General features: G+C 49.9%; 4 protein-coding genes across 7 annotated transcripts; 2 read left to right on the forward strand and 2 right to left on the reverse strand.

Moving 5' to 3' along the window:
* Positions 1-629: 629 nt before the first annotated feature.
* st8sia5 (ST8 alpha-N-acetyl-neuraminide alpha-2,8-sialyltransferase 5) lies at positions 630-7167 on the forward strand (the record flags this gene model as incomplete). Its single annotated transcript, NM_001292991.1, is given in 4 exon segments — positions 630-725; positions 1434-1512; positions 3294-3410; positions 6706-7167. Coding segments are annotated over 4 exon segments (754 nt in total), but the record flags the coding sequence as incomplete, so codon positions are not given.
* Positions 7168-17394: 10227 nt separating this feature from the next.
* On the forward strand, positions 17395-64926 carry loxhd1a (lipoxygenase homology PLAT domains 1a). The gene is made up of 41 exons (XM_042332000.1): positions 17395-17911; positions 22478-22613; positions 27510-27590; positions 28239-28423; positions 29746-29844; positions 30669-30817; positions 31129-31252; positions 32875-33125; positions 33452-33587; positions 35312-35472; positions 35875-35961; positions 37689-37824; positions 38595-38749; positions 39103-39263; positions 41017-41093; positions 42085-42281; positions 42664-42856; positions 43790-43950; positions 44390-44699; positions 45229-45380; positions 45656-45789; positions 46324-46463; positions 47062-47166; positions 48001-48129; positions 48945-49109; positions 49528-49709; positions 51187-51303; positions 51805-51967; positions 52876-53030; positions 53465-53674; positions 54077-54188; positions 55718-55926; positions 56609-56794; positions 57157-57284; positions 58331-58448; positions 59773-59950; positions 62018-62203; positions 62443-62613; positions 63042-63180; positions 63755-63916; positions 64431-64926. Exons 1-41 carry the CDS (start codon positions 17395-17397, stop codon positions 64909-64911), a joined length of 7038 nt encoding a protein of 2345 aa, XP_042187934.1. The 3' UTR covers positions 64912-64926.
* Positions 64927-83647: 18721 nt separating this feature from the next.
* On the reverse strand, positions 83648-84145 carry LOC121848108 (proline-rich protein 2-like). Its single transcript, XM_042332009.1, has one exon. The coding sequence runs from the start codon at positions 84143-84145 to the stop codon at positions 83648-83650; it is 498 nt and encodes a 165-aa protein (XP_042187943.1).
* A 98-nt stretch (positions 84146-84243) lies between these two features.
* cunh18orf25 (chromosome unknown C18orf25 homolog) lies at positions 84244-137317 on the reverse strand. Of its 4 annotated transcripts, none has more exons than XM_007908921.2 (5): positions 137026-137317; positions 126741-127592; positions 93774-93872; positions 85841-85967; positions 84244-84577 (listed from the first exon to the last, which is right to left on the reverse strand). In XM_007908921.2, the coding sequence occupies exons 2-5, from the start codon at positions 127492-127494 to the stop codon at positions 84370-84372; spliced, it is 1188 nt and encodes a 395-aa protein (XP_007907112.1). In that variant the 5' UTR covers positions 127495-127592; positions 137026-137317; the 3' UTR covers positions 84244-84369. The 4 variants fall into 4 exon arrangements, with proteins under 4 accessions (XP_007907112.1, XP_007907110.1, XP_007907109.1 ...); XM_007908919.2 differs by having other exon boundaries at positions 85841-85925; positions 93774-93956; XM_007908918.2 differs by having other exon boundaries at positions 93774-93956.
* Positions 137318-140985: the final 3668 nt, after the last annotated feature.

Below are 140985 nucleotides of genomic sequence, written 5' to 3' on the forward strand. Positions count from 1 at the left end.
AGAGCTTTGCACCTCTCTCCCTCAAAGTCGGAGTCCGTTGTCCTTTGGGATCAGGGAGAGTGTTTGTAGATGAAGAATCTAAAAGATGTGGGAGAATGGGATTAGAGTAGTGAGCCTCTCAACTGGGGGAGCGAGCACCAGCGCGGGTCCTGATGGGAAAAGAACAGGGCAATTGGGATTTGAATAACAATTTATGTTTGACCCAACGCCTTTCACACTGGGAGGCTTTCAGCCACTCTCTCCCTCAATCCCTCCGCCTCGCCCCCTTCCTCCTTCCAGATCACGCCCGAAGACCTTCCTCTTCCACCGTCCTTACAGTCAACTCCCTCCCTCCCTCCCTCCTCGCCGGCTCCAGCCAGTGTTAAGCGCTCTGAGACTCTACCCAGTATAAAGGACGCTGTGTGAACTGGGCAAGTCGTATTTCCGTTGGGAAATATTTTTCTGGGGATACGGTGTGTAGTTTGGGGCACGACATGTCAAGCCACCGCCAGGATAGTGGACGGCAAAGTGGATGGACCTTTGCGCCAGCAAATTCTTCTGTTGTTGTTGTTCTTGGTGTTGTTGTTGTTGTTGTTGACGTGGTGACTCTCTCACTCTCTGACTCTGGAATCTGCTCTCTTCGTTTGCTGGAGGTACTTTGAGCTGACCGAGGGGTCGTATGATTACAACTCGTCCACCTGCCGTGAACTCCGCAATGACATCACCGAGGTCAAAGTGCTCTCCATGTAAGTGAAAGACGCTGTACAAATGCCATTTTGTTGTTGTTGTTGTTGTTGTTGTTGTTGTTGTTGTTGTAAGGCCGGCCTGGCTGGCACAGGGCACAGGGCATTCTCTGCCCTTTCTAGCCCGTTTCTAGTGTTAATTAGCCCAACTCCACAAGTCAACACAAGCGTTCATAAATAATTGTAATAATAATTATCTTGGCTTTTGATACAGCGCCTCTTCACGTCGTTGAAACGTCGTAAAGAGCTTCACGGAACACACTGTGAAGCGTAGTGACTGTGTATATTTGTGGGCAGAGCGCGGCAGCCAATTGCGCACAGCAGCGTCCTACAAAACAGTCGTGGATTGAAGTCACCAAATATTTTTTAAGAAACATTTGGAGGAGGGATTATTACCCCAAATAAAATAGACGGATACTCTCTCATGTTTTCTCGTTCTCTCTCTCACATGTTGCCCCCTCTTTCTCACATTCTCACTCTCTGTTTCTCTCTCTGTCTGTCTGTCTGTCTGTCTGTCTCTCTCACTCAATCTCTATCTCTCATGTGCCCCTCTATCCCACTTTCTGACATTTCTCCCCCTCTCTCACGAACTCTCTCTCTTTCTCTCACACTCTCTCTCTCCCTCTTTCACACTCTCTCTTTCATCCTCTCCTTCCCTCTCTCTCACACACTCCCTCTTTCTCTCCCTCGTTCACTTTCCCTCTCTCTCAGGGTGAAGCAGTCGGAGCTGTTTGAACGATGGCGAACACTGCAGCTGTGCAAGTGGGAACTCAACAAAACCGAAGCCAATACCTTCAGGTCAGCAGAGAGAGAGAGAGAGAGAGAGAGCGCACAGGGGAGTGTATGTAAGAGTGTGTATGTGTGTGTGTGTGTGTCTGAGAGTATGTGTGTGTGTATGAGTGTGTGTGTGTGTGTGAGTGGCGGTGTATGAGAGTGTGTGTGAGAATATGAATGTATGTGTGTGAGAGTGTATTGAGTGTGTGAGAGAGTGTGTGTGTGAGGGGTGTGTGTGTGAGAGGGGTGAGAGGGTGTGTGTGTATGAGTGTGTGTGTGACAGGGTGTGTGTGAGAGTGTGAGTGTGTGTGTATGTGTGTGTGAGAGTGTGTGAGAGGGTGTATGTATGTGTATGTGTGTGAGAGTGTGTGTGGGTACGGGTGTGTGAGAGTATGTGTGGATATATGTGTGTGTGTGAAAGTGTGTGTGTGTAAAAGTGTATGAGTGTGTGTGAGAGTGTATGAGTGTGTGTGTGAGAGTGTATGAGTGTGTGTGTGAGAGTGTATGAGAGTGTGTGTGTGGGGGTTTATATAAGTAAACCTTTGAAGGTGGCCGGACAAGTAGATAAAGCTCTCCCTCTTACGCTGTCACTCACTCCCCCTCTCCCGATTTCTCTTTTTCGCAGCTGTAACCCTCTCTCTCTCTCTCTCTCTCACTCCCTCTCTCCAAGTCTCTTCTCTCGCAGCTGTAACACACACACTCACTCTCTCTCTCTCTCACTCACTCACACGTTCCCTCTCTCGCTGCTGTAACACACTCTCTCACTCACTCACTCACTCACTCACTCATTCTCTCTCTCTCTCACTCACTCACACATTCTCTCTCTCTCTCACGGACTCACTCACACGTTCCCTCTCTCGCTGCTGTAACACACTCTCTCACTCACTCACTCACTCACTCACTCATTCTCTCTCTCTCTCACTCACTCACACATTCTCTCTCTCACGGACTCACTCACACGTTCCCTCTCTCGCTGCTGTAACTCTCTCTCACTCACTCACATATTCTCTCTCTCTCTCCCGGACTCACTCACACGTTCCCTCTCTCGCTGCTGTAACACACACTCTCTCTCACTCACTCACACATTCTCTCTCTCGCGCACTCACTCACACGTTCCGTCTCTCGCTGCTGTAACAAACGCTCCCTCTCTCTCTCTCTCTTTCTGTCCCGCTCCCCCTCTCCAGGTCTCTCCTCACTCGCTGCTGTAATGCTCCCGCCTTCCTGTTCACCACACAGAAGAACACTCCTCAGGGGATGAAACTCAAATACGAGGTGGACAGCAGTGGTTTCCTGCCCATCGACACCGAGATCTTCAAACTCTTCCCCAAGGTCCGTGTGACGTGTTCACCCATCCGCGTGTGCACACGCGTGCAGACCCTCGCAGACACGTGATATAATGTGAGACCATGACACTGACATTGACTGTTGCAGAAATTGACTGCTGTTATCGCCTATAACCTACACAGTCACTACACGTGACAGCGACGCCCAAGTCCTGACATTTACAACGCCGCACCAGACACGTGTCAGCCTGGCTCAGTGGTGCCGCTCTCGCCTCCGAGTCAGAAGGTTGCGGGTTCAAGCCCCACATCGGGACTTGGAATCGCACCATCGAAGCTGACTGTCCAACCCCCCCCCCCCAAACCACACAGTCACTCCACTTTACAGTAACTCCTGTGAAGCGCCCGCAGACGTGATAAGGCACGGTTTCAAAAGCAAAGATTATTATTATTATTATTATTATATAAAGACGTTGCTTGTTGTAACGATGGTTTCTGTTGGCGTCTCTTCCCCCCCCCCCAGGAAATGCCCTATTCCCGCTCCCAGTTCAAGAAATGTGCCGTGGTCGGGAACGGAGGGATCCTGAAGAAAAGCGAGTGTGGGAAGGAGATCAACTCGGCCGATTTTGTCTTCAGGTGACCATTCAACAACAACGATTACACCCGTATAGCGCCTTTCACTCGGGAGCACGTCACAAGGACAAGGCGCTGGACCGTCAGGAATCCGCACCCAGATCGGTAGCTGCGGAGGGTGAGGGGTGGTGGGGGGATAGAGGGTGACTGAAGGTTCGGTCGAAGAGGAGGGGTCGTGACGGAGGCAAGGGAGGGGCTGAGGTGAAGAGACTGTGGGATGAAGGTCCAGAGATTGGGGGCAGAGAGGCTGAAGGTCTGATGGTGGGGCGGGAGGGGGATGTGGAGCAGGCTGGAGCCCGCTGAGCGGAGGGAGCGGACATGTGGGTAATTGGCTCCCTAACTAATGGGGCTTTGGCTTACAGGGTAACAGGATCTAAGTGGGAAGAGGACCCAGCCCCCAGATTGTCCCCGTTTATCTGATGGGGGGTGGAATCACTGTCTGGCAACTTACGAAACCACACATTTTTCACCCTTTAATTTTTCCCATCGCCATTGAGCTGAGTGAATGATGAGATCATCTAAACAGGAGCTACACCACTCAATCAATTGAGTTTAGATCCCAACACGTCAGGCTGTGCAGTGCTCTGGTCAGACCACACCTACAGTACTTATGTGGAGTCCTGTAGCGTATAGTAATAATAATAATAAAATACTTGCAGTTGATACAGCGCTTTATCACATCCTTGAGACGTCTCAAAGCGCTTCACAGAATATACTGCAAAGTCAACTGACTGTGTGTTTTGTGAGTGTAGGGGTAAGAGCCCTCGGCTCTCAAGCGAGAGGATATGGGTTCGATTCCTGGGCAGCGCAAAACCTTAGGCAAGTTTCCTTACTCTGCACACCTGTGTTTCCCCAGCAGCAAGTAGGAACCCGGTTGTTAGTCAATTGATAGATCGCTTTCCGGGGATAAAACATAATTTGGTGACTGAATCCAAGACTGCTGTCCGCGTTTCACCCACAAAGCATACAGTCAATTTGCTTTACAGGACTATATCAAATGCACAGATTATTATTACTGCAAACAGTTCTGGTCACCCCGACATGAAGGCCACAGAGACTGTGTAGAGGAGAGCAATGAGGCTGATCCCCAGTGTTGGAGGAATGAGCTGTGAGCAACGGTTAGACAAGCTCAGGCTCCAGTCTTGGGAGAAGGCGACTCAGAGGAGACCTTATAGAGATGTTAACATATTAAATGGGATTGGTAAATAAACCCAGATCAATACTGGCGGATGCACTGAGAGGATAGTACAAGAGGCCGCAGGTTTAGAGTTGATTTCAGGACAGACACCAGGAAGTGTTTCTTTACCCAGAGGGTCATTAACAACTGGATCAGGTGGCCAGGAAGGGTGGCTGAGGCCGGGACATTGGGACTCATTTAAAAACCAGCTTGATGGATGCTGTGATGGAGGGAGTGGGGGAGGGGGTTGTGGAGGGCTGACATTGGATGGTCCAAAGGGTCTTCTTCAACCAGAACAATCTGTGACTTCATGAAAGCAGTGCTCAGATCATAGATCCAGTGACTGACTGGTTGGTACAGACAGACCCCCCCCAGACCTCCCCCCAGTGAATTACTGGAATCTAATCCAGAGTTTGTGGGGAGTGGGGCCATACACAGAATAACACTACAGGCTGGAATCTAACCTTTGCTGGTGTCTCCTGCTTCAGGTGTAACTTGCCCCCCATCTCTACGAAATATACAGATGACGTCGGTGTGAAGACGGATATCGTGACGATTAACCCAAGTATCATAAGCGAGAGGTGAGTTGATGTCACTGTGTCTCTAACCCTGACCTGGGAGTGTGGACGGACGCACAGTGTAGAGAGAGCTTTACTGTGTTTCTAACCCTGACCTGGGAGTGTGGACGCACAGTGTAGAGAGAGCTTTACTGTGTCTCTAACCCTGACCTGGGAGTGTGGACGCACAGTGTAGAGAGAGCTTTACTGTGTCTCTAACCCTGACCTGGGAGTGTGGACGCACAGTGTAGAGGAGCGTTACTGTGTCTCTAACCCTGACCTGGGAGTGTGGACGCACAGTGTAGAGGAGCGTTACTGTGTCTCTAACCCTGACCTGGGAGTGTGGACGCACAGTGTAGAGGGAGCGTTACTGTGTCTCTAACCCTGACCTGGGAGTGTGGACGCACAGTGTAGAGGGAGCGTTACTGTGTCTCTAACCCTGACCTGGGAGTGTGGACGCACAGTGTAGAGGGAGCGTTACTGTGTCTCTAACCCTGACCTGGGAGTGTGGACGCACAGTGTAGAGAGAGCTTTACTGTGTCTCTAACCCTGACCTGGGAGTGTGGACGGACGCACAGTGTAAAGGAGCGTTACTGTGTCTCTAACCCTGACCTGGGAGTGTGGACACACAGTGTAGAGGGAGCGTTACTGTGTCTCTAACCCTGACCTGGGAGTGTGGACACACAGTGTAGAGGGAGCGTTACTGTGTCTCTAACCCTGACCTGGGAGTGTGGACGCACAGTGTAGAGGGAGCGTTACTGTGTCTCTAACCCTGACCTGGGAGTGTGGACACACAGTGTAGTGACTGTGCGTTACTGTGTCTCTAACCCTGACCTGGGAGTGTGGACACACAGTGTAGAGACGGTGCGTTACTGTGTCTCTAACCCTGACCTGGGAGTGTGGACGCACAGTGTAGAGGGAGCGTTACTGTGTCTCTAACCCTGACCTGGGAGTGTGGACCCACAGTGTAGAGGGAGCGTTACTGTGTCTCTAACCCTGACCTGGGAGTGTGGACGGACGCACAGTGTGGAGGGAGCTTTACTGTGTCTCTAATCCATTCTGACACCTGAAAAGAAAGCTCTAACTGCAGGAAGCTGCCACCAGGGGCGCTGGTTCACTGTAAACAGGAACCTGGCAGCACAGAGAGTGACAGAGAGAGAGTGACGGAGGGAGAGAGAGTGACGGAGGGAGTGACGGAGACGGAGGAAGTGACGGAGACAAAGAGGGAGATAGAGAAAGTGAGAAGGAGAGAGAAATACAGAGGGTGATAGAGAGAGAGAGGGAATTGATAGAGAGAGAGAGACTGAAAGAGTGATAGAGAGTGAGAGAGAGACGGAGTAATACAGAAGTAGAGCGAGACAGTGATAGAGAGAGAGAACAAAACAGAGAGAGTGATACAGAGAGAAAGTGAGAGATTTAAAGAGAGAGAGACAAAGAGGGAGAAACACAGGGTGACTGTTGGTTGGCAGGATCTGGGAGGTGGGGTTTTGGGGGTGAGCTCGGTCGATGATGTCCTCTCTCTTCCCCACCCCCTCGCTCTCTCTCTCTCTCTCGCCGGAAGGTTCCAGAAGCTTGACAAGTGGCGGCGGCCGTTCGTGGAGCTGCTGCAGGTGTACGAGAACACCTCGGTGGTGATGCCGGCTTTCTACAACACCCGCAACACCGACGTGTCGCTGAGGGTCCGGTACGCTCTGGACGACTTCTCCGCCCCTCAGGACCTCTTCTACTTCCACCCCCGGTACCTGGAGAACGTGGCCCGTTTCTGGGGCCGGCAGGGGGTGAGGGCCAAGCGCCCCAGCAGCGGGCTGATGCTGGTCACGGCCGCCATGGAGCTGTGCCAGGAGGTCCACCTGTACGGGTTCTGGGGCTTCCCCATGGACCCCTCGGGCATCCACATCACCCACCATTACTATGACAACGTCAAACCCAGGCCCGGCTTCCACTCCATGCCTAACGAGATCTTCACCTTCCTCCACATGCACAGCCGGGGGGTCCTGCAGGTCCACACCACCCCCTGTAGGTGACGGGGAGGAGGGGGAGAGGGGGTGGAGGGCAGCGGAGGGGGTAGGGGTCTTTCTTTATCGATCTCCTGCCGCCCTTCATTGGAGGTTTCTGCCCTCTGGCTTTTTTTTTTGTATCTTCACGGACTTGAGTTGACCGTGGTCTTCAGTGTGTGGATGGCTGAGGACAGTCGGCTGACATTTTTATCTCCCTGCCCACCCACCCCATTGCTGTACTCCTTCCCCCCCCCCCACTCTCTCCCTTCACCGCCCTCTCTCCCTCAACCCCCTCTCCCTCCCCCATCCCCTTCTCCCTCCCCCTCTCTCTTCCTCCCTCCCTCCCCCATCCCCCCTCTCCCTCCCCTCCTCCACTCTCCTCTCCCCCTCTCTTCCTCCCTCTCCCATCCTCTCTCCTTCCCATTCCCCCTCTTATTCTCTCCAACCCCTCCCTCTCTCGCGCTCTCCCTCCCCTTCTCTTTCCCCCTCCCCCCTATCACTCTCTCCCTCCCCCCTGCCCCGCTCGCCTCACGACTGGAGACCTGAACGATTCCATCGGCTCAGACATTTCACTCTCCTGAGGAAGCTCCAGACGAGGGGAATGTCTCAGACTTCCACCCCATCTCTCCTTAGCATCTCACCCCTCCTGCAGATAGCTGGGATTCTTCCCGCTCGGCGCCTGTTTCCTAAAGCCCTGGGTGTTGGGTGGTCCTCACTGGACAAGCAGCGGGGAACCTCCTAATTGATTCTGGCTCATCAGCAGGACTTGGAAGGACAGTCCAGTCTGGATAAGCAGTGGGAAGGCTTGCCAGACAATGTGCTCAATGGCAAGCTATGCAGTTTTTAGCTGGTTAGACTCGAGCAGTCACCCCAACGCACACTCTGGGGTCCCCAAGCCTTGGGTCTCGCCAACCTGCACCTAATAATCTCCGGAGTTAATAATAATAATTGGATGTGTCACTCCAGGGAGAGAATGCGCAATCCATTTCAGACACGTGGAGATTTCATACGTGGGTCTCTCAGTCTGAATTGGACACCGGGGGGTGTCAGAAATTGACTGACCTCAAAAAGAATCCCAACCTCTCAGTCTCTCCTCCCAGCTGTACCCATTCCTCTCCCGTACCCTCCCCACGAACATATATGCTGGTCATGTCGAGTGGAGTCCCGTAGTGTAGTGGTTAGAGCACTCGTCTATCAAATGCAAGGATTATTATTATTCCGCTTCCAATCCCCTCTCGCCTCAAATCCATCGCTTGCCATTTTTTTGGTATATTTTTCTACCTTTTCCACGAACCTTCTCTGCGCTATTTATCACCTCACCTCCTGCACCAGATCATTGACCTGCACTAAGCTCCTGATAACTTGACCCTGGCTTAATTTGTCACCGTGCTGTCAATATCCTGGCCCCGTTTATTCATGTATTTATACATCTGCCTAATTCACCGCTCCTGATAACTAGTCACTGAGCCCTTTAAACTCGGAGCGATGTGTTATCAGGAGTTGTAATTGTCTGTGTTGTACTCCACACAAGTCTCTCTTCCATTCCCCTCTCTTCCCTTCTCCCTCGTGTCCACGTTGAGTTTCCTCTTATGAGAGAACCAGAGAGATCCCGACAGTGTTCCCGAGCCGGGCCGGGAACCGGAGAAACATCCCTTTAATTCCCGCTCTCTCTATCGCGTGTCCTTCACCCATTCCTCTGTCCACTTTCATCGATTCCGTGCCTTAATTTTGTCCACGCGTCTCTTATCAAACGCCTTCCTCAAAACCCCAACCACCATCTAGCTGCAATGTCTGTGGTCATCGCGCTGCGAGAGGCTACCCCGTGTGAAGGACGCTGTCGTTGTTGTATCTCCCGCCCCCACCTTCCTCCCATCCCCCAGCCATACTCTAGGTTACTTACCTCTCCACTTGCCCTCCACGGTCTCGCTCCTCCCTACCGCTGTGACCTCCTAAAACCCTACCAACCTCGCCGCTCCCTCTTCTCCATGTGCTCTGGCCTGCTCCATGTCCCCAATCTCGCCCGCCCCACCATCGGCGGTCGGGCCTTCAGCTTCTCTGCCCCCACCCTCTGGAACTCCATCCCACAATCCCTCCGCCTCGCTCCCACACTTGCCTACTTCAACGTCCATCTCAAGACCATCCTCTTTGACCGCACCCTCGGTCACTCTCCTTTCCCTGTCTACAGTCCAGGCCTCTGGAACACTGCGGGTTCCACATCTACGTACTTCTGTAGAGTAAAAGAAGCCGTAGCGTAGTGGTTACCGTACTCGCCTCGTAAGCGAGAGGACACGGGTTTGATTCCCGGGCAGGGTGAAACTTTAGGCAAGTTTCCGCACTCCATACTCCTGGTAATAATCCCTCAAGAAAAGTAAAAAATAAATATATCAATTTTAAAAAATAATAATATGGTCACTCAATCCACGAGTGTTTATGGGACGCTGCTGTGTCCAATTGGCTGCCGCGTTTCACCCACAAATATACAGTCAATTCACTTTACAGTATGTTCTGTGATGCGCTTTGAGACGTCTCGAAGAAGTGATGAGACGCTATATCAAATGCAAGAATTATTATTATTAAAGGGCGGTGAGTTTTCCACGGACTCTTACAAACATGCAATGAAACAGCTTCAGAGTTAAGGCAACGTTTCAGAATTTGCCAAACTCAGAACGTCCTAAAATGCTGCGAAACCGGAGCGAGGGTAGACGAGGGCGGGAGGGGTGGGGCGGGTGGTGTTAGGAGCTTGGAAAAGCTCATGTTTCTCCTTTCTGAGGACACAAGTCATTTCGAGCTGTTTGTCGAATGTATCGAAGAAAAGGGAGTCATGTTAAGAGGGTCTAAGATTTCAGTCTGCGCCCCGCAAGGCTGACAGCTAGGGTCTGAGTCACTGTAATATCTCACAGGTTGTTTGTCAGCCGTCCTGGTGTTAAATTACTGCCTCGCTTTGTGTTGCACTGTGTGTGACCGTCCCCAGTAGCGCCTCACCCCAGGGTCTGACCCGCAGGGGTGCAATGCTTCGGTTAATACCGTTGAGTGAAAGTCACGTGGACGTTGAAGGCCTTGGTGAGGGTGCAAAGGAGATGTAATAATCCTTGCACTTGATATAGACGTCTCAAAAGCGCTTCACAGGAAACGCTGTAATGTGAATTGACTGTATTTTTTTGTGGGCGAAGCGCGAAACGCAGCCAATTGTGCACAGCTGTGTCCCACAAACAGTCGTGGATTGAGTGAACCCAATTTTTTTTNGAAAGGATTATTAACGCTGGAAAAGCGACCCAACAATCAATGTACCGATAGATAAACAATACAATGCAAAATTGCATTTACTCAGCGCCTTTCACGTCGGGAGGACGTCCCAAGGAGCTGGACAGTCAGGGATTTGGACCCGAGCTGGGGGAGGGCGGTTGGGATAAGGGAGGCTGGAGTGCAGGAAGGTGACCGTAGGCGCGGTCGAAGAGGAGAGTCTTGAGACTCGCCTTGAAGGAGGCAAGGGAGGGAGAGAGGTGAAGGGACTGTGGGATGGAGTTCCAGAGGGTGGGGGCAGAGAGGCTGAAGGCTCAATCGCTGATGGTGGGACATGGAGCAGACTGGTGACTGCTGAGCAGAGGAAGCTGACAGGTTGATAAGGGGGGTCAAACAGGTCAAACAGAGGTGTGTGGAGTAAGGAAACTGGCTTAAGGTTTCGCCCCGCTCGGGAATCTAATCGGGGTCCTCTCGCTAGTGAGGCGAGTGCTCCAACCACTATATTACTGGAGTCTTGACTCCATGAGGGACTTCAGTTATGTGGCGAGATGAGAGAAGCTGGGTTTTTCTCCTTAGAGCAAAGAAGGTTAAGGAGAGAGTTAATAGAGGTGTTCAAAATGATAAGGGGTTTTGATAGAGTTGACAGGGAGAAACTGGCGGGCGGGTCAGTAACCGGGGGACATAGATTCAAGATAATTAGCAAATGAATCAAAGGGGAGATGAAGAGAATGTTTTTCCGCAGCGAGTTGTTCCAATCTGGAACGCGCTGCCTGAAAGCAGATGAAAGCAGATTCGATAATAGCTTTCAAAAGGGAAGAGGTGGTGGAGTGGGTCTAGTTGGCAGCTCTTTCAAAGGTCAAATGGCCTCCTTCTGTGCGTTAAGATTCTATGAACACTATTAGGAAAACAGAAGGGACTTTCTCTCTCCTGGTATTCTGGCCAACAATCCCCTCACCTTGTAATTAAGTGTTTGTAAATTGCGCGGGTTGAGGTTAGAGGGAATGTGATGCTGAATTTGCCAACAAACACATTGTATTACTGTAAAGCACTTTAAGATGTTTTGATATTATGAGAGCCGCGTGAAATAAGAATGATTGTTATTATTAATATCTGGATCATGGTAAATGGACTGTGTGCCGGAGGCCACAATTATCATCTGAAGATCTTAAATCCAGTCTTGAATGTTTTTCCGCAGTTGATAAAAAACGTGACTTGTCAAACTGGCTCAGTGGTAGCGCTCTCTCTCCCGCCTCTGAATCAGAAGGTTTCAAGCCCCGCATCTGGATTTGGAATCACATAGTCTAAGCTGACGCTTCAATGCAATGCGGGGGTGGGGTGGAGGGGGTTATTGTGGGAGGTGCCGTCCTTTGGGGTAAGACTTTAAACCGAGGTCCCGTCTGTCTGTTTGGGTGGGTGTTGAAATCTCAGGCCGCTATTTGAAAAGAAAAGGGAATTTCTCTCTCTCTCCCAGTGTCTTGGCCAACAATCCCCCAGATAAAATCATTCACTCACTCCATGGCTATTTGTGAGACATCGCTGTGCATAAATTGCCTGCTGCGTTCGCCTACAATATACACAGTCGCTGCACTTTACAGTAAATCCTGTGAAACGTCCTCCAGATGTGAAAGGCGCTGGATCAAATGCACCGATTATTATTATTTGAACCAGTTTCTGAATTTTTCCACAGTTGCGTGGCAGCTTGTGTTTATGGACAATAAGAGGTTTGACTTCCACCCATACCCTGATCCGAGCAAAACCTTGGGCAACTTTCCTTACTCCTCACGCCCGTTTATCTAGCAGTACAATCACAACTTATAGGGGCGCCCTCCACACAGGATAGCGTCTCGGAGCGCTTGCAATAAGTAGGAACCTGATTGTTAGTTGATGGGAGGTTCACTTTCTGGGGGTAATAATCCCTCAAAAAAAGAAATGTGGTCACTCAATCCACAACTGTTTGTGAGACACTGCTGTGCGCAATTGGCTGCCGCGTTTGGCCCACAGTCAGTCCACTTTAGTATATGCGGTGAAGTGCTCTGAGACGCCTCATTGACACGATAAGTCGCTACATCAAATGCAAGGATTATTATTGCTATAATTATTGACAGGACAGGTGGGGAGCTAATGAGCAATATGATCATTAATCCCCTTCTGGGCCAAAAATCCTTTGTGGCTGTGTAATTCTGTATGTCAGTGTGCGTCTCTCTGCTTCTCTCTGTCTCTGTAAAAAAAAAACACTGTGTTTCTGAACCTGTATGTGTTTACGTGCGATGAATGGGGTGGGAGTGAGGGTAAGGGGAGGGGTAAGGGGATGGGGTGGGGGGGGGGGGAGAAAACTGAGCAAACTTAAAAAAATAAATGTTCACCGTGTTATAATCATTGTGTGTGGAGCCTGATTCTGTTAACCAGCTGGAAGTTCGCTGGGCGGCTGAACCATAGGAGATCACGGGCTTTGAGCTCACAGTCCAGGCTGGTGCTCCGGTGCAGTGTTGGGGGAACGTTCAACTGGGATCTTGTTTGCCTGTACTTTTGGGGGACTTCAAAGAACTGGTGACGGAGGCCGTTTCTCTCCCAGTCGGTGTCCTTGCCGGTAATCCCCCGGGTAACAATCCTTCCTTCACTTTATGTGGAATCCTGTAATGTAGTGGTTTGAGCACTCGCCTCGCAAAGATAGGACCCGGCTACGATCGATTCCCAGACGGGGCGACACCTTAGGCAAGTCTCCTTACTCCGCACACCCGTTTACCTAGTCCTAACAACAACAAATTACATTTGTATAGCGCCGTTCACGTCAGGAGGATGTCCCAAGGCACTGGAAGTAGGAACTTGGTTATTTGATGGACCACTTTCTAAGGGGAATAATCCCTCGACAAAAGTAGTTAGTCACTCAATCCATGATTGTTTGTGGGACACTGCTGTGTCCCCACCACAATTGACTGCCATGTTTTGACCAGAAAATACACAGACAATTCACTTTCAGGATATTCTGTGAAACACTTTGAGATTTCTCCAAGACGCAAAACGGTGCTGTATCGAATGAAAGGATTATTATTATTATTATTATTATGGTTATTTGTGAATGTTCAGGGTGGAGCTTGTGATTGTTCGGGCCGAGGCTTGTGATTGTCCGGGGCGGGGCTTGTGATTGTTCAGGGCGGGGCTTGTGATTGTTCGGGGTGGGGCTTGTGATTGTTTTTGGGCGGGGCTTGTGATTGTTCGGGGCGGGGCTTGTGATTGTTCGGGCGGGGCTTGTGATTGTTCAGGGCGGGGCTTGTGATTGTTCGGGGGGGCTTGTGATTGTTGGGGCGGAGCTTGTGATTGTTCGGGGCGGGGCTTGTGATTGTTCGGGGCGGGGTTGTGATTGTCGGGCGGGGCTTGTGATTGTTCGGGGGGGGCTTGTGATTGTTCGGGCGGGGCTTGTGATTGTTCGGGGCGGGGCTTGTGATTGTTTGGGGCGGGGCTTGTGATTGTTCGGGGCGGGGCTTGTGATTGTTCGGGGCGGGGCTTGTGATTGTTCAGGGCGGGGCTTGTGATTGTTCGGGGCGGGGTTTGTGACTGTTCCGGGCGGAGCTTGTGATTGTTCGTGGCGGGGCTTGTGATTGTTCGGGGCGGGGCTTGTGATTGTTCAGGGCGGGGCTTGTGATTGTTCGGGGCGGGGTTTGTGACTGTTCCGGGCGGAGCTTGTGACTGTTCGAGGCCGGGCTTGTTGTGATGTTTGGGGCAGGGCTTGTGATCGTTTCTTTCTTCAGTTGAACGTCAACAAGACCGAGGCTCTCCTGATTGGCACCGGTCAGCGCCTCCTCACCTCAGGCGCTGATACCATCTCCATCAGTGGTTGCACACTCCCCCTCGCTAAGCCGGTCCTGAACCCTGGGGTCTTGTTTGACCCTCAACTATCCTTCCTACCCCACATCTGTGCAATGACCCTCTCGACATCCCTCATCTCCGCAACATCGCCCGGCTCCGCCACTGTCTCACACCGCACGCCGCCCAAACCCTCATACACGCCCTTCATAACATCGAGGCTTGACTATGCCAACTCATTGCTTGTCGGCCTCCCCAACTCCTCCCTTCGTAGGCTGCAGATCATCCAGAACTCTGCAGCCCGTGTCCTCGCCTGCACCAGGCTCCGCGACCCTATCGCCCCCATCTCTGCCCAACTCCCGTCACACATCCCGTCACACAGAGGATACAGTTCAAGATCCTGGACCTCACCTTCAAAGCCCTCCATAGCCTTGCTTCCCCCTAGCACTGCGACCTCCTAACCCCCTGCCATCCTGCTCACTCACTCCGCTCAGCGGGCTCTGGGCTGCGTCACGTTCCCCACCTCACTCACCCCACTATTGGCGGTTGGGCCTTCTGCCACTCTGCCCCCACTCTCCGGAACTCCATCCCGGAGTCCCTCCGCCTCACCTCCCCTCCTTCGCCTCCTTCAAGACCCATCTGAAGACACTCTTCGATCTCCCTGCTGCCCCCCTGCCCTCCACCCTCCCCGACCCCCAGCTCGAGTCCGTAATTCTGACTGTCTAGTGCCTTGGGACATCCTCCCGATGTGAAAGTCACTTTACAAATGTAATTTTGTTGTTGTTGTTGTCATTTTTGCTTTGTGTTTCCTTACGGTTATTTCATCCCAGGCTTCCCTGATCACTTTCAGTCACAGGGAGACGAGGTGACTGCAGCTCCCTCGGGACCTCAGTGAGTATCCCTTATCCTTATCTCGTACAGAGAATCAGCTCATTAATCCGCAAACCAATTAAACCACAATGGCTTTTATATTCCCCGGAGACCCCAGAATTCCACCTGGTCTCAGCCCACAAATCAGAATTTTCCCTGGAGATTCCTACAGCTCAGCGGTTAGAGCATTCGCCTCACAAGGGAGAGCACCCGGGTTCGATTCCCGGACAGGGCGAAACCTTAGGCAGGTTTCCTTACTCCAAACACCTGCTAGGTTGTTAGTCGATTGGCGGATTGCTTTCTGGGGGTAAAAATCCCTCCAAAAATATATAATAATTTGATCACTCAATCCACGCCTGCTGTGTGCAATTGGCTGTCGCGTTCGCTCACAAAATATACAGTTAATTAACTTTTCCGGTATATCCTGTGAGGCGCTTTGAGACTTCTCAACGATGTCGCTATATCAGACGAAAGGATTCTTATTCTCTAATTGTGTCAGCCTGTGGCTCAGTCGGTAGCACTCTCGCCTGTGGGTCAGGAGGTTTAGGGTTCAAGCCCCACATTGGGCACTCTGAGTTCATAGCCTAAGATGACACTTCAATACAATGCTGGGGGGGAGCACCACAGGTTGGAGGTGTCATCCTTCTGCTGAGACGTCAAACTGAGTTCCCTTCTGTGCCTGTTCAGGTGGACGTTAAAGATCCCACTGAGCTACTTTGAGATGTCCACCTGATGCGAAAAGCGTTATAGCAAATGCAAGGATTATTATCGGCATTAATAAGACGGGACCCTTCATTCTTGAGAGAAGACATTTCAGTCGGGACTTTACACAGAAGTGTCGACAATTTTAAACGAGATTGAGAAGGTCAATAAAACAGGATTCACTGAGAGATGAGAAGAAAAGTACAAAGGGTTAGAGTTGTAAAGGGAAATTTCAGGACAGACACTAGTATTTCTTTGCCCAGAGGGTAATTAACGACTGGAATAGGGTTAGCACAAAGTCTGGTTGAAGCCAGGACACTGATGCTGTTATGGGAGATGGGTGTTCTGAAAGGATGAGATCAGATGGACCTTCTTCATCCAAAACAATCTTGTGATCCTGTGAAAGACAGACAACAAACACATCCGCAGTGATACAGGGAAGCCACCAGAGGCCACTGGCCCCAAAAGTAACTTAAAGAGTTTTGTGACCACCTGGGTGTCTGACACGCACAGAAACCCGTCACCAAGATCTCCAGACTACGAATTCCTTAGACATGTGCACGTCACCTACATGTGGAAACTTTCCTGCATCTGGAATGGAATGTGCATTCTTTCCCTGGAGAGCCGCACACCGCTTACGTAATTCCGGAGAGTTTTAGACGCAGGTTGGCAAGAGCCAAGGCTTGAAGACCTCAGAGTGTGCGTTGGGCTAACTGCTTGAGTCTAACCAGCTAAAAGCGCATAGCTTACCATTGAGAGCTGGCAAGCTTTTCCGCTGCTTGTCCAGCTAGGACCATAATAATTATAATCCTGTCATTTGATATAGCGCCTTAACATGTTGTTGATCACTTCACAGAATATACTGTAGAGTGAATTGACTGTGTAGTGTGTGGGTGAAATGTGGCAGCCAGTTGCACACAGCAACGTCCCACACACAGTCATGGGTTGAGTGACTAAATTGTTTTCGAAGGGATTATCACACCCGGAAAGTGGTCCGCCAATTGACTAAGCGCTAGGTTAACAGAGGTGTGTGGAGTAAGGAAACTTACCTGAGGTTTCGCCCGGCCTGGGAATCGAACGTGCGTCTTCTCGCTGTGCGAGGCGAGTGCTCTCACCACTACACTACGGGACGATGATGTCTGAGAAGGGTGGAGGGGATCAGTCAGCAGCTGCTGAGCCCTGCGTGTGCGTGTGTGCGTGTGTGTGTGTGGTCCGAGATGCTGGGCTAGGCTGAGACATTCCTCCACCCCCCTGTCTGTAAAGCGATCCTTCCATAATAAATTATAGAGCTGCCGGCATCAGTCGCTGGAGATTGTGGCACCCGGTTCCTTTTACACTCGTCTTTCTCTTCGACTTCACGTGACTCCTTCAGAGGAGTAATTTTTGATGAGGGTCTCGCTGTGCGAGAGGCAGCTCCAAGCTGGATATTCAACACGAGAGACAGTCGGTTGTTGCGTTGGAGCTCGCTGACACCCCCCACCCCCTCCTCTCTCTCCCTCTCTCTCTCTTTCTCTCTCTCCCCCACCCTCTCCTTACTCCTTCCCCCATTCTCTGTCTCTCCGCATTCGGAATCCTGGTGTCCTCTGACCATCAGACTCCAGGCGGGCGTCACACCAAGGACCGGCTGGAATCGAGGAGACCATGGCCCCCAAGAAGAAGAAGCCGCCCAGGAAGGAGGAGAGCGATGGAGTAGAGGGAGAAAAGGAAGAAGTGACCGAGAGACCGAAGGGCAAGAAGGAGAAGAGGAAGGTGTTGGAGGGAGAAGGGGAGGAGGGGGTGAAGAGCAAGAAAGAGAGGAACAACAACGAGACCAAGCTGAAGGAGAGGAAGAAGAAATCGCGGGACGTCGAGGAGGAGGAGGGGGAGGGAGCCGAGAAGAAAAGGAAAAAGAAGACGAAGGCCAAGGGCTCGGACGAGGAGGAAACTGAGGAGGAGGAAGAGAGAAAGGAGAAAAAGAAGGGGAAAAAGGCCAAGAGAGTTTCGGACGAGAGCGAAGAGGAGAAAAGAGAGAAGAAAAAGGACAAAGGGGATGGCAAGAAGTCAAAGGAGAAGAAAGGCAAGAAGCCCTACAATTACCAGGAGATTTATGAGCAGGAGCTCCTTCAGTACAAGACACAGTCTTCGGACGAAGATGAGGATCCATATAACAGGAAGAAAGGTGAGGACCGCACTCCTGTCTCCCAGCTCGTCTCCACGATCATGGCTTCCCGTGGCTTTTGTGTCCGTTCCCTTAATAATAATAATCATAATAATAATAATAATCCTTGCATTTGATACAGCGCCTCATCACATCTTTGAGACATCTCAAAGCGCTTCACAGAATAGACTGTAAAGCGAATTGACTGTACATTTTGTGGGCAAAACACAGCAGCCAATTGCACACAGTAACGTCCCACAAACAGCTGTGGATTAAGTGACCAAATTATTATTTTTTTTGAGGGATTATTACCCCCTGAAAGCGATCCGACAATCGACTAACAACCAGATTCCTACTTACTGTTAGGTAAACAGAGACGTGTGGAGTAAGGAAACTTTGCCTAAGGTTTCTCCCCGCCCGGGAATCAAACCCAGGTTTTCTCGCTTGCGAGGCGAGTGCTGTAACCACTACACTAGTATGGATTAATTAATGAATTAATGACCCTCACATTTGATACAGCGCCTTTCACACAGCACAAGGAGGACATCCCAAAGCACTTTGTGGGATTTCACTGTAAAGTGTAGTGATCGCATGACTTCTCGGCGAACTGTAAATCACACGGAGGAGGTTCGGGTGAAGAAGGCTGTTTGATCCATCCATTCCCCCCTCCGCCCCCCATTGCTCTTTCTTAAACAAACCCCAATTTGGGTTTCTGTTTCATAATCAGAAAATCTTCTTAAAAGCTGCATAATATGGAACAAATCTTCAACCGAGTGTTAACTTGGAATCTGATTTTTTTTATCCGCAGAGAAATCGGCTTCAGAAATTCTCCCCCATTTTAGATGCTATCAGCCTGGCTCGGTGGGTGGCAGTCCCTTCCTTGATCAAGCCCCCGGTCTAGGCTGACACTCCAGTGTAGTGCCGTCCTTCGGATGAGACGGTAAACGAGGTCCTGTCTGTCTGTTCAGGTGGTCGCTAAAAATCCCACAGCATCATTTGAAAAGAGACGGGAGTTTCTCTCTCTCTCCTGGTGTCCTGGCCAACAAACCCCCAGATAAAGCTGATCGTACACATCATGGCTCTCCGTAGGAGACTGCTGTGTGCAAATCGAGCGCCTATAAAATACAGCTGATAAACTTCACAGCATATCCTGTGAAGCGCTTTGAGACGTCACTGTATTAAATGTGAGAATTATACTTACTTTATTTCTAAAACAAACTTATTGGGTAAGGCTGGGTGGAATTTCCAAGCCCGAACTGATTGAATCATCATTATAATTAACTTTGTTTTTTTTTTAATTGGTTAAAAATCTACATTTGCCTTTTTAATCCCCTGATTTTCTCCAAATCGAGGAAAATTTATTCCCATCGTTTAAAAAAAACTCTGCATTGTAAAAATCGTGTCACGAATTTCAAAATTCCGCTTGAAGCCGAACAAAAAACAAAATAAAATAATCCTTGCATTTGATATAGGCCTTATTACGCTTTCGAGAGACGTCTCAAAGGGCTTCACGGAATACACTGTAAAACGTAGTGACTATATTTTGTGGGCCAAACGCGGCAGCCAATTGCGCACAGCAGCGTCCCACAAACAGTCGTGGGATTGAGTGACCAAATTATTTTTTTGAAGGAATTATTACCCTCGGAGCTAGCAACTGGGTTCCTACTTACCGCAAGGTAAACCGAGGCGTGCGGAGTAAGGAAACGTGCCCCTCGTCTTCCTCTTCGACCTTACAGCCACCTCCCCCTCCTCCCTGGCTCGGTGGCGTGCCGCACTAATGTCCAGCACTCTGGGACCCAACCCAGCCCGAGGGGCGCTGTGTAAATGCAAGTTGTTGTTGTTCCAAACTCTCTGGGATGAGGTGAGTCCCTCAGGGGGGGAGAGAGTCCATAGGAACATATGAACAGGAGGAGGCCATTCAGCCCCTTGAGCCTGTTCCGCCATTCTATAAGATTGTGGCTAATCTGTACCTCAGTTCCAATTACCCGCCTTTGTCCAATATCCCTTGATGCCCTGACATAACATAAATATTCCAAAAGGGATATTTGTGCGCATCCAAAGGGAAATTTCTTTGGGTCTCTTTCGTTTGGAGACTCTCTTGAGTCTGCCTGACCCAAGAATGATTCTTCCATTCTCTCCAGGATCACCCCAACGCCCCCCCCGCGTGCCACTTCCCAGCCTGGCTCAGTGGTAGTGCTCTCGCCTCGGAGCCAGAAAGTTGTGGGTTCAAACCCTACATCAGGAATTTGAGCTCACAGTCGAGGCTGTTGCTTTAATACAGTGCTGAGGGGAACACAGCATTGATGTCGGTCCCATCCTTTGGACAAGACCTTAAACCGAGGTCCCGTCTGTGCTTGTTTGAGTGGACGTTAACGATCTCCAAAGTTCCCTTGAAAAAGAGAAGGGAGTTTCTCTCTCTCTCTTTCTCTTTCTCTCTCTCTCCCTGTGTCCTGGCCAATAACACCCCCCTCCCCCAGATAAAATCAGTCGCTCACTCCATGGCTGTTTGTGAGACGCTGCTGTGTGCAAACTGGCACCAGCCCAAAAGAATACACAGCGGCTACACTTTACAGTAAATCCTGTGAAGCGTTTTGAGATGAGATGTCTCGACGCTGTGATAAGGTGCGATATCAAACGCGAGGATTGTTGTCACCACCCAGCAGAGTATCCCCTGTCCCCTCGCTGCATGGCGGCCTCAGGTCCTTGCCACAGGAAGCTGCCGTGAATGGGATTGGAGTGTAAAATATTTAGTGGCTGAGACGGGGTATTGATTGCACTGGAAGCACTCAGCATCACACATGATCTGGCGCTCAAACGACACGTGGTACAGAGGTCAGCACAGCCTTTGTTCTCTCTGGACTCGGTGTAAGGTGCTAAGCGAGGGGAGGGGGAGAGGGGAGATTATAGACCCCCCCGTCTCACTTGCTTTCCTAAATTACTCACGAAATACGGTCAATTCACTTTACAGTGTATCCTGTGAAGCGCTTTGAGACGTCTCGACGACGTGATTACGTGATTAGTCCAGCTTTTATTTTATAATGATAATAATCCTGGCATCTGGTACAGCGCCTTATCACGTCTTCGTGACGTCTCAGAGCGCTTCACAGGATACACTGTAACGTGAATTGACTGTATATTTGTGGGCAAAACGCAGCAGCCAATTGCCCACAGCAGCGTCCCAGCAACAGTCGTGGATTGAGTGACCAAGTCATTATGTTATTTTATTTTTTTTCTTGAGGGATTATTATCAGACGTGTGGAGTAAGGAAACTTGCCCGAGGCGGGAATCGAACCCAGGTCTCTGGCTTGTGAGGCGAGCGCTCTAACCACTGAGCTACAGGACTCCATGAAGATGTCAGCCTGGCTCAGTGAGAGCGCTCTCTCTCTTCTGAGTCAGAAGGTTGTGCGTCGGGATTGGAAACACATAGTCTAAGATGACACTCCAATGCAGTGATGGGGGGGGTGGGTGGGGTGTTGCATTGTCAGAGGTGCCGTCCTTTGGTTGAGACATTAAACTGAGGTCCTGTCTGCCTGTTCAGGTGGATGTTAAAGATCCCCACGATCTATTTGAAAAGAGAAGGGAGTTTCTCTCTCTCTCTTCTGGTGTCCTGGCCAACAATCCCACAAATAACTCTGATGGCTCACTCCACGGCTGTTTGTGGGACGCTGCTGTGCGTACATTGGCTGCCGTTTTCGCCCACAAAATACACAGTCAATCCACTCTACAATATATTTTATGAAGCGCTTTGAGTCGACTCGACGATGTGATAAGGTGCTGTATCAAATGCGTATCATGATTATTATTTTTATTATTATTATTACCTCTTCTGGTCACATCTTGTGGTTCCTTTTGACCATCCTCTAACCTCCAGCTACTCACTGTCTCCCCCATCAGCCCCTTGTGAGTGCTCCGAGGTTCTGCCTTGCGTGAAGGGCGCTATATAAATGCAAGTTGTTGTTGTCTACTCACTGTTTTCCTCCCTCCCCAACCCCCCCACCCCACACACACACACACACACATATCTACTCACCATCTACCTGCTTGCGAGCCAATGATATCAATGGCAAGCTATGTGGTTTTAGCTGGTTAGACTCCAGCAGTTACCCCCAACTCACACTCTGGGGTCCCCAAGCCTTGGCTCTCACCAACCTGCGCCTAATACTCTCTGGAATTAGATAAACAGGATGCCTCCCTCCAGGGAGAGAGAGAGTATTCCATTCCAATAATCTATCAGCTTGGTTTGGAGACTCTTGAGCACGTTGATGGGTTTCCCCATGTGTCGGACACCCGGCTGAGCAAACAGAAGAGTCAACATCTCCTCCCCTGCTCTCACCTCCTCAGTCCCCACTCAAGCCAGTCACTCCATGCTCTCACTGATCCCTCTTCGCTCTCCCCCCCACCCCCCCAACACGCTCCCCCGCTGCTCTCCCCCATTCCCCACCACCCACCACTCCCCGTTCCCCCCTCACCCCCCCACCATTCCCTCCCCCGCTCTCCCCCTTTCCTCTCCAACACCCTCGCTCTCCCCCCCCCACTCCTCTTCCCCCACTTTTTACCCCCTTCTCCCCCCTCCTTCGGTTTCCCCCCCTCACCCCTCTCCCCCCACAGTGTTCGAGGTGGTGACAGTCACGGGGGATGTGCGAGGGGCCGGCACTGATGCCAACATCTTCGTCACACTCTTCGGGGTGTTCGGGATCACCCCCAAAGTCCATCTGTCCAGCAAGTAAGTAACAGCCCCTCACACCCACTCCTCCCGGGGCAGGTGTGTGAGTGTGGGAGTGAGCGTCAATGTGTGTGTGAGTATGTGGGTCAGTGTGTGGATGAGTGTGTGCGAGTGAGTGAGTGTGACTGTGAGTGTGAGCATGAGTGTATGTGTATGAGTGTGCACGAGCGTGAATGTGAGCATCAGTGTATGTGAGGATGTGTGTGAATGTATCGTGAGTGTGAGTGACAACGAGTGCCAGTGAGTGGAACCATCGCTCGGTGGGAAGGGACATGGACCTGAGCTGTGGACAGGAAGATGGTGGCAATGCTCTCGCACATTTCATGCTGAGCTGCGTTACGCACCGGGAAGCTCACAGGGTGGTCCTGGTACCTGCCAGCCACCCAGTGAGGCTCAAACTTGTGCGTGTCGGTTGTCAAATGACCAACTAGTGACTGTCCTCCTTGAATGGGGAGATAAGTAGGGGCTCCTTGGAGCTGAGGTAAATCAATGGCTCAGGTCATTGGCAGTTGCTGTCCAACCTTATTTAATTTAATCTGCAACACGTACAGTGGAGTCCTGTAGCTCAGTGTTCAGAGCACTCGCCTCGCAACTGAAAGGACCTGGGTTCGATTCCTGGGCAGGCCAAAACCTTAGGCAAGTTTCCTTCCTCCACTATCCTTTCTACCCCACATCCGTGCCATTACCCGCTCTGCCTTGCCCCACCTCTGCAACATTGCCCGATTCCGCCACTGTCTCACACCGCAGGCCACCGAAACCCTCATACACGCATTCAATAACATCCAGGCTTAACTATGCAAACTCATTGCTTGTCGGCCTCCCCAACTCCTCCCTCCATAGGCTGCAGGTCATCCAGAGCTCTGCATCCTGTGTCCTCTCCCGCACCAGGCTCCGTTACCCTACCACCCCCATCCTCACCCTAGTTTACTGACTCCCATCACACCGAGGATACAGTTCAAGATCCTGGTTCTCACCTTCAAAGCCCTCCATGACCTTGCTCCCCTTTAGCTCTGTAACCTCCTAAACCCCCTACTGTCCTGCTCGCTCCCTCTGCTCAGCGGGCTCCGGCCTGCTTCCCGTCTCCCGCCTCACATGCCCCACCATTGGCAGGCGAGCCTTCTGCCACTCTGCCCCCACCCTCTGGAACTCCATCCCACAGTCCCTCTGCCTCATCCCCTCCCTTGCCACCTTCGAGACCTATCTCAAGATCCTCCTCTTTGACCGTGCTTTTGATCACCCTGCTTCCCCCCCGCCCTCCCCCCTCCCCAATCAATAGGTACATGGAAAGGAAACATTTGCAGGACTATGGTGTAACAGCGGGGGAGTGGGACTAGTGGGTAGTGGCACAGACACGATGGGCCTCCTTCTGTGCTGATGATTCCATGGTAAGGCGCTATATCAAACCCAAGGATTATTATTATTATTATTATTATTATTATTAAAGCTGTCTTCCGGAATGTGTGAAGTGAAGACTTCTGCTTAGCGCAGAGGAGCAAAAGCATTTTGTGGCGACCAGGAATCTTAACCGTAACTTTGTGTTCATCCCACCTACAGCACCGAGAAGAGGTACCGACTGCTTTTATAGGTTCAGCCCCACCTCAGACCAGGAGAACAATGACTGTGTTTGGCTTTAGTAGAGGTGCCTGTGTTGGTTTGCCAGAAAATGCATGATGTTCCAGACCTCTTTTGCTATATTTTGTCATCGGGCAGTCAGAGGTTAAAATAGGCGATGTCTCCGCTGTGATCTACTCCCTAAGCCCCCCCCCACCCCCCCCCCCAGCCCATCAGAGAACCCCCATACGTGGAGTGGTGCAGTGTAGTGGTCAGCGCATTTGCCTCACAAGCGAGAGGACCCAGGTTCGATTCCTGGGCAGAGTGAAACCTTAGGCAAGTGTCCTTACTCCACAGGCCTCTGTTGGTGGTTAGTCCATTGGCGAATTGTAATAATCCCTCCAAAAACAGACGTGTTAAGGCTCTCTATCAAATGCAAGGATTATTATTATTATGACCAGTCCTCGCCAGACTCCTCGCCCGTATACTCACTCACTCCAAACTCCGTTCCCGGATCACCCCAGTCCTCGTCAGGCTCCGCTGGCTCCATATCACAGAACGGATCGATTTCGAGATCCTCTCACTCATCTATAAATCGCTTCATGCTCTGGCACCTCCGTACCTCTCCGACCTCTTACTCCTGGAGCCACTGCCTGCTGGCTCTGGCCTTTTGTTTTGATTCGCCCTCGCCACCCCACCCCCCCCCCGCTCCACCAACCGTGGCCACTTCACCCTGAACCTGTGGAACACTCTTCCTAAATCCCTGGCCTTGTCCCCTCCTCCTCTTTTAGATCAAGTCTAAATACCTTCCTCTTCGACCCTGCCTGCCGTCACCTCCACCTTTTTCCCCAGCTCGGCATCAGGCTCCGCCACTGTTAGCCACTCCTCCATGCTATCCTGCATGGATGGCACTGTGTAAGTTCAAGTTGTTGTTGTTTACCTCTCCATGTGTACACACACCCTCCGGAAATCCCTCCGCCTTCCTCCCTCCCTCCCTCTCCGCTTTCAAAACCCGTCTAAAAGCCTTCCTCTTTGACCGCGCCTTTAGTCGACCCCCTTGTATTCCCCCCCACCGACCCCCCACCCCACCCCAATCTCAGCTCCCATTCCATCTTTGTCAAGAGCTTTGAGACGCTCTCCAACATGGGAAGCTTTGCGTTAGTGTGAGTGGCTCTATGTTATTCTCTCCAACCCAGTGTTCATTCTTCACCACCAGATGGGGATGTTTGCCTTTTTATTTGAGGCAAACGGATCAAAGGGGGATAGAAAAATCATAGGAACTGAGGCACATAGGAACAGGAGTAGGCCATTCAGCCCGTCAAGCCTGTTCCGCCATTCTATTAGATCATGGCTGATCTGTACTTCAACTCCAATTGAGTGCCTCTTCCCCACCCACCCTCTCCCAGTGCGGGGCGCTGTATAAATGCAAGTACTGTTGTTGGTGTTGATGTTGATGGTGAGAGTTTAGCTTCTCGTCGGCAAACCATAGGAAAAAAGATGGAACATCATGAATTTTCAGAGCCTGAGCAGGCTGTGCGGGAGGAGTGTTGGTGTAGAGAGATGTACTGGTCTCTCGACTCTTTTCAAAGCTTCACAAACTGCATGGGTTTCCAGACCTCAGTACCACAGCCTTTCAAAGGGACCCCATCCCATCCCATTCAGCCACAACCCCCACTCCTCTGAAGACTGCTGTGGCCCCTTTAAATCGGGAGCGGGACCTAGGAGTCGGGAGGTTGTGGGTTTGAGCGCCCCCCCCCTCCCCCCCCGCCCCACCCCCACCCCACGTCGGGGGCTTTGAACTCACAGTCCAGGCTGTGCGCTGTTCATGTGGATGTTGAAGATCCTTTGGGACTAGTGTCCTGACCGATAATTTCCCAGATACAATCATTTGCTCACTTCGTGGCTGTTTTTTGGGACCTTGCTGTACGCAAATCGGTTGCCCACAAAAATACTACAGTCACTACGCATGACAGTAAGCTCCTGTGAAGCGCTTTGAGGCATCTCGACGACGTGATAAGGTGGCGTGAGGTTGGTCATGGTGGTAAGAGGATGGAAAGCCATGCAAAATGGAGATGGAACAGATCAGATAACTTCCTGTTTCCCGGCCACTGGGGAGGGGTGGGGGGCGACATTGGAGAAGACGCAATGATGTTCCTGCTGTTTTATCAACAAACATTTGGACGGAGATGGAGGAAGTAGGGAGAGGAAGTTAGGGAAGAGGGAGGAGGCGTCTGGAGGCTAATAAAACACTGGAACATCACTCGTCTTCTGTCCTGAGTATCCGAACTTCCCACCGCTACCCCCCACCCCAGGCGTGTCTGTCTCTCCTGAGGTTTTTATCCTTTTCCCCCGGGAAGGTAAAATACATGATATTTCAGACCCATTAGTCCTGCCCATTCTCCTGGGATTCCTGGGAAACGGCCGGGACTTCCCCCGGGAATGGCGGATAAATGGGATGGAACGCCATGTATGGTCTTATTTTTAGTGTTTTGTTTTGTGGGAAAAGCTTGCGCCGTTCCTGATTTAACGTGGCTGCCTCCCGCTCCCTCTCTCCCTCCCTCCCTCCCTCCTGCCGCAGCCCCCTATTTCCCAGGTAAGTGGTTCTTTCCTCTTCAGCGGAAGCCATTTTGCTTCAATCAGAAGAGGTCGATTTTTGTAAATCTCGGCCCCCCCCCGGTAAGAACATTACAACTCTCGCTCTTCCCCATGCCAAACCTTCCGCCCACGAAAGCTCCCTATGTAGAGCCTAAAATTTCCAACATTAAAAGTCATCCGCCTCCGATTGAAAGGAAATGGCAGCCACCAGGAATTGCAGAGGAAGAGCCACCTGACTGCTGCCACCTGGTGGTGATGGTTCGTCGGTTGAGGAACGCCGCAAACTTTACTCCGTGAATCTTATGTGATAAGTTTGTGACTTTTGAGATCGATTAGGATTCTTGCGGGATGAGGTTTCCGGGAGGGGGGAGTGAGGCCGCAGAGGAGTTGTGGGCTGGGGGGGAGGGGAAGGGGAGTGGCGAGGGGGAATGAGTGGGAAGGGAAGTTATGGGGGTAAGGAGAATGGTGGGAGAAGTGGGGCTACTGAGGGGTGGGAGGTTGGGGAAAGGAAAAGATGAGAGTGACAAGTGGGGGTGTCGGGGGTTCGGAGGTTGAAGTAACTTGTAATGTTTTATAATTACCAGAGAGAATGTGGGCTATGAGTTGTCATCGAGTTGACGGGATTGAGGGGGGAAGAGGGGGAGTGGGGGGTAAGATGGGGAGGGGAGGGGAGAGTGTGCTGTGAAGGCTGTGTGAGGGCTCCAGGCCGCCTGACCCCCCACCTCCCTCTCTGTGTCTCCTCTATTCCAGGAGCAAGACGGCCTTTGAGAAGAACAAGACTGATGTCTTCCGGGTCAAGACGAACAATGTGGGGTTGCTCCAGAAACTCAGGTGTGTTGTTGCTTTGGTAACGCAATTGGGGAGGGGGCGGGCGGGGGGGGGGTGCAGAACAGTCGCTGGGGGCAAGGAATCATCCCACTCATCCCACTGTGCTTGGAAGGGCAGAGCAGTCACGAGAGTCTGGGAATCATCCCTCTTAGCTGTTAACAATGCAAACCAAAGCCCTACCTGGTAGGATGGTCCAAGCAGTGGGAAAGCTGGCCAGACTGCGCTCTGAGCTGGGTAGACTCCAGCAGTTACCCCAACACACGCTCTGAGGTCCTCAAGCCTTGGCTCTTGCCAACCCGCGCCTAATATTCTCCGGAATTAAGTAAGCGGGATGTGTCCCTCCAGGGAGAGAGAGAGAGGTATCCATTCCAACAATCTATCTCTGGGATTTCCGTGCGGAGATGGGATGCAGGGAATTCCCAGTTTGGTTTGGAGACTCTTAAGCAACGGTGATGGGTTTCTCCATGTGTCAGACACCCGGCTGACCGCCCCCCCACCACCCCCCCCAAAAAATAATCTGTATTTTTGGCATGGTATTGCTGTGCTGTTGCGATTGTATCGCTGTGTTGTTTCCATGGTAACACACGGTGCTGTTGCTTGTTAATGCGGTGTTATTGCCATAGTAACGGCTTCACTTCGCTGTGTTGCCAGGATCGAGCACGACAACACGGGAATGAACGCCAGCTGGTTCCTGGACCGCGTGGTGGTGACCGAAATGAACCGGCCACATCTGCGCTTCTACTTCCCCTGTAACCAATGGCTGAGCCGCGAGGAGGGCGATGGACTGCACGTCAGGGACCTCCTGGGCAGCCTCAACCCCATGGATGTGCCCAAACGTGAGTCTGAAACTCTCCATGTTACTCCCACCTTTCCCAACATAACCCATCCCAACATAACCCAGCCCAACCCCAGCCCAACTCAACCCCAGCCCAACCAAACCCAACCCAACCCCAGCCCAACTGAACCCAGCCCAACCCAACTCAACCCATCCCAACCCAACCCAAACTCAGCCCAGCCCAACTCAACCCAACCCAACCCAATATCAGCCCAACTAAACCCAGCCCAGCCCAACCTAATCTAACCCAGCCCAAACCCAGCCCAACCCAACCCCATCCCAACATAACTCATCCCAACATAACCCATCCCAACATAACCCAACCAAACATAACCCAACCCAACTCAACCCAACCACAGCCCAGTCCAGCCTAACTGAACCCAGCCCAACCCAACCTAATCTAACCCAGCCCAATCCAACCCATACCCAGCCCAATCCCTTCCCAACCCCAGCCCAATCCAAGCGACCCCAGTCCAACCAAACCCCAGATCAACCTAACCCCACCCCAGTCCAACCCAACCCCAGCCCAACCCCAGCCCAACCCAATCCTAGCCCAGTCCAATCCATCCCAACCCCAGCCCATCCCAACCCCAGCCCAACCCAACCCCAGCCCAACCCAATACAACTCCAACCCAGCTAACCCAACCCCAACCCAGCCCAACCTAAGCTAACTCAGCCCAGCCTCAGCCCAACCCAACCCTAGCCCAGCCCAACCAAACCCCAACCCAGCTAACCCAACTCCAACCCAACCCCAGGCCAACCCTAGCCCAGCCCAACCAAATCCCAAGACAGCTAACTCAAACCCAGCCCAACCCAACCTAAGCTAACCCAACCCAACCCCAGCCCAACCCCAAACTAACCCCAACCCAGCCCAACCTAACCCAGCCCAGCTCAACTCAACCCAGCCCCAGCTCAACTCACCCCAATTCAACCCAACCCCAGCCCAACCCAACCCAACCTAACCTAACCCAGCCCAACCGAACTCCAGCCCAGCCCAACCCCAACCCAACCCAGCCCAACCCTGTGTATACTGTGTATGTATGTTCTGTGGGCACATGTCTCTGCCTGTGGCATATGGGTCTCTAGCATGTCTTTGTGGGCTGTGCATGTCTGTGGTGTACACTCTGTATATATAGTGTGCGTGTATAGTATGTGTACTGTGCTTGCGTGTGTGCAGTGTGTGAGTGAGGTGTGTGTGTGGTGTGTGTGTGTATGCAGTGCGTTGTGTGCGCATGTGTGTGTGCGTGCCCTGTGTTCCCCTCCTGTTATCATTGTCGCTGCTGTGGTAAAGCTGTCTCTCTCTCTCTTGCTCTCTCTCCCCAGTAAACAAGTACATTGTCAGTGTGTTCACACCCGATATGAAGGGCAGTGGCACAGACGCGGACGTCTTCCTTAACATGTTCGGCGAGAATGGGGACACGGGTAAAACCGTAACCATAACCGTGTGCTCCACAGCACCGCCCGCATTTACACGCCTTCACAGCTGTGTGTGTGTGTGTGTGTATCTCTCTCTCTCTCTCTCTCTCTTGCTCATTCAAACCATTACGAACCCGTAGCATATTGGTTTAGAGCGCTCGCCTTACAAGCGAGAGGACCCGGGTTCGATTCCAAGCAGAGCGAAACTTTAGGCAAGTTTCCTTGCTTCACACGCCTCTGTTTACCTAGCGGTAAGTAGGAACCCGTTTGTTAATCAATGAGCGGATCATTTTCCGGGGGTAATAATCCCAATAAAACTTTCCCAAATTTGGTCACTCATTCCACAGCTGCTTGTGGCACCGTGTTTTGGGTGAGACGTTGACCCGTCTGTGCTCTGTTCAGGCGGACGTTGAAGAGAGGAAGGGGGTTTCTCTCTGCCCAACAATCCCCCGGATAAATCTATGGGCTGACAGCGAGACCGTGCTGTAAAGTATCCTTTCTCTCACTGTCTCTGTCTTTCTTTTTCATGCTTTAGCCAGTCTTCTCTCTCCTTTATTTCCCTCTCTCTTTCTTCCCCTCTCTCTCCTCTTTCTCCCTTTCTCTCTCTCTTCCTTTCTCCACGTCCCCCCCCAAGCACACGCACCAACACGCTCACACACATACCCACATACACGCACACAAATACACACCCACACATGCACACACACATACGCACACATGCGCACTCACTCACACACACACACACATGCCCACGCTCGCACGCCCACACACACACACACACACACACACACGGGTGTGCGCACACATACGTGATGCTGTGTGTCCCACAGGGGAGAGGCGGCTGGACAATGACAAGAATAACTTTGAGAAAGGCAGCGAGGACAAGTTCACCATCGACTCCCCCAACCTCGGCCGCCTGCAAAAAATCACCATCGGCCACAACAACAAGGGCTCGTCCGCAGGCTGGTTCCTGGACAAGGTTTGTCATAGAGAGAGAGAGAGAGTGGGAGGGGGAGAGAAACTGTGTGAGAGGCAGAGGGAGAGAGAGGCAGAGGGAGAGAAAGGCAGAGAGAGAGAGAGAGAGAGAGAGAGAGAGAGACAGAGGGAGAGGGTGATGGAGAGAGAGGGAGAGAGTGAGAGCGAGTTTACTGTTGTGTTACGGTGGGTGAGGACAGGCTGTGCCGTGGCCTGGTCTCCCCTGAACCCCAGTGTGTGTGTGTGTGTGTGTGTGTGTTTGTGTGTGTTTTCCCGCTCGGGCAGGTATAATCCCTGCGTGTGTTGTATCTCTAGGTGTGCATTGACGACATTGGCAATAAAACCCTGTACGAATTCCCTGTGAACCGCTGGTTTGCGATGGACGAAGACGATGGCAAAATCCAGCGGGATGTCCTGGTGGGAGGGATGCACGCCACAGGTGAGCGAGGGAATGGGGGCTCCAGATTCCCTCCCGCTCTTAGCCTGAGGACCATTCCATCTTTTTTTCCTCTTGGTCTGACACATGTGGAAACCCATCACTGTTGCTTAAGAGTCTCCAAACTAAGCTGAGAATTCCCGACACATGGAAATCCCAGAGATAGATTGTTGGAATGGAATGCGCTCTCTCACTCTCTCCCTGGAGGGAGTCATCCTTCTTACCTAATTCCGGAAAGTATTAGGCGCAGGTTGGCAAGAGCCAAGGCTTGGGGACCCCCAGGCGTTGGGGGAACTGCTGGAGTCTAACCAGCTAAAATCACATAGCCTGCCATTGATATCAGCTACGACCACCCTACAGGAGTCTTGTAGCTCAGTGTGGAGTAAGGAAACTTGCCCAAGGTTTCACCCTCTGCCTGGAATTGAACTCAGTCTCTCGCTTGCAAAGCGAGTGCTCTAACCACTGAGCTACAAGACACAACACAACCGATTGGCTGTTGTGTTTCATCTGTAAAATACAGTCCACTTTACAGTGTGTCCGTGAAGCGCTTTTGGACGTCTGAATGACCTGATAGGGCATCATATCAAATGCAAGGATTATTCATAGAATCATAGAATTGTACAGCACAAAAAGAGGCCATTCGGCCCATCGAGTCTGTGCGGCTCTTTGAACAGAGCAATTAATGTCAGTCCCACTCCTCAGCCCTTTCCCCATAACCTGCAATCCCATCCTCTTCAAATACCCGTCCACCGCGTTTTTAAAAGTAGTTATCGAATCGGCCTCGACCGCCCTTTCAGGCAATGGGTTCCAGATCCAAACAACTCGTTGCGTTAAAATTTCTTCTCACCTCCCCTCGGCTTCTTTTAGAGACTATTTTGAATCTGTGACCCCGAGTCACCGACACACCCACCAGTGGGAACAGTTTTTCCTTTCTAACCTATCAAATCCCCTCATGATTTTGAAGACCTCTATTAGGTCCTCGTAACCTTCTCTGCTCCAATGAGAATAATCCCGGTCTCTCTCGCCTTTCCTCATCACGGTCCCTCATTCCTGGTCCCATCCTCGTAAATCTCCTCTGTACCCTTTCCAATGCCTTAACGTCCTTCCTATAGTGTGGGGCCCAGAACTGGGGCAGTATTCTAACTGAGGCCTAACCAATGTTTATATGGGTTAATCATCACCTCCTGACTCTTGTACTCTATGCCCCTATTTATAAAGCCCAGTATCCCATATGCCCTTTTTACAGCCTTATCTCCCTGTCCTGCCACCTTCAAGGATTCATTTACCTGCCCCCCCCAGGTCTCTCTGTTCTTTTGCCCCCTTTAAGATTGTATTATCGCCTATATTGGCCCTCATTCTTTATACCAAAATGCATTACCTCACATTTCTCCACATTGAAACTCATCTGCCATGTGTCACCCATTTTACCGTTCTGTCTATGTCTTCCTGCAGTCGGCTCCTATCCTTCTCACTGTTTACCCCCCTACCCAATAATATATTATTATTCTATTCAGCCCCTCGAGCCAGTTCAGCCATTTTAATTGAATCGTGGGCTGATCTGTGCCTCAACCCCAATCATTAATAAATATTAAAATGTCGATCCGATGAACTATTGCTCTGTCCAGGGATTGTTTACAATGTCTCGGTGATAACGGGCGACGTGCGAGGGGCCGGCACTAACTCCAAGATCCACATCCTGCTCCACGGCACCAAGGGGATGAAGAACAGCGGGAAGATCTTTCTAGAAGGCGGGCAGTTTGAGCGGGCGCAGATCGACATCTTCAACGTGGAGATCGCGGCGCTGCTCAGCCCCCTCAGCCGTGTCACCATCGGCCACGATAACTGCGGCGTCAGCTCAGGATGGTTCTGTGAGAAGGTGAGAGGGGAAGGCGGGGTAAATACCCGGTTATTTGCCCTAACTTGTGCCTCAGCCGCTCCGTGCTCTCATCTCTAGGCAGGGGTTTGTGGGTTCAAGCCCCCACACATCATTCCCCCCATCATCCACCCGCCCATGTTGTCTCAGTGCAGGCTGCGGCTCCAGTGTAGCACTGGGGGGGAGGGGGGGTTGTGTGGTGCGGAGAGAGCACCTCATTGACATGGAACCTCTCCTCTCCAACTTTAATAATAATAGAAATCCCGTGTTGCTGGTGTGAGCGGTTACAGCGATGGTTACGGTGATGGTGACTGTGCTACCGGTTACAGGTGGTGGTTTACTGCCCGTTCACCGGTATTGAGCAGACGTTCCCGTGTGGGAAGTGGCTGGACGAGGACGAGGGAGACGGGCTGATCGAGCGGGAGTTGTACGAGATGGTTTCACTGCGGCAGAAACGTCAAAAGAGCAAGTATCACATCCAGCCCCACCCTGACTCCGCCCCAGCCCCACCCGAACCCCGCCCCTAGCTCCACCTCAATTCCGCCCCCAGCTCCACCCTGACTCTGCCCCCAGCTCCAATGCCAGGTCCACCCTGATTCCGCCCCCAGCTCCACCCTCGACTCCTCCTCAGCTCCGCTCTCGGCTCCGCTCTCTCTCCACCCTCGGCTCTCCACTCTGCCCGAGCTCAGCCTCACCCTCCAGCGCCCAGACGTGCTCCAAGATGCTACACTCATAAAGACGCTGTTGTTGTTGTTCTTGGCATCTCTCCCCCTCTTACCCCTGCTCCAAATTCTCAATGATAGCAATCTTGTCGCTGAGTCAGAAGGTTGTGGGATCAAGCCCCACATTGGAATCGTTTAATCTAAGCGTGGAGTCCTGTAGCTCAGTGGTTAGAGCACTCGCTTTGCAAGTGAGAGACCTGAGTTCAATTCCAGGCAGAGGGCGAAACCTTGGGCAAGTTTCCTTACTCCACACAGAGCCTAATAATGATCCCTCCAAAACCAAACAATAATAAATTGGCCATTTTCAATCCACGACTGTTTGTGGGACATTGCTGTGCGCAATTGGCTGCCGCGTTCGCCCACAAATATACAGTCAATTCACTTTACAGTGTGTTCTGTGAAGCGCTTTGGGACGTCCTCCCGACGTGAAAAGCGCTATATCAAATGCAAGGATTATTATTATTATTATTATTATTATAAGCTGACACTCCAATGAGGTGCTGGTGGGGGAAATGGCACTGTCAGAGACACCATACTTCAGATGGGACATTAAACCAAAGTCCCGTCTGCCTGATCAGGTGGACGTTAAAGATCCCATGACACTACTCGAAAAGAGAAGGGAGTTTCTGTCTCTCTCTCTCTCTCTCCCGGTGTTCTGGCCAACAATCCCCAAATAAAATTGGTCAATCAATCCATAGCTGTTTGTGGGACATTACTGTGCGCAAACTGCTGTGTTTCACCCACAAAATGCAGAATAACCTCTCTCCCGGTGACTCTCCCTCTTTCTCCCGGTGACTCTCCCTCTCTCTCCTGGTGACTCTCTCTCTTTCTCCGGGTGACTCTCTCTCTCTCTCCTGGTGACTCTCTCTCTCTCCCGGTGACTCTCTCCCGGCAACTCTCTCTCTCTCTCCCGGTGACTCTCTCTCCCGGCGACTCTCTCTCTCTCTCTCCCGGCGACTCTCTCTCTCTCTCTCCCGGCGACTCTCTCTCTCTCCCGGCGACTCTCTCTCTCTCTCTCTCTCCCGGCGACTCTCTCTCTCTCTCTCCCGACGACTCTCTCTCTCTCCTGGCGGCTCTCTCTCTCTCTCCTGGTGACTCTCTCCCTCTCCCGGGGACTCTCTCTCCCTCTCTCTCTCTCCCCCGGTGATTCCCTCTCTCTCCTGGTGACTCTCTCCCTCTCCTGGTGACTCTCTCTCTCTCTCTCTCTCTCTCTCCCGGCCACACTCTCCTGGCCACTCTCTCCCGGTGACACTCTCTTTCTCCTGGTGACGCTCTCTCTCTCTCTCCTGGTGACTCTCTCTCTCCCGGCGACTCTCTCTCTCTCCTGGCCACTCTCTCCCGGCCACTCTCTCCCGGTGACGCTCTCTCTCTCCCGGCGACTCTCTCTCTCTCCTGACGACTCTCTCTCTCCCGGCGACTCTCTCAGTGATTCTCCCCTGGTGACTGTCACGGTGATGTTGTTGGCAGAGCACCCCTGGTCGCTGTGGATCTGGACGAGTGACATTAAGAGCGCCGGCACGGACGCCAGCGTCTTCCTGCAGATTTACGGCGACAAAGGCAAGAGCAACGAGATGCGCCTGGACAACAACTCCGACAACTTCGAGAACGGCCAGATTGACAAGTTCATGGTGTGTGAGCACTGGGGAGTGTCCCCCCGCGAGCGTGTCACCCCGAGCGTGTCACCCCGAGCGTGTCACCCCGAGCGTGTCACCCCGAGCATGTCACCCCGAGCGTGTCCCCACGAGCGTGTCCCCGCGAGCGTGTCAGCCGTGAGCCTGTCAGGCACAGATGGGTCAACTAGAAACGTGTCCACCACAAGCAAGTGCGGAGCAAGTGTGTGCAGAGTCCGTGTGCAAGAACCGAGTGTGCGAGGGGAATGAGCAGGATGTGAGTGTGCGGAGTGAGCGTGCGAGGAGCGTGTGTGTGAGGGACGGGTGTGCGTTCGCCAGGAGGAGATCTGAAATCACATTTGACGTTACCTCTGACTGGGAAGGACTGTAAGTGTCTGGGACATGACTTGCTGTTGGCAGATTGAGCTGCCAGACCTGGGCATCCTGACCAAGCTGAGGATCTGGCATGAGAAGAGGCACCCGTTTGCCGGCTGGCATTTAAACCGGGTATGTCCCTGGCATGTTCCCCTCACCCCCCCCCCACCATCTACACCACATTACACCAAATCCCTTCTACCCGTTAGCATCGCCCCCCTCCCACACACACGGAGCCCCTCACACTCACCCCTCGTTCCTCATGAGCTTTGGCATCCATTGAACCTTGAAGCTTATCCTAAACTTCACCGCCCCCACCCCACCCTCACCAAAGAAGTCACCATTCTTTGAATGAGCGGTTAAACCATAGTCTCATCTGCCTGGTCAGGTGTCATTTGTGGAGTCCTGTAGCTCAGTGGTTAGAGCACTCGCTTTGCAAGCGAGAGACCTGAGTTCAATTCCAGGCAGAGGGCGAAACCTTGGGCAAGTTCCCTTACTCCACACAGAGCCTAATAATAATCCCTCCAAAACCAAAAACAATAATAAATTGGTCATTTTCAATCTACGACTGTTTGTGGGACATTGCTATGCGCAATTGGCTGCCGCGTTCGCCCACAAATATACAGTCAATTCACTTTACAGTGTGTTCTGTGAAACGCTTTGGGACGTCCTCCCGACGTGAAAAGCGCTATATCAAATGCGAGGATTATTATTATTATTTGTTATTTAGACTGTTAATTTAGTGTTATTTGGAGTTGAGGTAAAGAATAGTCATGATCGAATGGCAGAACAGACTTGAGAGGCTGAATGTCCTCCTCCTGTTCCTATTTCCCTATGTGCTTATGCTATTGAAGTGTAAGGGTTCATTTATTTTCATGGCCCTGCGTTAAAGTAAGGACTGACACAAATGTTGTACAATTAACCGAGGTTTATTAATTCAGATTAATAATGGTTATAATTAACTAAAATGCATTGAATTATGCTGACGTATCCTGTAGTTCACAACGATTTAAGTCAATCAATCCCATCGTGTGGGAGAGATAGAGGAGTAATGTCAATTTAATGTCCAATTTAACGTCCAATTTGAATCCAAATATATGTCCATCAAAAGGGATCCAAGTATTATTGTACGGTTCCCCGTTGGATATCACCCAAACATATCCAGGTATTATTGTACATTTAGAGTTGTTTAAATCACAATCTTGATCTTCCTTCTTTAGAAGCTGGAATATGATTCGCGACTCCAAGTTCCAATTTCTTTTTTCTCTTTCGAATCGATCTCAGTTTATGCCGTTGATGAGGTGACCTTTCACTTTTGCAAGATGGTTCCCTTGTAAAAACTAATGCAACACAGGCTCTCTCCAGCAGCAGAACATATTTCCATGAGAGAATGACTGATAAGGAATGAAAACAGTTTGTTGCTTATAAATAGGCTTTTGTTTCCACTCTACAAAGCTCATCACAACCGACTCCCCTCATATGAGATTGATCATATGTTTCAAATATATAAACATCGCAAATATCATTTAAGATATTATTTAACATATTAATTACTGAAGTCCCACTACTCGAAAAGAGAGGGGAATTTCTCACTCCTGCCCGACAATCCCCCAGATAAAATTGGTCACTCAATCCATGGCTGTTTGCGTGAAATTGCTGTGTGCAAATTGGTTGCCGCGTTTGCCTACAAAATACACAGTGACTGCGCGTGACAGTATATCCTGAGAAGGGCACAGACGGAAACGTCAGCCTGGACTGTGAACTCTGAGACCCCAGTGAGGTGTGGGGTCTGAGCCCCCAGTGTGGGTTGTGGGCCCCCTGGTTGGGGTTGTGAGTCCTGTCTCTCTCTGTCCCCGCAGGTCAGTTTGCTGAAGTCTCTGACCCAAGAGAAATACGACTTCAAGTGTAATCGCTGGCTGGACATGAACGAGGACGACCACGAGATCATCCGGGAGCTGACAGCCGAGGGGCCCCTCGTGCCGAACGTCCTTCCCGGTGAGTTACCGTTACCCGGATTTTCTACCAACCGTCCCCAGCCCAGGAAGCCTCCCCTCTCGCTGAGGCTGGTATCCGTGGCACTAACAAGCTGCGGTTTGCCCTCCAGCAAACACTGGAGATCAAGCGCTCTGGGACGCTGCCCTGCGTGTGGGGCGCTATATAAATGCTTGTTGTAGTTGATGTTGTAGTTGATGTTATTGTTGATATTGATGATCTTGTTGTTGATAATGTTGTTGATAATGTTGTTGATAATGTTGTTGTTAATATTGTTGATGGTGTTCATGTTGTTGATGTTGTTGCTAATGTTGTTGTTGATGATGATGTTGATGATGATGTTGATGATGATGTTGATGATGTTGTTGTTGATGATGATGTTGTTGTTGATGATGATGATGATGATGATGATGTTGATGATGATGATGTTGATGATGACGATGTTGATGATGATGTTGATGATGATGTTGATGATGACGATGTCGATGATGATGTTGATGATGATGTTGATGATGATGATGTTGATGATGATGATGATTATGTTGTTGATGATGTTGTTGTTGTTGATGATGATGTTGATGATGTTGTTGATGATGTTGTTGATGATGATGATGATTATGTTGTTGATGATGTTCTTGTTGATGATGTTGTTGATGATGTTGTTGTTGATGATGATGATGATTATGTTGATGATGTTGTTGTTGTTGATGATGATGTTGATGATGTTGTTGTTGATGATGTTCTTGATGTTGTCATCGTTGTTGGCCGCTCAGTGCTGAAGTACCGGGTGGTGATCTACACGGGCACAAAGAGTGGCAGTGGCACAGATGCCAACGTGTATATCTGCCTGGTGGGAGAGCTCGGCGACACCGGGGAGAGAGCACTGTACGACAGCAAGAACAATGTCAACAAGTTTGAGAAAGCCAACGTGAGTTTCCACCGCCTTACTCCTCTGCTCCTCACTGACCCTCATTAACTGTGTGTGTGTGTGTTTCTCTGTCTCTCTCTCTATCCTTCTCTGACTCTAACCTTCTCTGACGCTCTGTGTGTGTGTGTCTCTCTCTGTGTGTCTCTATCCCTCTCTGACTTTGTGCGTGTCTTTGACTCTCTCTTGCTCGGTCTCTCTCTTTTTGACCCTGTGTGTGTGTGTCTGACTCTCTCAATCCCTTTCCCTCCCTCTCTCTGACTGTGTGTGTGTGTGTTTCGCTCTCTCTCTCTCTCTCTCTCTGACATTCTCTCTCTCCCTCCTTCTCTCTCTGTGTCTCTCACCCCAATACCCAGGCCGACGAGTTCCTGATCGAGTCAGTGAAACTGGGGCGAGTGAAGCGTGTCAGGGTGGGCCATGATGGTCGGGGAGGGACCTGCGGCTGGTACCTGGATAAGGTGGTAGTGAAGGAAGAGACAGCCCCCGAGTCCCAGGCCGTGGAGTTCCCCTGTAACAGGTCTGTGTGTGTCTGTATCTGAGAACAGGGAATCGCACCTCAAACACAAGAGTGAATAACAGTAAATGTTAATATGATAATAATCGTGGCATTGGATACGGTGCCTAATGGCGTCTTTTTTTGGTCGGTTTGCTCCGATCCGCCAGTTGACTAACACCCGGGTTCCTACTTACTTTGGCTTTGGTTCCTATGCGATCGACTTCAGGATCCTCTCACTCTCGTGTTCAAATCCCTTCACTCCCTGGACCCTCCTTCCCTCCCTCCCTCCCTCCCTCCCTCCCTCCCTCCCTCCCCCCCTCCCTCCCTCCTTCTCCGACCTCCTCACTCGCCAATCCACCACCCGGCACCTCCGCTCGACTGGCACCGGCTCCTGCTCGTCCCTCGCACCCTCCATCGCCGGTCGCGGTTTCAGTCTCTACGCTCCAAAAGTTTGGAACACTCTCCCTCAATCCCTCCGCCTTGTCCCCTCTCCCTCCTTTTTCAAGTCCCACCTGAAAACTTTCCTCTTCGACAGTGCGTACAGCCACACCACCCCCCCCCCCCACCCCACCTCGGCTCGGAGTCAGACTCCGCCACTGTTAGGCGCTCTGAGGCGCTAACCTGCGTGTAGGGCACTATATAAGTGCCAGTTGTTGTTGTTGTTACGGTGTGATTCCCTATTCCTTGTTTAGGGAAACAGAGATGTAGAGTAAGGAAACTTGCCTAAGCTTTTGCCCTGCCCAGAAATCGAACCTAAGTCCTCTCACTTGCATGGCGAGCGCATTCACTGCTGCATAACAGCACTTCACATACATTATACACACACCTTACACACCTCGTAAATATACCTTATACACACGGTAAATAAACCTAATAGGCACAGTAAATACACCTCACACACAAAATAAATACATTTCGCACACACAGTAAATACACCTTATACACTCGGTAAATACACCTTATAAACTCGTTAAATACACCTTATAAACTCATTAAATACACCTTATACACACGGTAAATAAACCTCATACACACAGCAAATACACCTCATACACACAGTAAATACACATTGTACACACAGTAAATACACATTATACAACAGTGAATACAACATGTTTCTGGAAGGGAAACACAAAAATATTACTTACCTGGCCCGCGGATGTTTCTCAAATGGGGCCTCTGGCCCTCAGCAGCCAGAAGGTTGGACCTCCCCCCCGCCCCCCCCCCGGCTTAGACTATTTAGTTCCAAGTCCTGACTTGGGGCTTGAACCCACAACCTTCTCACTCAAAAGCGAGAGTGCTACCACTGCACCACAAAGATGGCAGCACTGTTGCTTTGCGGGTTCCAGCCCCAAATTGGGACTCTGAGCTCTCAGTCCGGTGCAGTGATGAGGGAGTCCTGCTTTGTCGTAGGTGCCGCGCTTCAGATGAGATGTTAAACCGAGGTCCCGTTTGCCTGTTCAGATTGATGCTAAAGATCTCTGGCACTATTGGAAACGAGAAGGGAGTCTCTCTCTCTCTCTCCCGGTGTCCTGGCCAACCATCCTCCAGATAAAATGGGTCACTCACCTTCACGGTTGTTTCTGGGACGTTGCTGTGTGCAAACTGGATGTTGCGTTCGCCCAAAGAATACACACAGTCACTACACTTCAAAGTGAACCCTATGAAGTGCTTTGACACATCTGCTAATGTGAAAGATGCTATGCTGAACGTAAGAATTATTAATGATATTATTGTTATCGTTGTGCTTATATCTGTTTGTCTTCGTGCCCAGGTGGCTGGACAGGAATGAGGATGATGGACAGATAGTCCGGGAGCTGGTCCCAGCCGGAGATGCTCAAATGCTTAAAAGTGAGTGAACATAATAATTATTATTACTATTATAAAAATAATAAGTTTTGGTATCATCGATTGGATGATCAAAGATCTGAAAAATATCATAGAAAAATGTGAAAATTGTTGACCATTCATGGCCTACATGACATAAAAGCTGATGTTCAACGTATGTATGTATGTATGTATATATTGTGGAGTCCCCTAATGGTTAGAGCACTCACCTCGTAAGCGAGAGGAACCAGGTTCGATTCTCGGTTGGGGCAAAACCTTAGGCAAGTTTCCTTACTCCACACGCTCCTGTTTATCTAGCAGTAAATAGGAACCCAGTGGTTAGTCGATTGGCGGACCAATTTCCAGGGGTAATAATTCCTCCAGAAAAAGAAAATTGGTTACTCAATCCGTAACTGTGTTGGACTCTGCTCTGTGTAATTGGCGACTGTGATCACCCACAAAAATATACAGTCAATCCACTTTAGAATATATTCTGTGGAGGGCTTTGAGACAACAACGTACATATATATAGCACCCCCTCACGCAGGGTAGGGTCCCAGGGTCCTCTCGAAGATGTGATAAGGCATTGTATCAAATGCAAGGATTATTATAATTAGGATATTGTAGGGTTATAATAAGATGTCGCTGCTGCTGTTTCATTTCAAATCCCGTTCCGCCCTCGCGCCTCCCTACCTATTCGATCTTCTTACTCCCCACTCCACCCACTGCCTCCGCTAGGCCGGCTCCAGCCTCCTACGCCTCGTGCTCCCCTCTCCATCATTGGCAGCCGTGCTGCCAGCCACCTCTGGAACTCCCACCCTCAATCCCTCCGCCTTGCCCTCTCCCTCCCCGTTTTCAAATCTCGCCTAAAGACCTTCATTTTTGACCGTGCTTACGGTCACCTCCGCGCGCCCCCCCCCTCCCTCACCCCCTGGCTCAGGATCAGGCTCTGCCCTGTGTGACAGGCACTATATAAATGCGCTGTATAAATTTTGTGGCTGCTGTTTCATTGCAGATATCAGCTACCACGTGCTGGTGAAGACGGGGAATGTGGCCGGAGCCAGCAGTGACTCCAAGGTGTTTATCAAGCTGTACGGGGAGAAGGGCGACACCAGCCGGCAGTTCCTGGTTGTGTCGGACAATGACCTCAGGAACTACTTTGAGAGGGGCCGTGTGGATATCTTCACTGTGGAAACCATGGACATTGGCAGAGTAGGTGCTCGGGGGAGGGTGGGGGCAGATAAAGGTGGAGGGAGATCAGAGTGTAACCAACTTTGGGGTTAATGTTTGTGATGGTTTTAAGCATTGCACATATCACTAGTGTCACCCCTCCTACTGAGGGTCTTCCTCCTTCAGACCACAAACAGTCACTTTACAGCATATCCTGTGATGGGCTTTGAGACGTCTAGAAGACTTGAAACGGTACTATATCAAACGCAAGGATTATTATTTTTATATTATAACCTTGATGTTATTTATGTTGACGGTGTCTTTTTTATTCATGTGCACAATAATCTTGTTGTTATTTACGTTTATGTTAACCTGGTTATTATTAATGTTGACGGTCGCCTGTGTTTGTTTGTCTACGGTGTAGATCCACCGCCTGTTAATTGGCCATGACAATGTTGGGCTGAGGGCCGGCTGGTTCCTGGACAGCGTGCAGATCAAGGTGCCGACTCACGGCAAGGAATACATGTTCCCCTCTCACCGGTGGCTGTGCCGAGACGAGGCGGACGGCAAGACCGAGATCGAAATCTACCCCAGCGAGGTCCTGGAGATAGAGAAACGTGAGGACCACTGAGGGTACCGGTTACAGTACAGGAGGAGGCTGTCCTGCTCATTCTGTCTGTGCTAGTCCTCGCTCTCTCCCCCACTGGAGCTCTCTACTCTAACCCCATTCCCTGCTCTCTCTCTCCCCATCGTGTCTGTGCTGGTGCTCGCTCCCCCACTGGAGCTCTCTACTCTAACCCCATTCGCTGCTCTCTCCCCATCGTGTCTGTGCTGGTGCTCGCTCCCCCACTGGAGCTCTCTACTCTAACCCCATTCGCTGCTCTCTGCCCATCGTGTCTGTGCTGGTGCGCGCTCCCCCACTGGAGCTCTCTACTCTAACCCCATTCGCTGCTCTCTCTCTCCCCATCGTGTCTGTGCTAGTGCTCGCTCCCCCACTGGAGCTCTCTACTCTAACCCCATTCGCTGCTCTCTCTCTCCCCATCGTGTCTGTGCTGGTGCTCGCTCCCCCACTGGAGCTCTCTACTCTAACCCCATTCGCTGCTCTCTCTCCCCATCGTGTCTGTGCTGGTGCTCGCTCCCCCACTGGAGCTCTCTACTCTAACCCCATTCGCTGCTCTCTGCCCATCGTGTCTGTGCTGGTGCTCTCTCCCCCACTGGAGCTCTCTACTCTAACCCCATTCGCTGCTCTCTCTCTCCCCATTGTGTCTGTGCTGGTGCTCGCTCTCCCACTGGAGCTCTCTACTCTAACCCCATTCGCTGCTCTCTCCCCATCGTGTCTGTGCTGGTGCTCGCTCCCCACTGGAGCTCTCTACTCTAACCCCATCCCCTGCTCTCTCCCCATCGTGTCTGCTGGGTCAGGCGACGTGTTGCTGTCCTCCAACACTGTGTGAGTATGTGAGGTAGAGGGGTGGGGGGTTGACTGTAACACTGAGTGTGTGAGGCGGGGGTGGGGGGTGGGGGGGTACTCACTCGCCCTCTCTTGTGACCAGTGATAAACTACGAGGTACAGGTGCAGACGGGTAACGTGAGGAGCGCGGGCACCAACGCCCAGATCTTCATCCAGATTTACGGGGAGAACGGGAAAACCGAGGTCATCGACCTCCGCAGCCGCTCAGACAACTTTGAGCGAGCGGCCATGGACATCTTCAAGGTGGGTCATCGAGAGAGAGGAAGAGGGAGGGGAGATTGTGGGGTGGCGTGGGGTGTTTTGGGGTGGGTGGGGTAGTTGCCTGGATCTGATAGAGGTGTGGATGAGGGTTTTGTGTGCGTGGGGAGGATGTGGAGATAGAGGAGAACAGATTAGGAAGGACAGTTGGGGCTGTATAGATTGTGGATGGAGTCAGGTGAATTGGGACCAGGTTGCAGTTGGGTTGGGTATAGCTGGAGTGGGGTGGGGGGGGCGTTGTCAGTTGGTCAGGGTGGGGTCAAGTGGGTTCAGGACCCTATCCCATATGAGGGACTCTATATATTTATATAGCAAATTATTCTTGTTGAAAAATAATGTGTGAGTCACCCCCTCATTCTGCCTCCCTTCCTCTCCCCCCAATCCCCACCCCCCCCCCATCCCCCCATCCCCCTGCCCTGAGCAGATCCAGGCAACGGACGTGGGCAAACTGATCAAAATCCGCATCGGACACGACGGCAGTGGAATGGGGGACGGCTGGTATCTGGAGACAGTCTCCATCAGCCGGCTGAGCTGGCGACCAGCGGCCGAAGAGAAGAAGAAGAAAAAGAAAAACAAGAAGAAGAAGGGGGCGGCGGAGGAGGAGGAGACTCCGAGTGGGGGGGAGGAGGTGGTGGAAACGTTCACCTTCCTGTGTCAGCGCTGGTTGGCTACGGACGAGGAGGACGGAGAGCTGGTGGTGGAGCTGCTGCCCGAGGGTGTTGAGGACCTGGAAGGTGTGGCTCGGGGAGGGGCAGGATGGTGGTGGGAGGGGGGTAGAGGGGTGGTGGGAGAGACAGGAGGGGGGTGGGAGGAGCTGCTAACAGTGGAAATCCTGCCCCAACTGCTCAAACCATTCCCTGGCCTCCAAAGGGTTTGGGCTTCCAACCTTGTGAGCGAGCGACCAGTTTTATTGGGGGGGATTGTTGGCCAGGACACTGGGGGAGAGAGGAACTTCCTTCTCTTTGCAAATAGTGCATGGGATCTTTACCTGAACACACAGACCAGACCTTAGTTTAACGTCTCAACCAAGGACGGCACCTCCAACAATGCAACACTCCCCCAGCGCTGCATTGGAGCCTTGTCTTAAAACGGTGAGGTTGTGGAGTTGGAGGGGATTAGGACAGGAGAGGGAATTGTTTTTTTCTCCTCCTGATATTTCTCTGAGGTCTCTTTTTACACTCGCCCCATCTTCCCCCCACCCGCCGCCTTCCCCTCCTCAACACCATTCTCCCCCACAACCGATGACCACCTTTGCTCCTGCAGAGAACTCTTACGAGGTTCATGTCTTCACGGGAAAAGTAACAGGCGCGGGAACAGACGCCAACGTCTTCATCAACATCTACGGTGAAGTGGGTGACACTGGGGAGCGGCAGTTGAGGAAATCCGGCAACCTCAACAAGTTTGAGAAGGGGCAGGTTCGCTGGTTCTACGTCCATTTCCATCTTGGTTCACTCCAAATTTCGCCCCCCTCCCCGGTCCCTCTTCATCCTGTCCTCTATGCCCTCGCCCAACCCCTTCTCCCTGTGCAGGCATGTCCCTGTGTTTCCATGTTCCCATGTCCCTGTGTTCCCATATCCCCGCTTTGGCATGTCCACGCATTTGCATGTCCCCGTATTCCTGTGTCACCGTTGGCGTGCTGCTTTGTCGCGTGTTATTGGCGTGATCCCACCAGCCTGTGCTTGCGGTGTAGGAGGATGTGTTCATGCTGAAAGCCGCTGACCTGGGAACACTGAAAAAACTCCGCATCCGTCACGACAACTCCAGTGGCAGCGCCGGCTGGTTCCTCAATGAGGTGGAGATCGTCGACCTGAAGGATGACACCTTGTGAGTATCTGGGGGGAGAGAGGATCTGAGGGGGCAGTAGATGGTATCTCCTTATAACAGAAGGTGACATGTTTGGCAACGGAATGTCGAAATCAAGCACAGCTCTCTGACGGTCTCTAATCCAGGAGGGTCCGCAGTATTCCAGGGCACTGGAGATGACAGCACAGCCCAGCCTGGCTCATCGCAGGATCTAAGGGACCAGTCGCTGAGGGCAGGGAATCCTCCCACTCAGTTAACCCTGCAAGCCATAGCCCTAACAGGTAGGGTGTTCCCAGCGGGTCAAGCAGCGGGAAAGCTTGCCAGGCAGCGATATCAATGACAAGCTGTGTGGTTTAACTGGTTAGACTCCCAACAGTTACCCCAACACACACTCTGGGGTCCCCAAAACTTGGCTCTTGCCAACCTGGGCCTAGTACTTTCTGGAATTAGGTTTGGAGACTCTTAAACACGGTGATGGGTCTGAGGGGGGAAAAAGAGTGAGGATCTAAGGGGGGAGAGAGCGCAAGGACCTAATACCTCCCCTGACACCCCCAGGTATTTCTTCCCCTGTGAGCGCTGGTTGGCTGTGGATGAAGATGATGGACAGATTGCGAGGGAGCTGGTGCCGGTGAATGAGGCTTTCCTGAAGAAAGGCTCAGATGATGAGCAAGCTACACTCGGGCTGGAGCAGAAAGGTCAGGAGCTCAGCCAACAGGACACACCTGGAAACAGCGTCCAGCTGGAATTCTGTGTCAACAGCAACAACACATTACATTTGCACAGCGACTTTCATGTCAGGAGGACGTCCCAAGGCACTGGACAGTCAGGAATTTGGACCCAAGCTGGGGGTTGGGATTAGGGAGGGTGGAGGGCAGGGAGGGTAGGGGTAGGAGGGTGGCCAAGAGTGCATTCGAAGAGGAGGGTCTCGAGATGGACATTAAAGGGGGCACAGGAGGGGGCGAGGTGAAGGGACTATGGGGTGGAGTTACAAAGGGTGGGCAGAAAGACTAAAGGCCTGACCGTGGATGGTGGGTTGGACCGGGTGGGTAACAGGGAGCAAGCCGGAGTCTGCTGAGTGGAGGGAGCGGACAGTTCGGTATGGGCTCAGCAGGTCGCAGAGGTAGGGAGGAGCTAGGCTCGAGAGGGCTTGTCCAGCTCTGGTCAGGCCGAGCCTGGAGTACCGATTCCAGCTGTGGTCAGGGATGGACTCAATGTTCTTTGGTGTAGCTATGGTCAGGTTTGGTGCTGGTGTGTATAACTGTGTGTATAACCAATGCTCTCTGTATCTGGCAGCTCAGTCCACCACCTACACCGTGAGGGTCAAAACTGGGGACAAGAAAAACGCAGGCACCGACTCCAACATCTTCATCAACCTTTACGGGGAGCACGACGACACCGGTACATGGAGCGAGGCGGGGTCAGCAGAGGGGTGGGGCGTGGCCAGGGCGGGGGTCAGCAGAGGGGTGGGGTGTGGCCAGGGCAGGGTCAGGAATCGGGAGAGGCGGGAGTGAGGGTGGAGTCAGGGTGGGGTCGGTGCAGAGTGAGGGCAGGCTCAGGGTGGGGTCAGGGTAGGGTTTGGACGGGGTCTGGGCAGGGATAGGATGAGGCTGAGGTAGCGGGTTTGGGTCAGGGTGGGGCCGACGTTTGGTGGTTGTATTTTTTCAGACCATTTCTCACCTCGCTCCCCGCGCCCCCCAGAGGCTGACATATCGGTGGGGAGGGGGGGGTGGGGGGTAGCCCATCATCATGCTTAACAGTCTCCAAACTTGTGAGAATTCCGCAACCCTGTCTCCCTCCCCTCCCCACCCCGTTCCGGCTGTCCCCTCCCTCTCCTGCTCACCCTATCCACCCCTCCCTCCATCCGGTAGTCATGTAGTGGTTAGAGCGCTCGCCTTGGAAGTGGGAGGACCCGGGTTTGATTCCCGGGCAGGGCGAAACCTTAGGCAAGTTTCCTTACTCCGCACACCTCTGTTTACCCTGCTCACCTAGTAAATAATAATAGTTTGGTCACTCAATCTACGACTGTTTGTGCGACGCTGCTGTGTCCGATTGGCTCTTCTTCCAAAAAACACACAGTCACTACACTTTGTAGTATATTCTGCGAAGCGCTTTGAGACGTCTCAAAGGTGTGATAAGGCCCCGTATCAAATGCAAGGATAATAATTATTATTATTATATCCTCACCCTGTCCTCATGTTTCCCTCTCTCCTTCACCCTATCCCCCTCCCCCAGGTGTCGTGAACCTCAAGTCCTCGAAGATGAACAAGAACAAGTTTGAGCGAGGACAGGTGGACGAGTTTATAGTGGAGGCCGTGGACCTGGGGCCACTCAGGAAGATCCGAGTCGGACACAACAACTGCAGTGAGTACCCCCCCCCCACCCCCCGCCGCGCCCCCACGGTCTCAGAACCATTTCATTTTCTGCTCAGCCGGGTGTCTGACACATGAGGAAACCCATCACCATTGCTTAAGAGTCTCCAAACCAAACGGAGAATTCCCTGCATCCCATCTCCGCACGGGAATCCCAGAGATAGATTGTTGGAATGGAATGCGCTCTCTCACTCTCTCCCTGAGGGACACATCCTGCTTACCTCGTTCCAGAGAGTATTAGGTGCAGGTTGGCAAGAGCCATAGCCCTAACAGGTAGGGTGATCCTAGCAGGACAAGCAGCGGGAAAGCTTGCCAAGTCTGCGTTGGGGTAACTGCTAGTGCTAAATTGTATAGTTTGCTGAGGCATCGACAACACCAAATTGCACTTATACAGCGCCTTTCATGAAATGAGGACGTCCAAAGATGCTGGACGATTAAGGGTTTGCACCCGAACTGTGGGTTGGGATCAGAGAGGGGTGGAGGGCAAGGGAGGGGGTGGGGGTGGAAGAAGAAAAGTCCCAAAAGGAAGGTCTTGAAACGGGCCCTGAAGGAGGCAAGGGAGGAGGCGAGGATGGAGTTCCAGAGGGTGGAGGCAGAAAGGCTGAAGGCCTGATAGTCGATGGTGGAGCATATCTGGGGGTGGGAGGGGTGGGTGGACATTGATTAGTCTAGTGCCTGAAGAGTGGAGGGAGCAAACAGGTTGTGTGTGTGTTTGGGGGGATGGGAGGGTGAGGAGACAACGGGCCGAGTGGGCTCCATCTGTGCAGTGAGTTGCCTGTGTTCTCAGTGTTCATTCCCCCCACCCAGATGGGTCTCCCGGCTGGTTCCTGGATTGGGTGGAGATTGACGCTCCCTCTCTCGGACGGCGGCTGAGGTTCCCGTGCGGGCGATGGCTGGACAAGAGGGAGGATGACGGAGCCATTGTGCGGGACCTTGTCCCCGCGAGCTTGCAAACCGTGGAATATGTGCCATGTAAGTGGGGATTCACAGCGGGAGTGAGCGGGTAGGAGTTGGGGCCGTTGCGAGTGTGGACGATGGGAGTGAGTGGGCGGCTGCCCGCGGTGTGAGACAGTGGCAGAGCCGGGCGATGTTGTGGAGGTGGGGGAAGGCAGTGTCGGTCTCTCTCACTGCACTGTGCGCGGTGGGGGGCGGGGGGTGTGTGCTGTGTGGGGATGGGGGCTGTGTTGGGGGTGCTGTGTGCGTGGCGGGGGTTGTGTGTGCGGGGTGGGGCTGTGTGTTTGTGGGGTGAGGGGCTGTGTGTGTGTGGGGTGGGATGCTGCGTGTATGGGGTGCTGTGTGTTGTGTGGGGGGGGTTGGGGAGAGCTGTGTGTGGGGCGCGGGGGGGTGGCTGTATGTGTGTGTGAGGCTGACCCTCGTCGTGCTGTGCTAGTTGTGCCCTACGAGATCACGGTATTCACCAGTGACCGTTACGGAGCGGGAACGGACGCTGACGTCTCTGTGGTGCTGTACGGCCTGGACGGGGTCTGTAGCCAGAAGAGGTCCCTGTGTGTCAACAAGCGGGAGCGACGCATGTACTTCAAGAGAGGAGCCACCAACAAGTTCATCGTGGAGGTGAGTCTGAGTGGGGCAGCGGGGTTGGGGGGGGGGGGTGGGTGTGGGTGGGGGATGAGTTGGGGGCGCAAGGATGGAGTGCAGAGCGCCAGCAATCCTTTATATAATGTGCAACGCAGCTGAGAAACTTTATACAGTGATCAACCACAACTTACACAGTGTCCTTCATGCAGGTTAGCGTCCCAGAGCGCTTAACAATGGCGGAGCCTGGCACCGAGCCAGGGTTGGGGGGTGGGTGGGAGGAGGTGACCGTAAGCACCGTCAAAGTGGAAGGTCTTCAGGCGTGATCTGAAGATGGGGAAGGAAGGGGCGAGGCGGAGGGATTGAGGGAGAGTGTTCCAGAGTTTCGGGGCCTATTGGATGAAAGCGCGGCCACCAGTGATGGAGCGGAAGGGACGAGGGGCAAACGGGAGGCCAGAGGCCAGAGCGGAGGCAGCTGGTAGTGGAGTGGGGAGTGGGAGTCGGAGAGATAGGGAGGTGCCAGGGCATGAAGTGATTTGTAGAGGATCTTGAAGTCGATCAGTTCTGTGATAGGGAACAGTGACGAGCACTGGGGTGATGGGCATGGAGTTTAGTGCAGGTGACTATGAGTGGTGGAGTTCTGTATTAACTGTAGTTTATGGGTAGTAGAGCTGGGGAGGCCACCAAAGAGGGCATTGGAGTAGTGCCAGTATTGACAGACAGGCAGGCTGGCACGGTGTGACTGGCAGGGAGGCAGGCTGGCACGGTGTGACTGGCAGGGAGGCAGGCTGGCACGGTGTGACTGGCTGGGAGGCAGGCTGGCACGGTGTGACTGGCAGGGGGGCAGGCTGGCACGGTGTGACTGGCAGGGGGGCAGGCTGGCACGGTGTGACTGGCAGGGGGCAGGCTGGCACGGTGTGACTGGCAGGGGGGCAGGCTGGCACGGTGTGACTGGCAGGGAGGCAGGCTGGCACGGTGTGACTGGCAGGGAGGCAGGCTGGCACGGTGTGACTGGCAGGGAGGCAGGCTGGCACGGTGTGACTGGCAGGGAGGCAGGCTGGCACGGTGTGACTGGCAGGGAGGCAGGCTGGCACGGTGTGACTGGCAGGGAGGCAGGCTGGCACGGTGTGACTGGCAGGGAGGCAGGCTGGCACGGTGTGACTGGCTGGGAGGCAGGCTGGCACGGTGTGACTGGCAGGGAGGCAGGCTGGCACGGTGTGACTGGCAGGGAGGCAGGCTGGCACACACACCGTGTAACATTAAAAACTCATCCCTCCCTCTTCTCTATCTCACTCTTTACCTCTCGCTGTCTCTGTCTTTGTCTCTTTCTGTTTTTCTCTCTCTTCCTCCCTCTCCCCCCCTCTTCCTCATCCCTTCTCGCCCCCCCCCTCTTCTCGCCTCCCCTTCTCGCCCCCTCTTCTCTCCCGCTCTCTGCTGTTATCATCCCCCCTCCACCCCCTCTCTGCCCCTTCTCTCTCCCCCCACCCCTTCCCCCCCCCTCCTCTTTGCCCCCCAGCTGGCAGACGTGGGGGAGAGTATAGAGAAGCTGCGGGTTGAACACAATGGACGGGGCCTGAACTCAGGTTGGCATCTGGACCGTGTGGAGATCCGCCGACTGCTTCCCAAGGGAAAGGTGAGGGAATACCGGGAAAGCCAGGAAGTGGGGCTCAGCAATGCATGGTGACAAGGTACACTTAAGGGTGTGGTGGTGATTTTTTTGGGTCAGCCTTTACTAAACCACATTATATTTTTGGGGAGGGTCAGCCAGGTGTCTAACACGTACGGAAACCCATCACCATTGCTTAAGAGTCTCCAAACCAATCCAAGCTGAGAATTCCCTGCATCCCACCTACACATGGAAGTCCCAGTGATAGGTTTTTGGAATGAATGCGCTCTCTCACTCTCCCTGGAGGGAGAAATCCTGCTTACCTAATTCCAGGGAGTATTAGGCGCAGGTTGGCAAGAGCCAAGGCTTGGGGACCCCAGAGTGTGCGTTGGGGGTAACCAGCTAAAACCACATAGCTTGCCATTGAGAGCGCTGATGGAGGGTGAGTGTGGGGGATGTTTAGGACAGGGAGAGAGGGTGTGTGAGTATATGTTGATGCCACTGACTGACAGTAATCGCCGTGCACAGGGCTCGGAGACGGTGATCTTCCCTTGTGAGCGCTGGCTGGCCAAGTCCGAGGATGATGGTGAGATCGTTCGGGAGCTGGTGCCCAGCACCATCATCCAGGAGCGTTTGCAGCGAGATGGCACGTTAGCCTGCAGCGAGACCGATGTGGAGGAGCCACTAGAGAGTGAGTGATAGCGGGCGCGCTCTCGTCTCCCAGGCAGGAGGTTGTGGGTTCAAGCCCCACGTCAGGATTTGGAATCGCATAGTCTAAGCTGACGCTCCAATGCAGCGCTGAGGGGGTGTTGCATGGTCGAAGCTGCGGTCCCTAGGATGAGACATTAAACCGGTCTGCCTGTTCACGTGAATCATAGAATCTTACCGCACAGAAGGAGGCCATTCGGCCCATCGTGCTCTTTGAAAGAGCTGCCAACTAGTCCCACCCCCCCCCCGCAATGGAATCGTATGTTGTCAAAGATCCCCGGGCACTATTCAAAAAAAAGAAAGGAGTTTCTCTCTCTCCCGGTGTCCTGGCCAGCAATCGACCAGATAGAATCAGCCACTCGCTCTATAGCTGTTTGTGGGACGCTGCTGTGTGCAAATTGGTTGTCTCATTTCACCCCCATAATACACATTATATTCTGGAAACCGCTTCGAGACAACTCAGCAACGTGATAAGGCGCTATATCATATAGAGGTGTTTCGTGGTGGCAGTGATTTGTGTCCGAATGGCTTCTGCGAGGAGGTGTGGGTCAAATCCGTGGCCATTTTTTTTTGTGTCTCGACGGTGACACCCCGAGCTTCTCCCTGCGTCCTGATGACATTCATAAACCCTGCGAAATGTTTGGATGGTGTAGAATTAGGTTGGCAGGTTTACAATTTTAATCAGGAAGTGACGGCAACAGCACGTCAACAACAACAACTTGTATTTATATGGCGTCCCCTCATTGCAGAGCAGAGAGCACAGCTTGCGAACTGACATCAGCAACGATGCGCTAACCTGGAAGTACTGACCAGCGGCCATGGTTTTGCCTGCACCCCGGTCTGCGTCTGTTGAGGGTTCTGATGTTAGAATGTGAGTTCCTGTTTCCTCAGCTCACACCTACAAGGTGTCCGTCTCCACCGGAGACGTCTATGGAGCCGGGACTGATGCCAACGTCTTCCTCACTGTCTACGGGGACCTGGGAGACACCGGCGAGCGCAAACTCAGCAAATCCGAGGACCACTCCAACAAGTTTGAGCGAGGACAGGTCAGTAAGAGAGGAGCAGGGGCTCTGGGGGTGGGAGAGAGGGTCTGGGGTTAGAGAGAGAGATGGGGTTAGAGGGTTAGAGAGAGAGAGAGAGAGGGGTGTCTGGGGTTAGAGAGAGAGAAGGGGTCTGGGGTTGGAGAGAGAGGGGATCTGTAGTTAGAGCGAGAGAGATGGGGTCTGGGGTTAGAGAGAGAGAGGGGGGGGGTCTGGAGTTAGAGAGAGAGAGGGGGTCTGGGGTTGGAGAGAGAGGGGAGGTCTGGGGTTAGAGAGAGAGGGGGTGGTCTGGGGTTAGAGAGAGAGAGAGTGGGGGTGGGTCTGGGGTTAGAGAGAGAGAGGGGGTCTGGGGTTGGAGAGAGAGTCTGGGGCTGCAGTGATGGGGGGTTGGTGGTGGCTGCTCTCCCCACAGTGACCACCTCTTGCTGTGACCTGGCCAGGTGGACACCTTCACGATGGAGGCTGTAGACCTGGGGCAGATTTACAAGATCCGGATTCGGCACGACAACACGCTGGCGAGCGCGGAGTGGTACCTGGAGCAGGTGGAGGTGGTGGACGAGAACACAGAGGAGGTCTCGGTCTTCCTGTGCGAGCGCTGGCTCTCCAGAACCAGAGAGGACAAGAGGATCGACCGGGTTTTGTACATCAAGGTACATCATTCAATCCACCACTGTTTGTGGGACGCTGCCGTGCGCAATTGTGGAGTCCTGTAGCTCAGTGGTTGGAGCACTCGCTTTGCAAGTGCCGAGTTCAATCCCCGGCAGAGGGCGAAACCTCGGGCAAGTTTCCTTACTCCACACAGAGCCGAATAATAATCCCTCCAAAACCCAAAACAATAATAAATTGGTCATTTTCAATCCACGACTGTTTGTGGGACATTGCTGTGCGCAATTGACCGCCGCGTTCGCCCACAAATATACAGTCAATTCACTTTACAGTGTGTTCTGTGAAGCGCTTTGGGACGTCCTCCCGACGTGAAAAGTGCTATATCAAATGCAAGGATCATTATCATTATTATTCACCCGGACACCTGTGTGTTTCTCTCCTCTCAGGGTTATGAGGGCGATAGGAAGAGCCTCGTCCCATCCACCCAGGGGTCAAAACTGAGTCTCAGCAACGTTCAGCTCAGGAGCCTAACAGAGGGGTCGACAGAGGAGGGAACCAGTGAGTGACTGTTATACAACACCATGTTACACCGACACAATAACAACGATAACAACAAAATAACAACAGCAACAACACAGTAACAGAAACAATAACAACAACAACACAGTTACAGTAACAATAACAACAACACAGTAACAGTAACAGTAACAACACAGTAACAATAACAACAACAACACAGTAACAGTAACAACAACACAGTAACAGTAACAATAACAACAATAATACGTTACACTTATACATAACAACAAAATAATCAGTAACAGAAACAGAGTAACCATAAACACAATAACAGCAACAATAAAGTAAGAATAAGAAGACATTACACTTATATAAGTAATTTGGGGTCAGTCTGAGACGTGTGGAACAACAACAACAACAACACGATTGCATTTATAGAGCGCCTTTCACGTCGGGAGGACGTCCCAAGGCGCTGTACAGTTGGGTCAGGACCCGAGCATTGGGGAAATGGTCAGGGTGACGGGAGGGAAGGGAGGGAGCGAGGAGGGGGAAATGGTCAGGGTGAGGGGGAGGGAAGGGAGGGAGCGAGGAGGGGGTAGAGAGTCGAGAGGGGAGCTGAAGGCTGAAGGTCAAAGAGAAAGGTCTTGAGACCGGCCTTGAAGGAGGAAAGGGAGGAGGCGGCGAAGGCGCTGGGGGATGGAGTTCCAGTGGTAAAGAGTATCCACAGCAAACTGAGAGACGCGGGTACATCACCGACTGGAAATGTCCCTGGGCCTGGAATAGAATATTCACTCCCTTGCTGGAGGGACACTTTCTGCTCACCTAATTCTGGAGAGTATCAGGCACCGCGGTGTTGGCAAGAGCCAAGGCTTAGGGACCCCAGAGTGTGCGTTGCAGTAACTGCTGGTGTTACTCCAACACACACTCCAGCAAAAAAAAAACATTGGAGAGATTGACTGACAGAGAAAGCAGGAAAGGCAGAGAGACGGAGAGGGAGAGAAGAAGTGAGACGGGCAGAGTGCGGGACCGAGACAGCCAGAAAGAGAGTGAGATATAGACATGGTGCGCTACCACAGCGACAATCTGAGTCAACAACAACAGCAAATGTCATTTACACAGTACCTTTCACATCAGGAGGACGTTCCAAGGCGCTGGACAGTCAGGGATTTGGACCTGAGCTAGGTTTATGGGATCATTGGGGGTGGAGGGCAGGAGGGTAGAGGTAGGAGGGTGACCGCAGGCACGGTCGAAGCGGAGGGGCTTGAGACGGGCCTTGAAGGAGGCAAGAGAGGGGGCAAGGCAAAGGGACTGTGGGATGGAGTTCCAGAGGGTGAGGACAGAGAAGCTGAAGGCCTGACCGTTGATGGTGGGGCGGGCTGTGTGGGGAATGTGGAGAAGGTTGGAGCCCGCTGAGTGGAGGGAGCGGACAGGTCAGTAGGGACTCCCCAGCTTCGGGTCAGTATTATACAGACTGTTCCATGTGATGAGCTGAAAACTGTACTGTTTGCATATCGACATTAGGGCCCCTCACTCGCAGTTGATGTTCCTCTGCCCCTGTCTGTTCCTAGTTATCCCGTACCACATCACCATCACCACGAGCGTCCAACGAGAGGCCGGCACCATGAGCCGGGCTTTCATCATCATCATGGGTCCTCAGAGGATGCGCACGGCCAGGCTCTGGCTGGAACTGCCGCCCGGGAAGAAAGGATTTGTTCCCGGGTCAGTGGAAAACTTCATGGTCAACGGACTGGATGTTGGGGAGATTAAGAAGATTGAGGTAGGACTGAGCGAAGGGGTAAGTTAGGGTCACTTCAAAGGCTCACATTCAGGACCCTTGTCTTAACCTTCCAATCCCTTGACACTGGTACCCTTTCCTTATCTCTGCAAACTCACCTTGCCCCACTCTCCTGCCCACACTCTCTGCTCCAACTCAGGTCATGCACCTCAGACCCTTAGCTCAGTGGTTAGAGCAGTCACCTCGCAAGCAAGAAGACCCGGGTTTGATTCCCGGGCAGAGCGAAACCTTGGGCAAGTTTCCTTACTCCACACGCCTCTGTTTGCCGAGCAGTAAGTAGGAACCCGGTTATTAGTCAATTGGTAAATTGCTTTCCGGGGGATAATAATACCTCCAAAAAAAAAACATTTGGTCACTCAATCCTCGGCTGTTTGTGGGACGCTGTTGTGCACAATTGGCTGCTGCATTTCATCCACAAAATACAGTCAATTCACCTTACAGTATGTCCTGTGAAACGCTTTGAGATGTCTCAACAACGTGAGATAAGGCGCTATATCAAATGCAAGGACTATTTATACATTAAAACAACCCTTCAGAAACAATGGCAGATGTCACCGCTATGTTACCTGACGGAGGTCAGGTGAGATCTGGAAAAATTAATCTTTTCTCGTCTTTCCTGGGAATTTTCTTCGGTGACTCTGCTCCTGTTTCTCTCCGGACACAGTTGGGCCATGATGGAGCCACGCCAGAGAGCTGCTGGTTAGTGGACGAGCTGGAGGTCTCTGTGCCCACCAAAGGAGTCATGTACATGTTCCTCTGTAACTGCTGGCTGGCCAAGGATCGAGGGGACGGCCTGACCTCACGGATCTTCAGCATCCTGGACGCTGAGAACGTTAACATCGGGCAGAAGGTGGGTGTGAGCAGTGAGCCCTGGGTCACTCCAATAAAAATTGATCACTCGATTCACGACTTTTTGTGGGACACTACTGTGCGCAATTGGCTGCTGCGTTTCGCCCATAAAATACACAGTCACTACACTTTACAGTTTACTACCCTATGAAGTGAATGGGTCAGACCAAGCCTTGGCTTTAGATACACTGTGTTAGCAGAGAAAATCATGGAGAAAATCATCCCCCGGAACGGATGCGGCCCATGGACCAGTTGGACCACCCTGATCTCGGGAATGGTGCTTGGGAATGTTATTGGGAGTGGAATTCCTTGCTTGCCCGGTCAGGAGTCTGTGTGATGTCTGCCTGTGTGATTTTTCGGCAGGTTCTCTATGAAATGACGGTGGTCAATGGTGACATCCAGAACGCTGGCACCGACTCCAATATCTACATGACAGTGTTTGGAGCCAATGGGAGCACCGATGAGATGCTGCTGGATAAGAACGGGGACAGGTGGGTGGTCGGGGAGTCAGACCTGCCCACCGTTCCCTGACTCATTCCCTCTCCCATATATAGAGTCTCGTAGCGTATTGGTTAGAGCACTAGCCTCGCAAGCGAGAAGACCCGGCTTTGATTCCCGGGCGGGGCAAAACCTTAGGAAAGTTTCCTTACACCAGTGTTTTCCCAGCAGTATGTAAGAACCCGGTTGTTAGTCGATTGGGGGATCGCTTTCCGGGGGGTAATAATCCCTCAAAAAAAATTGGTCACTCAATCCGCGACTGTGGGTGGGACACTGCCGTGAACAATTGGCTGAAGGTGACACCTCCAGCAGTGCATCGCTCCCCCAGCTCCGCCTGTGGTGGGCTCAACGTCTCAGAGTAAACCCACAATCTTCTGAGATTGTGACTGAGCCAGCCGGACATCAAGAGGGTCATATAGACGGCCATTCACTTTACAGTATATTCAGTGAGACGCTTTGAGACGTCTCAATGATGTGATAAGGCATTAGATCAAATGCAAGGATTATTATTGTTGTTATTATTCATCTGGCCGTCTATATGACCCTCTTGATGTCCGGCTGGCTCAGTCACAATCTCAGAAGATTGTGGGTTTACTCTGAGACGTTGAGCCCACCACAGGCGGAGCTGGGGGAGCGATGCACTGTTGGAGGTGTCACCTTCAGATGAGATGTCAAACCGATGCCTCGTCTGCCTGTTCAGGTGGATATTAAAGATTCCGCGAGGCTCTTGGAGAATAGTGTCCCAGCCAGCAATTCCCCCCCAGATTCCTTTTATTCCTGATGAAATTGGTCATTTCACCCACAAAATATACAGTCAATTCATTTTACTATATATCCTGTGAACTGCATTGAGACATCTCGACGACGGGATAAGGTGCTACATCAAATGCAAGGATTATTATTATGCTTGTTTGTGGGATGTGCTGCCAGTTTGCTTACAAATATACAGTCACCATACTTTACATTGACTCCTGTGAAGCGCTTTGAGATACGTTGTGTGTTATTATTATTATTAATGATAATGTCCATCATGGTGAAGGTTCGAGAGGGGTCAGGAAGATGTCTTTGTCATAGAGATAGAGGATATCGCTCCACTGAGGAAGATCAGAATCCGCACGGAGACCAAGGGGAATCGGCCGGACTGGTTCCTGGACAAGGTGAGCTTTGGCTTCACACGTTCGGCTGAAGAGAATGTGGGAGGAGAGGGGAAGAGATGGAGAGGTGGAAGGAAACTTTCCTTTTATTATGAATTAATGATGAAATAATGTGCTCACAAATTGGATGTTAAATAATTGTTTCCTGTAATATAGTTCCACCGTCAATGATTATACACAGAGCCCATTCCATAGCAGTTAGAGCAATCGCCTCACAAGCCAGAGGGATTGGGTTTGATTCCCAGACAGGGCGAAACCTTAGGCAAGTTTCCTTGCTCCACACGCCTCTGTTTACAGCACTAAGTAGGAACCTGGTTGTTAGTCAATTGGCAGATTATTTTCCGGGGGTAATAAGCCCTTTTTTAAAAAAAATGTGGCCACTTTATCCTAACAGTTTGTGGGACGCTGCTGTCCGCGATTTGGCTGCCGGGTTTCACCCACAAAATATACAGTCAATTCACTTTATAGTATATTTTGTGAGGCGTCTTGCTGATGTGATAAGACACCGCCAGGCGTCCACGTAATGGATGCCAACTAAAATATTTTCTTCCGTGTTCTCTCCACTTCTCCTTATCAGGCAGTATATTTCTGGTTAACAAAGTCAAGCCCACTGTGTTTTTTTTTTGCAGGGATATAGGGGAGATGTTTTAGAGACAAAGATGTCTCACAGTACTCCTCCAATCATTGTCTCTGACACTCCCTCCGAAAACACCATAGCTCGTGCTGTTCTCCCCTCCTTCAAAACCTTCTCCGCTGAAAAAAAATTGTCCTTGCACCTCCCTACCCTCTGTAACCTGTTAACTCCATACCTACCGGCCCACTGCCTCCATTCAGTGGACTCTGGCCTGCTTCAAGTCCCCCCGCTCAGCCCGCCCCACCATCGGCGGTTGGGCCTTCAACCTCTCTGCCCCACTCTATGGGAAATCCATCCCACAGTCCCTTCGCCTCGCCCTCCCTTGCCTCCTTCAAGGCAAGTCTCAAGACCCTCCTCTTCAATGATGCCTTCCATTACCATTGAAGAGGAGGGTCTTGAGAAAACCCTGATTGTCCAGTGCCTTGCGATGTCCTTCCAACATGAAAGGTGCTGTACAATTATTGTTTGTTGTCGTTGTTGAGATGCTGTTGATCTTAGAGCTGCTGTATCAAATGTGAGTATTATTGTTAATATTATTGATATTGTTATTAATATATAAATGTAATCTGTTGTTGTGGTGGTGGTGCGGGATGGTGGATTGTTATGGGGAATGGGCACTGGCTGCTGTGGTGGCCAGTCACTATACACTGGGTGGGGATGCCCAGCTGATGGTCTCTCCACTGGTGGCTTTAGATAATCCTGAGGAACCTGTCCACGGAGGATGTGAGCACTTTCACTAACAACGAGTGGTTGTCAAGGACCCGCGGCTCCAAACCCACCACCGTCTGTGAGATGGGGGCCGTCATCGAGGGGGAGGAGACCGTGGAGAAGACCACCTATTCCTTCAGCGTGAAAACCAGCGACGTCTCAGGTCAGACCCTGGCCCGGCCACGTGGGCACAACCAGGACAATGAAAGAACTCTGTTCCCTGTAATTCGTGGAACTCTGTAGCTCAGTGGTTAGAGTGCTCGCCTCGCAAGCGAGAGGACCCGGGTTTGACTCCTGGCAGGGCGAAACCTTGCGCAAGTTACCTTACGCCACACGACTCTGGTTACTTTGTAGTAAGTAGGAACCCAGTTGTCAGTCAATTGGCGGATCGCTTTCCGGGGGTAAAAATACCTAAAAAAAAAGGCACTCAATCACTTTTGTGCGATAATATTCTGCGCAATTGGCTGCTGTGTTTCGCCTACAAAATACAGACCATTCACTTTACAGTATATTATGTGAAGCGTCTTGAGACGTCTCAACGACGTGATAAAGCAACAACAACAACAAGATTCCATTTATAAAGTGCCTTTCACGTCAGGAGGACGTCCCAAAGCGCTGCACAGTTGGGTCATGACCCGAGCAGGGGGGAAATGGTCAGGGTGAGGGGAGGGAAGGGAGGGAGCGAGGAGGGGGGAAATGGTCAGGGTGAGGGGAGGGAAGGGAGGGAGCGAGGAGGGGGTTGAGAGTCGAGAGGGGAGCTGAAGGCTCGGTCAAAGAGAAAGGTTTTGAGACCGGCCTTGAAGGAGGAGAGGGAGGAAGCGGCGAAGGCACTGGGGATAGAGTTCCAGAGCCTCGGGGCTGAGAGGCTGAAAGCCCGACCACCGATGGTAGGGCGGTTGGGGCGGGGGACGTGGAGCAGACCGGAGCCGGAGGAATGGAGGGTACGGGCAGGTAGGTAGGGGGATAGTAGGTTGGAGAGGTAGGAGGGAGCAAGGCCGTGAATGGCCTTGTAGGTGAGGATGAGGATCTTGAAATCAATCCTCTGGGGGATGGGGAGCCAGTGGAGGCGAGCGAGGGTGGGAGTGATGTGGTCCCGAAGCCTGGTGCGGGACAGTACTATGTCAAATGCAAGGATTATTATTATTCCCTGTAATCATTCCCCATAACCTTTGAGGATCTGCAGTGTTCCAGGGCACCGCTGATGACAGACCAGCCTGGTTCATTGACAGGACCTGAAAGGTCCTCCATCCCCCTCCCCCAGTAACTGGGGGTGAGAATCCTCCCACTCAGCTCCTGTTAACCCTGCAAGCCAAAGCCTTAATGGGTAGGTAGGTTGTTCTCAGCTGAACAAGCAGCAGGAAAGCTCGCCAGACAGTGCTCTCGATGGCAAGCAATGTAGTTTTAGCTGTTCGACTCCAGCAGTCACCCCAACACCCGCCACAAGCCTTGGCACTCGCCACCTACATCTGATACGTTCCAGAGGTCGGTAAGCAGGACGTGTCCTCCAGGGAGAGAGTGCGTATTCCATTCCAAGGTCACGGAAGTAGTGTTTGTGCAGATTACTTTTGAATTTACCCTCCCTCAATCGCAGGCTGTGTACTCTGTTTCCACTGTTCTGGACCAGATGAAGCAGCTTGTCACATTATCTAGTCCGATGAAGTTTCCCAGAAGAGAGATTTTTTTTTGCTCAGCCGGGTGTCTGGCACACGCGGAAACCCATCACCGTTGCTTAAGAGTCTCCAAACCAAACTGAGAATTCCCCGCCTCCCACCTACACATGGAAATCCCAGAGAAAGATTGTTGGAATGGAATGCGCTCTCTCTCTCTTCCTCTCTCTCTCTCCCTGGAGGGATGCATCCTGCTTACCTAATTCCAGAGAGTATTAGGCACAGGTTGACAAGGTTTGGGGACCCCAGAGCGTGCGTTGGGGTGACTGTCGGAGTCTAAGCAGCTAAAACTGCATCGCTTGCCATTGAGAGCACTGTCTGGCACGCTTTCCCGCTGCTTGTCCAGCTTGGACCACCCTACCTGTTAGGGCTTTGGCTTGTGAGCATTAACAGGAGCTGAGTGGGAGGATTTCCTGCCCTCAGTTGGGAATGGCTCCATTGTGAATAAGTGTATATGTGGATTCTGGGTGGCAGCGGGATGGAGGGGGCAAGGGGAGGGAGATGCTCTCTCGCTCTCTCTCTCTCTCTCTCTCTCTCTCTGACTCGCTGTGTCCTGGCGGCAGGAGCTGGGACGGACGCCAACGTGTTCCTCATCGTGTTCGGGGAGAACGGGGACACGGGCACGCTGGCCCTGAAGGAGTCCAACAACAGCAACAAGTTTGAACGCAAACGGACGGACATCTTCAAGTTCCCGGACATGCTGAGCCTCGGCAACCTGTCCAAGGTCCGTGTGTGGCACAACAACAAGGGTGAGAGGACAGCCTGGGGGAGGGAGGGGGCGGGGGGGAGGTGGGGAGCGCGAAGAGCATAGCTCGGGGGGACTGGGTAAGAGCCCAGCTGGGAAGAGGTGGGGGGAGAGACAGGAGTAATGGGGAGCACAAGTTTGGAGGGCTATGGGGAGAGCGCGGGGGCTCAGTCTCACTGTAACTGAGACCAGGAGGTGTAACGAGGGCAGGTTGACCCTTTTGCCCACTCCCCGTGTGCCCAGGGCTCGCTGCAGGCTGGCACCTGGAGCTGATTGAGGTGAAGGACGAGGCCATGGACAAGATCTTCCGCTTCCCGTGTGACCGCTGGCTCGCCAAGGACGAGGACGACAGGCAGATACTCCGCGAGCTCGCCTGTGCCAACAACGACATCCTGGATTTAATGGAACGCACACGTAGGTTACACTCTTCTCTCCCCTTCCTCACTCTCTCTATTCCTCCCTTCCTCTCCCACTCCCTCTCCGACTCCCCCTCCCTCCCTCAATTCCTCCCTCTCACCCTCCCTTCCTCCTTCTGTCCCTCCCTCCCTCCTCTCCCACACTTCCTCACTTGCGCTCTCTCTTCCCCCACCCCCTCACCTCCCTTCCTCCCTCCATCCCTCTCTCCCTGCTCCTCTCTGACTCTCTCCATCCCCTTCTTTCACTGTCTACTGTGTGATCTACTGTTTGATGGCTTTGAGACACTATCTTGGGAGAAAGGTGCTGTATAAATGCTTGTTGTTGTTGTTGTTGTTTGTTTGTTGTTGACCCGTGGCTCCTGGTTTACCAGGCTCCTGGGCAGTGATCCTGGAGTCTGGCTGATGTCTCTCCCGCCTTTCTCCAAGGCTACGAGATCCGAACCAAAACCAGCGACAGAGATGACGCTGAGTCCAAGGAGAACGTCTGGATGGTCCTCGAGGGCAAGAAGGGACGATCCAAGGAATTTATGCTGGAAAACTCCACCAAGAGGAAGAAGTTCCTGAGGTAACATGAGACTAGCTGCTCTACAGAGCTCTACAAAGATTCCACCCCCATATATAACGCTGGCAACGCTTACACAAACCACGTGTCTGTCAAGTAACCCTCCATCTCCTTGAGGGGAAGGTAAGTGGAGAGCTGAACTGAATGTCAGAATGGATCCACCCCTCTGTGGGGGTCTCGAGTCCGGTTCCTGGGCCAGGCTGGTCCGCAGTCCAGATTAGAGCGTTCACCTCGAAACTGAGACGACCCAGGATTGATTTCCAGGTGAAACTTTAGGCAAGTTTCCTTACTACACCCGCCTCTGTTTACGTAGCAGTAAGTAATAACCCGGTTGTTAGTCAATTGGTGAATCGCTTTCGGGGGAAAACAATCTCTTCAAACAAATATTGGTCACTCAATCCATGACTGCTCGTGGGACACTGGGTGCTGCGTTTCGGCCACAAAATACACAGCGCTTTAAGATGTTTCAACGGCGAGATGCAGCGCTACATCAGATGCAAGGATTATTAGTAATGATAGTATGAAATTTTGTGGTTATAAAGCCATTATTATTATTATTATTATTATATGCTCACAGGGGGGCCATAGATAAGTTTGAGTTTTCCTCCAAGAACGTGGGTGACATCGCCACGGTGTGTGTCGGCCACTGCCCGCGGGACGGCAAGAAGGTCACGGCCAAGAGCCACGCTCACTGGCATGTGGCTGAGATTGTGGTCACCGAGATGGAGGTCGGCAACAGGTAACTTGGGGGAGATGGAGGAGGGGCAGCTGTGTGGCTCTGTGTCTCTCCCCAGTCACTGTGTGGCTCTGTGTCTCTCCTCAGTCACTGTGTGGCTCTGTGTCTCTCCCCCCAGTCACTGTGTGGCTCTGTGTCTCTCCCCAGTCACTGTGTGGCTCTGTGTCTCTCCCCAGTCACTGTGTGGCTCTGTGTCTCTCCCCAGTCAATGTGTGGCTCTGTGTCTCTCTCCCCAGTCACCGTGTGACTCTCTCTCCCGGGTCACTGTGTGACTCTGTGTCTGTCTCTCTCCCCAGTTATTGTGTGACGCTGTGTCTCTCCCCCCAGTCACTGTGTGACTCTGTGTCTCTCTCCCCCCAGTCACTGTGTGGCTCTATGTCTCCCTCCCAGTTGCTGTATGACTCTCTCCCTGGTCGCTGTGACTCTCTCCCTGGTCGCTGCGACTCTCTCCCTGGTCGCTGTGACTCTCTCCCTGGTCGCTGTGTCTCTCTCCCTGGTCGCTGTGTCTCCCTTTCAGGTATGTGTTTGAGTGTAACAGTCGGGTGACCCTAAGCCACCGGAGGGACGACTTCAAAGCCTTCGAGTGCACCAAGATGGTGGAGAGCTTCGCCAGCAAGGTCCGCAACCTGGTGCCGGTGAAATACGAGATCATCGTGGTGACGGGGGACGTGAAGGGCGCGGGGACAGATGCCAACGTCTTTCTGACCATCTACGGCACCAACGGCAACTCCGGCTGCCGGCAGCTCAAGCAGAAGTTCCGGAACCTGTTTGAGCGCGGACGGACAGACCGCTTCCTGCTGGAGATGCTGGACCTGGGCGAGCTTTACCGTCTCCGGGCCGAGCAGGACGGGGGAGGACACGCGGCCGGGTGGCTGCTGGAGCGCATGGAGATCACAAACATCGCCACCGGCGTCAGCACCATCTTCCCTTGCGGCAAGTGGCTGGACAGCAAGAGAGGCGACGGCAGGACCTTTCGGGAAATCTACCCTAAATTTTAACGCATTCCGGGCGCTTGGCGGAGAGATACTGTCGAGCACAGTGACTGTCGAGTCCTGTAGTGTAGTGGTTAGCGCGATCGTCTCGCAAGCGAGAGGACCTGGGTTTGATTCCCAGGCAGGGCCAATCCTTAGGAAAGTTCGTTACTCCACAACTCTGCAGTAGGTAGGAACCCGGTTGTTAGTCGATTGGCGGATCACTTTCCAGAGATAATAATCACTCCCAAGAAAAATGGATCTGGTCACTCAATCCACGAGTGTTTGTGGGACGCTGCTGTGCGCAATCGGCTGCCCCGTTTCGCCCACAAATATGCAGTCAATTCACTTTACAGTGTATTCTGTGAGATGCTTTGAGATGTCTCGACGATGCGATCAGACGCCACATCGAATGCAAGGATTATTATTTATTTGGAGGCGAACGGGGCGGCCATTTTGCACTGACAACTGTGAAGTGGCAACTGTGGCTGATTTATTTGGGGGACTGTCGGCCAGGACACCGGGAGAGAGAAAGTCCCTCTTTTCCCCAAAGTGCCGCAGGAGATCTTTAACGTCCGCTTGAAACATCCCACCTGACAGGTGATTCCTTATCGACTGGGCCCTAAGAGCAGGCGAGCGAGGTGTCTGTGTTAGTGAGGCCATCGCAGTCTCTGGTCCCCATAGACTAGTCTTTCTTACTGTGAATTGTTGCCAATTTATTGCTTTGCTGGGGTTGGGTTGGGTTGCGTTGGGTTGGGGGTGCGGGGTGTCACGTGCAACAAATAGGACCAGCCGTCGGCGTCACTTGATCACACGCTGGTGACATCAGAGAGAAATGGTTACCAGTGCCATCATCGGGAGCTGGGAATTGCCTGGAGTTCTCCGGATTCCCGGCCATTGGAATCAGAAGCCCAATGGGACTCGGCGGCAAACAGGACTCAGTCCACAGGATCACCAGAGCATTTGTTTATTTTTTGGTTAGCCGGGTGTCTGACACCTAAACACATCTAAACCCATCACCTCACCTTCACGACCCTCCACGGCCTCGCTCCTTCCTACCTCTGTGACCTGCTAACGCCATAACAACCTGTCCACTCCCTCCGCTCACCAGGCTCCAGCCTGCTCCACGTCCCCAGTCCGGCCCTCCCCACCATTGGCGGTCGGGCTATCGGCCTCTTTGTCTCCATCCCCCAGTCCCTTCGTCTTGCCCCCTCCCTCGTTCTTCAAGGCTCGTCTCAAGAACACCCTCTTTGACACACCTTTGGTCACCATCCTGCTCTTACCCTCCCTCACCTCCTGAGCCCAACTCCAGCTCGGGTACAAATTCCTGACTGTCCAGCGCCTTGGGACATCCCCCCGACGTGAAAGGCGCCGTGTAAATTGTTGTGTGATTGAGTCTCCAAACCAATCAGAAACCTACCAACGCATGGAAATCCCAGGGATAGATTGTTGCGCTCTCTCACTCTCTCCCTGGATGAAAGCAAATCCTGCTTACCCAATCCCAAAAAGTATTAGGCGAAGGTTGGCAAGAGCCAAGGCTTGGGGACCCCAGAGTTTGAATGAATGAATGGAAAAATTAAGGCCCATCTCCCCCCCCCCATCTCTCTCTGTCATTTTCATTACTATTTCCTTCTAGAGGTATTGCTGTTCACAGGGTCAGTGACCCCCGCCCCCCCACCCCAAACCATCCAATGTACAAGCTGAATCATTGGCCACGGATTATGGGGGCATGAGGGGGACATTGGTAATCGGCATGTCCTGCCCTCTTTCCGTGCAATTTACCACGGAGGGGGAAGGTGGGCCGAGACTGAGGAGAACTTGGCAGTGATTGATTAGCAGGAGATGATGGGATGGATTTGGGGAAGCATTTGTAGGATACTGATGGTGAGTGAACCTCCCAAACCACACACAGTGTCAGACAGGAGCAGAGCATCACTGCAGTGACCACATTGCCTTGTCCTCAGGCCTCAGACCCCCAACCCCTCCACCCCCCGACACTAACACAGTGGTTGGGTCTAATCACCCCTGGCCACAGCCAAAGGCTCTGCCAATCTGTGGAGGGATACCTCATGAAATAGTAATGTAACCCAGTCACTTTAGTTATCAATAAGCCCGACTGTGTTTATTGATCAGCAGTAGGGGGCACCTGTTTATTGATTGCAACTGGGGGTCAGGGTTGCCCCCAAAATGGCCTCCAACATCAGACAGATACCGAGGACGGGAAATATTAAAGGGGGGTGGGGCGGTGTATATGTCTGAGTGCTGGGGAAAGAGGAATTAGACTGGGGTCATGGGGAGGGGGCCCCAAAAATTCAGTGGCAGCATTTTCCCTGCAGTTAGGGCTCCCCACCCACCACCCAACAGCTAAGGGAACCATCCCAGAGGCTTCCCGCCCACCCCCGCCCCCCCACCTTGTGCCACAGGGCTGCTCAGCCGGCGCGTGTGACAAATGTGTGACAAGTGTTATATCGAAGCCTCGTCTGCGACCACAGACGTACCCCAAGAAATAAAACCTTCCATTTTTTTAAACTATATTTTTTATTGGACGTTTATTCTCATTGCCCTTCCCTTCTCGTCCCTCGGTGAAGGGGGAGAAGAGAGGAGGGAGGGGAGCAGGGGGTGGGGGGGGGGGGGGGGGGAGGCTGAATCAACTGGGAGGTTTGAAAAGGAGATATATATATAATAATGAACCACCTCTCCCCCCCATCACCCCCCCACCATCTTGTGTCTTAACGGGGAACAGAGGCCACTCCATCCCAGCCACACACGCATGCAATTACTCACACACACGCACCAACACTCATACACACACACCTGTATCCTGCGAAGCGCTTTTGAGACGTCTCAACGGCGTGATAAGGCGCTGTATCAAATGCAATAATGTTATTACTATACAGACGGAGAGAAGCGGGAGCCAGTGAGCAGCTTTTATTAGTATTTTTTATTAGCATCAGCAGCATCGCCAGGCAGGGACCAGGATCTGACGATGATCACCGATGAACTTTTTCATCTGATAAACCAACAGAATAAATACTTTATAAAATATTCCACTCGCATGACCCCCGGCGACAGGGCCTCTCGCACAGCCAGGCACTTAAATGGACAGACACATCCGGGGGGGTGGCGGGAGAGAGACAATATAACATGGTGGAGGGGGCGGGCGGGCGGGGGGGGAGGGGGGGGTGGTTTTGGGAGTAAGGTTGAAAATTTTGTTCGCTTGCTCTGTGTCTGCGGACACAGTGACCGTAGACGTTTCAATCGTAAGAAAAAGAAAATTCCTCCGCACCTAAAATACATCGAGATCCTTCACTTGGCTTTTTAATAAAACATTTTCCAGTGGTCGCACCTGAATGAATAAATAAATACATAAATAAACAGATCGCAAAGAAAAAATATAAAACCTCCGCTTGAAAATGAAATCCAGTCCCTACAGCGTTAGCAATAAATAGTGATTGTTGAAGAAAATATTTAAGGCCTCTGAGATGATTCACATCCGAATGTTCTGTGGTGTAGTGACTGTGCAGGTCAACATGGAAGCCAATTTGCAATTGGTCTCGACCCTCTCCCCGCCCTCCCCGACCCCTACACCATGTGCAAATCATGGGTAAAGCCATGTGTAAACACTACGCTCTAATGCACCGTGTGTAAACCATGTGCAAACATGGGTTTAACAATACTTTAGAAGACAATAAATTGACACCATTATTCGGGAATCCAGTCTCTCCCAGCCTCAAGCCCAGTGAGCTGGGATCCAACGGGAAGACTCCGAGGTGAAGTAGCCGTGCGGAGAGAAGGGAAAAGGCCACAGGAAGAGATAGAGGAGGGAGGGATGGAGCAGCGCGTCCATCAGCTGTCCCCCAGCAGTTGGGTCTGGATGTCCAGCCTGCAGAGCGGGCACTTACTGCTGGTTTCCAACCACTGGTCCACACAGGTCTGGTGAAACACGTGCATACATGGCAGCCGCCTGGGGAGAGAGGGAGAGAGAGAGAGAGAGAGTGTGTGAGGGAGGGAGAGAGACACACACGTACATACACACTCGTAAAGAGAGTCTGAGAAAGGGGATTTGGGGGAGGCAGAGAGAGAGGGGGAGACAGACAGAGAGGGAGGGAGAGACAGAAAGATAGAGAGAGAAAGAGGGAGAGATGGAGCGGGGCAGACAGAGAGATAGAGAGAAAGAGGGAGACACAGAGAGAGAGAGAGAGAGAGATAGACGGGGACAGGCAGACAGAGAAAGAGAGAGGGGGAGAGAGATAGAGACCCACAGAGGGAGTCAGAGAAAGAGAGAGCATGACAGAAAGAGGGAGAGAGAACAAGAGAGAACAATAAAATCACTAGGTCTTGAGCGGCCATCTCCCTCTCTCTCTCTCTGTCATCCGTGCCAGAAGTTTATGCCCCCCATGCCCGCGCCCACCCACTCCCAGGCTTCCTTTCTCCCATTGCGGGGGCTTCAACCCCAGGTACACAGACAGAAACCCATCACCGTGAAACTATGTGAAACTATCACACGTGTCTGTCATCTACACATGGAAATCTCCCAGTGTCTGGAATGCAATCCGCACTCTCTCCCTGGAGGGACGCCCCCTGCTTACCTAGTTCCGGAAAGTATTAGGCGCAGGTTGGCAGGAGCCAAGGCCTGGGGGGAGCCCAGAGTGTGCGTTGGGGTAACTGCTGGAGTCCAACCAGCTAAACCAACATGACTTGGCCATTGAGAGCGCTGTCTGGCAGCTTCCCCGCTGCTTGTCCAGCCAGGACCACCCTCCCCGTTAGTTAGGGCTTTGGCTGTAGGGTTAACAGGAGCTGAGGGGGAGGATTCCCGGCCCCCAGTGACTGGTCGGCCCTTCCAGGTCCTGCCGCTGAGCCGGGCCGGGCTGTGCTGCCATCAGCAGCGAGTGCCCTGGAATCCTGAGGACCTGCCCGGCTCTGGAACCAAACCGGAGGGTGGACAGAGGGTGGTTCCAACATTCCGTTGCCAAACTTGTCACTTTTGGGCCAGTTCAGCTACAGGGAGACCCCGTACCCACTCAGACAGTCACCAGTTGATTAGACAAGTGCAAGTTTAACCTCTCACTCACTGGTCAGGGACCAGACAATCGCCCTATAGTAGGGTGGTGCAACTGGCGGCCCGCGGGCCGCATTCGGCCCAGGGGATTATTCTATCTGGTCCACGAACCATTCCCAGCTTCATGGCCCGACGAGCAAACCCAGGCGACACGCAGGGCCCGAGCCAATCAGGGCACGGTCACCGGGGGCACAGGCTCCGCCCAACAACAGGACTGGCCAATCAGGAGACGGTCACCGGGATCACAGGCACCGCCCACCAACGGGACTGGCCAATCAGGACAAGATATTGCGGCCCGTGGTTCACATGTGGCTCTCAGCAGCCAAGGAGGTTGTCCCCTGGTCTAATGGGGCAGCGAGAATGGTACCATCGCCCACAACCTCCCAGTCGGACCCCGGCCCCTGTACTAACCACTCACACCCACCTCACGTCGTCTCCCTCCGCCAACGTGCTGAGACACACAGTGCAGCGCTCGTCCCCATCCGTCTCCCCCGCACTGCTCTCCCACTGGCGTCTCTGTAACAGTCACAGCTCATCATCACGTGGCGCGTCTCAACAGTTTGCTCTCACACGTGGAGGGGGTGGGGACCAGAGGGGGTGGGGGGAATGGAGGGGGTGGCGGGGGGTGTGGGGGGGAAAACAGGGGGTGAGGAAACGCGTGTGGGTGGGGTAAGGGTCTGCTCCGGATTAGGGAAGCGCTCCGGAACCCTACCCCGGGTGAAGGGCGCTATATAAGTGCAAGTTGTTGCTGCGTCACCTTGCTGTACTTGTGTGGGAAGGTGCACCTCTCAATGCTGTCTGGCCCGAGCCCTTGTCTCACACTCCCCACTCGTTCCTCCAACTGCAACAACTCCTGAAGAATAGAAGCACAACAATATTAATAGCAATATTAAAAATATCAATAATAATAATCCTGGCATTGGACACAGCGCCTTCGAGACGTCCCAAAGCGCTTCACAGGATATACTGTAAAGTGTATTGACTGTGTATTTTGTGAGCGAAACCCAAAGTAATCAATAATATTGACAATAATAATCCTCACATTCGATACAGCGCCCACAACATCAACAACATCTCATCAACAACAACACATTACATTTACACGGCACCTTTCACGTCGGGAGGACGTCCCAAGGCACTGGACGGTCAGGGATTTGGACCCGAGCTGGGGGTTGGATCAGGAGGCGTGGAGAGCAGGAGGGTGGGGGAAGAAGCGTGAGACAGGCCATGAAGGAGATAAGGGGGGGAGGGAGGGGGCAAGATGGCAGAGCTCAGGGATGGAGATCCAGAAGGTGGGGGCAGAGAGGCTGAAGGCCCGACCGCCGATAGTGCAGGTCAGGGCGGGGGATGTGGCACAGGGCAGTGCCGGCCGAGCAGAGGGAGCAGTTGGATTGATAGTGATCGGCCACAAAACACACAGTCACTACACTTTATAGTAGATACTGTAAAGAACTTTCATACCTCCTCCCGACATAAAAGACTTTACATCAAATATATATATATATATGTGTGTGTGTGTGTGTGTGTGTGTGTAGTGACCATGTATTTTGTTGGTAAATGCAGCAGGTAACTTGCACACAGCAACGTCCCACAAACAGCCATGGAGTGGATGAGCAATAATATCTGGGGGATTATTGCCAAAGCACTGGGACAGAGGAACTGCCTTCTTTTTTCGCAGAATCTTTGACGTCCGCCTGAACAGGGCACAGAATGAGGTTTTACATCTCATCAGAAGGATGGCGTCTCCATCAATGCAGCTCTCTCTCTCTCTCCCCCCCCCCCAGCGCTGCCCTGGAGCATCAGCCTGGACTGTGAGCCTGGAGTCACCGTTGGTTGTGAGAGTGTAACTGACCCGGTAGCTATCCCTGACGGGAGGGCTCTGCCCTGGATGTAGCCCGTGGAGTGTGAGCAGGTGTAGGTGGGAATAGTGGTGGTTCCTCACGCCAGGAACAACCTGGGAAAGCAAGATAATTATATTAATAATAATAATAATCCTTGACGGGTTGACTGTGTTGGCCAGCATTAGGGAGAGGAGGGGGGTTGGATGACCAAAAACTGGGTGGGGAGGGGGTCTAGGCACAGATGGTGCGCTTGATCTAGGACATGGTGGTTGAGAGTGAGGTGGGAGTAATTGGGGCAAAGGAGTTTAGGGGACGTGGTGGAAGAAGGGGTTGGTGTAGACTGTACAGGGGTTGAAGAAGGGCATGTAGGGGAGGAGGATGCAGCCAAGGGAATGATTTCAATCTTCACATAAAGAAGTCAAGGACCTCTTCGGACTTGGCGTTTGAGGTGAGGATAGAGTTAGCTTTTTTTTGGGGGGGGGGGGGCTGGGTGTGGCGGGTGTAGAGAGGGTGGAGGAGATGATGGATGGTGCGGAACAATGTCTTTGGGATGTTTTTGGCAGATACCATCTGTGCACACGGTGACGGGAAACGGAGGAGCAGGACCCACCAGAGACAGGGATCTGGAGATAAACTGCCCCCTGGAGGTCACCAGGTAGAAGCGCTGGTGGACAGGCAGCAGATGGGAGTGAGGGAGAGCCAGGTTGGCCTCCAGGCTGATGTCCCTGAAACAACAAACAAGAGAATCAAGAGAGGAAGAACCCTTGAACACTCCCTCTCACCCTCTCTCCATCTTTAAATCCCAACCTTATAATAATAGTAATCCTTGCATTTGACATAGTGCCTTATTTTATCGTTACGTCTTAAAGCGCTTCACAGAATATACTGTAAAGTGTGTACTTTGTGGGCGAAACACGATACCCATTACACACAGCAGTGGATTGAGCGATGATTTTGTTTTGCGTGGGGGAGTTATCACCCCTGCAAAGCGATCCGCCAATCGACTAACAACTGGGTTCCTCCTTACTGCTGGGTAAGCAGAGCCGTGTGGAGCAAGGAAACTTGCCTAAGGTTTTGCCCCGCCCGGGTCCTCTCGCTTGCGAGACGAGTGCTCTAACCACTCTTCTACAGGACTCCTTGCAAGTTGTTGTTGGTGCAAATCCTCTCGTCAGACTCTCCCCTTCCCCTCCCCGCTGCTCTCTATTCCCCTCGTCATTGTGAGACGGTTGTTAACCAAACCCTCCCATTTGATACAGCGCCTTATCACGTCTCACAGTTTTCACAGCAATGGTTGTCGGGTGTAGTGACTGTATTTGTGGACGTAGATGAGAGACGCTCTGTAAGTGCCGGTTGGGGTTGAACATACCAGTCGGTGCCCTCGGCCAGGTAGCGGGGCTGCCCCCCCGGCGGGGTCCTAGGGGGGACGAGGTCGAACGGCCGTCGCAGTCGGTATGAGTACGGGGGGATCCTGCCCGGACTCCGTCTGAGACAACACAAGGAAAGACCCTCGTAACGTACAGACCACAGAGCGTTCAGTGTCAGCGTCAGACACACACGGAAACCCAGCACCAAGCGGCATCTCACGCTCTGGAATCAGGCAATCAGGGGGAGAGAGAGAGAGCACGAGAAAGAGAGAGAGTGCGCGAGAGAGAGAGTCCTGTAGCTCAGTGGTTAGAGCACTCGCTTTGCAAGCGAGAGACCGGAGTTCAATTCCAGGCAGAGGGCGAAACCTTGGGCAAGTTTCCTTACTCCACACAGAGCCTAATAATAATCCCTCCAAAACCAAAAACAATAATAAATTGGTCATTTTCAGTCCACGACTGTTTGTGGGACATTGCTGTGTGCAATTGGCTGCCGCGTTCGCCCACAAATATACAGTCAATTCACTTTACAGTGTGTTCTGTGAAGCGCTTTGGGACGTCCTCCCGACGTGAAAAGCACTATATCAAATGCAAGGATTATTATTATTATTATAGAGTGCGCATTGCAGACTAAACACAGAGAAATTACCAGGGAAATGTGTAGTAACCATGTATAAATGTGTGGAATTCTCAGTGTGTCACACCCCCGGCTGATCACGGTGATGGGTTTCTCTGTGTGTCACACCCCCGGCTGATCACGGTGATGGGTTTCTCAGTGTGTCACACCCCCGGCTGATCACGGTGATGGGTTTCTCTGTGTGTCACACCCCCGGCTGATCACGGTGATGGGTTTCCTTGTATGTCAGACAAACAATAACACATACTCTACCTGGGGATTGCCAGAACCCTCTGGTGTTGGGCTTCCATCAGGTGACGGTGGAGTGACTGTGGTGTGAGACTGGGCACAGGTTGGTACTGGGAGCTCGGCGAGGGTGGGGCGAGGCGTGGGAGGGGAAACTCTGGCCTGTGGGAGAGCCGGAGGGGCTGGCAGGAGACGGGCAGCTCGTGATAAGACCTCGACACGTGGAGACCTGCGGGGGGGGGGCGGTGGGCAGTGGGGAGAAAGCGAGAGTGAGAACAACATACATTTCATGACGGACATCATTACCCCAGCGTCAACTACCCCATCAGTGGTCAGGCATTCAGCCTCTCTGCCCCCACCATCTGGACCTCCATCTCACAGTCCCTTCGCCTCATCCCCTCCCTTGCCCCCTTCAAGGCCTGTCTCAAGAGCTTCCTTTTCGACCGTGCCTTTGGCCATCTTGCCTCCCCCCCCTTCTCTGATCCCAGCCCATAGCTCGGACTCAAACCCCGTATTGTCCAGCGCCTTGGAAGGTCTATACGCTCACTGTAGCCTTTCCCATGATGTCTGTGCTGGTGCTCGCTCCCCCCCACTGGAGATCTTTACTCTAACCCCATCCCCTGCTCCCCCAACCATTGTGTCTGTGCTGGTATTCGCTTCCCACTGGAGCTCTCTACTCTAACCCCATTCCCTGTTCTCTCCCCATCGTGTTCTCTCCACCACTGGAGCTCTCTACTCTAACCCCATTCCCTGCTCTCTCCCCATGGTGTCTGTGCTGGTGCTCACTCCCCCACTGGAGCTCTCTAACCCCATTCCCTGCTCTCTCCCCATCGTGTCTGTGCTGGTGCTCACTCCCCCACTGGAGCTCTCTAACCCCATTCCCTGCTCTCTCCCCATCGTGTCTGTGCTGGTGCTCACTCCCCCACTGGAGCTCTCTAACCCCATTCCCTGCTCTCTCCCCATCGTGTCTGTGCTGGTGCTCATATTTAAGTGAAAAACCGTCACAGAGGCTGAGACTGGAGGAAATTTGGGGTCTCAGAAGAGAAAACACAGAGACACAGACATATTCCTACACACACACCAACACATACATACACGCATACATACAATGTATACATACATATGACATGCCTACACACACATACAATAATAATCCTTGCATTTGATATAGTGTCTGATCACTTCATTGAGACACCTCAAAATAATAGTATAAAGTGAATTGACTGTACATTTTGTGGGCGAAACCCCACAGCTAATTACACGCAGGAATGTCCCACAAACAGTTGTGGATTGAGTGACTAAATTATTATGTGATTCCAAATCTGGGGATTATATCCACAACCTTCGGACTCAAGAGGTGAGAGTGCTACTAGCGGGCAAGCTGACACACACACACACATGTATATATACATACATACACATACATATGCACACACACACATTCATGACAACAACTTGCATTTATATAGGGTCCTTTACGTGGGGCAGAATCGCAAAGCACTTAAATACATACATATTCACACACACACACACACACATGTATACATTCAGACACATATACACACACAGTTAGTTACACACACATAAATACACACACACACACACACACACATCGGAATAGGTACCGAGAGCATTGCGCATAGATTTTAGATGGGACAACAAAACACAAAGCAGCTTACACTCCATTAACCGTTACGTTACAGCCGAACAAACCCTCAGGACTTACAAGAGTAAAGAACGCCGCAGTTTTTGTTGACAAGAGGAGAGCGAGAGAGAGGGACAGAGACGCGGAGAGGAAACCTGTCATTTCAGGAATCAACAGAAGCACAATTCACAAGTTAGGGAAATCAGACAGAACATCAGCACAGCATCGTGTTAGAGCCTTGGCTTTAAGAGGACAGGAGCCGGGGCTCGTTAACAAGGAAAAGGGAATCCCTCTCTCTCTCTCTCTCTCTCTACAGCTGAAAGAAACACAAAGAGCGTGGACTCAGCCCCAGCGCAGGATGAGAGGAGGAGAACTGTCCTCACAGACCCACACACACCACAGCGGGTGGAGGGAAGGTGTAAGATGTGACGAGGACGGATGGGGTTTCTTGCATTTCTACCCGGTTTCTGAAGGTTGTACCTCTGTTCCTCACAGCCTCAAACACAGGCAGAACCAGGTATCCCACAGGCACCGCAGCCATCCTCAGGCTTTGTTACTGAGGCACACAGATGGCTGTAGGACAGCTGACTCTCAGCAACTCAACCCCCCACCACCGTCTGTCCCATTCAACTGGGGGCGGGCACTCCCCTCACTGAGCCCTGCCAATCAGCAAACTCTGCCCATCACTGTCCTGCCAACCACTGTCCTACCAATTACTGCCCTGCCAATCACTGAGCCAATCACTGCCCTGCTAATCACTGACCTGCCAATCACTGCCCTGCTAATCACTGACCTGCCAATCACTGCCCTGCCTGCGCTGCCAATCACTGAGCCAATCACTGAGCCAATCACTGACCTGCCAATCACTGACCTGCCAATCACTGACCTGCCAATCACTGCCCTGCCAATCACTGACCTGCCAATCACTGCCCTGCCAATCTCTGAGCCAATCACTGCCCTGCCAATCACTGAGCCAATCACTGCCCTGCTAATCACTGCCCTGCCAATCACTGCCCTGCCAATCACTGCCCTGCCAATCACTGCCCTGCCAATCACTGAGCCAATCACTGCCCTGCCAATAACTGCCCTGCCAATCACTGCCCTGCCAATCACTGAGCCAATCACTGTCCTGCCAATGACTGCGCTGCCAATCAGAGCCAATCATTGCCCTGCCAATCACTGAGCCAATCACTGCCCTGACAATGACTGAGCCAATCACTGCCCTGCCATTCACTGAGCCAATCACTGCCCTGCCAATCGCTGAGCCAATCACTGCCCTGCCAATCACTGAGCCAATCACTGCCCTGCCGATCACCTCCACTTCAGGTCCACCTATCCAGGTGCGACGCTAACGGGGCATTACCGCCCTCCCCTCCGGGTGAGGGGGGTTTCCTTTCATGCCCAGGACCCTGGTCTCAGAGCCCAGACCGACTCACACTCTGGTCCAGTTTTGCCGATCACTGAGCCGAGACGTTGTCCCGTGAGACACCAAAATGGTTTTCACCGTCTGGAGAAGGGAGTTTCTGGGTATTTGGGTCCACAATACTGATTACTGTTCACCATTTCATGGCTGTTTGCGAGACTTTGCTGTGAGGCATTAAACTTGTGGTACCACCATCAGCGGTCAGACTTTCAGCCTCTCTGCCCCCGCCCTCTGGCAATAATAATAATAATAATAATAATAATACTTGCATTTGACATAGCGCTTTTTACGTCGGGAGAACACACCGTAAAGTGAATTGACTATATTTGTGGGCGAACGCGGCGGCCAATTGCGCACAGCAATGTCCCACAAACAGTCGTGGATTGAAAATCACCAATTTATTATTGTTTTTGGTTTTGGAGGATTATTATTAGGCTCTGTGTGGAGTAAGGAAACTTGCCCAAGGTCTGCCTGGGATTGAACTCAGGTCTCTCGCTTGCAAAGCGAGTGCTCTAACCACTGAGCTACGGGACTCCATCCTGGAGTCCTTCTGTCTCGCCCTCTCTCTCTCGTCCCTTTCAACACCCATCTCAAGGCCTTCCTCTTTGACCGTTCCTTCGGTCGTCTTCCCTGCTCCACAACCCCCCACCGCCCTCCACCCTTCTCTGATCCCAAACCCCACATCGGATGCAAACCACCCTTTTGACTGTCCAGCGCCTTGCGACGTCCTCCCAACGTGAAAGGCGCTGTGCAATTGCACTTTGTTGTTGTTAACAGTGCCATCGTTTGGCTGACAGGTTAAATCGAGGTTCCATGTTTGTTCAGCTGTAACACAAACGTACAAAGGGAAAGGGAGTTTCTTGCTCGTGAGGTCCTGGCCAACAATCGCTCAGGTACAACTGGTCACTTGATGCCTCTTTGTGGCCCAATGCTGCGTGGAAATTAGTTTATGTGGTGCTTTCTGATGATTTGACTTTGTGATTAGGATATCAAATACAGGAATTTTTATAAAAAGTTTGGAATTAGAGAGCTCCAGTGGGGGAGAGAGCACCAGCACAGACACGATGGGGAGAGAGCAGGGAATGGGGTTAGAGTAGAGAGCTCCAGTGGGGGAGCGAACACCAGTACAGACACGATGGGGGGAGAGCAGGGAATGGGGTTAGAGTAGAGAGCTCCAGTGGGGGAGCGAGCGCCAGCACAGACACGATGGGGAGAGAGCAGGGAATGGGGTTAGAGTAGAGGGCTCCAGTGGGGGAGCGAACACCAGTACAGACACGATGGGGGGAGAGCAGGGAATGGGGTTAGAGTAAAGGGCTCCAGTGGGGAAGCGAACACCAACGATGGGCCGATTGTATTCTTTGTTGCAGACCAAGAACGAGGCACAGATTGCCAGCAATCAGGGGGTGGGGGGAGCGCTGGTCTGAAAGGAGAGGAGACAATAGAATATAAAGGGAGAACAGCTGTGCTGGTTTTGTTGTGTGCGTGATGTTGTCCTCAAGGCGCGGAGGGAAACAGGTGGAACACAATGTAATCACACTCTGCGTGACCTGATCTCAATGTGCTGGAGTCGAGCCCTGATCAGGAGTTCAGTTCCTACAACCTCTATCCATCAGCGTTAAACTCTGGGGGAGGAGGAAAGGGAGAGCAGGAGAATGCGATTAGAGAGCTCCAGTGGGGAGAATTAGTACTACTCAATAGTTATACAGCGACTTTCACGTCAGGGGGACGTCTCAAAGAACTTTACTCTGTTAACTGGGCACCTGAGCTGGGGGTTGGGGTGCAAACAGACACGATGGGGAGAGAGCAGGGAATGGGATTAGAGAGCTCCAGTGGGGGGGAGAGAGAGAGCAGGGAATTGGATTAGAGAGCTCCAGTGGGGGGAGAGAGCAGGGAATGGGATTAGAGAGCTCCAGTGGGGGGAGAGAGAGAGCAGGGAATTGGATTAGAGAGCTCCAGTGGGGGGAGAGCAGGGAATGGGATTAGAGAGCTCCAGTGGGGGGAGAGAGAGTAGGGAATTCGATTAGAGAGCTCCAGTGGGGGGAGAGCAGGGAATGGGATTAGAGAGCTCCAGTGGGGGGAGAGAGAGCAGGGAATTCGATTAGAGAGCTCCAGTGGGGGGAGAGAGAGCAGGGAATTGGATTAGAGAGCTCCAGCGGGGGGAGAGAGCAGGGAATGGGATTAGAGAGCTCCAGCGGGGGGAGAGAGCAGGGAATGGGATTAGAGAGTTCCAGTGGGGGGAGAGAGAGAGAGCAGGGAATTGGATTAGAGAGCTCCAGCGGGGGGAGAGAGCAGGGAATGGGATTAGAGAGCTCCAGTGGGGGGAGAGAGAGAGAGCAGGGAATTGGATTAGAGAACTCAGGTCTCTCACTTGCAAAGCGAGTGCTCTAACCGCTGAGCTACAGGACTCCACACTCCTACAGGAATGGGATTAGAGAGATCCAGTGGGGGAAGAGAGCACCAGCACAGACACGATTTGACGAATGGCTTCCTCTGGCAGTGTCGATGACTGACCTCCCCCTCTTCTCTGCCTCGGCTTCCATTCCCGTGCAGTGCTCGAGCTGTTACCCTATGTGACGGACGCTGTGTAAATGATGCTGTTGGTCTCAACGGAGCGACGTGATCCGAGGTTACAGCTGTGACAGAAACACGCGCACACTGACACACACTCACGCGCACACTTTGCACAAACAGACACAAAGCCTTCACCGACATTGTTTAAAAGTTAAACCTTTATTCCTCAATATCTCTAGCTCATGTAATCACTGCATAACAGTTAAAAATCTATAGACTGCCACTGCAGAGAGAGGCAGCAGAAACAATATTTACAGGAGGGGATTTTCCCCCACACAAAAAAAAATGTCAACACCAAATACTGAAGAGGGGAAGAACGAAATAAAAACCAGACAATATATATATATATATATACTTTTTCTTCTTAAAAAAAATTCCATCATCAGTGCAATCCCACCAGGTCTTTGAAACCGACACCCAGGATTACTGTGACTTGTTACCCCTGAACACGCCTGAACTCACAGTATTTCAGTTTGCCTATAATACGAAGCTTTGGAGGAGAAAAAGTACTTACAAGCACGTTCAACAGTTACCTGTGCTTTGTTCCTGCTGTGCCTTGTCCTTGGTTTAAAAAAAAACTCTCCAAAAGAATTCAGCCTCCGTGGATAAATTTTAACAAAAGAATCTTTTTCTCTTCTCTTCCCCCCCTACAATTTTTTTTAAGACCTCTTCTCTCCCCTTCCCTCAAGACCCCCCACCTCCGGAAGGTTGAAATGCCTTCTCTTGTCTCTCCCTCTCTCTCCCGAGTTGGCTGATCTCAGTTGGAGGATTACAGTATATAGTTTGGGGCATAACACGTGCAAGCGACTGCCAGGATGGTGGTGGGTGAACTGGATGGACCTTGGTCTTCTTTTGTCTAGCAAATCCTTATGTTCTTATGTATGCAGTGAGTGGACCTCAGGACTCCAGAGGAAATAATCAGCCAGGATTCCGCATCTCAATCCTTGTTAAAACACTCTTGGGGATGGTGAGGGAGGGCAGTGGATGGGAGAAGAAAGCGTGTGAAGGAACATCTATCTCAGCTAATTTCAGTCCTCCTCTCACCCAAGGAGACTGCGGACTCGAACCCAGACACAGGGAGCTGTCCATGCATAGCGCATGCATATATATATGTGTATTGGACTCGGTCTGGTTTGGAGAATTAGTGTTGGGTTTCCGCATGTGTCACATACCTGGCTGACCAACACGCCCCTCATTTACACACCCACATTCTCAATGGCTGATCCGTGACCGCCCAGGCTGAAGTTTCCCTCTCAATCGGCCAGGGGGTGCTAAAGGCAAACTGGACCCCAATGCACCAAGCCCCCCCTCTCCCACAGTGCTCTGAGATCAGTTGGGAGAAGAGGGGACCTTGTGTTTGTCAATGAACTTCTGTTCATTTAGTATGAGAAACTTTGTGTGTGTGTGTGCGGGCGGGAACTACGATAACGTGTCACAACCACCTCAATATTAATATTCCCAGTCACCATTTCACAATCAAATATACATCAACAAAACCCCCGGGTGGAGGCGCAGAGAGACACCAGGACAAGTAAAGAGGCAGCGACTGAGTTGGTGGTAAACTAGTGAGAGCAAGTACAAAATGGGGACTCAGAGTCTGACAGTCAATTTGTTGAAACAGTTTATTGCACTGGATACCTGACTTAGCTCGACTGCGTTTGAGCAGTTAACCTGGGCCCCACCAGCCTCTCTCCACCCCACCCTGGGGGCGATGTCACAGCCCACCCAGCCCCAGTGCCTTGGGATGTCCTCCCCACGTGAAGAGCGCTGTGAAAAGATAAATGTGTATTGCTGTAGCCTCTGACCCTTCCAACAGATTCTGGGACGAACCCTCTGGGAGGCACTGACCCGCTGGAGAGAGAGAGGCGGAAACACAGGATTGATCCTGAAGGTCCCCATAGGCCCAGCCAATGGAGGAGCAATGTGGGGAGGGGGAAGAGAAAGAGATTGTGTGTGTGAGGGGGGGGGGGGGGGGGAGAGAGGAAGTGGAGGGGGGGAGAGAGAGAGAGAAAGTGTGGGGGTTTGGGAGAGACTGTCAAGGATGTGTTGGGGCCTTTGAATATTGATTGTATACTTGGCTCCAATCCCTTCCCACCCCAAATCCCGGTGGGGTAGGTGGGGGTGAGGGGAAACCATTGAGTTTGCATCTCTGACCAGGCTGCTGATACTCTCTCTCCCCACCACCCCCCCCCCCCCACTTCCCACACAACCCCCCCCCCCCCACCCTTTGAAAATACAACATTATAGAAGCCTTCCCTGAGTCAAGTTTGATTATTGCATTCTTTACAAAGAAAACTGGTTAATTGGGAATGGGAGGGAGAGTGAGAGAGGGGAGGGAGGGGCACATGGTAACCCGCCCAAATAAAAAAAATCAGTCACTACACTTGCCAGTAATTGCTGTGAGATTCAGCTTCTCGACTGTGTTAAAAACACACGTTCCCTTTACACTCTTCACAGGTTGTAGGGTCCATCGCTTCCAACAAAACTGTTCTAGTTGGAAGGTGGGGGGTGTTGAGGGGGCTTGTTGGGGGGGGGGGGGGGGGAGGAGAGAGGAAAAAATCACAGAAGTGAGTGTCCGCGAAGGGGAGATAGCAACCCTGGCGGTCGTCGACCTCAGTCTCAATTTGCTAGTGAAGAGGATAACAAATAAACCATCTGCTGCAACACAAGTCCATGTTACACATAACCCCCACCCACCCTCCCTCCCCCCATTTATAAATACATCTCCTTTTCAACGCGAGAACCTACTAACCCAAAACCTCCTGAAGGCAGTGATCACACACTGCGACAAGCGAGAACACAGCAGGTCCTCATAGGCTCCCAGCCCCAAAACTGCCCCATTTTAAAAATAATTCAACCCTGCCTGATAATCTTCGTACGTCAAAACAGTGGAGACTCGCTCGGCAAAGTATTTAAAATAAAACTAGTTTCTATTGCTTTCCATACGCCTTTCCTAACTCAAAAATACACGGGACATTTGATTTGTGCCTCTCAATACTGTGTGCGTGTGTGCATATGTGAGTGCATGTTTGTACATTTGTAGACATACACACATGCGCGTATATATACGTTTATACGCGTGTGTATGTGTGAGAAAATACACACACACGCGTATGAGTGCATGTTCATAATATACGGTACATGTGCATGCGTGCGTGTGTGCACGTGTGTATGCGTTTACAATGTAAGTGCGTGCATATGTATATTTGCGCGTGTGGGTGTGTACTGGTGTGCGAGTGTGCGCACACACACACAGGACGTTTAAAACTAGTAAGCTGTAAAGAAAATACTTTCACAAACACCAAATGTCAAAACAAAAATCTAGACACAAGGTTTAGAACTGTGCAGGAAGACCACTGAGGAGCCACCAACCAGGTATGTGTCCACTTAACAGCTGAGGTCCAGCCCCCCACCCCCCACCCGGCCAGTCCTCGGCCCGATGGGGGTGGGGCAAGAGATCAGATCACATCAGATTTCTCTGCATCAAAATTCCTCATGGCCTCAAGCGTAAGACTTGAACTTTAAGATGGTGGAAACGGCTTAAAATGGCTTCCAAACAGAGACCGACCGGATTTAGGAACGTGCCGTTTGTCAGAAGCTTTTTGAGACGTTGGGTCTTGAAGGAGAGGCCACAGTTTCCAAACTCAACAGCGGCAACTGTGTGCCTTTCAACCACCACCCCACCCCACTCCCCACTCCCCACTCCCGCTTGCCCTGCAATCTGATACATAGGAAAGCAAGCCACGGGGATTCCACAGCACAACACACATCGCTGTGTGTGCATGGGTAGCTTGGTATTGAGTGTGAGACCCACCCGGCGTAATTAACTTCGAGAATGGGGGTGGGGGGGGGGAATCTTTCACCCCCTGACCCCCTAAACAAGCCCCACAACCTGTGGCCAGGTGGGGGGGGGGGAGGCAGGGGTCTGTGTGCTGCAGGGGGTCTGGGCGCTGCAGGGGATCTGGATGCTGCCGCAGGGGTCTGGGTGCTGCCGCAGGGGGTCAGGGTGCTGCCGCAGGGTTCTGGGTGCTGCAGGGGGTCTGGCTGCTGCCGCAGGGGGTTTGGGTGCTGCCGCAGGGGGTCTTGTGCTGCTGCAGGGGTCTGGGTGCTGAAGGGGATCTGGGTGCTGAAGGGCATCTGGGTGCTGCAGGGAGTCTCGGTGCTGAAGGGGGTCTGGGTGCTGCTGGGGGTCTGGGTGCTGCAGGGGGTCTGGGTGCTGCAGGGGGTCTGGGTGCTGCAGGGGGTCTGGGTGCTGCAGGGGGTCTGGGTGCTGCAGGGGGTCTGGATGCTGCAGAGGGTCTGGGTGCTGCAGGGGGTCTGGGTGCTGCAGGGTCTGGTGATGCTGGGGGTCTGGGTGCTGCTGGGGTCTGGGTGCTGCTGGGGTCTGGGTGCTGCAGGGGGTCTGGGTGCTGCTGGGGGTCTGGGTGCTGCTGGGGGTCTGGGTGCTGCAGGGGGTCTGGGTGCTGCAGGGGGTCTGGGTGCTGCCGCAGGTGGAACATACCTTTTTGGGGTAATACACAGTGGTTGCAAACGACACAAATGTCACTCGGAGAAAAGTAAATGAACAAAAAGTTTCCAATCTTTGTGTACAGCAGCACCCCCAGGGGCTTCGTCACACACGCTCTCCCCCCGCCTCGCTGAGTGAAGACAGCAAAGGGGGGGGGGNAAGGAAAGGTGGGGTGGGGCGGAGGTGGGTTGGGGGCGGGGAAGAGGGGTGTGGCTCTCACAGCAGGTATCTACGTCTGGCGTCTTCGTCGCGGGTCAGGTCCACCACCTCGGGGGGCACGGTCCAGGGGGGCTGGGTGACGGCTGCCCACGAGTGTATCTGTTGCTGTGGGGGGGGCTGCTCCCTGGCGCTCAGACAGTACGGGTGGGAGGTAGCGTTCCAGGTGGAACAGGTCTGAATCACGCCGGGTCTGCTCTGTGGACGTCTGCAGAAGCCGTTAAAAAAAACATTTTAGAACCACAGTAATTTATAATAAAAATAATCCCTGCATTTGATACAGCGCCTTATCACGTCATTGATACGTCTCAAAGCGCTTCACGGGATATACTGTAAAGTGGAGTGACTGTGTATTTTGTGATCAAAACAACTGTGCACAGCTGTGTCCCACAAACAGTGGTGAATTGAATGATTTTGACCAAATTATTTTTAAGGAATTATTACCCCCGGAAAATGATTTTTTGCCAATCAACTAATAACCAGGTTCCTTCTTACTGCTGTGTAAACAGGAGCGCGTGGAGCAAGGAAATTTACCTAATGTTTCGTCCTACATGGGAATCACCCAGGTGCTCTTGCTTATGCTCTAACCATTACACTATGGGACTCTGGTTATGGCTTTAGCAGCAGTGGGGGACAAGGGCTGTGATGTGTGGTGTGTGGGTGGGTGTGTGTTGGTGTGTGTGTAGTGTGTGTGTAGTGTGTGTGGGGGTGTGTGGCAGCGATGTGTGTGCTTAGTGGGTGTGGCTCCCCATCCCCCAGAGGATTGATTTCAAGATCCTCATCCTCACCAATAAGGCCATTCACGGCCTCGCTCCCTCCTCCTCTCTGACCTACTGTCCCCCTACCTACCTGCCCGTACCCTCCGTTCCTCTGGCTCTGGTCTGCTCCACATCCCCCGCCCCAACCGCCCTACCATCGGTGGTCGGGCCTTCAGCCTCTCAGCCCCGAGGCTCTGGAACTCCATCCCCCAGTGCCTTCGCCGCCTCCTCCCTCTCCTCCTTCAAGGCCGGTCTCAAAACCTTTCTCTTTGACCGAGCCTTCAGCTCCCCTCTCGACTCTCTACCCCCTCCTCGCTCCCTCGCTCCCTCCCCTCACCCTGACCATTTCCCCCCTCCTCGCTCCCTCCCTTCCCTCCCCTCACCCTGACCATTTCCCCCCTCCTCGCTCCCTCCCTTCCCTCCCCTCACCCTGACCATTTCCCCCCTGCTAGGGTCCTGACCAAACTGTGCAGCGCCTTGGGAATCCTCCTGACGTGAAAGGCGCTTTATAAATGGAATCTTGTTGTTGTTGTTGTTGTGTGTTTGTGTAGTGTATGTGTGGGATGTGTGTGTATAGGGGGAGTGTGTTTGTGTAGGGGGAGTGTGTTTGTGTAGTGTGTGTTTTGTGTGTGTGGGTGTGGGATGTGTGTGGGATGCTTGCGTGGGATGTATGTATGTGGGTGTAGGGTGTGTGTGTATGTGCTCTCTTGTACCTGGGATCTTCCTGCACTCCCACAATCTCGACCTCGCTGTCGCTGGAGGCGATCTGGATTTCCTCCTTCACTGGGACGGAGAAATCTGCAAAACCATCGCCAGCCATCAGGTCCTCGTCCAGCTGCCCTGGAGCCAACAGCACAAGCAGGTGTGAGCCAGTCAGTGTAAGTCAGTGTGAGCCACCATCAGTGTGAGCCACCATCAGTGTGGGTCAGTGTGAGCCACCGTTAGCGAGAGCCACAGTCAGCGAGAGCCACCGTCAGTGTCAGCCACCGTCAGTGTGAGCCACAATCAGTGTCAGCCAGTCAGCGTGAGCCACAGTCAGCGAGAGCCACAGTCAATGTGAGCCAGTCGGTGTCAGTATAAGCTTGTCAGTGTGAGGCAGTCAGGGTGAGCCAGTTAGTATGAGCCACAGTCAGTGTAACCCACAGTCAGTATCAGCCACAGACAGTGTGACCACATTCAGTGTATGCTAGTCAGTGTAACAGCACAAGCAAGTGTAAGTCACAATCACCAACATCAATTTGCACTTATATAGTGCCCTCCAGGTAAGGTAGTGTCTCAGAGCGCTTAACAGAGCCTAACTCTGAACTGGGGGGCCCGTAAGTCCTGTCAAAGAGGAAGGTTTTCAGGCGGGACTTGAAAAAGGGGAGAGGGAGCAAGGCAGAGGGATTGAGGAAGAGTGTTCAAGCGTTTTGGGGCATAGTGGCTGAAAGCGCAACCTTCTATGGTGGGGGAGAGGGTGCGAGGGACGAGCAGGAGCTGGTGCCAGTCGAGCGGAGGTGCCGGGTGGTGGATTGGGGAGTGAGGAGGTCGGAGAGGGAGGGAGGTGCCATAGAGTGAATGGATTTGAACACGAGAGTGAGGATCTTGAAGTCGATCCATTCGGTGATGGGGAGCCAGTGGAGCCTGGGGCAGAGCTGGTGAGATGTGGGTTCGGAGTTTGGTCGGGGTCAGTATGGGGGCGGCAGAGTTTTGAATGAGTTGGATCTTGTGAATGCTGGAGGTGGGAAGACCAGCGAGGAGTACGTTGGGAGTAATCCAGGCGGGAGGTGACAAACGCATGCACGAGGGTTTCGGCTGCATTTGGGGTAAGGTACGGTCGGAGGTGGGCAATGTGGCGGAGGTGGAAGAAGGGGGTCAGGGACTGGATGTGGGGGAAGAAGGACAGTTGGGGTTGAATTGCCTAGATTGCGCACTGGTTCATAGAATCATAGAATTATACAGCACAGAAGGAGACCATTCGGCCCATCGTGTTAGGGCCGGCTCTTTGAAAAGAGCTTCCAAATCAACCCCCCGCTCTGTCCCCATAGCCCCTGCAAACTTGTCCTCCCCAAATAATTATCTACTTCACAAAATTATCTACTCCAAATCGAATATAGGAAGTGCAGAAGCGGTTTGAAAAAGGAAATAAGAGGGGCAAAAAGATTATACAAAAAAAGGTTAGCGGGTACTATTAAAGGGAATTCTAAAGTATTTTACAAACATATCAAGAAAAAAAGGCTCGTCAAAGGTAGGGTGGGGCCAATTAAGGACCAAGGGGGAAATCTTATTGTGGAGGCAGAGGGCAATGGCTGATGTGCTGAATGAGTACTTTGCATCTGTCTTCACAAAATAAATGGATGCACCAAATGCCGCAGTATCAGAGGAGAGGGGAGAGGAAATACATAGGATAAGTATAAACAGAGAGGAAGTACTGAAAAGGTTGACTGGGCTGAAGGTGATAAGTCGCCCGGTCCGGACGGGATGCAGCCGAGGTTACTATGGGAGGTACGGGTACAAATAGCGGAGGCTTTGACTACAATTTTTCAATCTTCGTTGGACACAGGAGTGGTGCCCGAGGACTGGAGAGTGGCCAATGTGACTCCACTGTACAAAAAGGGACAGGAGGACAAACCTGGGAACTCCAGGCCAGTCAGCCTAACATCAGTAGTGGGGAAACTCCTGGAGACTATAATCCGGGACAGAATAAATCTTCACTTAGAAGAATATGGGTTAATTAGGGACAGCCAACATGGATTTGTTAAAGGCAAATCTTGTCTAACAAATCTAATAGAATTTTTCGATGAGGTAACGGAGAGGGTGGATAAAGGTAGTGCAGTTGATGTAGTTTATATGGACTTTCAAAAGGCATTTGACAAAGTGCCACATGAAAGACTTGTAAGAAAGATAGAAGCCCATGGTATAAAAGGGACAGTGGCAGCGGATCCAGAACTCACTGGGAGACAGAAAGCAGAGAGTTGTGGTGAACGGCTGCTTTTCTGACTGAAGGTAAGTGTACAGTGGCGTCCCCAGGGATCGGTATTAGGACCACTGCTCTTCTTAATATACATAAATGATCTGGACTTGGGTATAGTAAGCACCATTTCCAAGTTTGCGGACGACACAAAGTTAGGGAGGGGGTAAACAGTGAGAAGGATAGGAGCCGACTGCAGGAAGACATAGACAGGTGGTAAAATGGGTGACACATGGCAGATGAGTTTCAATGTGGAGAAATGCGAAGTAATGCATTTTGGTAGAAAGAATGAGGGGCAATATAGGCGGTAATACAATCTTAAAGGGGTAAAAGAACAGAGAAACTGGGGGGGCAGGTAAATGAATCCTTGAAGGTGGCAGGACAGGGAGATAAGGCTGTAAAAAGGGCATATGGGATACTGGGCTTTATAAATAGGGGCATAGAGTACAAGAGTCAGGAGGTTCTGATTAACCCATATAAACACTGGTTAGGCCTCAGTTAGAATACTGCCCCAGTTCTGGGCCCCACACTATAGGAAGGATGTTAAGGCATTGGAAAGGGTACAGAGGAGATTTACGAGGATGGTACCAGGAATGAGGGACCGTGATGAGGAAAGGCGAGAGAGACCGGGATTATCCTCATTGGAGTAGAGAAGGTTACGAGGACCTAATAGAGGTCTTCAAAATCATGAGGGGATTTGATGGGTTAGAAAGGGAAAAACTGTTTCCACTGGTGGGTGTGTCGGTGACTCGAGGTCAGATTCAAAATAGTCTCTAAAAGAAGCCGAGGGGAGGTGAGAAGAAATTTTTTCACGCAGAGAGTTGTTCGAATCTGGAACATTGCCTGAAAGGGCGGTCGAGGCCGATTCGATAACTACTTTTAAAAACGCGGTGGACGGGTATTTGAGGAGTACGGGATTGCAGGTTATGCGGAAAGGGCTGAGGAGTGGGATTGACATTAATTGCTCTATTCAAAGAGCCGCACAGACTCGATGGGCCGAATGGCCTCTTTTTGAGCTGTACAATTCTATGATTCTGTGATTCACTCTTAAAAGCTGTTATGGAATCGGCTTCCCTCAGCCTTTCAGGCAATGCATTCCAGATCCCAACAACTTGCTGTGTGAAAACACTTCTCACCTCACCTGTTTCTTTTAATAACTATTTTAAATCGGTGCCCTTGGGTTACCAACCCACCCGCCAGTGGGAATAGTCTCTCCTGTTCACCCTATCGAATCCCCTCATAATATTGAAAACTTCTATTAAGTCTCCTCTTAACCTTCTCTGCTCCAAGGAGAATAATCCCAGTGTCTCCAGCCTCTCCTGATCACTGAAGTCCCTCATTCCTGGTACAATCCTTTGCACACTGTCCAATGCCTTGACATCGTTCCTAAAGTGTGGGGCCCAGAACTGAACCCAGTCTCTCGCTGAGGCCTAACCAGTGTTTTATATAAAGGTTCATCATAACTTCCTGACTTTTGTATTCTATGCCCCTGTTTATAAAGCACTAATATCTTGCATGCTCTTTAACAGCTGTATCTACCTGTCCGGCCACCTTCAAAGATTTACTATATGACCCCCGGGTCTCTCTGTTCCTTCATCCCCTTCAAGATTGTACCATCAGCTTATATTGCCTCTCCTCATTCTTCCTCCCAAAATGTATCACTTCTCATTTTTTTTTCTCACTTTTCAGTTCTCCTCTGTACTTTCTATATTCTATTTGATTATCTTCTGTATTTTGGACCTGGCATTTATCATAAGCCTCCTTTTTCTGTTTTATTTTAAACCCGATTTCCTTATTCATCCAGGGAGGTTTGGATGCCCTATTTTCCCCTTCGTGGGAATATATTTGTTCTGTCCCCAAACTATCTCCTCCTTGAAGGCTTCCCATTGCTCGTTAGCTTTATAACTGCCAATCTTTCTTTCCAGTCCACCTTGGTCAGGTCCCTTTTTTAAGTCACTGAAATTAGCCCTCTTCCAGTTGAGTATCTTCATCTTTCTTTAATTATTGCTTGTCCCTTTCCATAAGTACTCTAAACCTAATGATGTTGTGATCACTGTTGTCCAGATACTCTCCTACTGAAACCTGCTCCACTTGCCCCACTTCATTCCCCAGAACTAGATCCCGCACTACTTCATTCCTCGTTGGGCTGGAAACATACTGACCCAGAAATGCACACATTTCAGGAATCCTCCCCCCTCCTGTCCCTTTACACTGTTATTTTGCCAGACTATGTTAGAATAATTGAAGTCCCCCCTTATCAACAACAGGATTACATTTGTATAGCGCCTTTCACGTCGGGAGGACGTCCCAAGGCAATGGACAGAGTACAGCATTTCAGACCTGAGCTGGGGTCAGGGGGGCGAAGGAAGGGGAGGGGAAGTGGCTGATGGCATGGTCGAAGAGGAGGGTCTTGAGGCGGGACTTGAAGGAGGCTAAGGAGGGGGCGAGGCAGAGTGATTGGGGGTCAGAGGTTGGGGGCAGAGTGGCTGAAGGCTCTCCCGCCAATGGTGGGGCGGGTGGGTCGGGGGACATGGAGCAGGCCGGAGCCGGCTGAGCGGAGGGTCGGTAGGGGGTTAGGAGCTCACAGAGGTAGGGTGGGGCAAGGCCATTGAGGGCTTTGTAGGTAAGGACCAGGATCTTGAACTGGATCCTCTGAAGGATAGGGTGCCATTGGAGTCGGGCGAGAGTGGGGGAGATGGGGTCACGGAGTTTGGTGCGGGAGAGGACATGGGCTGCAGAGTTCTGGATTATTTGCAGCCTGTGGAGGGAGGAGTTGGGAAGGAGTGGAGTCCTGTAGCTCAGTGGTTAGAGCACTCGCTTTGCAAGTGAGAGACCAAGTTCAATTCCAGGCAGGGCGAAACCTTGGGCAAGTTTCCTTACTCCACACAGAGCCTAATAATAATCCCTCCAAAACTAAAAACAATAATTAAATTGGTCATTTTCAATCTACGACTGTTTGTGGGACATTGCTGTGCGCAATTGGCTGCCGCGTTCGCCCACAAATATACAGTCAATTCACTTTACAGTGCGTTCTGTGAAGTGCTTTGGGACGTCCTTCCGACGTGAAAAGCGCTATATCAAATGCAAGGATTATTATTATTATTACTCTATCACTACTCTATTGGTTTTGCATCTGTCTGAAATCTGCTTGCAGATTTACCCACCATCTCCTTCCCACTATTTGGTGGTCTATAGTATACACCTAACAGAGTAACCGCTCTTTTTCAACTCCTTAATTCTAACCAAATAGATTCTGTTTTTGGACCCTCTAGAACATTGTCCCTTTCCAGGGACGTAACCGTGTCTTTAATCAATATTGCCGACCCCCCCACTCACTCCTTTTTTTTTCTTCCCCATCCCTCCTGAATACATTGTAGTCAGGAATATTCAGCTCCTATTCCTGCCCTTGTTTGAGCCAGGTCTCCGTTATTGCCACTACATCATAACCTGTGTGGCAACTTGAGCCGCAGATCACCAATCTTATTGCATTTAAGCACATTTCTTCCCCTTTCTTCTGGATGACTCCTTATTACATTGCTATTGGTCTCGCCCAGCCCTCTCCGTAACTTGTTTGTCCTCTCCAATGCTGCACCCTAATTCCCTTCCCTCTCAAAATTAGTTTAAACCTTTCCCCACAGCACTAGTTAACCTCCCTGTGAGGACATTGGTCCCAGCCCTATTCAGGTGTAACCCATCCACCTTGTGCAGGTCCCACCTCACCCTGAACTGGTTCCAATTATCAAGGAACCTGAAGCCCTCCTTTCTGCACTATTTCTCCAGCCATGCATTCATGCTGTTTTGATACTCACTTGCACGAGGGAGTAATCCAGAGATCACCACCTTCGAGGTTATACTCGTTAGCTTTTTCCCTAGTTTCTGATACTTTCCCTGAAGGATATCAGCCTTTTTTTTGCCTACGTCATGGATCTCAACATGGACCACGACTTCTGGATGTTCCTCTTCCCCCATGTTCTGCACCCGTTCGGTGGTTTTAAGGGAGAGCGCAGGGAGGTTGAGGTGTTTAGATCCGCAGGAGTGAAGGCATTGACGGGAGCCAAGGAGTACAGCTTCCGTCCTGTTCATATTCAGCTGCAGGAAGTTTACACTCATTCAAGCCCTGATGTCTGCCAGACAAGCTGATAATAATAATAATAATCCTTGCATTTGATATAGCGCTTTTCACGTCGGGAGGACGTCCCAAAGCGCTTCACAGAACACACTGTAAAGTGAATTGACTGTATATCTGTGGGCGAACGCGGCAGCCAATTGCGCACAGCAATGTCCCACAAACAGTCGTAGATTGAAAATGACCAATTTATTATTGTTTTTGGTTTTGGAGGGATTATTATTAGGCTCTGTGTGGAGTAAGGAAACTTGCCCAAGGTTTCGCCCTGTGCCTGGAATTTAACTCAGGTCTCTCACTTGCAAAGCGAGTGCTCTAACCACTGAGCTGCAGGACTCCACTAGATAGACCAGCGACAGACCTGGAGTTGGTACTGGAGGAGGCAAAGTAAATTTGCATGTCATCCGCCGACATGTGGAAGTTTTTCCCCCATGTCGGCGGATGACATTGCCCAGAGGGAGCATATAGATGGAGTCCTGTAGCTCAGTAGTTAGAGCACTCGCTTTGCAAGTGAGACACCTGGGTTCAATTCCAGGCAGGGCAAAACCTTGGGCAAGTTTCCTTACTCCACACGCCTATTAATAATCCCTCCAAAACAAAAATAAATTGGTCATTTTCAATCCACGACTGGGATTGTGGGACACTGCTGTGCGCAATTGGCTATCGCGTTTCGCCCGCAGATATAACGTCAATTCACTTTCCAGCATATTCTGTGAAGCGTTTTGAGACGTCGAGAAGACGTAAAAAGCATTATATCAAATGCAAGGATTATTATTATTATAGATGAGGAAAAGAAGAGGGCCAAGGATGGAGCCCTGGGGTACTCCGCATGTGACTGGGCGGGTTGGGAGGAGAAATCATTTGCCGAGATGAAATGGAAGTGGTTGGTTAAGTAGGACTTGAACCATGCGAGTGTGGTCTCACTAAGGTGGCTGAAGGAGAGACAGTGGAGGAGGATGGCAGAGAGATCCAGGACAAGGAGGCAGCGGGAACCCTAGTCACAAATAGACACTGTTTGTGACTTTGACAAGCGCTGTTTCTGGTGACCAGACTGCAGGGGCTCGCGTAGGGAGAGGTGTGACCGAAGTTAAGCTGCAATAATGCGTTCCAGGACTCAGTATAATACCATAATATGAGTATGAACCACAGACAATGTAACAGCACAAGGTGAATGTGAGTGTGAGCCACAGTGTTACAGCACAATGCGAGTGTGAATCATCAACAACAACTTGGATTTATATAGCGCCCTCCACGCCGGACGGCGTCACAGACAATGTTACAATAACAGGATGCACACAAAGTCCTGTTAACCATGTTTCCTACAGCGCACTGACCAACAACTGAAACATGATCAGAATTGTATTTCGAAGTACGTAATTGTATTCAGTACAAGTGTTTAACTGTATTTAGATGTCCAGAGGATCGGTGTAAGTGTGTGAGTGAGTGCCATCATTTTTATCTCAGATACTCCGTGGCCATGTTTGATGCGACGGATGTGGGTAACAGGACTTTGTAGACACCCTGTACCTTTCCTAAAGATCACAATGTCTGAGACTCGAGCCGGCAGACTGACCTTCGGGGGCACATTTCTCCACCACCAGACCTCGGTTCTGCACGGTGTTCACCGTGAACTCCTGATGCCCGTAGGAGAAGGCTTCCTGGACGCCAGCAGCTGCAAGAAGATTGTCCACATTCAGTACCTCGGGCTCCGAGTTAGTGTCAGATATATAATAGTGCGGAACCACTGGAGGCCCATCTGAGAACACAATGCAAAGGAGGCCGGTAAACACGTGCAACAGGGAGAGACAGACAGGGAGACAGAGAGAGGGAGCAGGCAACTACGATCAGCATCTCAACAGTGCATTCACCCCTACACAGCTTCGTGACTGGCGTGGAGGGGGGTGATAGGTAGGTAAGGGTGGCTTTTCTTCACTCCTTGGCTGGCTGTAAAGCCCCACAATATTCTGTAAAGTGCTTTGAGACTTCTCGATGACGTGATAAGGAGCTATATCAAATACAAGGATTATTATTATTATTACTTGGCTGGCTGTAATGTTCCACAATATTCTGTGAAGCGCTTTGAGATGCCTCAACAGTGTGATTAGGCCCTAGAACCAGAGGACACGGCCTTTGATTGAAGGGGGGGTTAAATTCTGAACAAATCTGCGGAAACACTAATTCAGTGAGCGAGTAGTAGATGTGTGAAACAGGCTCCCTAGGGAGATGGTGGAAGCAGAAGGTGTTGATTCTTTCTAAAGCAAATTAGATAAGATTCCAGTTAGGAAATAATCTATTGAGATTTTTTGGGGCGTCAGCCGGGTATCTGACACACGTGGAAACCCATCACCGTGCTTAAGAGCATCCAAACCAAACTGAGAATTCCATGCATCCCACGTACACATGGAAATCCCAGAGAGAGATTGTTGGAATGGAATCTCTCTCCCCTGGGGGGACATTCCCTAGGAAGACGGTGAAAGCTGAAAGTGTTGATTCTTTCAAAAGCAAATTAGGATTCTTTTAGGAAATAATATCTGGGGATACAGTATATAGTCTGGGACATGACTGCCAGGATAGTGGAAGGCGAACTGGGTGGACCTTTGTCCATCACCAGCAAATTCTTATGTTCTAATATCAAATGCAAGAATTATTATAAAATGGAGACTGGACAGAGCCCAGAATTTACACACGAAGAGGAAGACTACAGAATCATGAAGCCCAGTGCTCACCAAGTTTTGAAGTGAAAATAAGAGTTGTTTTTGGAAAGGGGAGGAGAGAAAGAGAGGGAAGGGGGAAATGTACATCAATTTCCAAGCCAGTTCACTCTCTAGGATTTTCTGAAAAGGCCCTGCAATAGGCCCTGAAATTCCACCCGGTCTCAGCCTGCGAGACCTGCGTCTACATAAAAATAAAGAAAACTGAGCAAAGATTGAAAAATGTAACCAATGAAAATTCTTCAATCCAGTCCTTAATATGCAGCCGCTTCCTTAAAAAAAGTGGAAAAATTGCTTCAAGTCTAAAGGCTGGATTCAACAATAACAGATTACATTTTCACATCGGGAGGACGTCTCAAATCGCTGGACAGTCAAGGTTTTCGACCCAAGTTGGAGGCTGGGATTCAAGATTTTTCCACAAGTCTGCTCTATCTAACAGTGTCCCCGGCGGATTTCAGGCCTCAAAAGGGTTGGAGTCTATCAGTTCACAGTCCAGTGTGGGCAGTGCTGCATCGGGTTTTACAAATACTTCCTTCTGGACAAGTGGGCGGAGGGGAGAGAAGGGAGAACAGCGGCAACATAAAGGAAGGCAGGGTCTCGGATAAGATCTAGAACGTCCCTTCTGAGTGAGTTCAGTGAATCCCTCATTCGCCTACAAATACAGTCACTATGCTTTACAGTAAATCCGTCAAGCGTTTTGAGATGATTCTAGGCCGTGATATGGCACCACATCACACATATTTCGCCCACAATTTTACAGTCTATTCTGTGAAGGGCTGTGAGTGGTCTCGTAGACGTGATAATGCGTTATATCAAATGCAAGGATTATATTATTACATCTTGAACTTCAGTGAATGGGGAGAATATTCCCAAACTAGTCGCCCAACATCAAAACACACAACGCTATGCTATCAGAGCAAGAATAAACTCACTGTTTCCCTTCCACCCACCATGAAGACACTGCTTGCTACAGCTCGCTCACTACAGGTTCCAATACAAACCTTAAAACGCACAACTTGCAATGATCTACCTCAGGCACTGGCCAACATAAAGGTCTATCAAATGCAATCTTCTCTATCTATTCACAGATCATCCCAGGGTGAGAAGGTGGTCACTATCCCTCTTCCCGCTATTTCACAGTAAAGAGGTGCTCTCTCCTGGTGAATGTGCCCCTCCTCTCCCTCCCAAATTCATCTAAACCAGTAACATACTGATAAAGTGCTTTCTGGATGTTTCTCGCCCACAAATACAGTCACTACACTTTACACTGAAGCCTGTCCAGCCCTCTGAGAGCTTTCTAGGACACGAGGAGATGTTTGCAGGGCTATGGGGAGAGAGCGGGGGAAGGGGATTGATTTGGAAGCCCTTTTCAAAGAGCCGGCACAGACACGATCGACCGAATGGCCTCCTTCTGTGCTGTATAATTCTATGATTCTATGACACAATACGGCACCATATCAGATGCAGAAGTTATTTATTTCAACTAATATTTGACAGTGGCAAAAACAATGGATGAGCGAGAATTCATAAGCGCTTTCACAAGCGAATGTGGCAAATATTTAAAATAAAACCATAAAAAGGTGTGTGTTTTGTGGTGTGTGTGGGAAGGATTGAAGTGCAGGGGAGTGAGCCTAAGCAGATAGCTCCATCAGAAAGCCAACACAGAGATGATGGGCTGAATGGCCTTTTTCTGTTTTGTGACATTCTATGTTGTTAATCTGGCCAACAACAAACCAGATAAAATTAGTCATTCATTTCACAGCTGATTGTGGGGCATTGATGCGTGCAAATTGGCTGCCACGTTACCTCTACTACACACTTTCTCTGAGTTTCCCCTCAAGGGAAAGTTAATGCTGAGGAACTGATGATGATTTTCCTATTTAGCAACATAAAGAATCTCGAATCTCCGCAGCCAATATCTCCGTAAGACTGAACAAGCCACACACACCATAGGGTTATAAAAACCAAACATGGGGAATGATCTGAAATCCAATTCCAGCTCTGAATTTAGAGGAAAGCACCACATTGGGGAGTCCCGTGGTGTAGTGGTTAGTGCGTTTGCATCACAAGCGAGAGGACGGGTTTAATTCCTGGGTGGGGCGAAACCTTAGGCAAGTTTCCTTACTCCACACGCCTCTGTTTACCGAGCACCAGTAAGTAGGAACCAGGTTGTTAATCGATTGGCGGTCACTTTCCAGGGATAATAATCCCTCCACTCCCCCAAAAATGTGGTCACTCAAACCACAAGTGTTTATGGGACACTGTTGTGTGTAATTAGCTGCTGTGTTTCACCCACAAAATACAGTCGCTTCATTTTACAATACATAGCATGTGAAACGGCATGGTAAGGCACTATATCAAATGCAAAGACTATTATTATTTTGACTGTCAAAGATCCTAACCTTGAGATGAGAATTTAAACCAAGGTCACACCTGTGCCTGTTCAGGTGGACGTTAAAAGATCCCATGACGCTATTGGAAAATGAGAAGGGAGTTTTTCCTGTGTCCTGGCCAATTATCCTCCAGATAAATTGGGTATTCACTTCCTAGGTTGTTTGTGGGAAGTTGCCGAGAACGAACTGGCTGCCAATAAAACAATCACTCCACTCGCCAGCAATCACCTTCGCTTTGGAGGTGTTCTGAAGGTTAAGGGAATATAAAATGACAGGATAATCACAAGAGGCTTAAGGTGTGAAGAAAGGTTTCTGCACGGAGGGGAGTTAGGAACTGACACCGTGTTTCAAGGATAAAACCACACACGGTGACCTGAGGCAAGGTCTCCACAAGGGGTCGGCACTGGGCAGATTTTCCTCGTCAACTTCACAGAGCAAAAGAAAAGGCATTCAACTGTGTGTTACGTCAGCACTTCCCACAGCGTCTCAGTCGCCACATGTACCCGCTCCAGTTTACTGCTCATCACCTGCTCCACCATCAGAGATCAAGCTTTCAGCCACTATCAGCCATTCATCCAGTCCTCCTTTGCTGACTTCACGACAGCCCCCGCAGCAAACAATTCCCATCTACCTTCACCTGCGACGTCAGTCACTTCTATATTCCTTCCACTTCAACAATAACAACAAATACCATTTATCTAGCGCCTTTCACGTTGGGAGGACGACTCGCTTAGTGCCCTTTGCCACCTGCTTTGTCAGGTTCTCTTACGTGGGCCAGCGCTGTATAAAACACACAGTTCCTGTTTGCCCAACACAGACACAAGTCAATCAACTGACAGCACAGCAAACAGCCAATAACGTGAAACTTTTATGGCAAATCCGACTGTAGAAACCTTGTGTGCGGAAAGGATTGTGGTGAGAGACAAAGAGGAGAAAAAAATGGTGTCAAAATAGTTTGTCGATTATCCCTGCGAAAAATAACTATTTTCGACTGGAAATGGCACTTTGCCCGAACACCACCCACTCCCCCTCCCCACGATCGAATGGTTTCTCTGTCAATTTGCTTGCCATCTTTTTGTAAAAAGGACCGAGATTTTGACTCCAGCCTAGTAGTAGAAGGGCTTCGAAAGCCAACACACTCATTGGTCTTTAACTGACAAAGCAACGTGAAGTGTATTCTCTCTGCAGCCTGATTAAACGTTTCCCAACCTTGGAGAGGTGACAGCCATCATCGCTCTCAAACGCCCGGATGGGGAAATTTTCTTGAAGTTTCGTGGTGTGAGAGAGGAAGCAAAGAGGACAGGTGTTCAGTCCTAATCCAGGCATTCAAGGTCCCGACTGCCTGCTCAGGTGAATGTTAAAGATCCTGTGACACCACTGGAAAAAAGGGAGTTTCGCTCTCTCTCTCTCTCTCTCTCTCCCCGGGGTCCTGGCTCTGACAACCCCCCAGGTAAAATTCATCACTCACTTCATGGCTGTTTGTGGGACATTTATTGTAAAGTCCTTTTAAGTGCTTTGAGATGTCTCAGCAACGAGATAAAGCATTGTGTCAAATGCAAAGGATTATTAGTAAGCAGTTTCCAGGGTATAAAGCGGTCCTTAATTATCCTGAGATTTAGCCACACCACAATTTTGACCTCTGTAGCAGAACAGATCTGTTACAGCTTCACAAATTGAGATCTCAACACTCAAAATTCAATGATAATAATAATCTGTGCATTGGATGTAGCACCCTATCAAGTCACTGAGACATCTCAAAGCGTTTCACAGAATATACTGTAAAGTGAATTGACTGTGTATTTTGTGGGCAAAACCCGGCAGCCAATTGCACACAAACAGTCCTGGTTTGAGTGGCCAAATTTATCTATTACCCTCAGAAAGCGATCTGCCAATCGATTAACCACCGGGTTCCCACCTACTGGTAGATAAACAGATGCGTGTGGAGTATGGAAATTTGCTTAAGGTTTCATCCCAACCAGGAATCAAACAAGGGTCCTCTCGTTTACAAGGTGAGTGCGCTAACCACTACTCTACACGACTTCACCATATACACAATCTTTCAATACACGTTGTTACTGCCCACAAGTGTGAAGACTCTGCAGATCTGTGCTTTGTGGATTTAAGCACCGTTACTAACACCAGTTTGAATGAAATAAAATGATGAAATTATTTTAACATGTTCCTGGAGCTTTATATGGACATCTGCCTACACATCCTTTATCTAATCACTTTTGAGACATTTATTTCAGGGGGTATTTGACTGTACTCTAGCTGAGAAGATCGATGGGTGACCTGACAGAAGTCTCAGAGGTGTTACAGGGTAAACAGTAATAGATTCCTGAGGAATTCAAAAATGAATCAAAGGGGAGGGTAAAGAAAATATCTTTACAGAATGAGTTGGAATATGGAATTTCAAAGTGACTTGAGGCAGACTGAATTAGATAGAAGCTTGGAGAGTCCCATAATTTAGAGGTTAGAGCACCCGTCTCGCAAGCGAGAGGACCCGGGTTCGATTCCTGGACAGGCCAAAACCTTAAACAAGTTTTCTTACTCCACATGCCTCTGTTTACCTAGCAGTAAGTAGTAAGCTGGTTATTTGTCAATTGGCGGATCGCTTTCTGGGGGTAATAATCCCTTCCCCAAAAAATATGGTTTCACTCAATCCATGACTGTTTTGTGGGACACAGCTGTGCGCAATTGGCTGCTGTGTTTCGCCCACAAAACACACAATTTACTATATATTCTTTACGATATATTCTGTGATACGATCAATCCACTTTTACAATATAAACTGTGAAGTGCTTTGAGACGTCTTAACGATGTGATAAATTGCCAAATTAAATGCAAAGATTATTATTATACAAGGAGGAACATTGAAGGATCTTGAAGGGGGGGAAGTTGCTTAGGAAGAGTGTGGGTGGGGCGGGGGTGAGGGGGGGGTTAAGGCTGCTTTAAGAGAAAACCAGCAGTGCAGACTTGCTAGTTAACATTATAGCATTCTGTACTCTAATCTTCCTCACCTGTGCACAAGATGTGGGTCAGAAGAGACTTCAGAGTGGGTGAATATAGGAATAAGGTGGGTTTAGAGACAGTGAGATCGGGGAGGATTAGCAGAACACAAGTTAATTCAACCAACGATACAAAAAAAGGCCTGAAACGTACCTAGCTGTTAGTGTTAACAGGGCAACAATCTGGATTTACTACACAGAGCCAGCCCTCTCTTATCTAGATAAAGCATGCATCATCATTCAGATACAGAGGAAGACAAGACATGATCAGAAGGAGGTGGGTTTATTGGGGAGAGGGAGTGTTAACAAAAGAGGGCAAGGATTTCAGAACATTACATGGTGACTGCGTGATTAAAATGGATTCTTCCTGCCTCGTTACAACCTAAAAACAAAGGTGGTAGAGGGGAGAGGGAGATTAGAGGAAATCTTATATCACGGTATAGTTTTAAACCAACATTTGCAGTCACTTAATACCTCGTCCAAACACCACTCTGCGTGGGTGAGCCTAGACTGCAAACATTTCTGTAGAAAACGTCAACCAATTCTGCGTAACCATAACTTAAGTCCAGGGGGGATTTCTGGTTCTGTCACTGCGGTTGAGTCTAGAAATCGAGAGCTCGACTCCCTCTACAACACAACTCCCTGGTCCCTGCGCTGAAATTTATCGAGACTGAACTTATACGATTAATATTTTAATCACCAGTTTCTCATTCATGTCAATTTTGTGTTTTAAAAATATAACGGCTGTTCTATAAGGGCCCAAAACAACAACAAAAAAAAGTCAAATAAAGGAACTTCATTGAATGTCATTACATTTCGCCCACAAAATATACAGTTAATTCACTTTACAGTATATTCTGCGAAGTGCTTTGAGACTTATCAACAACACGATCAGGCGCTATATCAAATGCAAGGATTACTTCTAATGTTATTACAAAAAAGCTGTGAGTAAATTGGCTGGCTGTATTGTCACGGTTATACTATACACATACGGTCAGGGTCACTGGAAACACAAACACTTAGTGACATGCAACATACAGCAGACACGTCTGATCATGCAAATATACATACTTCAGCACCTACCCTTTATAATACGCTTTGCCAAATAATCCCAGTCTTCAGTCAGACAGTATAGGCACATCGGGGTATTTCTGCTGCTGTGGGGGTCCGGAATCCTCCGCGATACTGAGCAGAGCAAGCCGGCGAGATTAAAGAGCTGTGTTTGGTCCAAATCGCCACCAAGGATTGTTTTTGGTGGTGGGTGGGGGGTGGGAGTAAGTGGAAAGCAGGGGGAGTAAGGAAAAGAGAAGAGGGGAGATCGACGGGGTTTTGAGATAGCATACAAGATAAAAGGAGACTCTTGTCCAGGGGCTGGGGGGAGAGAGAGTGAGGAGGGAGGGGAGGGGTGGAGTAGGAAGAGAGAAAGGTAGAGCACCCAAAAGGGCTTGTGATGTGACTTGAGGCCAGATAAATTGCTGATAAAAATCAATGTGAACCACATGATTGGTTTCTTTTCAATAAAAGTTTATCACCCAAAAATACCACAGAGAGATGTTAAGATTTGTACACACACGCACGCACACACACACACACACCCGCGCGCCTGAAACACCCAACCCTCAAAACAGTGGATAAAGCAGAATCCATCAATGGCTTTCAAAAGAGAATTGGACAACAATTTCAAAAGGAAAAACAATTAAGAGGAGATTGGTGGGAAAGGGCAGGGGAGTGGAGCTAAAACCGAGAGCTTGTTTCAACGATGTGATAGGGCTCTGTATCAAATGCAATGATTATTATTATTATTGTTATTGATCAGAGAGCCAGCCCTCTGTGCTGTACCTTCTACAAAGCGATAACGCGCTCAGCAATCAATTTGAGATTTCCAGCTCAATGAAATCACAAATCCAAACTGGAAACATGAGCTACCTCCAGTCACTGGGCAACTGCAAAATAGCCAGAAGCTGACGAGTTGATGTTTCACACAGGTCACGGAAGGGTTGAAACATGACGTGTGGACACACTGGCGAACACTATGCACGTTTAGACCAGGAAAGGGAATGGAAAAAGAGAAGCCAGAGCTCCCTTTTCTGATCTCAGGCCAAAGGATGACCTCTGCTGGAAAGCATTCACAAACTGACAGGGGATAGGAGGGATTCAGGTTGGTCTGCGATGCGGAACTCCCCCAATAAGGTCTCATTCACTCCCACTCCTCACTCCCTACATCTCTCAGCTTCGATTACCTTGGGCATCTTGGATGGCCAACAATGCACCTGAAAGACTGTGGTCCTGATATATAAACTCAGTCATGTAATGGGAAGGTTTAGGTGGATATTGTAGGAGGATGAGATCAAAGGGGCTTCATCCAAACCCCTCTTGTGATGGAATTTTCTGAGGATTCTCACAGACGGGGCTGGCACACTGACAGTGGAGCCATAGCCCCAGCACATGCCAATGCCTTCAGGATGTGATGGAGGAGAGAATGTGGCAAAGCCACACACTTGGATTCTGGGTCTCTGTCTCTCAGCTGCGATGTCAAAGATACACTCACACAAGTGAACAAATAAAAACATATCAAATAAGCAATGTACAGATTGGATTAATTCAACACAGTGTCACTACATTGAGATCTTTTTGCCTTGTGAAAGCATGGAAAAGGCCAATCAGCCCATCAAGTCAGTTCTGCCTTTTATTAGTTTATTTGATCAGCGCAAATCTACTTCTTCATATGCCTTAACATCTTTACTTCCCAAGGATCTCTCTTCCTTTTAAACACACCAATTGTTTCTGCCTCTATGGAATGGAGAAGTGTGTCACAACCACAGTCCATTTGCCTTGTTCCCTTCCTTGCTTCTTTCAAAGCCTGTCTCAAGACCCTACTCTTCGACTGCGCCGTCGGTCACCCTCCTTGATCCTACCCTCCCTGCCCTCCACCCTTTCTGATCCCAACCTTGTGCTTAGGTCCAAATTCCCTGACTGTCCAGTGCCTTGGAACATCCCCCCGACATGAAAGGTGCTATGTAAGTGTAATTGGCACAGCCTCTTCCACACTGTTGTTGGATCCCTAGCTGGGTTGCTGAGACAACCCTATGTAAATGCACAGGTCACAGCTTTGATGTCAGCTTCACAAGCTGCTTGCTCAGATATGTAGCCTTGGAAATGAAAAAGCTCCAAAGGAACCAAGCAATGACAATAAATCAGCTTTGGCCCATCTGATCTTATCCTTCCAGAATTTCCATGACATTATCCCACTAGTCTCTACCACCCTTACCTTTGGCGCCACTAATTGCCCTCAGTGTTACATAACACAAACACCTAGTATTTTTTCTGAAATAGCCTTTCACAATTCTCGAGCTGTGCTCTGGAGTACGAGTATTGTACTGGGTTTACTTTCTCTATCTCATGCACCGGACTCGGGTGCAAACGCAAATGCAATTAAATGCATATGCATTAGAATTTGTGTTTAAATGTGTTCTGAGACACAAGCTATTATGACTTGCATTTTTCTCAAGCGCTCTGGGATGCTACCCGGCCTGTGCAAGGGGCTCTCTATAAATTCATGTTGTTGTTGTTATCTAAATGTCTGGGTGACACATCTGAAGTTGACCAAATACATTTGTAATATTTTCAAATGCTTAAAGGAATACTCAATGAATCTGATGCTGTAGAGTTTTCAGTATTGCAGCGACGATATTTTGTCCAGAAAGAGCCCGCATTAGAAAGAGCCCACACGAGAATCTCTATGTGCAACTTTTTATTAAATGCACTGAGCTTTGTGTTTGAACTTGATAATTTTGACATGTTATGACTCGAGTATTGCCTTTAGACGTATAGATGTAGTTTGTAATGTTTAATAGGAAGCTCTTTTGAGTAAATGCTCTGAAGTGTTGCATTTATTTCTGCCCGAAAAGAAAATCCACATTGGCATCCAGTACATTTTTTAAAAATATATTTGCATTTAGAACCAACACATTTGAATCTGCCTTTAACAATAATAACAAATTACATTTGTCGGGAGGACGTTTCAAGCTGCTAGACAGTCGGGGATTTGGACCTGAGCAGGGGGTTGGAATCAGGAGGGGTAGAGGGAAGGGTGTGTAAGGGTAGGAGGGTGACTGGAGGTACATTCGAAGAGGAGGTTCTTGAGGCAAGGGAGTGGTTGAGGTAAAAGGACTGTGGGATGGAGTTCCAAAGGGTGGGGGCAGTGAGGCTGAAAGCCCGACCACTGATGATGGGGTGTGCCGGGCGGGGTGTGGAGCAGGCTGGAATCCGCTGAGCGGACAGGTGTAAAAGGCGCTATACAAATGTAATTTGTTGTTCTTGAAGTTGTTAAATGCAAATTCAAATGTGTTGGTTCTAAATGCAAAATCCTTTAAATGCACTAATTTGGTTTTGCATTTGTGCAATCACAACACTTTAATTTGCATTCAAATATGTGTGTCCACATTGATCCCAAATGTGCAGCTTCAAGAGATTTCCACTGAGATGTTTCAGTGCTGAAGAACTCTTGCTTAATATCGAATTGTTCCTCACAGCTCATCCCTCTAACACTGGAGAACATCTCTCCTCTACGCTCTCTAGGTCCTTTGCAGGCCCTCCATACCATGACGACCAGCACTACCCATGTCAGTTGCCCAAATTTATCCATTTTGGGGAGTCAATTGGCTGAAAATGCAAGGATCAGAGTCTCCTATTCAGCAAGTGGAGTCGGTATTAAGAGGCAAGCACACATCCAAAATACCCAGGCAGAGGCATGGCAGCTTTCCATCAACAACTGATGGATTTCTCTGGAAATATCCACAAACAGCAACTCCAGGGATATTGAAAGGCATCAGGTTTGTCCAAATACAAGTTACAACATCTCAATAGGCAGGAAGGTATCACTTTTAAGATATATTTACAGCAGGTACAGACACATGGAGAGGAAAGAAGCCCAATGCCTCAAGAATTCCTTCAGCTTTTGGGGTCCGAAGAAGGAAAAACACTTTGGGTCCAGAGCTGAAAAGTGCCCCCGCTCCCCGCATCTTAAACCCCAGCTTTAGTTCCTTGTTGGCGTTATAACAAAGCATCAGAAATTCCAGAACAAGCAGAACTCAAAAGAATGCAAACCAGGGCTACACTTTGAACAATTTATTCGCGTTGATGTTGCAATTATTTTGACATTTCTGAATTGTACACGGTTTTGTTTTTTGGCAATACAGTACTTGGCAACCAATCCTGGAACACAACAAAGGCGAGCGAGGCGCTGCGAGGGTAATGATGGACACAAGGAACAGACCTACATGCTGGCGATCGGGAGACATGGCATTCCAACTGGATTGGTGGGATCTGAGAACCCAGGATTCGAGATCACAGGAGCCTCAGGTTAAGATGAAGAATTCGAGGTTTGAAATTCCTCACAGTTTCAGGTGCGAGGTTGTAGTCTTAAAGGAAACTTAAGATCAAGTGGGATTCTTGAATTCAAATTCAGTCCGAATTTGGAAGCAGTTTCTCTACAGCTCTTCCAAAAAAATATTGGCTTCCAATTTAAAACAGAATTTATGAATTTCCTAAAAATTCTGCACAATCTTAACTTTTAGTAAGACAATTTCAGGCTGGCTCAGTGACTGCTCCCCACTCCCTCGGAGACAGAGTTTCTCTTAAAATCAGTATCATATTTGCTAACGCTGGTGACGGGGAGGGTCCGGGCGAGGGGTAAAACCACGACGGTTCGATAAAACACTGATTCTGTTTTGATCAAAGTCAATTGAATATTAAAACATTATAAAAACCGACCCTCCGGTCAGTATCTTGTCCCATTCTTTACGTTTGCAGTTTGAGTCAGTATGGCCGTTAGTCAGACTTAGAATCATTGCACTGCCAAGGAGACACTGCACCTAAATGTACCCTGTCCCCCAGCTGAAACCAGCTAACTGCCCAGAGCAGGAAAGGAAATCAAAGCTGTCTGTTTGGCTTTAGCTAAGTGCTGGTTGAACTCAGTGAGACATCAGGGACCTTGAAGTGGGGGAGGCAGGGGTGGGGGGGAATGTGGTCGCGGAGAAGAGAGATTGTAAACAAATTTGCAAATAAGATCACCTATCGGGAAGTGCTGAGATATTGATCCACTCAATCATTTAACAATGTGCAAGGTCAGTTTGAGCCATCGCCACGCCAATTCAACAAGATGCCTCTAAGCAGATAGTCGTGTCGCCCAGTTTGCTGTTGGGGTGGGGACTAGAACGAAGAGAAGGGTGTTAAGGCTCTGCAGGATCCCACCCACTGCCTTCAGTTCTCAAGGGTTCCTCTCTCTCCTCCCTCTCCTCCCCCTCTCCTCTGCTGCAGCCCCCAAGATAACCTCAGAAAGGCACACTCAGCCTTGAGCAGTTTAAAAATAGTGCTGCGAATAGTGAGCAGTCAGCCAAACAACTACACAGGCTACAGTCAATACTACACTGATCAGTCACCACCTCTATGAGAATATAAAGTTAACCACATGGGAGGTGGACAGAGGTTAACCAATTTCCTCCTCTCAACTTGTATCTAAAGCGACTCTCTCTCTCTCTCTCTACTGTGGATTAAATGCCCGGAAAGCCTGGCTGATTTGTTTTAAACCCGACCCCAAGCCAGAGACCCTATGTAACCCTGGCTGAGATCGGCTCCTAATGCATAGATAGAGACCTGGGATCTGCTCCTCACCTGTCATGCAAACTGAGCCAGCCAGGACTGGGAAAACCAGGCATTTCAGAAAGGTTAGCCTAACTGGAATATAACCACACCATCCAACATTAAAAAAAATCAATTGGCAAAAACAGAGTCGTAGGTGCTGGTTCTCGTGTCCACCTCAATAAAAAATCAAGTTAGTTCCTTTCCTTTTTAAAAAAAACAAGTTCCATCATAAATACTGGGTTTATAGTGTTTGTGCAAATGCTCCCTCACTGTTCAGTGCTACCAGCAGTTTCAGTAATGGTTTAATGCCACATATTCCTCTCCCCATTCTACTTGGACTGTTATTTGTTTACGGTTTGTTCAAGAGTCTCGCTCCCCACCCACCCACCCACCCACCCAGAGTACACAGTTGTGACTGTCCACCTGCGATAGCATTGCGTCAAATTCCAAAATCATTCACAACAGGTTGTTTGTGTTCTCAGTATATGCAACACACAATTTGCCCAGAAAAGCTGGAGATCGCTTGACATTGGGACCCTCTATTTCACAAAGAGTCGAAGCGATTTCCATCCCTGGCCCAGACTATTGATAGTTTGGCCACTTTCTGTTTTTTTTAATGGTGTGTGTGGTGGTGGAGGGGGTGGTATGTGATAATTATCATACTGTATATTTTGTTTCACCCACAAAGTATACAGTCAATTCACTTTACGGTATAGTCTGTGAAGCGCTTTGAGATGTCTTGAAGACACGATAAGGCGCTATATCAAATGCAAGCATATTATCATTGACAATAATACCATATTGCACTTTAAGAGGCCAACTAGTCATATTGGCATTGTGGTGTGAGGAAATGACATAAGCCCCCTCTCCCCTCCCATACGTGGTCACATTGCTGGGCGGGGAAAGTATTTTAACTGTGTAGAAAGCTTGTGATTCTATAGAAATGACCAGAATAGTGTTGGGTGAGAAATAGGGTGGGGCGCGGAGGGGGAAGAGAAAGTGAGATTAAACGCAGTCGAGGGTCAGAACACCAACTGAAATATTACATCTAACTTTAACTGAAGGCAGGAGCTTGGAAGAGTCAGTGCAGGAATTGCACTCCTGAATTTCAGTCACACCAAGGCCAAACACAAAGCTGAGTTAACACAGAGGGTTTGATGCAGTGAATTACAACAGTTTCTAGAACATATCATGCCCCCAAAAAGTACAACCAACCGACCAGAGGCGGCGTCCCCCAGATACCATGTGAATTTTGCTTTTTCTTTTAAAAAATACAAGCAGCCACTTGACTGACCACAACCTGGGCGGTGGATTCCCTCCTTACACTCCTAAAGTTGCACTGCTGCCTGTGCACGGTACTTTATAAGTCGTTGAAACAATCCTTCAAATCCCCACCCACCCCACTCCCCCACACTGCAATCACCCCCTCAAACCTACCCCCCACCCCACACACGCACACACACACAAAACCCTTGCCCCACCCCATCCTCCCTCGACCACACTAGTCAGTCCAGGTACAAGAATCCACTGATGGGCCGGGCCGATGGTTTAAAGATTGGAGCGATTTAGGTCATGATCAGAGGCATTCCCGTTGTCCTGAAAACCAGCCGGTGGATTATTGTTGTTGAAAGGCGTCTGGAAAGCTTGCGTACTGTCAGCGTTTGGGTGGTTGTTGCCGTAAGGGGAGTGTGGCTGCTGGGGGCTGGCTGGTAACAGGCTTCCTGGTTGGGTGGGTGGGGGAGGAACCCTGGCTGGCCCTTTGGCCTCCTGCCCCTCCAGTGGCTGTTTGGCATCCTCGTCCGTGTCCATGCGGGTCAGCTTTTCCATCCACATGCGGAAACGCTCCTCCGTCTGCCGCTGCATCTCGGCAAAACAGTTCATAGCTTCCTCCAGCACATTGCCAATACAGTTCCGCTCCCAGGAGATCCCGGTGTCCGGCAGGCCGGCCATTTGGGCGGTGTTGCCAGTCCCCTCGGCACGGTTGTTGGCGGCAGCTTGAAAGACATTGAGGCCATTTGATGAGAGCGATTACAACACACATCCCCCCAAAATAGACAGGAACTCTTTCGCTCCACATTACAAAAATTTCTCTTAAAAAAAAAATCCCGGTAGAAAAAACATGGCGGACATGAATGTGGTATTCCTAAACTTATTCTGCTCCTTGTTTAAGACAGTTCATTGAAATGGGTTGTGAAATATCCCTCCCCGATTTCTGTTGTGCCTGAGGACATCAACCAGGCTCCTGTTGCTGCTGGAGGGCTTACTCACAGCGTAAGTTAGGCCCTGAGTAAGGTCGGAAAGGGTGCTTTCGGCACTTGCTAATCGGGAATCGAAAATCAACAACAACTACAATAACAACTTGCATTTATATAGCACCCTTCAAGCGGGGCAGTGTCTCGGAAGACTTGAAGTGGCGGAGCCTGACCCTGTGCTGGGGGGGAAGGGAGGAGGTGACTAAGCACGATCGAAGAAGAAGGTCTTCAGTCGTGATCTAAAAGCAGGTCAGAGGGATAAGGTGGTGCCAGGGAGTGAAGTGATTTGCAGATGAGTAATAGGATGCCTAATATCGTTCCGTTCTGTGATAGGGAGAAAGTGGAGCCTGGCAAGGACTGGTGTGATGAGGTACAAAGTTTAGTGTAGATGAGAATATGGGCGGCGGAGTTCTGAATCAGTTGTAGTTTGTGGGTAGTGAGCAGGGGAGACCGGGCAAGGAGGTAACGAAGGCAGGGACGAGGTTTCAGCTGGTAAAGGGATAAAAGTAACGTCTGGATGTTGTGTCCGCACATAAAGTCAGGGGGAAGAGAGAAAGCAAGTAAGATAAAATATTGTTTCCTAATCCTTAAATAACTGACATAATGAGTTTCGGAACACTGCAATTTTGACCTCCCCACATAAACTTTCTTTCAATAAAATTAACTTTCAGTTGAAAAACATTGCGGTGATAAGTCCCGAGCTGTCCTCACAATCCAAACAGTCAGATTAGAATTATCCACTTTCCTGGAGCGCAGTCTGTATCAATGTACAGTTTGTATCTTGAAGAATTAGCACTTGTGGTGAACTGAACTCAGACGTGGAAAGCCATATCAACTAAAGAACGTTAAAACACCACCTCCGTGCCAGCTTTCTGAGATATTGAATTAACTGAGATCAGTGAAGAAACAGCAATAGAAACAGAATGTCACAGCACAGAAACAGTCAGCTCAGTTCATCCACTCGGTGCTGCTGTTTTTCTCCACATGAAACACCTAAATCTAATCCTTGCTTCCCCATAACATGTAATATTACTCCTCTTCAAGCATCTAATTCCTTTTGGAAACAACTTACCAACTCTGCTTCAACAGATTTTTTTCTAACCTAATTCTTTCTGTGATTATCTTAAATTTGTGCCTCTTTTGGCTCACTGGTTGAATATTGCAAATTAATCTATTGCTATTTACCCTGTCCAGACTCTTCATAATTTGAGAGGATCTGGATTCGATTCCTTGGGCAAGTTTTCTTACTCCATACACCTCTGTTTGCCGAGCAGTAAGTAGGAACCCGGTTATTAGTCAATTGGCAAATCGCTTTCCTGGGGCAATAATCTCTCAAAAAAAATTCAAATAATTTGGTCAATCAATCCACGACTGTTTGTGGGACACTGCTGTGCACAATTGGCTGTTGTGTTTCACCCACAAAATATGCCATCAATTCACTTTACAATATATTCTGTGAAGTGCTTTGAAACATCTCAATGACAGGTTATCAAATGCAAGGATAATCTCCATCAGGTCAGCCTCTAACCTCAATTCTAGCCCCAAAATATCCAATATCTCAAATCTCCATTGATAACTGAATCCCACTCACACCTGGTAACATCCCAATGAATCTACATCTTTCCAATGTCTTTTAGAACCTTCCTATAATAGTGCCAAATCTATTGCTGGTGTTCACAAAGGCTTGTTACCCCGTTTTTTTCTCACAATGAATGTTTATTTCCTGTTGCAGATGAGTGGAGTGTAACAATGTCTGATACCAGTAACTTCCTCTTCACTGACTCCATCCACATTACAGAAGATGTGGCACCGAACATGATAACGGATCATTATTTGCCATGAAAATGACGGCACTCACTCACACATCCCGACTTTGTGAAGACTCATTGCAGCACAGTGAAATTCACAACACCGCAGTCAGGCAAATTATAGGGCGTACAATCACCATCTGTGCAGACCAAGTCAGAACACGCTAACAATGACACTTTGGAGAGAGGTGTCACCTTGTCTCAGTTGGTAGCGCTCGTACATCTGAAGTCAGAAGATTGGGGGTTAAAGCCTTGTTTTAGAATTTTGAACTCAGAATCCAGGCTGATATTCCTTGGAGAACACCACATTACTGGAGGTGCAATCCTTTGGATGAGACATTAAACTGAGGCCCTGAATGCCTGTTCAGGTGGATGTTACACTATTGCAAAGCAGAAGGGAGTCTCTCCCGTGTCCCAGCTAAAATCCTACAGATATATAATTGGTCACTCACGACCTGGCTGTTTGCTGCGCACAAATTGGCTGCTAAGTTTGCTAAAAATATACACTAACTACACTTGATAGAAAATCCTGGGAAGCATGTTGACATGTCCCCCTGACATGAAAGGTGCAACATCAAATGCAAGGATTATATCCTGCTGAGATTTATACCCAGAAAACCACAGCATGGGCAGTCTAGAAGATCAAATCAATTCTCAGGAGCTCCATGACTCCCTAACAACGTTGGATGCTCACCTACAAAATAGTTACAATAAACCCTGTGAAGCGATTTGAGAGGTCTTCCCAACATGAAACGTACGGTCATGTATGGAAAGGGGTAGGAGACAACCGTGTATGGTCATAGGTACCATTCTTTGTAGGTTACCTAGCAGTAAGTAAGAACCCAGTGCTAGTCGATTGGCAGATTACTTTTTCGGGGTAATAATCTCTCAAAGACAAAATTTTGGTAAATCAATCCAAGACTGTTTGTGGGAACATTGCTGTGTGCAATTGATTGCTGCGTTTCGCCCACAAAACACCCAGCCAATCCACTTTACAGTATATACTACGAAGCATTTTGAGACATCTCAATGACGTGATAAGGTGCTATATCAAATGCAAGGATTATTATTATTAAAGATCCTACAAAAAGAGGAAAGATCACCCATTGTCCATAAATCCTTAATGGTGCAAAAAGCCATTGGAATCTTAGGTTTTATAAACAGGGGTACAGAATATAGAAGCAAAGATGTAATGCTAAATTTATATATATATATATATCTCATTAGTTAGACCACAGTTATCATATTGTATCCAGTATTGGTCACCCCACTTCAGGAAAGATATCAAGGCAATAGATAAGTTGCAAAGATTAACTAAGATGATATCAGGGATGAGAGGTTTAGCCTATGAGCAAAAACTGGAGGAACTGGGACTTTTTCTGCAGGGACAAAGCAGGTTGAGGGTGACCTGGTAGAGGTCTTTAAAATTATGAGGGATATTGATAGATTCAATGGGGAGAAAATTCCACTAGTTAGTGAGTCAGTAACTGGAAGGGATCAATTTTAAATAGTAAAGGAACAAATTGGAGAGGTTTGGAAAATGTTTTCAGGCAGAGTTGTTAGGAAATGGAATGCCCTGCCGGGAGCAGTGGTTGAGGCAAATCCATATTGGGCTTCAAGAGGGAATTAGGCAGATCTGTTAAACAGAGTCAGATATAAGGGTGTGGGGATAGGGCAGATAGGTAAGACTGAAAGGATTGCTCTTGAGGGAGCCAACATGGACACAATGGCCGTAATGGCCTTATTCAGTGCTGTAAATTTCTATGTTTTTCAAGGTCTCTTAATACTGTCCTCAGATCCACATGAGTCAGAGTTAAAGCTATACCTTACCCCAGGCAACAATCTGAACTGTGGCCAAGGAACAACTGGTGCCAGCACAAATATCTGCAGAATGTTTAGAGCTCTCTGCTAGAAGCAATCCTAAATTCCTATTTCACATTGATGGACAGTGAATGAGAATTCAAGATGGTCGAAGGAGAAATAGAACCAGTGCAGCTATGACAGGGAAAGTGCAGAAGAACGGAGATGAAAACAGGGAGAAATTTTCCAATTACAAGAAATATGAGCAAAGTCATTTGAAGATGGAAAAAAAACGCCTGAAATGTGATAATTGAAGAGATTCTCATTAACATCTAAAGATGGAGCCCTGGGAGCCAAACTCCTTAAACCGTACAGTGTACAGCCACATCGAGCAATCGCTAAGGGACGATCACAGGTAATTATACAGTCAGTGGAATATGTACAGGACACACCAAAAAATCAGCTGCCACATCAAGACCAGGTTTAAGTTATGCCTATAATTCCTGGATCCCTGTAGCTTTATAGAAAAACCATGAGCTTCCCACCTCCACCGGTAACCAGTAATGTACAGCACTGCAGTATCTCCAACATCCAAAAGCCAAACGGGAGAGAAGCAGCAAGCCTCGTCTCAGATGATACAGAGAGTTAAAAATTTTCTTTCCCAAGTGTAGGCCAAGCCTTGGGCAGCATTTAAGGAAATCTCCCTATAGTTTACCCCCTTTTTTGGAACCTCGCACATCTCACAAACCTGATCTCTTGAGTTTAGGCTCAGGGCTCTCTCAAACTGAGATGGTAAGCAATACAGCCACTTGGGCTGTCCTCTCTTACATGTGCCCATTTCCTTACCGTTCATCCAGTGATTTCGCTTAAAATTAATGCTGAAGGCAGATTTTAGTCAAAATGTAAGACATATTTTAAACCAAGAATTTTGTGGAGGAGCCGTGTGAGCAGGTGAGTTTCAGAAGGCACACACTCAGTGTCCGGTGTCTGAAATTCAACTCCACTATATCATATTGTGGAGTCTTGTAGCAGAGTGGGTAGGGCACTCGTCTCACAAGCGAGAGGATCCGGGTTCGATTCCCGGGCGGTGCGAAACCTTAGGCAAGTTTCCTTACTCCACACGTGTCTGTTTACCTAGCAGTAAGTAGGAACCCGATTGTTAGTCGATTGGTGAATCACTTTCTGGGGGTAACAACACTTTAAAAGTAAATAAATGCTTTGGTTACTCAATCACGACTGTTTGTGAGACACTGCTGCGCACAATTGGCTGCCGCGTTTCCCCCGCAAAATATAGTTGATTAATAATAATCCTTGCATTCACTTTAGAAAATATTCTGTGAAATACTTTGAGACATCTCAACAACGTGATAAGGTGCTATATCAAATAGATGCATTAGTATGATCAGTGACCTCTCAGAAGAGCAAACACCTCGTCTGGTATCTCTCTCGCCTGTCACCACACTAACATTATTTGCTATGTTGAAACATTCACAGCTTTATCAACATCCAGTGTTATTTATAATCTGCAATGACCCCTGTTTTTCCTCGCTCCCCCTCCTACCCTATCAGAAGATACTGTTGCAACTCTATTCCTCCGTCATAACCTTGTGTAAAAATATCCAAACAAAGCATCACAATGATAAAACGTCAGTAACCAAAACCGGCTCCAACCTAAAAGCTCAGGAGGTTTTATAAACAATTATTAAATGAAGCTGAAAGGTTTCAAGGGCAAAACTCATGGAGATCAGTTAATTGTATTTGATTCAGCATCTATATTACCAAATGTGGCAAAGTGCTTGAAAAGGAACTGGGCCATCAAGTGTAGTGACTATTTGTAGACAAGTGTGGCATCCATTTTGCATACCACCAAGTCCAACAAAGAATCATGGTGTGAATGACCAATTATAATAATAACCAATAAATGACCAATAAATTTGGTTGTTGGAAAAAAATTCCTATCTCTCTTCCAATGATGATGTAAATAACAACAAGAAATTACACTTGTATAGTGCCCTTCACATCGGAAAGGCGTCGCTTAACATCACCTTAACAGGCACAAATGGGACCTTCAATGACAGCGTTCCCCAAATATTGAACTAGTGTCAGCCTAGACTGAGCGCACATCTCAAAGTGGACCTAGAACCCAATACATCCAATCTAGAGGCGAGAGTGCAATACAGATACAAATGCGTAAACAAAAGGGTTATTATTTCACTCAGACAGCAATGATACCCTGAACACAACCTCGCACTTTCACAATATTCAACTTAAAGACGGTGAGAAAAGGAAAAGACACACTTACATCCAATTACAAGTTACATCCTGTTTCACTACATTTCACAGCTAACTGCACAATGTGTCTAGACTGAGTTACACAAAAGACAAAGAATGCTGTAAAGTAGGAGCCCAAACTAACTGAGCGTAGGGGAGAGGGGTGTGAGAAGAGGGAACGGTGGGGAAGGGGAGGGAGAAACATATGGTTGAAAAAATATTTTAACCAAAACACTGATTGTCCAGCGCTTTGGGACGTCCTCCGGACGTGAAAGGTGCTCTGCAAATGTAATTTTGTTGTTGTTGCATTAGTATTCAACCACTTACAGGTTAGTAGCTTTCACTGTTCAGACACGGATTAAAAGACCCCAGAGTATGAATGGAAAAGAAGAGGCAGTTTCTCTCTGTCTAACAATGCATATAAATCGGCTGCTCTCCTCGTGGGTGTTTGACAACGGTTGTCACTTTTGTTACAAAAGTGATCACTGTACTTGGCAGTAATTACTGTGGGGCGGGTTTGGGTATCTCCATGCGATAAAGCATTAAAAAAAACACATTTTTACTTTCTTTTGGGATCAATAATGTAAGACCTGGGTCATCATAATTGTTGTTTCTCTTTCATGAGGAAGCAACCAGACCAGTTAGCCTTTAAACCACCTATCCAGCTTTTGGTTAATACAATCTTCCTCCTAGTACGCTGCCCAACATTCCTGTGTGTGCGCGCGCGCGCGTGCGAGTGCTGGGGTGAGGGGATGAGAAGGGAGAAGGTAAGCAGGGTCTCCTTAGAGCTGAGCAGGTTCCAAAGTTACACGCTTGATAACAGAACGACGGAATCGACATTCAGTCTCGGTAGCCCAATCCCTGATTCAGGAGAGTCCGCAGTACTCCAGGAGTACTGTTGGTGACAGACCAGCCAACCTGGCTCATCAGCTGGACTTGGAGGAGCAGGGATGAGAACAGGGATTCTTCCCAAAGAAGGGACTAACTGAGCGTAGAGGGAGAGGGGACTGAGAAGAGAGATTCTTTCCACTTGGCTTCTATTAACCTCGCAAGCCAAAGTCCTAATAAGGAGCCAGACAAGCAACGGGAAGCTTGTGAGACAGTGTACATTTGTACAGTGCCTTTGACATTGGGAGGACATCCCAAGGCGCTAGTTAGCTCAAGTATTACCCCAACAAACACCACACCCTGGGGGTCGCCAGACTGTGCCAAACTGTATTCAATACTCTCTGGAATTAGGTAAACAGGGTGTGTCCCTGCAGGAAGAGAACGTGCATCCGTTCCAGACACATAAATTTCCATGTAACCAAACTCAGTCTGGTGTAGATATTCTTAAACTGGTGATGGGTTCTGCACTCATCAGCCATCCAGCTGACAAATGCAAATCATGGCTAATATTGGCCCTTCATCCAAAATTCCCATTAATTAGACTTCATCACACTGCTTGCTTTAAGAATTTAAGTATTTCAATGAAATGCTCAAAGTATTTTCAAGCACTGTGACACAATAAGGCTCTTACCAAATGCAGATTTATTATTTATTTTAAGCGCTCTGAAACGCCATCCGGCGTGGAGGGCGCTATATAAATCCAAGTTGTTGTTGTTATTTAGTTAACTGGAGCAAATTGTTTGCAATTCTAACTTTAAGGCTAGCGCAGTAAAAGGAAAGACCGATCTCTCAATTAGTTCAGAATAAATAATGAAGCAAAAACTAGAGGAAGAAGAGAATTTTAAATGGAATCCGAGCGCATTAAACTGAATGCCGTGCACATAAATACTTAAACCCATTAGTAGGATGGTGGTGATCTGGAAGGAAACCCACTCATAGTGCTGGGCAGCATGCGACTCCCTCGCACCCTGCAAGATAGACTGATTTCATGAGCTCTCTGGTCACCCATCACTCTCAGGAGTACTGGAGCTTAGTGGTTATAGCACTTGCCTCGCAAACGAGAGGACCTGGGATCGATTCCTGGGCAGGGCAAAACGTTTCCTTACTCCATACGCTTCTGCTTACCTAGCAGCAAGTACATAAGAAATGCTAGACGAAAAAAAGACTTAAGGTCCACGTAGTTCGCCTTCTACCTTCCAGGCGGTCGCACGCAATAGGTGAATATGTACCGTATTCATAATGTTAAAAGAAAACGATCTAATCTGTGTTTGAAGGAATCAACATTTCCTTCTTCAACCGTCTCCCTAGGGAGCCTGTTGCACAGGTTCACTATTTGCTCACTGAAGTAGCTTTCTGAATTGACCCTCTATCAATCGCAGGCCATGTTCTCTCATTTTACTATTCTGGACTAGTTGAAACAGTCTATCTTGATCTACATTGTCTAGCCCCTTCAGAATATTAAAGACAGCAATTGTTTCGCCTCTCAATCTTCTCTTTTCCAGCGTGAAAAAGCCCAATTTAGTTAGTCGCTCCTCATAGTCCAGTGCCTCCATTCCCTCAATCACTTTGGTTGCCCTCCTCTGTATCTTCTCGATCTTTTTGTACCAGAACTGTACACAGTACTAAGTATGGTCTCACCAATGTTTTATTCAGTGGCAGGATTACCCCACTATTTCAGCTTGCTATTGATCTTTTGATACTTGCTATTGATCCTTTGATCAATAGCATCAACAAGTAGGAACCCGGTTGTTAGTCGAGTGGCAGATTGCTTTTCCGGGGGTAATAATCCATTAAAAAAAATTCACTCAATATGGGACACTGCTGTGTGCAATTGACTGCCGTGTTTCACCCACAAAATATACAGTCTTCACTTTACAGTATATTCTGTGAAGTGCGTTGAGATGCCTTGAAGTCATGATAAGGTGCTATATTCTCTTTGACCGAGCCTTCAGCTCCCCTCTCGACTCTCTTCCCCCTCCTCGCTCCCTCCCTTCCCTCCCCTCACCCTGACCATTTCCCCCTCCTCGCTCCCTCCCTTCCCTCCCCTCACCCTGACCATTTCCCCCCTGCTCGGGTCATGACCCAACTGTGCAGCGCCTTGGGACGTCCTCCTGACGTGAAAGGCGCTTTATAAATGGAATCTTGTTGTTGTTGTTGTATATCAAATGCAAGGATTATTATTATCAATGATGAAGTCGACAGGTATACATAATAGGTTAACCGGCAATAATATTAATAATCTTTGCATTTGATATAGTGCTTTTCACGTGTTCTCGACGTCTCAAAGCGCTTCACAGAATAGACTGTAAAGTGAATTGACTGTATATTTGTGGGCGAAACGCAGCAGTGTCCCACAAACAGTCATGGATTAAAGTGAACAACTTATTATTGATTTTTTTTCTTGAGGGATTATTATCAGGAGTGTGAAGTAGGGAAACCAACCCGATCCCCCATCTCCGCCGCTAGATGCCACTAAACACAACCCTAAAATCCTTTTTTCCCCACCACCCACTACCTCCTCCGTGCTCCCCTCAGGCCTCTTCAATCTTCATATAAAACGCCAAGTGCGAGGAGGTCATGGACTTCTTTTCATCTAAAATTCACAACATCCGCCAGGCAGCCTCATCCACCTGCCTCTTATCACCCACCACCACACCCTCTCTGTCCCTCTCATCCTCCCCATCATCTGCTCCTACCACCACCCCCATCCTACACTCCTTCCTCCACATCTCTCCCTCCTCCCTCTCACCCACCATCACCTCCATGAAACCCACCACCTGCTGCCTCGACCCCCTCCCCACCAATTTGCTGGTCACCCAGCTCCCCCTCCTCTGCCCACTACTGACTGATGTCATCAACCAATCCCTCTCCTCCGGATTAGTCCCTGCTCCCTTCAAAACGGCTGTCATCACCCCCCTCCTCAAGAAACCTTCCCCAGATCACTCAAACCCCAGCCATTACCACCCCATTTCTAACCTGCCCTTCCTCTCAAAAGTCCTAGAACGCATTGTTGCCAATCAACTTCGCGCAAACCTCTCCTCCCACTCCCTCGTCGAACCCCTCCAGTCCGGTTTCCGCCCTGTCCGCAGTACAGAGACTGCGCTTGTGAAAGTCACGAACGACATCCTCTCTATCTGTGACCAGGGCTCCCTCTGCCTCCTTGTCCTCTCCGCGGTGTTCGACAGTCGATCACGCCGTCTTCCTTCACTGACTTTTCTCCGTCATCCACCTCAGTGGGATTGCACTCGCCTGGTTCAAGTCTACCCTCACAAACCTCCAGCAGTACATCTGCACAAACGGCTTCTCCTGCCGCTCTCACCCGGTTACCTGCGGGGTATCCCAAGGATCCATCCTTGGCCCCCGCTTCTCATCTGCAGACACGGAGTACATTGGATGTGGACGACACTCAACTCTATTTTTCCACCTCTCTTTACGACCCCCAGTCCCCTGATGTTCTGCCTGTCAGATCTCAGGGGCTGGATGAGCACAAATTTCCTTCAGCTGAACGTTGACAAGACAGAAGCCATACTCTTTGGCTCTCGTCAACGTCTAAAATCTCCACCTACCCGATCTCCCCCTAAAACTCTCTGAACCCGTACGCAACCGAGGCGTCAGGTTCGACCCCCAATTATCCTTCCTCCCCCACACCCGGTCCCTCACCAGCACTGCCTTCTTCCACCTCCGACATATCGCCCGTCTCCACCAATACCTCTCTCCGAAAGCCGCTGAAGCCCTGGTCCATGCCTTTGTCACCTCTCGGCTGAACTATTCTAACACCCTCCTCGCCGGCCTCCCCTCCACTACCATCCATAAAATCCAGATCATGCAAAACTCTGCCGCCCGCATTCTCACCCGCACCAAACTCCGCTCCCCAATCACCCCAGTCCTGGCCAGACTGCACTGGCTGCCTGTCCCAGAGAGGATCGACTTCAAGATCCTCACACTTATATTCAAATCCCTCCACTCCTCTGCACCCCCCGACCTCTTCTCTCCTCAAAACAGTACCCGTTGCCTTCGTTCCTCCGGATCTGGCCTCCTCCTCGTCCCTCGAGTCCTCCGCTCCACCCTTGGCAGCCGTGCCTTCAGCCACTATGCCTCGAGGCTCTGGAACTCCCTTCCTCACTCCCTTTCGCCTCGCTCCCTCTCTGCCTATTTTCAGGTCTCTGCTGAAGACCTTTCTTTTTGACCGTGCCTTTGGTCATCTTCCCCCCCTCTCCCCCTGGCTCGGCCCTGGGATCCGTTACTGTAAAGCGCTCTGAGACGTCGTCCGGCGTGGAGGGCGCTATATAAATCCAAGTTGTTGTTGAACACGAGTTGAACCCAAAACCTTCTGACCCAGATGAAAGTGCCTGCTTTCTCAGGAGAAGGCAACAACAACTTGCATTTATAAAGCGCAGGAAAGGTAGCATGCCAGAACGCTTGACAGTGGTGGAGCACGACACTGAGCTGGATAAACGTTGGTCTTCTTTCATGTAGCAATTTTTATGTTCAATGACAATTGAATTTTATGGGGTTTCTGCTATTCCCATTCCAAAATGCCATGAAGCTGTGATCAGGAATTATCATTCACTTTCTGGCCTCCCCCACAAATAATAGCCACGTGAGCGATGGAGCCCATAACATCACCAGATCCCAGTACAAGTCAGCAGCTTCTGACGAGGAAGGAAAAAAACTGCCAGGGAAATAAAATCTTAAAATAGTCTACAACAACTACAAGATTACATTTGTGTAGTGCCTTTCACGTCAGGAGGACTACCCAAGGCGCTGAAATTGGTCTACTTGCCAATAAACCATCTTAAAGTGCACACACACAGGTCAGGAGGCTGGGTGCATATAACATTGGACTTTTCATTATAGGAACATAGGGACAGGAGAAGGCCATTCAGCCCCTCAAGCCTGTTCTGTAAGATCATCACTGATCTGTACCTCAACTCCAATTATCCACCTTTGCCCCATATTCCTTGATACCCTACCCTAACAAAAATCTATCCACCTCAGTCTTGAAAATTTCAAGGGGTCCAGCACCCACAGCCTTCTGGGGGAGAGCGTTCTAGATTTTCACTACCCTTTTGGTGAAAAAACTGCCTCTGATTTCACTCCTAAATAGCCATAAAGCTCCGAAAACATTCACCTACAGAAAGAACCTCACAATTACTTTGGAAGCATTTAAAGGAATAGAAAATGATTGCCTTTTACAAGTTGGTGCTCGCTATACGTAAAAAGAGCCTCTCCAGGGAAAAGAGGGAGGGAAATGGATTAAGAAATTCTTGCCAAATGATTACGTACAAAGAATTATATTCCAGAACTGCAGTATACCATCAATTATCTCCCCTGAGGATTACCATCGCATACTCTAACATAAGTGTTAGCCAGCGATATGGTGACAGAAAAAGCCATTAAGACAACCATGATCGTTGGCATCTGGGACTGCCTTTAGTGTGTAAGGCAATCCCTGGTAAACACGGGGACAGTGGTATAAATATCGCCAACACTGAGCTATCAACTGTGCAGACATATCCAAGCTGCTAACGGTGACTGTATCTGCTCTGTTCAGGGTAGCCTGGCCTTAGCGGATTCAATTCCATTTGTCCTGAGGTGCACTTTGGGTGTCAAGACATTGCTAAAAGAGGAAGCTCCACTTTGCAGACACAAACCCAGAGCTGGGTCAGGTTCAGTAACTTAGGAGGAAGGCAATTCAAAGGAAAAACAAAAGCAATTTAGCTGCAACTTAGTTTGGGTAAGGACTTGAACAACTATTCTATATATTCAGGAAGCTTGAAAATCTATGTACATAGAATGATGCAGCACAGAAATGTGATGTTCAACTATTTATGCTGCACAGTCTAAAGCATCTTGCAGCATATACTGTCAAGTGAATTGACTGTATTTTGTGGGCGAAATGTCTGCAAGCATCTCGTCTAGAGTAAAACTAGACTAACAAAATTAAAACTTGAAACCCAGGACAGGACAAATACAACTTACAGTTACACACTTTCCACACTGGATAAACGTCAAAACAAAGATGATGGTTCCTACTAAGTAGAAAGGAAAGATGGAAGGAGTTGTTTAAGGATAATGAGCAACGGCAAGGTCAGAAATGGGTATTTTGTGGGAATGCTTGAAGACTACTTGACTGCATGGGATAGTTTTCATACAACTTTCAGCTTTCTCTCCCTTTGCCGTTAAACAACCTCCTGAACAATTAAACTGCAGTGCCAACAATACAGACGCGCACTGGAGTTAAATTTAGCCAAGGACATTGTGAAGTGCATCAGATGACTTCCTTTACTCAGTAGACTAACATTGCAGTTCAAAAATGATTACGCCTGTCCTTGCCCACCTGACAAACACTGCAGTATGGAGGGAGCCCCCAGCTCAGATCACAACTGCTGTGGGCCAGCAAAGAGACGCAATATGCTTTAGTGTCCCCATTCAAGTAAATGAACTATAATTCTCCTTGATTTAATTGCAGGTGTATTTAATGGTAAGAAAAGCAGCCATTTTGTCTACAGTCATAAAGCAAACAACCAATTTTATCTGCAAGATTGTTGGCCAGTACAGCATGAAATAAACATTCTACTTCCGAATAGAGTTGCAGGATACTTAACACCAACAACAACAACAACAAGATTCCATTTATAGAGCGCATTTCATGTCGGGGGGACGTCCCAAGGCGCTGTATAGTTGGGTCAGGACCCGAGCATTGGGGGGGGAAATGGTCAGGGTGAGAGACAACAAGCAGACAGGAGCTCAGTGCATCAGCACTTGTCCAGATTGTCAGTCTAGACCGTGAGCTCAAGCCCCACCATGGGGACTTCAATCCATGAAACAGAAGGAAGAGTGTTATTGATTGAGACTTGCTGATAAGATCCCCGATTGAAAACATAACAGTGGGGATGTGTGAGATAGGAAACTCAGTGTTGTCTTTTATACATAAAAAAACAAATGGTCAATTTAAAAATCTCAATCTACCTCCCACTCTACAGTTACCAAACCGAGAGAATGGGACAGGTGCAATTACCAGATGAAAAATAAGTGTGATAATAATTTAAGAATTGCTAGACAAAAGAAGCCCAAGTGGATGAAACCAGCCCGTGGTCTGCTAGTTGGGATTCCAATATCCGTTGCCCAGCACATCACCTTGGAGCCAGTTAGAACTATAAGGAGACCCCTTCCCTACAGAGGATAGTCCAGCTGGTTGTTTGACATCCAACAAATCTTGCTTTTATATTCTTTTTATCATCTGGATACAAAACCCAAGGATTCCATTTGCCTTGTTTATGACTGATCTTGGCAAACATCTTACCAGTGCTGCATGTGTTGAACTGCGCTCAAAAACAGAAGTCGTTGGGAACAGTTTTCAGATTTCCAGCTTCTCCAGTATTTTGTGTTTTGAACTGTGCTATGTATTGATACAAAAAGAAACCATTTTACGCAACCATTCTATTATTTGCTTCTCAAGGTGCAACAGTGAATTGATTCTGCATTGGTCACACATTACAGAATGCTGGTCAAGCCGGGCGGGGGACATGGGGCAGGCTGTAGGCCGCTGAGTGGAGAGGTTGATATGGGATCGAAGAGGAGGAAGGGTAAGGGAGAGATTCAGGGGTTGTACCAAGAGGCTTATGTTAATTAGTAGTTAATTAGAAACACAACAGAACACTATGGAGACGAAATGCAGTCATCCAAGTAACATGTATGAAAGCACATCTTCACTCATGTACATTTTTGGTATTACAAATCTGGATGAACTACTGGTCTAAATTGGAGTTACCATTTCCTGGGAAGAGTGTTAATGTTGAGGTACAGGAATGCATCTGCTGACTTTTCACTATTAAAACCTTCTCACCCTGGCACCTCCCTTTCCTCTCCAATCTGCTTACTCCCCAACCAACTACCTAATCTCAATTGGGTCCGACCTACTGCATGTCCCTTGTGCCTTCCGTTCCACCATCGGTGGCCACTTTCAGCCACTGCACCCTGAAACTTTGGAACACTCTTCCTCTATCCCTCCGCCTTGCCCCCTTCCTTCCCCATCTTCAGGTCGCGCCTCAAGACCTTTCTCTTCGACCGTGCCTATACACCTTCCCCCAGCTCAACATTGTGCTCCGCCCTTATCTGTCATTTTCCTGCGTGGAGAGCACAATTTGTTGTTGTAGTTGCGTTACCCTGTGTGAGGGGCGCTATATAAATGCAAGTTGTTGTTGGTATTTCTTTATGGGCTTATACATAATAAGAAGAAGTCAGGGGTGGGGGAAGGATGAGAGAAAAAGAGGATGGACACCCTACTGTATCCCAAACCTTAGCCACTCTTAGGAAACCCTCAATTGCAATCCTAGTTGCAGAGCAGCGTTTATGTGGGACAAGGGAGATTCTAACGGGATTCTTTATTAAATAACCCTACAGGTTTGACCTTGGTGTCAGCCACAGCAAATTGCGTGAAGCAGCTTGACAGAAATATTGGACCAGAAAAAGGCCACAGGTCTGATATCAGTAGCCAGCAGACCTCACATGTGAATATTCCTGTGGATTGCTTTCAGTGAACTGGGCAGGACAAAGACAAGCCCACATTTGAGAGCACAGTATTGATGGGAGCTATGGATTGAACCCGCGAGGCAGATCTCGGTTTATAAAAAGGCTCGTCCGTCAATATCAACCTGATCTGAGCTGCCTCCTCACTTGGCCTCTAGTGCAATCATGAGCTCAGCTACAGATCGGATCACACGCTGAGCTGGGTGAACGACAAGCTCCTCCAGTGCCAGCCAGCAATGTGAGATCAGTGCCTCAGCACGGCACAAGGTCAACACAAAGTCCAAAGCACTCGCTTCACAGTGTGCAACTTCATTTAGAAATTCCCATTGCATCATAGGGACTAAAGGAAGCCATTCTGCTGAGTACATCTATGTGGTACCCATCATATCACCCTTTATTATGAATCCCACTCTCCAGCCCTCTCCTCCCCACCAATTCCTTAATATTTTACTGTTGCAACGCTTGCCCAATTTCATCACACAGACTGTCACTTAGCCCATCACGCCTTTGCCATCATTAGATCACTCTCTATTTCTACTATTCACACTTTCCTCATATCCTGTAATCTCTTTAATGCCTTGGATCCAACTCCCTTTAGAATATTTCTATCGATCCAGCCTAGAGAGCCACTTTAGAGTAATAAAAGCCACACACTTACAACCTTCCTCCCAAAGAAATTTCTTCTCCCATTCTTCTGCTAACAATCGAAGCGCCTTGACATGACATGTCAAACATATCAAATGCAAGGATTATTATAAAACAGAGACTGGGGCCCTTTGTTACCAATTTCCCAATTTAAGGAAATAGATTTTCTCTGTCTATCTTGTCACGTCCTTCAGAATCACGTCCCCTCTCAATCTCCTCTGCTCCAGTGGGGGGAAAAAAAAATTGAGACGGCTTTTTTTCCAATACATATATCATCTCAAATCACTAAATTCTGCTGCTATCACAAAGCGATCAGTGAAAGACAATGACGGGAATGTGACATGTATATACAATGTCCTTCTGAACCATGAACAAAAAGCCTCACGCTACGATAACAATTCATTCCTCCCAACCTGAGCGCTGTCTAGCTAGAACACTGAGCAAGGCGCTAGTTGGAGCAATGAGGCTGTTAAGAGCATCACTCTCCTCAACGTTACGGTTATTCTTGTCTAATACAACGGGCAGCGTTACACAGCACCTTCAGCGCATCAGAGAGCTGAGTCTTCTTGCAGTGTTGAGTTTTAGCTATACGCTACTTCTTGAACCCAGCACTGTAAAGATTTATTGCAAAAACAATGCAGAGATGATATGGTCTGAGGGGATCAATCAGTGATGCATGATATTGGGACAATATCATGAAAGTCAACGACAATCAGCCATGTGTGTCTTTACATGGGCTTCAGAGCTGGGTTGGACGGCATGCACTGTTCCTCTCCCTGACCCTATTCTGTCAATGCTAAGTCATGCAGGGAAATGGCTCTAGTGTCTGCCACCCTGTTGAGGTGCCAGTCCAGGCAGATTGAGTGCAAGCAACTGAACCCCTACCCCTTTCCATTGTGTCTGAACTGTCACCCACACACATAGACACCATGAACCATCCCAGAATGTTAGGGGTGGAGAGAAAGAAAGATTTGGATGGAAATGGAAAGTGCGGAACCTGCCTTCCTCTCTCTCTATCCCACCCTAGCGCAAGGGGACGGAGAGCAAAACCAGAGGATTTAACCCAAATTTAAGTCATGCATGGATTTAAAGCAAATATTCAACATTGTTGATCAGTCACCTGAATTACCAAAGATTTTCTATCCCACTGTATATCTCAGAGTGCTGCTCAACCCTGGATAACAACCATTAAACATCTGTTCAAAGATTTTTGTTTAAAAAGAGGAAAAATATCCTCCTCGCAATCTTCCTCCTATGTACTTCACTCTTCAAAAGCCACAAAAGATACTGACACCTCCTGAAATGCAACTGGGTGAAACAGCAGGGCCTTGCTGTCTAAATATAGCTCACTGCAACACACAGGCACCTTAATCAAATCATGCAGCAAGTTCCATGCCAGCTAAGCATTCGTTTTTCACTTCTAGAGCAGAAAGTTTCCCCCCAAATTATTTATAGCACTTTTGTCTAAGTTACAACTGCACCCACCGCAAATTAAAAACAATGGGGGGAGATGAGTAACTTAACATAACATAAGCGGGGGAACCACAACACAGCCCGTGTCCCTGGGAGTTAGGGAGCGAGTGCAAATACCTGGGATCTCTGTGCTAATGGTCCGCTTGCTGTTTCCGGAGCCCTCATCCTCGGAGGAGCTGGTGCTGGAGTCGCAGGTCAGGTCACTGTCGCTGGTGCTGCTGTCCTGCAGTAATGTGTACTTCTTGCGTGCGGCTGCCTCCCGCTTCTGCCTGAGCAGCCGCATGCGCTCCTTCTGCTTCTGCGTGCGGGCCTTGGACACCCGGCCATTTGGTTTGTCCCCGGGGCACGAGCGGTTCTTCTTGGGAGCCATGGCCGAAGTCTCGCTCTCGGACCTTGACCGCCGAGACTTCTTGCCGGCAGGCGGCGGTCCCCCACCTCCTCCGCTCCCAGCAATCCCTATGGTGTCCTCAGGCGGTGCAGTGCCGGCCGTCTCGCTCTCCTCCACAGACGAGAGGGTGTCGGAGTCCGCGAGGTGGCCGCTGGAGGAGGGGGACACCATACACTGATTGGAAGAGTCACTATCATATGTACGACCGTGCTGCTGCTTTTCACTGTCGGCGGATGGTGGCTGGGACTCCGAGTCCTGCCCGAGCTCCATCAACAGGCACGGCTCCCCCGACTGCCCGCTTGGCTTCAGCGGCAGCTCGGGCTCCTCCTGCTTAGCTGGGACAGTCTCTTTCTGGACAGTCACCACATTGTCCTTGTCGGCACAGTCTGCCTTGGTGTCCTCAATACCCTTGGCCGGAACCTCAGCCTCTCCCAGGCCATCCTGGGAGGAGAAGTCGGTCTTCTCCGCTCCTTCCATCTTCATGTCACTGAGTCCTGCGTCGCTCCCTCTGAAAGGTCATAGAGCACGCAGGCGGGAGGTTGGGCACGGCGCTCAATTAGATCTGGTGATAGTAGGGGCACCTGAAGAGAACAGAAGTGTTGGTTACAGTCAGCTCAGCAAATCTGACACAAGTAGAGCATCTGTTCCCTTTTACCAGAGCCCATTAAACTCATCTGACGTCACGATTACCCACAGCACATTTCTCCATTGCTGCTAGAACATGGAAATGTTTGGCTCATACATAGCAAGTCACCTCATTTAACATGTTGCCTACTCAGCACCAGGAAATCATCATGCGGGGGGTAGGGCAGGGTCTACAATTCTATCTAGGTGTTTCTAGACAGACTGCACATTCCTTCTTTCAGTGAGCCGGGAGGTGATCTGGTACACTTCAAAAGTAGAAGAAAGTACACTTCAGTGCTAGATCAGTTCAATGTAGTACTGAATAAGCTATAAGTGACATAAGGTACTGTGTGCGCTAATTCAGATGAATGTTAAAGACCCTGTATCACTATACAAAAGAACAGAAAAGAATATTTCTCTTAGTGTACTGACCAACAATACTTCACATAGGTCAGTCATTCTCATGGCTGTTTATAATAATAATACTTGCATTTGATATAGCGCTTTTCACGTCGGGAGGATGTCCCAAAGTGCTTCACAAAACACACTGTAAAGACTGTATATTTGTGGGCGAACGCGGCAGCCAATTGTGCACAGCAATGTCCCACAAACAGTCGTAGATTGAAAATGACCAATTTATTATTGTTTGGTTTTGGAGGGATTATTATTAGGCTCTGTGTGGAGTAAGGAAACTTGCCCAAGGTTTCGCCCTCTGCCTGGAATTGAACTCAGGTCTCTCACTTGCAAAGCGAGTGCACTAACCACTGAGCTACAGGACTTATGGGAGCTTGTGGGCAAATTAACTACAATGATTGCATACAAATAGTCACTGCACTTGACAACAATTATTGTGAAGCTCTTTAAGTTGCTGAAGGAAAGATTAATTATTACATCTCCGGGAATGTGAAGCACACAAAGCAGGACGCTTTCGGTGACTGCATTTCGCAACAGAAACAGCAGTGTGCTCCACCCATCCTACTCTTTGCTGTGTCCAGCCCTGCCCTTCCAGCAGGTCACTGAACTCAGGCTGTGTGCTGATTGCTTCAGGCCCTGGTCCTCACCCACTCAAAAGAGTTTCTTAAAAAAACATATTTTCCAACATCATCCTTGCGTTTGTCTGCAATTACAAACAAGTCCTCCTAGGGCGTTGGAAATGCTGCAGGACATTGAGTCATCGTGAATCAGAAAGTTGTCAAAGCAGAAGTTGTGAATATTGGGAGTCCTGTAGCATAATGGTCAGAGCACTCGCCTCACAAGCAAGAGGACCCAGGTTCAATTCTCGGGCTGGGCGAAACGTTAAGTGAGTTTCCTTCCTCTACATGCCCCTGTTCACCTTGCAGTAACAAGTCATCCAGTTGTTAGTCGATTGACGGATCACTTTCTAGGGATAATAATCCCTTAAAAAAATAATTTGGTCACTCAATCCACAACTGTTTGTGCGCAACTGACCATGTTTCACCAATAAAATATACCGTCAATTCACTTTACAGTATATTCTTTGGAGTGCTCTCAGTGATGCGATAAGATGATATCAAATGCAAGCATTATTATTGTTAAAGTGCATTTCATCATATCTCCTACGACTGTAAGGGAGAAGAAAACCAGCAGTCAAACTTGGATTCATATCAAATTGTGTCTATACCCCTGCCCACAACCTCCACCCTCATCTCTGGCCCACTCTCTGTCTCATTCTTCTTTCGCTGAGTCGGTGGCTCAGACTTCAGTTACTTTGCTACAACACATTCTAGAAGTTGTTCCCTGAATCCCTGAGGTGAATAACTAACCTAAACCAAACGGGTGTACGTCTCCCCGGTTTAACATCTCTGACAGTGCAGAACTCTTCCTAGTACAGCCCTGAATCATCAGCCTACGCTACAAGGTTAGATCATTTTAATGAAGAAACTCTTAACAGTTTCTGTAGTTCATTGCTCTCATAGCCACTCCACAGAGCAGATGCTACAATGGGAATTCATTTACTCAGTGATGGACAGGATTGCATTCAAGTGCGCAGTAATTTAACCAGATCACAATCACCTGTAAATCTACACTACTGTGACTCGTCTCCCGATCGTTGCTTACTGCTTCAATCCCACCATCAGTGGCCAAGGCTCAAGCCACAACTCTTAGGAACTCTCTCCCCAAATCGCTTGCCTTGTGCCTGCTTGCTCTGCCTTCATTCCCCCTTCTCTGTTGGCAGGCGGGCCTTCTGCCACTCTGCCCCCACCTCTGGAACACCATCCCACAGTCCTTCCGCCTCATCCCCTCCCTTGCCACCATCAAGACCCATCTCAAGACCCTCCTCTACGGCCGTGCTTTCGATCTCCCTGCTTTCCCCCCCCCCACCTGCCCTCCACCCTCCCTGACCCCAACCCCCAGCTCGGGTCCGAAACTCTGCCTGTCCAGCCCCTTGGGACGTCCTCCCGACGTGAAAGACGCTATACAAATATAATTTTGTTGTCTCTCTCTCTGACCATTCCTTTGGTCAAAATCCGCAAACTCCCCTTCCACCGTCTTTGCACAAGGTTTCCTAATTGAAGAGGCGCTTACGTAAATGCAAGTTGCAACACTATCGTAAATCGCCATTAATGACACCACCCAGTCAATGCTTGGTGTTGTGGGGAGAAGCCAAGTAATTGTCACAGCAGAATCCTCCTACATGAAGGTGAGGGCAAGTAGAGTCATAGAAAAACAGAATTTGAGGCCACTTGAACAATGTGACAGTTGCCTCCAATTTGGGATACTCTAGTCCAATATTTTTTTCTATTATACGAACTGAACAACCAAGCAACCAGGAGGCAAACAATCAAGTTCCCAGTTAACAAACATCTGCGTCTGATAACAAGAGATAACTAAAGGTCTGTGAACTGAAACCATTTAATACACATAATCAGGGAAAGGAAAGCTGAATTCTGAAATACGACAATGTTAAAGGGGGCATTATTGCACTCTGTTGCGCAGTTTTCAAGCTCTCTCTTTCTCTCTCTGTGTTTCTGTTGCTTGTCTATCTAATGCTGTAAGCCCTCAGTCAGTACACAGGAGCAGGCATTATGCGTCTAATTCCCACTCTCCTTTCTGTGACATTGCGATCCAACGCTAGAGTTACGTCATCCAGAAACTTTCTGCACAAAATGCCCAGCTCTGAGCAGCTTTAAACCACAACAAGAAACAGAGGACAGTTACACTCTCTCCACCCACTCAAATTCTTAACCAAATAGTTATAATGGACCCCTCCCTATACGATTATCCAAGCTCCATCATCACACCTCCCTCAGCCTCCTTCAAACCCCTTAGACCACGCTTTCAGTCACCTTCTTATTTGTGCGCAAATTGGCTGCCGCGTTTCCCCAACAAAATATACAGTCACTATAGTTTACAGTATATCCTGTGAACTGCTTTGAGATATCTTGAAGACATGAGAAAGCTCTATATCAAGGGCAAGGATTACTATTATCAACTAGCTTGGTGATTCTCACTAGCCCTGTAAAGCTCTTTACCTGATGTGAAAGGTACTATAATTTTCTCTTGAATTTCCTGATACATTCTACATATCCACTGCTCTGTGGGAAGCAGTGCAACCCAAAACTGTCTGTTCACCTTCTCTAGTATCTTGAGTCAATGCCTCCTTGTCATAGAAACTGTGCCTAAATGAAACCGCACCGGGGTTCATCTTAACCAAACCCTTTATGATCTTGAATACATCACAAGCCCGCATAACATTGTGTCTCGGTGGCAAAAAAAGTAATGGGAAAGCTGCCATTTGACCACAGCTACTTGTCCTGTCACACTTCATTATCAAGCCCATTTTCCAGCCCTTTTCCAATAACCCGCAATATTTTACAGCTCAGATGCTTATCCGGTTCCCCTCTGAATGATTCTATTGATCAAGCCAAAAAAAAGGCAGCTGTGGTAATGAAATCCCCACAATTTTCCGAGTGAAGATATTTCTTCCAACAATCGCTCGCTTGTCATCAGTCCCCAAACTAAGGAACATCCCCCGCCCTCAAACAACTTACATCTGTACTGAAAACACAGCTATAAAAACTGACAACATGTGCTGTACTGATCAACTTTGCATCCTTAGATTAAGCTTCTAAATCCGTTTCAAGGTCACCATTGTTACTGACTGCGAGACCGAAATAATTACTGATATCCTTGGCTATTAAACAAAATACAACATTTAGGTGGTTGTTTCACAGCCTTCTATTTTGCTACACTACCCTAGGGTCTATCCTTCACACCCTATCCCTAACCTGAGTTCCCGTCTGCATAGTTGAGTTGATGTTTAAACATCCCGCAACAGAATTCGAAAAATGGAAATTTCTCTTGTCAAACATCTGGTGTGCTGCGTAAGGATTTCTGTCAAATGTAGAGTTTGCATATTTGTAGGCAAATATGGAAAATCATACATTCCATGGGGTGAGAGGCAGGTAGGGGTGGTGGGGAATCAGCAGATGTGCCATCATTTGGATGAGACATTAAACCAAGGTCCTGTTCAAGTGAATGTTAAAGATCCTATGGCACTACTCGAAAAGAGGAGGGTGTTTCTCCCGGTGTCCTGGCCAACAATCTCTTCAATAAAATCAGTCACTTCTTGGTGCTACTTTACAGTGGAAACTTCACATACAGACAGCATATCAAGCTTCCAAAGGGCAAAGTACTGCAGTTCTGATGAATGGTCATTGACCTGAAATGTTAATCATTTTCCTCTCTCCATGGATGCTGCCTGACCTGCTGCGTGTTTCCAGCGACTTCTGTGTTTGTATCAAGCTTCCAACTGTAGGTTGAGTCAGAAACAGTCATACATTATTACTCAGCTCTTCAAACAATGACTCGCTCTAAAACCAATTGAATCGCCCAAAAAAGTCACAGATTCAGTCACAGGTTGAATCCCTGCTCTGTGCTAAGTTGGTGGATTTCAGCCAGGCAGTCGTAGAATGTGTTAAGAATTGCTTCTGACAAGACAAGATTCTAACAAGATTGGCGGTGTCCGTTAACTATCGATGGATTCCAATCAATGCTGATGGTAAACTGCAGAATTGTGAACAATGCCAGCACGTTTCCCCACATTATAACGTGTATGTAGACAGCACCTTTCCGGTAAGTCAACATCTATCTGAAAGCACTTCACGGGAATCACCAAGTGCTGATCAAACTGGATCAAAGAACAAGTTTCTGAAAGAGCGTTGGAGGCAGGGAGAGAGTTCCAAAGAGAAGGGATGTAGTTGCTGGAGCCTCACAGAAGTAGGGAGGACCAAGCGGTGAGAATCAACAAGTACTGCAGAACACTGGTGCAGTACCTGTGCATTATTACTATTTCAAGCCACGATGCAGTCCGCACAACCTGAAACGTGGCTCTGGAGACTCAATGCCACGATAACAATCACCTGGCGGGAAGTTGCAAACTGCTGCAGGTGTTGCAAAAGAATCTAAAAACTGCAATTCTCACGGGAACAACTCTCACGGGGGCGGGTGAAGCTGCAGTTGGTGTGAAAATGATACGTTCTGTACAAGACATAGCTAGCCACACTTATCCAACCCCATTAACATTCCGGATTCACAGGCACATTTTGCTGTCCTCCCCCATCTGCCTGGACAACTTTAGCTGTCAGGGCTGCTAATTAAAAGGCAGTGACTAACCAAGTGGCCACAATTCCTAGTCAGACATGGGCTCCAGCTTCAAGAACATTTCAACAAGTTTAAAGTGTCTGCAAAGCAAGCCAAGAATCAATCATTGCACATGTATCCGATTAGCACCATCTTTCTCTCATGTTTTCCCCACTGTTTTTCTTTGCTTTCTTCTCTCCTGACAGGATCCAAATCCGGGTTTTTATCACCAACTCACCCTCACCTGCTCCTTGATGGCGATTCAACTGTGACAAGCCATGGTGGCCAGGCGCCTATTCTACCCTCAAACTACACATATCCCCTTTCCAGCAAGGAGTGGAGTCTGGATATTGCTCCTAGTAATGGGAATCTGCAGCATTCCCACTTCACGGACCTGCTGCACACCACCTCCACCGCTGGAACAATTAATTGCTCACGCTCTTTGGGATTCTCTCCCCAAATGCCTCCATCTTCAAACTCTCCCTGTTTTCAAAACCCTTTTGACTGCGCCTTTTGTCATCTCCTCTACACCATTCCTCCTGTGTGATCTATTCAGCCCACAAAATATACAGTCAATTCACTTTGCAGTACATACTGTGAAGCGCTTTGAGGAGTCTCGAAGACGTGATGAGGCGCTATGTCAAATGCAAGGATCATTATTATTATGCTGTCCTACTTGAAAGATGCTTTAAGAGTCAAAGTTATTGCTACTAACTCTTTTCACCTCCCTTTCCCAGGGAGCTGCTAATACCGACACTGTACAAGCACAGATCAAACCTCTCTCAAACACTCCATCCCATTCTCCTTGCTGCAAAGCACATCTGCACAACAATTACCGAGGTCAGAAGCTTAGGACTTGGAAAAACACTGGTCGTAAACTGACAACAACAACAACAAGATTCCATTTATAGAGCGCCTTTCACGTCGGGAGGACGTCCCAAGGCGCTGTCATGTAGGGCATAGCCTGTTTTTAAATATCTTTCTAATTTCATCCCCTTCCTTTAATTAAATTAATTGAAAAATTTTAGAAAATCGTTCCTCTGCAAATACAATTCATGTGTTCCAGATACGCAGGACTGACAGGCAAACCAAACTAATTAATGGGCCGTCCACCTCAAGGCTCGCTGTTGGATCTTGCTATGTACAAAATGGCAATTGCCTGCCTCCCCAAACCGTTACTACACTCGTTCGCTCGCTGTTAACATGCTTGATGGGACGAGATGTTAGAAAAATACACGTTTATTCTCTAGTGCTGACACGCCTCGGTGAGTGGGAAGGTACGAGTTGCTTCCCAGTCACAGTGAGCTGAAAGCTCAGCAGCCTGGAGAACAATAGCAGGTCGATTATTTCTTTGTGACTTTTTGCCTCGGCCCAGCCTGTGTGAACGACCCACTGTTGCCTGGCTCAGCTTGATCCTGGCCGGTCCACCCAACACAAAACAGAACACCTCCTCAATTACAGAAACTTGCTTTAGGTCAGAAAACAATTCCCAAGTACTATTTTACCGGTAATATATTTGCTAAACACTGCTTCAATTTAAACATTTTGGGTCTTTTAGATGGAAGAAAGTTTAAGGCAATGGCTGTGAACTGAGGTCTCTGATTGAACACAACAAATTACACTGTATAGCGCCTTTCACGTAGGAGGGCGTCCCATTGAGATAAGACAGTCAGGGATTTGGACCCGAGCAGGGCATTGGGATCAGGAGGGGTGGAGGGCATAGTGCTCGTTGTAAACGGCTCAGGCCAGTTCCAGGAACAATGCTTTGCCTGGTGGACGTATAAAATCTGACAATGTGTTGTCGCCATGGTTTTACTACGAACCACTTGCTTTCCCTGTAGCGCCCTGCGGTTAATACTGTACCTAGATTACATTTATGCTGCAGACTGCCAACTGACTGTGGAAAGAGAGAGGGAGGGAGGGGGAGGCTGCAGCTATTTTCACACCCGCTGACATCACAAACTCTCCCACACCACCTCAGGTCTCAAGGTCACAGTGCTGCGTGTTTTTTTAAATGAAGACATTGAGCCCACACACCTTGCCTGTTGCTTTGAAGGGGTGAGTTTGCGGCTGAATTGTCTGTGTGCTTGGGTGGCCGGCATTACGTAATCCTTAAGCATCAAATAAGTGCACAAAGCCAATGAAACGCCACCCACGTGACACGGTGACACTGTAACCTTCCCAGCACTCGCTTCTGGAGGTTACCATAACACCAGCTTGTTTAATCAGCAAATCATCCTTGGGTTTTTATTATTATTACTTACAACCCGTGAACCCAAACAAAGGCTCTGCCTTACCTTCCATCACTGATTTTTGTTAAGATAGAAAAACAGCAAGTCCAGACAAGACAACACAGCCTCCACAGTCCCTCTCCTCCTCAGCACCTCCCTTCGCAGTCTCGATTTTCCACGAAACTAACAACAACTTGTATTGATATAGCGCTCATCACACAGGGTAGAGTCCCAGGGCACTTGAAATCATAAACAATAAATCCTGCTGCGGACCAGACTTGTCCCCTCCCTCCTCAAACCCAGGGCTTGAATTTTAAAATAGAAAGAATCTGTGAATATAAACGAAGCAAGCTGTAACACAACATGCTTTACATAATTTCACCACTGTCCAATTTGCTCCACCAGTGGGCCTGCCACCAATTTACTGCATGCTCACTCAGTAAGGCCTCAACGCTTTTACCTTTCAAACTCAAACCTAACTTGCTCTCCTCAGGCCCTTTTCCACTCTCCACTCCCAATTACTCCCAATTTTGTTGACGATCCCATACCTTTGCTCTCACCTCTCAGAGTTTGTTTTCCCACATTCTCTGTTGCTCCCCTCCCAAGCAAGACTCGACCATTCTTTACCCGCCACACTATATCCTGTGAAGCCCTTTGAGACGTCTCAATGATGTGATAAAGCGCTCTATCAAATGCAAAGATTATTGATATTATCCCAACAGCTTCTCTTGTTCGATTCCCGGCCAGGGCAAAACATTAGGCAAACTTCTTTATTCCACATGTCTCTTGTTTACCTAGCAATAAGTAGGAACCTGATTGTTAGTCAATTGGTGAATCGCTTTTCCGGGGGTAATAATCCCTTCAAAAAATTATAATTTGGTCGCTCAATCCATGACTGCTGTGTGCAATTGTTTGCTGTGTTTCACCCACAAAACATACAGTCAATTTACTTTACAGTATATTCTGTGAAGCGCTTTGAGACGTCTCAAAGACGTGACAAGACGCTGTATCAAATGCAAGGATTAGTATTATTCTCACACTGGTTATTTCCGCTATCAAAGCGTGCTCACTTTTCCTCCTCTCTCCCCCTCCCACACTAAAAAACACCTCATTTAACTTTACTGGCAGATCGTCAAACCAAGGCCAAGCCGAGGCTTCGCTTTATCTGTCACCAATATCTACACACCTGTTTCACTTCTCAATCCTTTACTGACTCTCACTTCTCTACTGACTCGCACTTCCACCGGGACCCCTCATCTCCTGGACTGTCCCATTAGCCGGTCAAGTGCCGCCCCACCACCACCACCCTAACATCTCAGCATCTCGAGGTTAGAAGCTTGCCTTTTTCTTGAGCGGTCCTGGGAGCTTGGCTTACCCATCTCAGCAGTCCCCAGTCTCCGTTGCCCACATCCATCTCGATTACCCCTTCCATTCTAAATCCTACTTGTCCTTCTTGCGCACCTCTTGCCCAGTCTCTTCCTCCCACTCCACACACACACACACACAACCAAACACCGATGGCCACACTTCTTCATCCACCCCCAGGGTTCCTTACCTTCCGAAGCTCTGCTCTTCCCCCCCTTGTCTCCCCCCACAAATCGCAACCCCCTCTCTGACGGGGACACAGTTGATCCGGAAGATGTGAAGAGCAGCAGCAGAAGAGCCTGAGACCGGACTGGAACAGTCCCCGTTAAGCACTGGGAGCGCAGAGCGATGGTGGAGGTGACGAGAAGGGGGGAAATAAGGGGGTCGTGGGGGGGGGTGGGGGGTGTGTGTGTGGGGGGAGAGGGAACTTGTCACAAATCAGGAGCAGACAGCGAGACAAGAGAGACAGAAAAAAAAAGAAGGGCGATAATGTTTCGCTCTCGAAAGCAAAACCCGGGGGAGGGGGGGCGGTAAAATAACCGGTTGTTTAGTAGATATTTAAAAAAAAATTGACGGGGAGGGGAGGGGTCCAAATAACACAAACTGATCTCACGGCAATCGGAAGGGAGGCGGCGGGGGAGGGAGCAAAAACCCCCCCACCCCCCAGGGGAGGAGAGGAGGAGTGGACGGGCTTTTTTTTTTCCCGGTGAATCACTGATTAGTGAGGGCTAAAAAGCTGCTGAGGGCGGAGGCCGGTGTCGGCGGGGAGACGATGGGGGGGGGAGAAGCGGCGGCTGTGAGGCTGTAAGATGGCGGCGGCTGCTGCCGGGTGACATGGGGGCCCGGCCTCGGGCGGGTGTTGGGGGGAAGGCCTCTCGCTCACACACTCACTCCTCGGCCTCGAGTGCTCGGCAGCGGGGACTGGGACTGGACAGGGAGGGAGGGAGAGCGCCGGGGCGCCCGCCGCGCCATGCCGTGTGTGTGTGTGTGTGTGTGACTCGCAGCTCCCGGGCTCCGGCCCCTGTTGTCGCTGCGCCTCCTGCAAATGGCGGCCGCGGCGCCGGCCGCTCGCCTTTTATACCCGCCCCACCCGCCACCGCGGGGTAGCCCAAAGCCGCTCGAACCCGAGCCCCGAAGTAGCCCAATGTGGGTGTTGTTAATTATAAACAGCGGCGGCTGCCTTTCAAACAAAACGACCGGGGGGGGTCAGGGCTGCTCTTGAGACCGCGTGAAGACAAAAAGGCTGCAAAAAAAAGTGTGTGTGGGGGGGGAGGAAACCGCGCGCACGCGCAAAAAAAAAGTTTTGCGGGGGTTTCAATTGATTTTTTTTTCAAAAACCCGCCCAATTGGGCGTGAAGCCCGCCCAACCCGGCTGCTTTGTTGGTCACCGGAAGCCGGCGGCCCGCGCGCGACCTCCGAGACTCCTCCCCCTCTCCCCTCCTCCGCCGCCTCCTCCCCCCCCCCACCCCCGCGTTACCATGGAGACGCCGGGCCTATCTGTCGCCATGACACCCAGCCATCCCCATCCACCGCCTGACTCCCCACCCTCACTCCCTCCCTCCTCACCCTCACTCCCTCCCTCTCCACACTCCCTCCCTCCCTCTCCACACTCCCTCCCTCCCTCTCCACACTCCCTCCCTCCCTCTCACTCCCTCCCCACATCCCACCCTCCCTCCCTCTCTCCCTCCCACCCTCACTCCCTCCCCCCTCACTCACTCTCCCTCCTCACTCCCTCCCTCCCCACCTCACTCCCTCCCTCCCTCCCCACCCTCACTCCCTCCTCACCCTCCTCCCCCACCCTCACTCCCTCCCTCACGTCGAGACGCCATCCAGACGTCTCAAAGCGCTTCACCCCCCCCCCCCCCCCCCGGACCTCCGTGAAGTGACTGTGTGTTTTGCGGGGCAGGCGCCGCGGCCGAATTTCCGCACAGCGACGGCCCGGCCATCCGCCGCCGTGATGGGGCGGACGAGCCATTTTCTCCGGACTTCTCTCTCTTCCACAGTCGTGCCGCAGGATCCTCGACTCCCGCCTGAGCGGGACCTCGGTTTAAACGTCTCGTCGCGCGGACGGCACCTCTGACCACACAGGGCTCTCCCGGCCCCGCCTTGGAGCGTCAGCGTAGGCTAATGGGTTCCAAGCACCGGCGTCAGCCTTGAACTCGTAACCTTCTGACTCAAGAGGCGCGAGTGCTAAGCCGGGCCGACGCGACTGAAATAATTAAATCATACCATACAAAATTCTGGAAGATTGTTGGCCAGAACACTGGGAGAAATTTATTTTTCTAATAGTCTCGCTGGACTTTTACGTCCGGAAGAGACGGACAGAACCAACAGATGGCATCTCCAATACTCAAATTCCACTACAGCCCAAAGTCCCTTCAACCCATAACCCTCTGACTCACCTGGTGAGAGCTCTTAGTTACCATTTTAGAAAATGTGATGCTGGGGAGAGTTGGGGGTTAATAAGTGGGGTCACCTCAGGGCTGAACTGGCTCCAAGGTAATGCTCTTGGCAACAGAAATGTCAGAATTGAGTCCACCCTCTGGGGCAGTCTCGGTTCCAGAGACGGGCAGATCCCTAGTAGTCCAGGGACTACTGATGACAGCCTAGCCCATCAGTAGGCTTTAGAGGAGTAGACTGTTCACTGGGGGCAGAGATTCTTCCCACTCAGCTTCCGCAAGCAAAAGCTCGAGCAGATGGGGAGCGCCTACTTGGATAAGCAGCAGGAAGTTTGGAGCAAAGGAAGAGTGTGAAAGCAGCAAGGTGGGCCAAATGTGAAGCAATGTGAAACAGCAATGAACAAGAACAGGAGAACCATCAACAGGGCCAAAAGACATCCTGTAATTTCTACAATTTTAAGGGAGCCAAAAAAAAGTTATTTTATTCCAAATAAATTACAGAAGCGAATAACATTTTGTTGGGAAACTGGGCTGAGGCTGATTGGATTTCAGAAGCACTGTATTAGTGGGATCATGAGACGAGGTGGTAGGGTTACAGATCACTAGATTATTCATTCCCGTGTTAAGACAGCAACAGGTCTAGTTTCAACCAAAAAACTTAAAAGATTGTGTTTACACAGCATTTTTCATAGTAGAATGAACATCTTGAAACGCTTCATGAGGAGGAGACAGGGGATAATAATAATAATCCTTGCATTTGTTACAGTGCTTTTCACATCTTCTAGACGTCTCAAAGCACTTCATAGGATATACTGAAAAGTGAATTGATTCTATATTTGTGGGCGAAACACGGCAGCCGATTGCGCGCAGAAATATCCCATAAGCAATCATGGATTGAGTGACCAAATTTTTTTTTGAGGGATTATTATCCCCGGAAAAGTGATCCGCCAATCGACTAACAACCGAGTTCCTACTTACTGCTGAATAAACAGAAGCGTGTGGAGTAAGGAAACGTGCCCAATGTGTCGCCCTGCTGGGAATAGAACCCAGCTTTCTGGCTCGCGAGGCGAGTGCTCTAACCACTGAGCTACAGAACTCCAGGGGATGGTCAGGAGGGAGGCGAGGGGAAGGCTGAGGTTGTTGACTAAAGACACAGTCAGAGAGATGAGTGATAAAAATGGTTTTGAAATCTGAAAGCGCAAAACAGAGACAGATTTTGAGCGAGTTCCAAAGCATGAGGTATAACAGCTGAGTCCTTGACCACTGATGGGGTTAGGGAAGTGAGCACAGTGAGGAACAAGCAGGAGCCCAGAGTCAGACAACAGGGGACAATAGGTCTGAAGGTTTAGGTTTAAAGGCTATGAAGACAAACGGAAGGGGGGGGGGGGGGGGGCGCAAAATTCAGGGAGTTCTTGAAAGCTCAGCCACTGTTGGTGGGGTGAAGCGGGGCAGAAAATGGCAGTAAAGCTCAAGGTAGCTGAGGGGAGCAAGCGAGCAGACGGGGTGGGGTTGGATGGGAGAAGATCAGAGATAGAGAGATGCTGGCGAGTGGAGGGTCTGTAGACGAGGGTGAGAACACTGAAATTGATCCGTTAGGAGACAGCGGAGCCTGGTGAGGATTGGGGTGATGGAGGGGGGTGGGGGTAAGAGAGAGGAAAAAATATCAACCAGGATTCCAATTATCCTGAACCTCGTTGAAGCTGCACAGGTGCAGACAGGACCGGGCTGTGATAATAATAATCCTTGCATTT

This window comes from Callorhinchus milii, unplaced genomic scaffold (assembly GCF_018977255.1).
Source record: "Callorhinchus milii isolate IMCB2004 unplaced genomic scaffold, IMCB_Cmil_1.0 Scaffold1, whole genome shotgun sequence".
NCBI classification, from domain to species: domain Eukaryota; kingdom Metazoa; phylum Chordata; class Chondrichthyes; order Chimaeriformes; family Callorhinchidae; genus Callorhinchus; species Callorhinchus milii.

Coding starts and splice junctions, on each gene's coding strand:
- loxhd1a (XM_042332000.1), top strand. CDS start 17,395: ATGGCCCCCAAGAAGAAGAAGCCGCCCAGGAAGGAGGAGAGCGATGGA. Junction 38,750..39,102: donor ACAAGTTTGAGAAAGCCAAC/GTGAGTTTCCAC, acceptor CCCAATACCCAG/GCCGACGAGTTCCTGATCGA. Junction 62,614..63,041: donor GGATTTAATGGAACGCACAC/GTAGGTTACACT, acceptor CCTTTCTCCAAG/GCTACGAGATCCGAACCAAA.
- LOC121848108 (XM_042332009.1), bottom strand. CDS start 84,145: ATGTTCCACCTGCGGCAGCACCCAGACCCCCTGCAGCACCCAGACCCC.
- cunh18orf25 (XM_007908918.2), bottom strand. CDS start 127,494: ATGAAGATGGAAGGAGCGGAGAAGACCGACTTCTCCTCCCAGGATGGC. Junction 93,957..126,740: donor CATTAGCACAGAGATCCCAG/GTATTTGCACTC, acceptor TTGTGTTCTCAG/ATGGGCCTCCAGTGGTTCCG. Junction 84,578..85,840: donor GGAGTGCAGGAAGATCCCAG/GTACAAGAGAGC, acceptor CGGCTTCTGCAG/ACGTCCACAGAGCAGACCCG.